We start from the raw sequence: 121,896 nt of genomic DNA on the forward strand, positions 1-121,896 counted from the left end.
TTCAATTTATGCCCTTCTTTTGAAAGCTTTTGTGAGCGTAAGAAATATTATTTTTCCTTTGGCTCCAAAAGAACGGCTTGTTTATTCATCTACAGACTGAGAAGAAAATAGAATAGGCATTAATTGTAGAAAATATGTCGTCAGAAGTTTACAAAGACCCTTATAATGCCTCCTTTTCAATCTAAGGTTGAATAAACAAAAGCTGATGTCAAAGAATTTTTTGTGAAATTGTTTAAGGCTTATGTTGTATAATGAAAAATTGATCAAGTCTCCAGTGGAGACCCCATTGTTGGAATCCAAGATTTTTAAAATCAATAAAGTAGTTTGTTTCGCTTGTTAGATTGTACAACATATAGATTTGGACTACAACAAATGAGTTAGATTATGAAATCTTTCTATTCATACATTGAATTTTGACATAAAAGTACAACCTTATTTTGAGTAGGGGAAACATATTAAGTAACCTCACTATGTTATATGTACATACCGTACGACTGGTACCGAAGTAGGCGCTGCATATGTCGTTTTCCTGGTATAATTTATCAAACCTAATTACAGTAATAAGTAATTGCAAGTGAGAACAGGTTTGAGGTGCAGATGCTTTAACTGCACATATTTAACTATCGTGCTGTTGGATCCATCTTCTTGCTCTGCTCTTACGTCAAGGCAACAGTGTCATTTTCTTTTTATTGGGAGGAGAATTACAATTGTTGGAAGAGCTTTGTTATGTTGCATAGCAGCAAATTTTTCAATGGGAACAGATTTTAAAGATGAAAACGAAAAATGATTAAATTGTTGAAATTTTATGACATTTTTATGAACACCTAAAATAAACACCTGAATAGAGGTTACTTTTTTTTATGCCTTTATTTGTTTCATAAAAAGTGTCCCCTTCGAGTCTCCCAAAAATGTTACTATATTTTATAAAATGGTCCACATGCCTCTTAATAATAATTTGTAAAGTTAACAAGTTGAATAACAATAGTGGTTGTTCACGCAGGGTAGATAATTAGTGTTCTGCATGAGGCCAACCATTATGATGCCGATCATTGCTTTGTGCAAACTTAACTTTTTCTGCAAATCTATTTAATATCGTATTACACTATAATAATACTAAATCATTATATTATAAATATTTATAATGATTCCAATTTTTACTAGAAACTGGTCCTCTGCATGTCATGTATTTAATAGGGTTAAAATTGTTCTTTAAAAGTTTAGAATATTTTTTTTGCCTATAATTTACTATAACTTGTACATTCAACTAATTTGCAGCTTAAAAAATGACAATTTATTCAGTAATCTGGAAAAAAAATAAAACAATAGATTATGAGAAATTAAATTTTATATTGGAATATAAGTATATAAAGAAAATTGAATAGTCATTTAAATGTATTGTATATCAAATATTAAAGAATTTGTAAATATTTTTGAGTTTTCATAATTGATTACTTAACTTAAATCTATTAAGTTTATAATAAAATTAAGATAAAACAATAAAATCTAGTTTGGTTTGATTGAAGTTATAATAAATTTAATTTTTATTCAGTTATAGTCAAGCAGTAACTACAATAAATTTAGTCTTAATAGAAATAAAAATTATTATGAGAGGCAATAAATTAAATAGAATTTGAGAGAGACTTTTATATAGCAATTTTATTGTTGTAAAAAATTAAGTAATATTTCTACAAAGTACAGTAAATACGTATTGCATGACTAAGTATCATGTTGCCATTTTGCACATTATATCATATTAAAATAGTTATTGTTTTAATTATTATCTTATTATACAATTTATATCAAATTATTGTGCATGTTTTTGGATAAAAATATATTTTAATAATTTAAAAAAAAACCTAATTTATCATGATTCATGATATTGATCTAAATCACTCATTTCCAACAAATTTAAAATTTACGCAAGAAATTGAAATTGTTTTTTAAGCTGTAAATGTTGTAAAAAATGAATTAAATAAATTGTAATGAATGTAAAAATAATTTTAAAAAGATTAGTTTTTACAATAAAGTAAATTTAATGGATGTGAGTTATAGTAACTTTCGCTTTGATAATAATGTTGTTTGGTTTCAATATCTAAATAATTGTTATAGTGAAATGCACTATCATAATGTCCTCTCATATTTTACTAAGAACATTATTCCCATAAAAGTCTGTTTTCAGCATTTAGACTGCAGATACATCTTAGCTGAAATTTATACTGCCCATTTTCAAGAGTATAAAGTAATATCTTTATCCTTTTACATGCCATAAGTCGTTTAGATTTGATCGCCAAATTGACAAAATTGCATCGTTAGCAGAAATCCGAAATCATAAATTTTAATTATGACTTCTTTTGCCTGTTATCAATTTCAATCTGATCATATTCTTTTTTTTTTCTCTCCTGTCTAATGTTTAAAGTTGGAGAGAACAATAAGTGAACATTTAGAGGGCATATTATATACTGTACTGATTTATATCATGCAATATTTTACTACCAATACTATCTTTTGCATTGCCTCATCCTGTGTGGTCAAAACTGTACAGAACTGTTAATCATGTGAAACTTACTCGTAACTCAAATTTGTTGGTGCAGTTCAAATTAGTATTTATATTACACATTCCATTCAACAAAAAAACTTTGCTAATGAACAGCACTTATGATGGATGTGGACCGAGTAGTTTAACATGTAGAGTGACATGTAAAGCTCAAATCATTGTGGGTTACAAACAAAGGGTTATGACCTATGACAATAACTGGTTTCCTTTATATGGGGTTACTTAAGTTCATTGCCATTACTAACACATAATTCTGTTTTAATGATTTTTGGGCATAAATTTTAAAACGCATCTGCTAATAAATTTAACATTTTTACAGTTAAGACCTCCAATAAAATATGAAAGTTCTAGTCTTAAAATTAAGTTTCTCTTTTTGTTGATTGTAAGTTGCAAAATATTTTCTTTAGTGGAGAGATTGAAAATGTTATTGTTTCATTAAAATTGTTAAAAGTTTTAAAAGGTAGGATTTAATGATTGGTTTCCAATTGGATGCAACGCAAGAACATTAGCGTAACGCTTGTTAGTTGACCAATCACAAGCGACAGTTCGGATGATCCATCACATGGCGATTGGTCAAATTGCTTTTGGTGGGCGTACGTGTTGTATCCAAGTGGAAACCAAACTTGTCAAATGTAATCATAATTTAACATTTACATTTTTTTAATTGTCTGCTTTTATATTTACAGTATTCTTTTTTTTACATTTTTTTCTGTTTTCATGTACATTATTGATGTTAATAACCAACTAAAGCAAAAGTTGAAATAGTGTATACAAATTTTTCACAAAACAAGCAAAATATATTGATTTAAAATGAAAGTTCTCTTCATTGACATTAAGAGAATGTAGATTGAATTTGATGTGTTTGTCTTAGTATTTCTATAAAGAAACATAAATAACATTTTTCTGCTTTATTTATGTTTCATTACGATAACCCAATAATGTTGTCAGTCATAATTATAGATATCAAACAGAATTTATTTTAACTGAAATACAAATATTTAGATTCATATGAATCATAGATTTTTTGTTTTTTTAAAGTTATTAAATACTTTTCATTTAGCATCTTTAAAAAAGTATGTATGTAAACAAAAATGCCTCGGCCAAATTTCTTTTTTACTGAATGTAGTTCATACAGCTGTACAGTATTTTATGTTAAAGACCCCTTCCCTGCAATTTTGGACGTTTTTTGGAAAATAATACATATATATCACTTTAAAAACATTAAACCATGTCATTCCTTGTCTTAAATGTACGTTTTATGGTAAATTATGATAAAAAGTGAGAAACAATGCACTACCTAAGTAGCTTGCGGCGATCGACCTCTCGTGGACGGTCTTAGGCCTAGCCTAGCTAGGCTTAGTTTTGTAGGCCTAGCTGGTAAACATCGATAACGTACGAACATTGTACGCTAGCTATATACCTAGCCTGACGTTGTATAGTTGCTGCATTAATTGTCTTTCTATTTTTGCCAGACTCCGTTGATACAAATTGGGGAAAACCCTGTATTTTCGCTGAAAAGTTAGGAGTCTTCCATTTGTTTTGGCTTCACGATCGATCGAAAAGTGGGCGAATTACAGGTGAAAAACAAAAATATCAATCCGCGCGCAATGCATTTTGGGATTTATAGCGGGCCGCTATAATTATTAGAATCGATTTATTTTTCACATTTTTAACCGTTTAAAGACGAAAAAAGTTATCGCAATAGGACCATATAGTATTATTTTTACATTAAATATAGTTTGTGATCTTAAATTAGATCTAAAAAACGTAGGGAATGGGGCTTTAAATATCTGCAACATATAAAAGAACCTCTAAGAAGGCACAAGACTAAGTAGTATCCCCGTCATAAACGTGTTATCTGTGTCGGAATTGTTATATTGCCCTAGCCTCGTTCATTTCACAGGATAGTGTCCCTTGAATATTATAAGGGTGTCTCCTTAATAGAGGTGTCTCCTCAATAGAGGTGTCTCCTCAATAGAGGTGTCTCCTCAATAGAGGTGTCTCCTCAATAGAGGTGTCTCCTTAATAGAGGTGTCTCCTCAATAGAGGTGTCCCCTTGATAGAGGTGTCTCCTCAATAGAGGTGTCTCCTCAATAGAGGTGTCTCCTCAATAGAGGTGTCCCCTCAATAGAGGTGTCCCCTGAATATGAGGAGTCCCAGAGGGGCTCTGCTGCAGTACATTAACAATGTTTATTTAGCTAGTTTGCTACTATGACGGAATTATATATATATATTTTTTTTCTTAAACTCTATTCAAAATGTTAATATACATTATTGTGTGGTAAAGAAAACAAAGTTCTAATAATGTAAACAAATGTTAATAACCCTTGCCTCGTATTCTATTACGTTTATGAATAGTAATAGTATCATTCTTATTATATCTGGTGGCGCTACATAAAAAATAAATTGAACTTTTATCAGTCTAAAGTATTAAATTAACTTATCCCTTGTTACATTTTTACTTCTTAAGAAAAATATTTTAATCATTTATGTGAGTTTACAATTGGTGTTAGTTTTCTGTTTGTGTTTTAATATGAGTAATTAGATGAAAATATTGATTCAATGGTTCAAACTGTGACACTGTCTTCATCAGTCGAGAAAGATCTGTTGTCTGATTGGTTGTTTGCATTCCGCACATGCTCAGCAGCTTAGAAAAAAAAAGATAAATTATGTTGAATCATCATCATCATCGAAATTTATTTTACAATACTAAATGTGTAAATTATGTTCTGCCGTTAATATCTCTAACAAACATTTAAAAGTAGGTTTTTTATTTTCAGATAAAAATGTTTTGTTTTTTTTTAACTTGTATATAAAATTTCATAAAAACTATTACATACTCCGTAATACAGTTAAATTACTCACTCAATATCTGGCCGATTTAGTAAGTTCGTCAAAAATTCTTGAATTCCAAATGCGTTTTTAATTGTAAAAAAAAAGAATTTAGACATTTTCGTTTTGAAAGATTTCTCGTTTTCAGGGAGTCCGCTTTTAGAAGAGTCAACTTGTATAATAAATCTGTTGAATTGACACGTTTAGATGTTTTAAAAATGCAGTTTTGTAAAAATATATTTTTTATTCGTTTTAAAATTGATAATTTTTATTCAGTCGCGTTTAGTATAGAAAACGCATTAACCTTTGTACAAGTTGAATTAATAACTAGATTTGAACTCGTCACCGTGGCGAGTTAGGTTATCCGCGTTATAATGATGCTGTTAGTAAATTATAAATGATTAGAAAATATGAAAATGAGGCAGTTAAGTCGTATGACACATTCCAACAAGATACTGTGATTTAGTATTTCTGTTTATGCTTATGAATATCCTCTGCAGGTCTACATTGATTGATGATCTGCATAATTGAGGGACTTGATATAGCAAATCACCATTCTCTAATCTCTTAATAAGTTTACCGCTGTTGTTAACTCTAGCAAATGTGCTTAAGACAGCAAAAAATACCTCTTATGCTATTAAGCCAATACAATGATGTATCTTGAATATCAAATTACCATTCTTATATTTCCTGTCCCTTACAGCTATTAAGATTATTTGTAAATCTTGACACAGAAGACAAAAAAATTATCACATAAAATTATTGTTGTATATTTTCTTGTTGTTTAATAATGTATTTATTTGTTTGATATCATTATGTGCAGCTCAGAACTGGTACTACTCATAAATTAAAAAAACAAAATGTATATATTTTCCATCTAAAATTATTTTTTTTTAATAAAAAAAATTTAATATATGAAAAAGTCAAAAGAAACACAATTTTTTCAAGATGCATTGAAACATACAAATGTACAAAAAATGATTTAAATTATTTTAAAAATGCACTTGACACGTCTGAATTTACCATGGTAATTAAAAGATAGAAAGAAAAATATTTTAATTAGAACTTTAAAAATATATTTATAACCTAAAATACTGTACAATAATATAAACAACTGAAAATTTGTAAGAAAAAGGTTTAACGTCGAAAATGAAAAACTACAGCAGTTTAAGGAAATATAATAAACAGATTTTAAACCGTTACTATATAATAATTCAATTTTGTATAAGCTTTTTATATTTTCCCTATTGTAAAGTAAATTAAATACATCCATCTACAGGATATTCTAAAAAATATTTATTTAGTTATTTAAATAAAGTCATACAATCAATTATTATTTTACATACCCTAGGGGGGAATATGCTTTACAATAGAAAACAATTCTTTTATTGATTTCCATTTTATTTTGACAGGGACAATGAACTTTCCATAGCTTGTTACCAATTTTAGTAGGCCAAGACATATAGTTAATACCCCTTGGGAACTTATGAGCAAGAAGAATTAGAATAAGTCATAAAGAGATTTAATTCAAAATTAGACCCTGAACTGGGCCTCTTGTGTAGCGATTCTGTTGATTGAATAGCTAATATAAAACTACCAATTTCCTGGCAACTGTATCAATTTCATAATTTGCCCTCCTTAAGTTTTTCATAGGTGAAAAAAGATCCAAAGCTAATATAAACTTTCTGCCTGAATTACCAAGCAAATGAAATGTGCTTTGTTATTGAATTACATGTCTGTAGCTCAGGTCTTTGTTAATCACTGAAGCATCACAAAAACATGAATTTACATTTTACTTTTGTTGAGCATTATTAAATGAAAGTTTTAGATGTTTTCTGAAATGAAACACTTGGCCAATGATTGGTTTAGTCCTGACTCCTACATACCTTGGTGAGAACAAAATTTAAAATAATTAAAAACAGATATCAGTGTGGTGTATAGACTTCGACTGTAGATTTCAAACATATGCACATCTTTGAAATAATTTGATTGTCTGGAAAATTAATGATAAAATACAAATTGAGATACATTTTGACTATTGCAATAATAACAGAAACTGATTTCATTAGCAAAAGAAATTTGAAAATTAAATTTAATGTTGAAATATTGTTTTGTATTTTGCATGGGAAGACAAACTGGTTTATAGGTATTTCTCAACACATTTTTCCCACTTTTGCTTTGCTGGGGTTCTGATTTATGCAGTAATAATGTCAATATCTGTTTTAATGAAAATGTGATTAGCCATATATGAGAAAAGCGTTTAATTATTAAGAAATAATGACATTTGTGGTCTAACAATTATCTCAAATTACTATTTGCATGAATTTGAAATGAAGAGACTAATTTGATAGCCGACTCCTCTTACTGTTGGTATTAATGCATAATTTCTTTGTGTTCTGGTTTCTGCACTCTCCTATAGCTCTGAATTACATAAAAACCAGTGTAAATCATATTACTGTATCTTATAACTTAGCTGTAGGGTCAATTATTTGGGGCCTTTGAGCAGAATCTAAACAACCCAGCAGACACAGACATGCTCCACATCATGTAATCTTTTGTTTAATTACCAGAAACGAACTTTCGGTATCAAATGAAACCCGATTTTGTTTTTGTTAATAAACTTAATAAACAGTTTGTTCTGACTATGATTCTTCATTTCAACTTGATTAAACATTGAATGTGTTTAATAATGTTTATGGCACATCTCACCAATTTTCAAAATTTTAAAAGCAAATGAAGGCCAAATAAAAAAAATGTTTAGTTTCACATCACATTTTTTTAATGAGGGTTTTACTATAATTAGCTATTGTGATGTACCAACATGAGAATTTAAAAGTCTAGTTGCTGTTTACAGACCTCGGAACGCTTGACCATGTAAAATGTAAATATGGTAGCTAATCACTTCCATAATTTGCAACTAAATACAACCAATTTGTTGATGATAATAAAAATAAGAGATAGTAAGAATGATACAGCAACAAAAGTTGATAAGGAAGAGACGTAAAACTTTTTAATTTTTTCTGTTTGGCCAAATTTAATCCAGTAGAAATAATGACCTTCATTCCGAGTCAGGTAAAACTGCATTCCAAAAAATATAATAGCATAAAAATTCTATTCATCAACAGAAAGGTCAACACCTATTCTTTTATAAATGCCCATCTCCTTGTCAATATTTTGTCCTGTATATTTCTATTGTAATATTTCTGAATTTTGCCGCTAGCATCAGTAATTTCTTTGTGTACGCACAAGGCTGGTCAGTGGAGCAAATAAGTCACAACTAAAAGGCAATATGCTTTTCATAGATTAAATTGTTATAAAAAAAATTGGTAGGTGTTTTTGTAAACTAAAAAATACCCTGTTTTAATCCTTAGATATTATTTCAATTGAATACCTCTGAATGTCCTTCATTTTTTTCTTGGTGGCCTTCCTTGCATTCATTATTAAAAGCTTATACCTTTCTGTTCTAAGCTTCAGAACCCTGGATCATCATAAAAAACTAGTTTTATGATTAAACAGAGATAAATCTTCTTTTTAAAATTATATATTAGGATTATCCCACATTTGTGTTGCCATAAATTTCTAATAACAATATGACTAGTACTTTAGAGGCTTTTAAAGCATATACTTATTTTCAAAAAATAGTAATTTTAACGATTTATAATGTCCATTGGAGGTGGAGGTGCTGCTCGGTAGCCTGTATGGTGCCTCTTGGAAGTTGCTCACTGATTTTGATCTATCTCATTCTCATAAATAAATTCATGTTTATTTTGATTCTATGAAAATTCTTAAAGCTACTGTATATTTTATGTAAATGTGACTATGTTGAGTGAACTTTAGAATAAGCCAGCCGATATTTCGTATTTCAACTAACAAGTTGACAAAAAAATAGTTATTTCATTGCTCAATAAATGTAAATTAGTATTCACATACTATAATATGGGTATATTTTTAAGGTCATCAAGATTACAGATTTCTGAGCTGTGCATGCACCTCACTCACACAAAAATGTATTGTAAAAAAATTGAAAATAATTAAACAAATAAAATGATTTTAATTATTCTTATATTTAAGTTAAGAACTAAATATTGAATATGAAAAGTTTCAATTATGGAATTAATAAACAAGCCTAAATGTGCAAACATTTGATGTACTGTAGTAGTATATCAAATATTGCATTGTTGTAGTCGAAAGTGTTATGCCTGATACATTTTAACGACATTCTGATGGAAGAATCTTTAGCAAATGAGAGACCTTTAGGGTAGGAAATCATAAAAAGTACTATTAATAGGTTTAACCCGCCTACAGTTGATATTAAATACACTGCACCTGACAACTCATTTTATAAGAACTCAGTGTTTGATTAACTGGTTCTAGGCCCTATGTATTATTTTAATGTATGTAATATTGTATAACATTAGTTACTGTTAATTAATATACATAATTATGAGGTAGAAAAATAGAGATTCTGTATTATATAATATTTCTGGAATCAGTAGATCTAACCATTAAAGATTAAGATTTATATCTTAATATTGGTATAGTATTTCATTTATCAGTTTATATTTAAAAATTTGAACAGTCAAAATTAGCGGTACTTGAGGTTTTTTATGGGGTACAACAAATTGATAATGCAGTACTTGAAGAGGCAAGTTATAGGAGATTATTTGTTACGCTTGTATTGAATAAAGATGTTATTTATAATTCCTAGCAGCTTAAAGAAAGCCTTTGTTCTATTGGTCAGTTAATTGTTCCCATGAAATCTTCCAGGCCGTCTTTAGAAATTACATGTCCAAATTTCTATACATGTTTTACAATATGAATACATGAGGATTTGAACAGCAATCACCTGTATTTTGCATAATAAGGCTGAACAATTGTTAAGATCCAACCCTTTTGAATTAGTTTGATAAAATACAGCTTAATATTAAGCCGCTAGTCACCACTTACAAATGTACAAAGCAAACCTTCATTACTACGACCAAATAAGAACAAAACAAGAATAATTACTAGCCACTGTCTCATAGCAATGTAATTAAATTAGTTGAATTCAAATTATTCTTAGATTAAGTTTCTAATAATAATGTGGAGAACTAATGTAATTTTTTTCTTTACATGCTAAATTAACTGACGGTTTAACTACTTATTGTACTTACATAAATATTTCATTTATATACACTACAACATCAGATTCAGATTTATCATGTACTGTTTCATCAAATTCAGTTTTGTAATAACTACATTAAAGAACAAACAAAAAAAATTACAAAAATTAGTGTTTTTCAGAAATATGCTTTTTAATTTAAATATTAAATGTAGATTCAAACTAAGAGTTCTTGGAGAAACAGTTTTAACTATATATAACATGTATAGAAATATTTTTTACAAAGCTAAATTTAAAATTAGTAATCTAGATTTAAACTAAAGTTCTTGGAGAGAAATTATTAACTATAACTTTTGCCTAAAAATATTTATTTAAAAAGCTAAATTTGAAATTAGTAATTTTAGTTTCGTTATGTGTCAGTGCCTGGTGACATTTCGCCTTGCAGGTAATTATTACATAATATTAAGTTCCTTTATTAAAATTGGATTAAAATTGATTGACAGATTCCATTGTATTATTATCAGGATTATCAGAGTTACATGGTCAAAATTATTGAACAAAAGCCTGAATCTTTAGCTTCAGTTTAATTGACTTCCTTTGTCAGTCGCAATCATAACATATTTATTTATAGATACAATAATTAGGTATTACTATATCAGCTTTCACTGTAATACTAAAATTCATTTCATGCCCTTCTTACCCAGATAAACCGAGAATAGCCATCTCTCTCTGAAGAGAGGTGTGTATAAAATGAAAACTTAAGTTAAGCAACCCTATTGGATAATGATGTCGGCCATGTCATCATTTACTGAATAAGTTTGAAATTGCAATCAGATTTATGGACAATTTGACAAGCCCAAGAGAGAGTTGTATTTTTTAAACCTAATTTATGATACATTTTAGTAAATAAAATTTATACTGTACAATAACATATATTTCGGTAATGTATTTTGTAATAAAGAAATCAAATTATAGATGGATATGTAAGTACACTAATATACAGAACCATAAAAAGCTCATCACAGTTACCGTAATTAAATTATTCGAGATGTTAATAATAACAAATTTTGAAAGAGAAAAGATTTACAACGATCTTTCATCTTTTTATTGAAGCATAATAGATTAATGGCGGGTAAATGAAATGACTACAAAGTGATTGAGTAGAATGGAAACTTGGTAAAAGGTCATAAGAATATCATATAAACAAAGCAGATCTCTCTCAAATTCCATGTGGAGTAATTACTAAACTAGCAACTCATGACAGCATAGAAATTGTTTGCCTCCTTTATTAGTTCTGATTTATGAGATGTGTGCTGTCATAAATTGCATAGCAATTTTTCCACTTGATTGGACATTGGTCATGTTCATGATATAGTTCTGTATTCTGGTCACACTTCAATTCACGTTGGTGATATGATTTTATGTCTATTTCATTTAGCGCAATTTCAATTCCAGACGATGTTTTCATTTTCAGCCCGCATCTTTTAATATACTTTCATGGCTTTAAAAATCAATGAAGGACTTGTTTTAAGTGAGAATATAGAATATTAAAATCATTTTAGAGTATAATAAGGAGAGATATTAAAGAGATTTTGTTATGAGATCATTTACTCAGTTTGAATGAGAGCAGTGAACTGTTAATTCTTTTTTTTTCTGTTTGCATTGTTTTGTAGTTTATAAATCAAATATCCTTATTTTAGAAAAAAGAATTTTATAATTTTTTTATTGTAATGAAGAAATAATATTATTTTATAAATCAAATAATTTATGATTTCTATTTTTCATTCTTTTTACAGGAAAAATTAATGATCCAAGTATTTTTTCATCTGGCCAACTTGAAGTTTGTGGAAAATGCCAAGGAGAATTTGCAGATGGACCAGAATTAGAACACCATATTAAAACCTGTGGGAAGAAACAAGTTGTAATGCTAGTTGACCCTGGTGTGAATACAACCACGGAAATGGAAGAAGGAAGTGCATCCACAACCACATCAATTGATGAAACAATGGACAAATCTGACACTGACAAAGAGAAAGTTATACCACATTCAAATGTTTCTCTGACGAATCTTGAGAACACAAATGTTGCTGTTGCACAATATGTGCCAGCAAACGCGATTGTTTTACCAAGAGAATCTGATGTAAATGCTATCCAAGAACAACTTTATGCTTTGCAGCAGCAACATGTCCAACAGTTGCAACTTATTCAACAGATTCAACAACAAATACAAACTTTAGTTGCAAACCAACAGAAATTAAGCAATTCTGTACCAATAACTACACAGGAGTTGACTCGATCAGTTCAAACATTTGCGGCAGCATCTCATCCACCGCAGATACCTCTTCATATGCTTTCACCACCAAATAGTTTACCAAGTATTGTGCCGCATCCACCAAACTTTGAAACTTTGCATCCTCCACGTTTGCCAGGACCACATGCTACCATTGTCCCACCAACATCTTTTGCACTTCCTCAAAGACCTCCGTTTGAGATTTTACAAGCACAGGCAGCCATGCCAACTAGTGGCATTCCGCAATCACCTCTTTACGCTGCCAGTATGTTAATGCATGGAAAGAGGAAGCCACCAAATGTGTCTGTCTTCGACCATAAGTTCTCAAGCGATGATCCTTTCTTTCGACACAAATGCCATTGGTGTCACAAAGTTTTTGGCAGTGACAGTGCCCTCCAAATCCATGTTCGCTCACACACTGGAGAGCGACCATTCAAGTGCAACATCTGTGGAAATCGCTTTACAACTAAAGGTAATTTGAAAGTTCACTTTCAGAGACACAAAGTGCGGTATCCAGATGCAGAGATGGATTGTACTCCTTATCCTCCTTCTCCGCCACCATCACATGAAAATGAACAAGCTTCTTACCACGGACCAGAAAATGAGTCTATCCCAGAAGAAACCGACAAGCTTCCTACAGTACCAATGGAATCCAGTAGCCCTCAAGATCAATCATTAAGTCCTGGATTGAGCCAGTGTGAAACAGATACACAACCAGATGAAATACCACTTACCAAGCCTACTGAAATTAATGAAGATCCAAATGGTAATAAATATGATCATGAATCGGATACAGCAACCCCATCAATCCTGTCGGATCAGAGTCCTCCATCTCCAGAGGATTTAGAGAAAATGGCATACACCAATGGAATGCCTCCAACATCTATGGTGCCCTATATGCAAATGCCATTGAGTGCTGCTATGCCATTGAACTCGCCATTTGCCCCATTGTACATGCAAATGGGAACTTTACCTCTTTCCAGCATGGCAGAACAAAATGTACGTGCATCAGAAACATCAAAGTTACAACAACTTGTTGAAAACATTGAGCAAAAGATAACAGATCCTAACCAGTGTGTGATATGCCATCGTGTGTTGAGCTGCAAAAGTGCCCTTCAAATGCACTACCGCATTCATACTGGTGAAAGACCATACAAATGCAACATCTGCAGCAGAGCATTTACAACCAAAGGAAATCTGAAGACTCACTACGCTGTGCACAGAGCAAAGCCACCTTCTGATCTTTTTCATGAATGTTCTGTGTGTGGGAAAAGTTTTGGTAATGCAACCATCCTGCAACAGCACATGCAGAACCATCCAGAAGCTGCTGACATACCTCAGGATTTATCGTTGTGTCATTCTAAAGAAGATGAAGATTTTCCAGATGAAGGAATGATTACAGAAGTACAGTCCAACCCAGAACATTGTTCAGAAATGGTATCTGAAGCCATGGATACTGAGCGACCAGCTAGTGAGCCTTCGGCTCGAAATAATAGAATGATAGACTATCCAGAATGTAATGAAAATGGCATTGACAATGAAGATGACGACAAATGGGAAAACAATGAACATGAAATGAACCCAGAATTTGAGGAAGAACAAATGGAAGATAAAGATATGTCTCCTCCAACTCCTCCAGTACAGGATGACTTAAGTTCTGAGCCTCTTCAAATCGACGAGAGTAAGACTGACTGCAATGGAGCTCTTGATCTAACACCTAGGCCACACTTTCATGAGACACCTGCAGAAAGTGAAGCTGCCTCTAGTACACCGTCATCCCCTGGTAGTCAATCTGCCTCTGTTGGTTCTGGGTTTACTGAAAAGCAAATCGCAGACATATGTTTAGCTGGACCTGGAAGACGAGCATCTGGTGCTAACACAACCTGCAGTGTCTGCGGAAAAATATTTGCTTGTTCCAGTGCTTTAAACATCCACATGAGAAGCCATACAAATGAGAGACCTTTCAGGTGTGGCATATGTGAAAAAGGATTTTCCACAAGAGGAAATTTGAAGCAACACATGCTCACTCACAAGATAAGAGACCTCCCTTCACAAATATTTCATTCTCAACATCAGCCATTATATGGAGATTCTGTGATGATGCCTAATGAGTTAATAAGAATGAATGATCCAGTCATGATTCCAGGCCCCATCCAGGCACTTCAAGCCCAGCAAGCTTTACATGCACAACATGCTTTCCAAGCTCAGAAAGTGCTACAAGCGCAACAGCAATTAGTTCTTCAAAACAACCAAAACCTTCAACAATCAAGAACACGATCACCATCTCCCTCTCCAGATGACAACCACAGTATAGACGACCACCAGCCGATTGATCAATCCACATCTGTTTCTCAGCCTCTTGGTCAAGATCTTTCTGGAAAGCGAACTCTTAGCAATGGCAGTAGCAGTGAAAGCCCGGCAAAGCGTCCAGCTTACAAACATGCGTGTAATACATGTGGAAAGCAGTTCCAATCAGACAGTGCTCTTCAAATACACATACGGACACATACAGGAGAAAAACCATTCAAATGTCACATATGTGGCCGTGCATTCACAACTAAAGGCAATCTTAAGGTACACATGGGGACGCATATGTGGAATGGTAGCACGTCGCGTAGAGGTAGACGTCTTTCTCTCGACCATCCTATGATCATGAGCCCAAAAGAAGGAGAAGTTTTTCGTAGTGATCTAATGAGCTTCCAACCCGCTTATGATGGTGCCTTCTTCCAGTACCCGCCCTTCATGAATGGAGTTAGTGGTCCTAAACCCAACGAAATATCAGTCATTCAAAACAGCAGCACTCAGGCCTATATACCTCCTACACATTCAGGAGTGGTGAAATCGGAAGCCGACATCCAACGTCTCCAAAACCAGGCCTACATTCCACCTCTTCACACTGCAGTCATCAGAAAACCAGACACAAAATTACAACCACCAATGTTATCAACCAATGCTTCTTAATATCATAAAAAGAGTTTATATATGTATTGACAAATAGTGTTGTTATTCTTTGAGGTTGAATTTATCCATGTTGCTGTTGGTGCTCTAAGATTATTATTATTGCTTATTTATTAAGTGCTTCCAAATGAACCTAGGTTTGCTAATGTGTAAATTTATTTATTAACTAATTTAATACAAGAGAGCTGACCATTAATTTGTAACACCTTGTTGTTTTTCGATATTTGTTTGTAAGGAGTTTTAATGGGGATCATTTATGATGGAAAACATGATTTAAATGAAACTTCCGTGTTATAAATGTACCATTATATAACTTCCTATTCTCCAATTAATATAGTTTATACCAAAAAATAAAAATTTAGTGAGCACTTTAGGAATATGATCCAACCAAAGTATAAGCAATACGCTTTTCCTATATTCACAAACATAGTTTATTTAAGTTTGTTTACCCTTGATATTTTAACTATGCAATTTTTGTTACGAAAGCACATTTTTTATTTAAATGTTTTGTTTTTGATGGATATTCCATATAATTTATAAGATATTTTTTACACTTTTATTATTGATAATATAATTGAGTGAGATTGAGCCATAAAGTGACCAGCTCAGGAAGTTGTAAAACACGACTTTGTTTACTTAAGTTTGATTGATTTTTTTTGTTAGTTTATGTAAATCCATCCAGAAATGTATTTGCCGAGTTTAGGGTCAAGATGTTTTTATAAACATGTGACGTCAACATTTCATTTAGTACTGCAGCATATTACTGTACTACTGCTAGTAGTAGATAACTGTATGAAATTAACAGTTTTCATATTAAACTACATACAGGGTTAACATTATTTATGTGTACTCTACATTACATTATTAAAGGTTTTATTTTGAATTTATGTTTTTATATTTAGTTTAGATTATTTTGTGTAAATACACTACTACTAGCCAATTAATTTGTTTTATTATGCTAAAAAGATCTGCTCAGGGATGTAACCTATGTCGTGATTATTATGGTCTCACGAAGTATTGTACATTGTAGCGATAGATGGCGCTGCGTAATATCTTGTTTGTTGTAGCCGTAATTATTGTGGTAGATTCGAGCTTCATCGCAATTCCAAAATTCGCTAGTCATGTCTTTCATCCATTATATTCCATGCTACTGCTACTAGTTATTATATAATTAAGTAAATTAACCACCGAATAACAGAACGTTGTAGAAGAATTACATTATACTTTTGTAAGAAAATGTAAAGTTGTAACATTTGAAAGATGACGTCGTAAATGTTTATGCTCAATGTTGAATACTTGTCAAATCGAATTTTTATTAATGTACAGTTAATTTTTAAAAACAAGCAGATAATATTTTGTCTGTTTATCATATCAAGTTTTGATTGGCGTTGATTTGTAATCCCCTTCCGATAGTGATTACCCGACACGCAGCCAATAAAAGTGCAGGCCACCTTCCGTATACGTACCACCAAACTCATAAAAGTCGGCACAATCAAAGACAGCCGTGACTATCGAGGAAACGCGGCCATTAATTGAATTTAATATCAACTTCTTCAAAACATAAACCATAACGTTTTCAAAGTTATTATCATCTTGAATGGGGTTCATCATTTAGATTCTGAATTCATTTTGCTTTTAACACCCGTAATAAACATGCATCTGTTAGTCATAACTCGCAGGTATAAAACCGCATTAATTCGCTGCAAAGCGCCACTGCGACTTCCATAAATGTCTCTGCTCGTTATTTCTACATATTTGTATTTACACAATATCTTATTTACACTACAGATTATATTTGTAGGCACACAATAATACAGTAATAATAAAACTTAATGCGTGTAGTTTTGCTTTTGTCCAAGTTCCCTAAATGTATTCATGCGTGACTATATCATTACGTCATCGGTCGGTAGTTATTTTTGTATTCATTAAAATTCTAACTGTACATAATGTTTATGGTTACACTACAGATTTATTATTTTGTAATTATTTATTTGTTGCACTGGTTGATTAAAATCAGGGGGCAAAAGAGGCTTTTTCTGATGAGTTAAAACTAGAAATACTATTATTAATGTTTGAGCATATCATAAACTTATACCTTGTTAAGATTACAACAAAAGAGGCCAGTTGCTTAAAAAATACAATGTTAAAACGAAGCCGGTCTTCGAATAATAAAGTTAACATAGTAGAACATTGTGTTCAACATTTACCCTATTACTAATGGAAATTACATGTTTTGGACAACACAATGATTTAACCATAAGTAATAGATGTATGTTCACATTAATAAGAGTTTCTATGTTGACGGTTGCTTCAGAGAATTCAGAAGTTAGGACATTACTACTTATATATATTTAACGCCTTCCAATGTATAACCTATTTAAATGATGTAAATACACCACTACTTATGTGTACGTGGAATATCTGTAAAAAATGTTTGAAAATGTGCAAAGGCATTTTGGCACAAATTACAAGGATGATGCCACGGTCGTCAAATTAACTGTACTTCATTTTATCAATTATTTATCATGTGTTAAAAGATTATTTCGTTACAAACCAAAGAGTGAAAATTGACAGAGTTACTTAAGTATTATAACTGGTATTGTAAATGGAACAATTTAAGAAAATCCTAAAGCTTGGTTCCTACTAGGAGGCAACGTAAGTTGTTGACCAATCACAAGCGAAGGTTCGGATGGTCCATGGCTTGTGATTGGTCAAATCACTTGCGTAGCGCTTATACGTTGCGTCGTAGTGGAAACAAATCTTAATATTAATTATACTTAAACAAAATGTTTAATTTCCATATTAATTTAAACGATTGTCTTTCAGTCGACATATTTTTATATTCATCTTGAATTTTCATCAAACCGTCTTTCTTGGTGACGTTTACAGAGAATTCTACCTATTTAATTTCCCAGAGCTTTCATATTCGTTGTTAATCTTTATTTCGATATTTATTTTTGTGGTGCTCCTAATTTTATTATTTCCACCTTGAGTTAAAATGGATGCAACCAGTTGAACCAAAGTGTAATATAACCAGAGGGTGCTTGTAAGATGGTTCCATTTATTTCGTGGGGTGGTTGTCTGAAAAAAAAATCAGAAAACCAGAAATATATTGTCAGTATTATCACATAAATGTATGTTCGTTGAAAGATGTATTATTATGTAAAAGAGAAAGATGTTGGTCAATGGAGAAATATTTTTGTATGTAAACATTTTTGCCGCTCTGGCAGCACCCGGATGTCAATGTATCATCTTGTTGACCTTAGTTGTTGCAAATACCAGACAATTTCTAGATAAATGCGTGTTTATGTAGTTGTGTATTTAAATTCCTTAGTTGATTAATTGTTGTTGGAAAACTGATTTTGTTTAAAGACTATTCCATTAATACAACTTAAATACACGTTGTATGGTAGAGTGGTCGTTTTCTTTTTGTTTCAACAAAATCTCTGTTTCATTAATAAAAGATATGGTAACAACAGATAATTGACCTTTGTTTACTCATTATACTGCTTTGCCCATTGTGTAGTTTTGGAGTGTTACAGTTGTGATCTCGCTCTATAATGATACATGAGTATTGGTTTTTTTTGGGGGATAGTGATATTTTTATTTTTTCCGTTAGACAAGTTTTCTAGAGTCCTATCATTTCTTTATCATCCCATTATATCAGTAATTGATAACCTGTGTCGCGCACGGTATACTGTCTTTCTTTCTACTTCTCCATATTATATCGAGAAGTCGACCAAGTAAATTCCATGTATTAAACTTGATGTGCCGTATACTACGTCACATATATATAAATCCAAAAGGCAAATTACTGAAAAAATGACAATGCTGTGGGTATCAGTGGCTGGATCTCAATGGAGATACAAAATAAAAGCGAAAAGCTCAATCAAAACGAGAAGTAAAACAGCCAGAAAAGTTAGCAGAGCTTTCGGGCAACACTAGAGCCCTTCATCATCACACGTCACATATATAATTTTGACAAGCAAAATGAGGACATGAGCATAGATCTTCATAGGTGGTATAAGGGTGCATTCACACGGCGCCGTCTTCTTCCGTTCTGTTGAACGAAACAAGTGTGAATGAGCATTAGTTTAAGAAGTTTAAGTATGATGATCATGCTCCTGGTGTCCGAACAGCTCGTCGTAGCGCTATTGTATTGCTTTTCGGAATATTGGAGGACCTGTGCGCAGTATCACTTATTGCTCTGGTCTCAATGAGCTCCCGTGGGCGATTTAAACCCGTTAAATACAGTAATGGTTCCCCTAAAACGGAAATAATATAGCATGTATAAAGGTAACGATAGGCCTTTGTTTTTTGTTTGCAAAATAATCTTCTCTTGTAGAGATTTTAACAATTTCTTTACAACCGGTAACACAATGTACCCATAGCTTATAAAGATTTTAAAATTGCCGGCATACGTTAAGTGCTGAATTATAATTTTTTCCCCCAAATTTTTGGTTGCTGTTATTAAACATACTAAATCAATTACAACATTAAAACGCAGTAATTGTATTACTAATCGCTAATGCTTAAAGTATGTCATGTTAATTAAGACCTACTCACCCGTAACATTCACTTGTTGAAAAAGACAAATGTTCTTTTTATCGAAATGAAATAAATAGGTATTTATGAAATTGCCCTTGAGACAGCAGGCGTCTCATTCATATCCTTACCTAAAACAGGCCTATGCCCTCGAATAACCATGCAAATCATTCGTGGATGATATTTATTACATATGTAATTCTTATTTCATTTAACATACTAATTATGAAACTCTACCACACCGTCGGCTCCCCATAGACTGACAAGTGATATCGGACAAGGCTATCATCACTCGTTACCCCAGCCTAGCCGAATTAAAATCTCGAAAAATTATATTCCTCTCATTTCCCCGCCCAGGTTATTACCCTGTAGTAGAATTTGTTGGTTGATGACCTAACCTTTGATTGATCAGAAAAAAGACCTAATTTTATTCAGGATAAAGAAGCGTCCAACAAAAAAAAAATTAAAACAGTCAACGAATTCAGCAAACAAAACTCAGTCAAGCGAATAATCCACCTATTAATAGAACCGCTTAATTTTCCGCTTTTTATTTACAAAAAAAAGTACACATTAAAATAATATTGTAAGAGTTCAACAATTTCTTTCAAACCTGCATATTTTTTTTTTTTTTTTTTTTAATTACAGTATACAACAACATTTATTCAATATTCAATATTTTACAAAGTTTATGGGTTAAGATACACAGAAGCCAAAGTGGCTTGTCTTTGTAGTCCTAAGCATAAACATAAAACATATTATACGGACGCATTACATTAACAAAAAATGACATTTTGAGACAGAAAAAGAAAAAAAAAACACAAACACAACAAAGTGATATTAAGCTAAATGTTTACAACCCCAATTTTGCAGTAGCAATAGTAGCTAGCAATATGTTTCAAATATCATCTTTTTAATATTGTACTTCAGCATAGGGAGTGAGGTCATGTGATTTTGTTCTATATATCAAGGTTGCACTTATTATCTGTACAGTACTAGGCCTACACTTTTTTTGGCAAATTACATAGGTCCTTACATGGCTCCTGGTTGGTTACCAACCCACAAAAGTTCCAGGAAGCCAGCTTAGCGGGTACCGTACGTTAACTTGTAGTCTGAACGGGCCCTATAAAGCTAGAAATATATGATACATACAATTATTTCGTTTAACATCATAAAGAACAATTATTCTTTGATTTTATTAACGGTTATTTGTTACAATTAGTAATTCTATGTAAATTTAGTTAAATTTCTATTGTTAGGCCTATCTATCTGTAATGAATTTGTGTGAACGGCTACTTAAACAATATTATTGTTTTCGGCCACCGGGCAAGAATCCGGGCTCAGTTGACGTAGAATCATTTGAGTCAGTTTTGCTACAAAAAAATAGACCTAAACATAATAATAACTTCCAAATATTATTATTACTGTATTATCTATCATCGGATTTTTTTTATTAATTAATATTATTGTGTTTTGATTGTTATTGATTCGCTCAACTGTAACCATGGAGGTAACATTTGTTTACCTCCATGCTGTAACCAAATTGTCACTGTAGCCTACCAACTGTATCGCGAAAAGTTGGGGAACGTTCACGTCCAACGACGCGCCAAAATTCAAAATTCATACTTCGAAATATAGATTCAAGATTCAAGACATAGGCCTACATTTCGAGAATTATCAAATAAAATGTGTATAATATATCGATGCAGTTTATGATTGTTCCAGAAGAGTGTGTGATTTCACTCTTACCTGGATTGTACACCATGTTTGTATACTATTATTTTGTTCGAATATATTCACATATTACGACTTATGATGGCGACATACGTGAAACACCGAATGACCGTCGATCAACTACTACGAAAGTATAATACAAACTGGAATGATGTTAGAGATTTGACATTATTTACCACAGTACAGTACGGTAATTGTTTATATTGTCCGTCATATCGATTCTATAAGTGATTTTATTGGATAGACCATGGCGCGTCCAAAATGCTTTAATGTAATGACAATTTTTTGTGTCACCAGTATCTACCCGTTGCATTTAATGACAAAAATAAATCGCAATTGTGGACATGGGGGTGTGTGCAGGTATTATACGCCCATGGGTGTATGGGTGTAACTTAAGCCCGCCACTAATAAGAATCGTTGGGGGGGGGGGGGGGGGTGGTAATTTAAATCCGCCCGTCACGCCGTCTTTGACCACAGGTGGTGAAATGCGCTTCCTCAAAATAAGATATCATAATCGTTTATTTCTGTTACTCATACGGCCTTCAAGTAAGAATAAGATACATTCCACGTGTAAGTTACATAACAATTAATTAAACCATATTTGTGAAATACTAAATGCATATCGAAGTTTAGGCCTTGAGAGATTAATAATGCTCCGTGCATTACATTTGAATAATGCGTTTAATTGAATTATAGAATACACTTGTAGCCTAATTTGCAATGGCTTAAATATGCAAATCAGGAAAGACTAAACTAGTAATTTTAGAACTAAGTAAGCTGCCTACTTAATAATTGTTTTAAAAGCCCTTTAGCTAACGCATCCACCAACATAGGGCCTATGTATGTCCTATGTGGATTGCCAATTGCCCTAATTGACTTTTTACTCGGCGGTTAAAACATAAATAAAAAATACATGAAAAATGTTATATCATAATTTAAATTATTCACGAGGCAGATATTAAAAGATGCTTAATTGGTCAGTTTGACTTGATCATAGCATGGTGTAAGGATCGTGTCGATATTGCGTGATATAAAATTTTAATATTTTAAATATTTAGTGCAGTAAAATGTATTTTGTTTCAGTTTAAAATTAATGTAATGCTTTAAAAAATACTTATAAAATGATTATTATCAAAGCAAGAGCTTAATGTTATATTTTAGGCCCGAGATATTTTTTGCAGAAAAAGATTAATGGACGAGGACGGCATATAACTGATAGATCATACTCATCAGAAACGACTGCAAAATATAGCTCGTCCTATGTGATATTTTAGAGGGCAGCAAACACAATACCGTATACGTCATAACATTAAAGTTGATAGGAAAATGATGGTTCAGCAGTAATTCCTCCATAATAGGAACCGATTTTAGTGTATGTTTTTATAATATTATTTAGTTATTTAAATGTTTACCGTGTGCTTGGCGTTATTTGGGCGAAGATAGGCGAAGCACTTGAAATAGTAGACCCTTAATTAATAAGATTAAGAACAATTTAAAAAATAAATAAATAAAATTATGTAGCAAAAATGAATATACATATGCCATATGTACAAAAACATGAAAAGTGTATTATGATAGGATAATACAATAACCGACAAATTATTACAGAAAGAAAAAAAAAGACACAAAATAACATATAGCTTGAACCTATCCGTAATCGTTGACAACTAAAAAATACATACTTTAATTTATTTTCGATGAAACATACAGTTAATTTATTAAAAACAAAATTAACTGTAAGACTCAAAAGGATACTTGAATACTGTATTATTATTATTGGTAAAGTCGCTAATTTAGATTAGACTAAAAATGTACAATATAATGATTATCTTCTTTGAGTTTGATATTGCAGTATAATCACTTTTAAAAAGAAGGGTCGCATACTATGCAATAAAATACAATTAATACACATTCATTTTAGACTAAAAATTAAATTCTCAAGATGTGTTCTGTCAATTTGGAATTACAATTGTATTTTATTCATCTGAAATTATTCAGTCAGTGGATATTAATTTTTAAGAAGTACTTAGGAAAATTATCCAGACTTGGGCGTCATCCGATATATGCAGAACAATGTTAAATAAAGAAAAAATGCCTTTAACGCGACAGGACAAAAGACCACCTATTTAGCATAAGAATTGACGCATGCGTAATAGGGTACGCCATATTGTAGGCGCTAAAAAGCTATTTCCAGGGCGTGTAAACTATACATTTTACACCGGATTGTATCCATATATAGTCCAGATATTGATTCAATCCACCGTGTTTTAAAACAAATAGCTTCTATTCTCCATCATAGCTGAGCTAGTAAGTATTTTTTATTTGTTCTTTATAGAAAAACAAGGGAATTTTACATAGCCCGCCCCCTACATGGACGGGAAAATTGTTCGGAGGCATAATTAGATATACAGGTAAAAAGTAGAGTATGCTAAACGTTTTGGTAATTTTCTATTAATGTATGCATTAACTTGGCTCAAATAGTACCCATATTTGCTCACAAGACACCACTTAAAGGTTCTATGTAAGTTTTAAATGTGTATTTTTATAATTTAGGACTTGGTGGCGGTGTTTTATTTCGCGCCCCCAATAAAATTTTGGTGTGATGATAGCGTAGGGTAGGTAAATTGGAGGCGTGCTTCCCGCCTGTTCTTTGTTTGCCTCCCTCTCCTGGTTTACACTGGGCTTAGGTTTTGAAGCTCAAAATAATAAAAATGCACACTTCGAATTAACGAGGGAATCTCGCTATATTGTGTAGGAAACCTGTTGGATCTGCCAGTGATTATAACTTTTAAAAAGTACCATGAATTGAAATTATGTTAATGCATTCAATATCCCTCCCTTTTTTTATAATAATGCAGTCATTTTACATCATAAAAATAGACCCAAACAATTGTGATTAAAGAGGCTAGACTTTTTAAGAAATTGATCCTACTGTACTACTATTGTCATATTGGATATCCCTTACTACTACTAATACTATCCTAGGCTATCCTTCCACTTGTATTCGAATACCATGACCTATTTTAGTGATAATTAATGGGTCAACATTTTTTATAATTGTATTTTCAACAATAAAAAAAACCAAAATTTTAGTGCTATATAGACGTCAAAAACATTTAGTAATGTGAAATAAACAGCACAGAATGAAATATTAAATTGGCATTAAAAAAAAATTCCAATCTGTATTAATTTAAACAACGTGTACTTTTTTTTATACAGGGCCGATTTTACATGCAGGTGGTTGACAAAAACCATATATATTGGTCTCCGCCCTAAAATATATAGTATGATATCCAATCCAATGCCTAATTAAAAATGAGTGACTAAAATCTTTTGTACAGTAGTTTCAGTTTGACTCCACCCATACCAGTCTCTCTCTGAAATTCAGAAATTCTGATATGAAGTTTATATGTATATCTTTTGTATCCTCTGTAGCTTCTATCATGGAAGGCGGTGGAGACGCAACAGCTGTAACAGCCGAGAGTTCAACTACTGTTGACCCGGCTTCAATGAACGTCTTAGAGACATACTTGCAAAACTTCAATCAGGAGCTTTCATCAACAACACAGGTAGCAGAACAGGTAATCATTAGTTAAACCTACTGAAACTCCATGGTGCGAGAAAAAAAAATTTCTATTGATCATACATTCCAATAATTATCAATCTATAGTTTCCCCAATGTTTCATAATTTTTGGGATTTTATTTGTGTTGAACACAAGCTTGTTGAAAATAAGCACTTTCATATCAGTTCATTTGATAGTTCAAATTTCACAGTAAAATATCTATTCTTTTGTACACAAATTTTGTAAATAGAGAGGCATTTTAAAAAGCTATGAAAAATAAACAGTGTGGTAAAAAATGTTATCAGATGACTAAATATAGATAATATAAATTGAATTTTACATTTCTGGTATTTTTATTCAACTTCAGATAGCCCCTAAAATTTAACAACCATAAGAATATTTTTATGTTTCTGCAACCCAACAGATAGTTTTTATCATTTATGAAATAAATCTAATCTATAATGCTGGATCTGTATATGTTACATATTTCATTTATTTTTATTTATGCATTTACTGAGTTATTAATCTTAATTCTTTGTGTTTAACCGCTCGGCCACGCGCTCGTACTGTAGTATGTATCGCTTATTATAGAAAAAGTAATGACCAATAGTTTTAATAACGAAATGTGTAATTCTTCAAAACTTCAATTTGCTTCCATTTTTAAGGTAAAAAAACCTGTAGAAACCCAAGTAGCTGTTGCCAGTGATATTGTACCCTCTGTGCAACAGGAGGTTGACACAGCTGAAGAGGTAACCACAGAACAGGTGACTACAGAACAAATACAGAATCAAGAGATCACAGAGGTTGTTGAGCAGAGCGATGTGCAAGTTGCAGTACAGGTGGCAGAGCAGGTGACAGAAGCAGATGTACCTGAACAGATAGAAACTGTTGCTATACCTGTGCAAGAGATTGAGCCAGCACAAGCTATAGCATCTGTTAATGGTAAGATTTGGAAGTCTTATTTCTACTGCTAGAGTAATAGAAAGCTTACAATTTGCTCCCTATTCTACAATGACATACAGACCTTTGTACAATATTTATTATCGGTTGCGTTCTGGATTGGATACCGTCTGGGAACATTGCGTTGGATGCTGTATACAGTATACTGAAGAGTGATGGTGTAATGATAATATCGAACTCTAGCATGTCATACCTATCTGTATCATACTGATTGTATCCTTAGGCGAGATGCTTTACTTCATTGCCTCGTCCTTTGGAGGTGATGTAAAGCTGTTGGTCTTGTGTACATATAGTGCATGTTGAAATTGGTACACTATTTGAAAAGAATAGGGGATGCTGATTTTGTAGGCGCTGCAGTGCTGGCTGCTGTGGAGGGCTTAATCCGAATTTCCTCAGTTTCCAGTTAAGCTTGAGGAGCACAATAAATACACCTTTACTATCATTATGTTTCAGTTGTACAAGGTAACACCCATACAGTTACCCATGATCATGTTGATATGGACATAACTCAGACATTGCAGCTGCTAGCCAACGCATCAGCGAACCTCTCAGCTCCAATCACTACAACTATTGATGGTCACACCACCACTGAAACCGTTGCTAATGTACAGACTATGGCAGAGAGTATGGGTCAGGCATTTATACAAGGGATTGAGGAGGCTGGGCAGAGTGTGTCACTTAGTACTGCAGGTGAGTTTAACTAGATTAGTTTAGGTGGTAGGTGTCAGTTACAGCTGTGTGAGGGAAAATGAAACGGTACTGTTCATCTATCGAGAGGGGATTCTCTTTCGGGTTGAAATTAGGCTTAGTGGAAGGCTTTATAATGAGCTGCAGGCTGGTTATGGACTTTAAGGTGGGTGGCATAACAGGTTAGTTAAAACTTCAGAAATACAACTTGAATTTGCCTTCCTCCCTTTTTTAAATTAGGCCTACTGGACAAATAAATATGGTTTATACAAAAAGTAGAAGTTAATATTTGATTACCATATTTAATGTTATAATGATATAGTTGATGCAGTACATTACGTATGTAGTTCTGAAAATTAATGTATGCTTACTTGACGATTCAATCAATATGCTTCAATCGTCGTTAAGACTGACACTGCAGGTAGTCCAGAATAAATGCTATTTATTATTTTTAATGATATCAAACTTATATTGTTACAGAGGCCCTACAGAGCCTGCAGAGTGGGCAAGGACAACAGGTGGTTATGGTAACTCAAGAAGGTGACCAGGAGTCGACACAGCAACAGGTTTTAATGGTTGCCATGCAAAATGATGGTAATGTTAGTGGTGCTCAAGGAGTAGGCCCTCTAGCGTTCTCAGATCCAGTGAACGTGGTTGGGGGTAATGTTGTCTACCAAACAACCAACCTACCACACCTTGTACCCGTCTCCCAATCTACACAGGTATGTCGCCTTAATACAATATATGTCTGGTCCTACTGTGATTGGATATTGCCCAGCTACCAATAAAAATTCCCACCAACAATATGTTTAATACCGTATTATAAAACATACAATCCTTCTTGGTTACCTGATACCCTATTTCGTATTTAAAAAAATTGTACATACTATTTTCCTTGATTTATGATGAATGAATTTTGTCATATAAAAGCCAAAGAGATATCAGGATATGAAGAAATTAGCAAATGGCACCTCAAGGATAAGGCATGGAACCTATATACATTTAGATATGAATTTTCTCACTACCAGTCTGTTACTACTAGTTTGACAACAAAAGTGTGATGTAATCAAATATGGTAGTGATATGCTCAAATATGGTAGTGATATGCTCAAATATGGTAGTGATATGCTCAAATATGGTAGTGATATGCTCAAATATGGTAGTGATATGCTCAAATATGGTAGTGGTATGACATCATATATGGGCACATCACATTTGTCACATAAAGTTTGATAGTGTCTGTGGCATATGCCTTATTGTCAACTACACGTTATTTGAAACAAAATCTACTTTGCTTCAATCTAGGACCAAACGACCACCATCCAGGCTACCGACCAATCTGGCCAGGTTTATACCATCATTCAGACCCTAGACGGAGAAACACCAGTAGCAGTGACTGAAGGCCAAGCTCAGTCTACTTACACTGAGCTAGAAGTGTCACAGGCAACTGAAGTTGCCGGCAAGTCTGGAGAGGTTGTCCATGTGGTTGATGCTCCATCTGCTGATGGAACAGAGGAAGTGCAGACACAGGTAGGATATCGCACACTTAGTCTATTTCATTTGAATTGGCATATTTGATTGAGTAACCACTGTGCTCAACAGACATATCTGTTTAAGTAATTTTTTATTTAAATGGTTAACATAGATTAGCGCAAAACTTTTCCTTGATACAGGGTAGCATTTAGCTCTGTCTACACTACCAAACTAGTTTTACAAAAAAGGTGTGATATGCATAAATATGGTAGTGATATGACATGGGCACATCACATGTTTTTGTCACATAAGGTTTGATAGTGTAGACAGAGCTTTAGAGGCACCCCCTTTTGACAACTATTTTCGGCTATTTTATTATAGGTTAACACTCCCCCATTAAAAAATCCTTGATCTGTTTCTGCAAAACACCTACTAATAATTGATTGAAATTGGAAATGTAGTTGTGTCACGATTTTTTTAAGCAGATTGTTATTGTGCGTGAGGTAGACACCGAAGAGGGCAAAGGTCAAGATCACTCCGTTTATGACTTCTACGCTGGTGAAGATGATGACGCGCCGGTCACTACCGCAAGCAAGTCAGACAAGGGTGACACACCGAAGAAAGGCAAAAAGTTTGTTGTTCCGAAATTTGATGACGGCCGTCTTATTGATCAGGTTTTTAATCGTGTGAAGAAGTCGCCTACCAGCCCACGTCAACCAAAGGTTCACGAGTGCAACATGTGTGGCCGTATCTTCAGAACCTCAACACTTCTGAGAAACCACATCAACACTCACACCGGAACCAAGCCGTACAAATGTCAGATGTGTGATAAGGCTTTCGGAACATCTGGCGAATTAGGCCGCCATATGAAGTACATACACACTCACGAAAAACCCCACAAGTGTCCACTATGCGATTATATCAGCGTGGAAGCGAGTAAGATCAAGAGACACATGCGTTCCCATACCGGTGAGAAGCCGTACAAATGTACTTTGTGCGACTATGCAAGTACCGATAACTACAAGTTGAAACGTCACATGCGTATTCATACTGGAGAGAAGCCATTCCGATGTGGTGAGTGTGACCAGTCCTTTTCACAAAAGAGCAGCTTGAAAGAGCACATGTGGAAGCATACTGGAAACCGGCCGCAGCACAAGTGCGAATTCTGTGAAACCAGTTTTGGACGTGTTGCCGACATGAAGACCCACATCAAGAAGATGCACACCCAAGGAGAGGCATTGATTTGCAAATTCTGTGAGAATGGATTTACCGATAGATACAGCTATACTCAACACATTAAGATGCATCGTGGTGAGAAAATATTTAAGTGTGGCGAGTGCGGTTATATGGCTCCCCAGAAACGCCATCTGATGATACACATGAGGGTTCACACAGGAGAAAAGCCATACCAATGTACCGATTGCGACGAGACCTTCAAACACCGTCAGACCTGTATCAATCATGCTAGGATTAAGCATGGTCACATTTTGGAGTTCCCCGACTTGAAGCGTAAGAGATCCGAGTCGGAAGACGATTCTCCATCAAAGCGGGTCTCGCGAAGACAGAAGATGATAATAATGGGAGCTGTTGGCGCTGAAGAGGGAGGGGATGGACAGAGTATTCCTTCAGAAGTTGTCGAGAATGCTATTGGCAGAGTTCTTCAAGAGACTGAAGGAATGAACGTGGAAGGTGGTGTCCCAGTGACAATTCTGACTGTGACTCAAGGTCCTGATGGTTCAATGCAACAGGTTGAGCAGACGCTGCATGTAGTTGATGGGCAGTTGACATCGATCGAAGGCGAAACATCTACTGTTGTTGAAGGGGAAGCTGAAACTACACAAATTACGAACGAACAATTGCAACAGATCCAACAACAGATTCAACAGGGTGAAAGCAGTTCCATTGCTACACCAGAACAGTCTCAAGTAGCTGAACAAGCACAAGGCACTGAACAGGCTCAAAGCACTGACCAGGCTCAAGTAGACGCACAAGAACAAGGTGCTATGCAAATTGTGATGGAAATAGATGAAAGTGCTCAGAAACAAGAAGTCGAAGAAAACTTGCCACAGACGAGCTCTGAGCAGACAGTGGTACAAGAGGTAGAAGAAGTTGAAGCTGCTCCTCCTGCTGAGACAAGCACACTACAGGAACAGGAGCAACCACCACAACAACTCACAGACGAACAACAGGCAGCAGCTAATGTTGACATGCAAGAGGTCACTGAAGTTATTGAACAACCAATAGAAGAAGAGATTGAAGAAGATGGGGATAACACCATTTATCTTTTTGTTGAAGAGCAGTAAATGTATTTCTTCAGAAACACAATTGTATGTACAATACAAATTTTAACATAATGATTCGGTATTATAAATGATTATACAGTGTATTGCTCTAAATATGCAAATTCCATAACACCATTAAAGTTGATTTAATTGATTTTAGTTGATTTCTAGTGAGCTGGCTGTCCATTGTCCGCTGTCCACCTGTTAAGATATGCTAAAATCACTTTATCGGGTTCTTGTTTTTAATAGCCAATTGTATCTATAATTTTGCTAGTATCATAGGCAACTAACTAAATACAGACACCATATGTAACACTGTGTTACAGAGTTTGCCTATGGTACTGGGGTGTATTGTACCATATGTGGAGATACAGTACAGAATTGGGTGGAAACAAAATGTATTTGTAAATAGTCCTACACTTTCAGTTGATAACATTCACCATTTTGCTTGAGAGCTTCCATATATTGCTAAATTCGTTGTGTAGTGTTTATTTCTGTTCTACTTATGTATATAATTTCATTTCTTATGAGCTTCATACTTTTAATAATGTATTTATGTGACTTGATGTCATTTTGTGTGCATTGCTAACTTGTAACATATTTTGGGTTTTTCGCTTCAATGCTATGTGGAATTTTAAATTATTATTTGTCATGTTTAATAAGAAAATCATCATTGGTATTGTAATTCAGTCTTTTGTATTTTATGTATAGATATCAATTTTGTAGGTTTTTTTTTTATTAGTTGTTACTGCCACATTAAAAGGGTAGCATTTTCACTACAGTAGAACTCCTATTAAGGGGACACCTTCAGGTCCAAACAAACTGTCACCTAAATAGTTTATTGGCCATAGTGGTAAAACATATGTTACCTCATGTTTGATCCACGGGAAAGTGTCTCTTTAATAGAACTGTCTCCTGAATTGGGATGTGCCCTGAATTTGGATGTGCCCTGAATTGGGATGTCTCCTGAATTGGGATGTCCGATGTCCTCTGAATTGGGATGTCACAAAAAGCCCATCTACTGTATCTGATTAAAATTGTGAAATTGTAAAAGTTTTATTTATGATTTTAAAAATATACAAACTCGGTTATTAAGTGCATTCCAAATATAATTTACAAGTGATTTAATGTATTGATACTTTCATGTGTAGCAGTGGTGTTAGAAAATGATATGCACACTAGGTATGTAGTCAATAGTGTTTTTAACCTACCAAATATTTGTCATAAATAATGCAAAAATGTTAATATCATCAGTATAATGAAAAATGGGAACATAACAATTGACAAGTCAGCTCTCCAATAGATAAATCAGCTCTTCAATTGATTAATCAGCTCTTCAATTGATTGTTGAAAATGTAGCCTGGCGTTTCCTCTGGTCATCGGAGTGATGGTCAATGTGGATGTCCAGTATTTTGAATGCATTTTACGTATAGGCATGAATTTAGAATCTCGGAGAGTCTGGTTTGACTGAACACATTTTTGAAAGTTTTTAAAACTGTTAAGCTAGTGGGTTGTACGTCGTTGTACCTTCTGTTTACTGTAAAGTAAATGTTCATTGAAATTGAATGAAAATATTTGATCGTTTAGAATAAATTTATATACTAGTTGTACACATGTTATCGATTTTTTTAAACATTTATGATTTTTAAATGCATTATTATATAGAATAAAGTACAACTGGAGTGATTAGGTTTTGATACAGTTGGTTTTTTAATGTGTCTATAAAATGTATAATATACCGTAATGTCGATGGCTATCCACAAGCACCCCTCCCCCCCCCCGGCCCCATCTAAAAAAGTTCAGGAAATGTATTGCGCCCTCACATGTGGGAAACGAAGAGAGAAGCGGTAATTTTGTTTTGATTATTTTTTGAAGAGGAGAGGCCAACAAAAGAGACAGCAAAAGATGACCTTTTGAGACAAAATATGAACAAATTTAATAAATACATTTTGTTTGTAGATTTGCTACCAAACAATGGTATGTATAGATATTGCTAAATCTGTATAACATGTCAAATTTCTTCTTCGGTTCTAGCTAGGCCTAGGCCCTACCTACTTACCTACCTACTACCCTACTATTCTACTAGGCCTACCTAGTTACTAGTAGTAGTAGTTAGTGTAGTGCTCGTAGGCCTCACTAGATACTAGAGTAGGGCCGGCCGGCCTACTACTGTACTAGCATAGCATATATAGCTGGAGTAAAAGGCCTAGCCTGGATTGCATTAAACCTTGGATTTGATTTATTTCCAAATAATTATACAATACAGACATCGAAGTAAATTACGGCTACAATGGACAAGCTTGTTTCGTTGCCTGTGTTTGTACATGTGGTAGGACTATATCAGAGGCTGATAATATAAATGCCAGTTGGACATGGGTCAGCAACAATCACGAATGGAACAGTCTTTTAGCATGCAATCCGACAAGTTCTGAACGGTCAGTAAATTTAGCTGTGTGCGACATGAACATGTGAATAAGTATTATTAATAAGTATTTAACTCAAATTGCAATAATACTGGAATTTAGCAATGTCTTGTGTCTGAATTCAGCACAAGTTAGAGAGTATTAGTAGAGGGCCCCAATGAAAGCATTGCTGTCAGTGATCTGGGCTACTTTTGTAAAAGAAGATTAAATTTATATATACTATATTTTTTTTCCCTTTTTTGTACAGGTCATGTGATGATTCTCTTGTAGCTGACCATTTACACAACTTGGCAAATAAACTACCTCACGCTGGTAAATATTTGTCATCATTATCTGGTCCTAAAGCATTGCAGACTAAATGGTCAATAGTATTACATTATTAATACCACAAAACTATGCCCTTATAAAACCCAGTGACCTGAGTAAATAACTGAACAGAATACATACAATTTACAAGCCTGTAATAAAGAAAAGTAAGTGAAATAAATATTTAATTGTGGATTACATTACTGAGAATAAATAGTTTTCATATTATTTATTTACTATAATTATTAAGGTTATCAGGTTCAAGTTATCTGGAAATTGCATAAGGATCGTAAGTTAACACTTTGTTCAAACCTACTCATGTTCGGTGCTCTTAAACGGCTACAATGCTGGCATAATGCGCAGATTGTTTGCATTTTACCAAAGGATGACGATATGTCTTTAGTACAGTCTTGGATAGACTATCTAGACATTGAGGTATCTAACAATGTTGAGGACATCTTACAGAGAAGATCAGTATGGCATGGACAGATGTCTTTAACTGATAGAAAGGTATGCCTCACTGTTTTGTGTTAATCTCTTGGTGTCTACACTATCAAACTAGTTTGACAATGTGATGTGCCCAAATATGGTAGTAATATGACATCGTGTCCATATATGGGCACATCATATTTTGTTTGTCACAAAGTTATATAGTGTAGACAGCTTAACAATTGAATATCGATCATATTCAATAATTATTCAATTATCTGTTGTATAATGAAATTTTGATTATTATTATGGCCGACATCTGTCGCAAACGACAATGTGGTTGCCAATTAGTTTTACATTCATCTGAATGATGGATGAAACTAAGCCAGGACTGTTTAAAGCACATTTGGCTGGTCCTAACATTGACCAAGGGTTTCTCTTGCCCATTACCCACCTTAACCAGAGGAGAGGCCTAATACGTCTGAGGCAGATACCAGATGCAGGAGTTGCCATAAGAGTCAGCACTACTGATTTCAAATGCCTAATGGGACCCCAGCACCTGATATTCCCAGATGGTCTTCCATCCAGGATTTTACAGAGTAAAACATTGCTTAACTTCAGTGATCTGACGAGAACTGGTGTTTCAACGTGGTTAAAAGTATTTAGTACTATTATTAGTGTGAAAAGATCTGGAAGACCAACGCAGTACACCATGGTGTACCGCAAACCTTACTTAAATTGTTGTATCTTAACCACGAAGCCAAGACTTTGTTGTTGTCAGGTATATACATTTATTTTCAGAATCTAATCAACTGTGTACTACCTGGTTTCTCATTGGTTGATCTTGGAACGACAACTGAAGATTACGATAATGATGACAATTTGTTGATACATAAGCGTCAGTACATGTCAGTTGTACAAGTTATAAATAAGGATGATGTTCCTCTAGCTTATATCACACCTCAACATTACAAGCTGTATCCTTCTATGTGTTTAAAAATTATATTTGTATTACAGTAGAACCTCTATTAAGGGGACACTTTCAGGACCCAACAATGTGTCTCCCTAAAGCTCTGTCTACACTATCAAAAAAAGTACCTAAATTTGGTAGTGATATAACGTCATCATGTCCATGGGCACATCACATTTTTTTGTCACATAGTTTGATAGTGTAGACAGAGCTTTAGTAGGGTTGTCTCCGAATAGGCAGTAGGGTTGTCTCCGAATAGGCAGTTGGGGTAGTGTTAAAAACATATACAGTTTTTCCCCTCGTTGCTTTGCCCCTCCTTAATAGGGTTGTCCCAAAGTAGGAGTGCTATTGTATCATTGTATTGTCTTGGCCCTCGGTGGATTGACATAGCACCATTGATTATATAAAGTTAATCAAGAAATAAACTTAAAATTTGTTCTTAACTGACACACCTTCAGATCAGTTATGGCAAATAGCTGTTGGGTTGATGTGTCTCGCTGTTTCCTTGAGTCCATAACTGAGGATGAAAATATAGCAATGATAGTAACATTAGAATGCCAAAAATTATCAAAGGCAATGTTGTCGCCACCAGAATGTAGGTCTACCATCAAATGGAAACGTCAGATTTCAGCTAACCCTATGGATTTTAAAGGTAGATACACATTATTTCTAAAGGTTTTTTGTCAAACTAGTTTGATAGTGTAGACAGAGCTTAAAAGAATTTAATTTACTTTAAATTTTCAGTTCCCGAAGTTGACTTAAGAGGTTCATGGTTTAGTATCAATGTGTTACTGTGTAATGATGGCGACGATGGATGTAATGCGTTTGTGTTGTTATCTCCTTCTGACTTCAATGGACATGTTATGGTTGATCTAGCCAATTTGGCTAACAAATATCAATCAGGTATGTGTGAACAAGGTTTTAATTATGTACAGAATTATATTTATTCAAACTTTTTAACAATTTAAAAAAAAGAATATTTACATACAGATTTCTTATATTATTATTGGTATTGGAAAAAACAAAATTTATTCAGCACTAATAATAATAATGATAATATCCTGGATTTATAAAGTGCCTAATGTTGTGAAACCTCTAAGCGCTGTACATATTATTACCCTCGTTATTTTTTTATCTAACACTAATGGAAACATACTCCCATAATGCAGCTAGTAATCAGTGCATTTATGCACCTGGGTGGAAAGAGGCAAGCGTGAGTAAAGTGTCTTGGCTAAAGATACATGCATATTGAGCGTTAGATTCATACCTACGATCTCAAGATAATTAATCCAACACACTGCGTCACACACCCTTGCATACAATACTATATTGCCTCTATATTAACCATAAATCTATTAGGCACTATTTACACATCAAACTCATTTGACTCATGTGCCCAAATATGGTATTGATATTCCCAAATATGTTAGTGATATCATCATGTCCATATATGGAAACATCACATTTTCTTGTCGCATAAAGTTTGATAGCGTAGAGCTTTATACGAATATATAGACTTCTCTTCCCTGACCATCTTCCACATTTTGTTTTGAAAATGTGTACTTTTATGTTTAACTTTAGAAGTGAATGAAGATGAACAGGCAATAGAGAAAATTGCGGAGTTGGATGCTGAGAAAGTTGTCAACAGTCAGGATAACATTCCCAAAATACAGATAGACATTCTACAGAGATGGTCAGGTAATTTATTTATAGGATTACGATGCAAAAAAAAAAGCATGATTATAAAAACCAAATAAGATATCAACCTGACCCCTAGATATCAACCTGACCCCTAGATATCAATCTGACACCTAGATATCAACCTGATCCTTAGATATCAACCTGACACCTAGATATCAACCTGAACCCTAGATATCAACCTAATCCCTAGATATCAACCTGACACCTAGATGTCAACCTGAACCCTAGATATCAACCGGACACCTAGATATCAACCTGACACTTAAATATTAACCTGACCCCTAGATATCAATCAGGCCCCTAGATATCAACCTGACCCCTAGATATCAACCTGACCCCTAGATATCAACCTGACCCCTAGATATCAACCTAATCCCTAGATATCAACCTAATCCCTAGATATCAACCCTAACCCCTAGATATCAACCCTAACCCCTAGATATCAACCTAATTCCTAGATATCAACCCAACCCCTAGATATCAACCTAATTCCTAGATATCAACCCCAACCCCTAGATATCAACCTAATTCCTAGATATCGACCCCAACCCCTAGATATCAACCTAATTCCTAGATATCGACCCCAACCCCTAGATATCAACCTAATTCCTAGATATCGACCCCAACCCCTAGATATCAACCTAATTCCTAGATATCGACCCCAACCCCTAGATATCAACCTAATCCCTAGATATCGACCCCAACCCCTAGATATCAACCTAATCCCTAGATATCGACCCTAACCCCTAGATATCAACCTAATCCCTAGATATCGACCCCAACCCCTAGATATCAACCTAATCCCTAGATATCGACCCTAACCCCTAGATATCAACCTAATCCCTAGATATCGACCCCAACCCCTAGATATCAACCTAATCCCTAGATATCAACCCCAACCCCTAGATATCAACCTAATCCCTAGATATCGACCCCAACCCCTAGATATCAACCTAATCCCTAGATATCGACCCCAACCCCTAGATATCAACCTAATCCCTAGATATCGACCCCAACCCCTAGATATCAACCTAATCCCTAAATAAACTAAGCCTAAACGTAATGATGCTGTTATGAATACAGTTTTGAGTAAATTTCTGTCTTTGCACATGTTTATATTTCAGAAGACCAGAAGAATCAGAATCAACAACCTACAATTACGGATGAAGATATGAAATGGTTTTTGAATTCTGTGAGAACACAATATTTTAATCGTGCAATAGTTCAAGAGATTCAGTCAACAAGTAACACTGTAAACCAAGATGAAGAGGTTACTACAGGTCAGTTGGTTTTTAAATTGTAGTATTACTATATATACACTAAAGCACTGTACATAATGCAACTATGAACCCTCAAATCTTGTGTTTTTGCATAATGAGTAAACAAACTGTGTACATTTCATAGGAAATGCTGGAGCACAAGAAAGCTATTTATTACTATGATGTGGTTTAAGTATTACTGAATGTATTGAATCGGTGTCATACTGGCTTAATGAATATTATTGAGTACAGTATTGTCTATACTTGGAAATACAAACAATGAATTTATATTTTATTATATTGTCTGATTATTTTTTCATATTGACTCACTGTGTACCCTTTTGTTTGTTTTTCATTCTAAACCTTGAATAATTTGCCGTCATCATAATCACCACCTTTCCCACCATTTTGTTTCAGAATTAGATTTGAGTCCGTCATGCTGGGTGGAGCGACAAGCCCTGCAGAGCAAGGAATCTTACATTCGTAAAATGAAGCGGTTCAAATCCTCTGACAGGTCGCTGGCTGGTATTTCTGCACCACCAGTTGATAGCAGTAAGTACAGAATTTTCCAGCACGCTAACGGCGCACATTGTGGGGAGGTGGGTGAAGGACCTCAATACATTTTTAGCACCCGCTCCCCACCTCTCTTTCTAATAATTTATAAGCAGCAAATTTTGTAGGACTCCCGCCATACTGTCAAAAACCCTGTTTTACTTACTACAGAATTGTATGTCGTTTTGTCTTTACTGTATTATCCTTGTCTTATAGTCTTTATATATATTATTTTTCTTTCTCATTCTTTCATTCAAATTAAGGTCTTATCTTTTTGTTTTCTAGAAATCACACTAGATGCAAAAGAGTTTATAAAACATTTTGGTAGAGATGGTACGGCATTAGCAGAGGAGCTTTCCCCAATTGCAGTCGTTAACGGTTCTGGCAGATGCACGTCCATTTCTATGTCTGGAACACAGGGACTTGAAGATGTTAGCAATGCACCGTTTAATGAGGCTCTCAAGTACAACTACTATGGAATTAAGTACGAAATCTACGTTCCTCTAAATAATAATTTAGCCTTCATCTTTTTTAAACTGAAAAAACTACATTTACAAAATCAGTGTAGAACAAAAATATGCTTCACAGTCAACTTTCTTAGGAAATTCTCTCAAAAACAGAATTTGGTTCGTCCCTACTTCATTTTTAATTTTCAAAGTGCATTTTGAAAACCAATGACTATATTTGGCCAATCATATTTGAACTTAAATTTTAAAAATTCTCCTAAGTGTAAGTAATTTAAAGTGTCATTGATGAATATGGACATTCAGGTCCAGCCTATATAATAGGGTGTATGGTTTTGATACAGTTCAGTGAACAACACTGCAATGCAATTTTGAAACATTATTATTGTTATTAATGATTTAGCTACTGCTTGGATTCAAGAAATGCAGTATATTATGATGAAAAATATCAGAAACTTGAGTGTAGAATAATTTGCAACGAGACCGCATCAACTTGTACAATTGAGCAGGTAGATTCACCAGCCACAATGGCTATAAACCCTGTAAGACGGTCGCCTAGAAAACGCCTTGCAAGAACACCGGTGTCAAAAAGTAAAAGTCACAGAAAATACCAGTCGCCAAGGAGTGCAAAGAGAAGGGCAAACATGAAACTGGAGACAAGTTGCAAAAGGTGTGGTATTTTTATGAATTTACAATGAATATTAAATCATTTACACCCACCAAAATTACACGGATTTATCTATCTGTATCGTAACCCTAGATAATAGTCAAAGTAAACGAATACTTTACACATTTATAGGCCTTCAAGAAGTCCAAGAGTCTCCAAAGCATGCAAAGGGCCATCTTTAGCAGGGAACACAAGTGTTACGAAATCAGAGGAAGTGATTGCACCTTCACAAGCGGTGGCTACAGTACCAAAGAAAAGTCAACAATCTGAGAAGACTGCTCAAGTTAAAAAAGGCCAGTCACGATCAGAAAGACATAAAAGAGTAAATTGTTTTAATTTTCAAATATTTTGCTTGTTAATGCCAAGTATTATAGAAAGAAAAAAATTTTCATAAAATACCGTCACAGTTTGTATAACAGTTTCATCACATGACTGTGCAAACACAAGTTCATTTTCATATAGGTCCGGTTCCCAATGCCTACTTGTGGTTCCAAGGACATCTACCTACGGTCAGAGAGCCTTTGCAGTGGCAGCGCCAACTTTGTGGAACACCCTACCTATCACAATCAGACAGTGCACTTCCCTTAACTCATTTAAGACTCAACTCAAGACTTTCCTTTTCCAACAAGCTTTTCATTAATTTAACCTTTCCTGTTTTTATTTTTGATGTTCAGCGCATTGAGAGCCTGCTTATATGCGCTATATAAGAACTGACTATTATTATTATTATTATTATTTATACAGGGTCAATTTTTTATTCTGTTTATAGAAGCTGAAATATATTGTTGACAATACATTAAAGTCTAAAGGAATTGCAAAGAATGATGTGTGCTATCCAGGATGTGCACAACGGCTGTTTTCATTGACCAAAAGCTTTGTACAGGTAAATCTGTTTAGATCATAGAGATAATATTTACCTACTAGAGGGTTAACTAGGCTAGTGATGCCAACATTTTAAGCATGGATCGAAAATAATTTTCCCAAAGACTTTCTCTGAAAACCCGAAAGAGGGCGTCCCATTTTAGGGAGCATTATTATGAATATGCATTATGTTTTATCTGCTCTGCGCTTGCCCTCTGAATGAACTTTTTAATACGCTTTCTGTAAAGCCATCTGTGTAGTTGAATGTATTAGACTATGGGCTTTGCATGTCGAAGTATGGGGTTCAAATCACATGACCCAACTTCTTTTTACTTTATAGTGAGAGAGATTATTTAGAGGGTTAGGTTTAGTTATATTTAGGAAGTAGTTCAGCTATCTTTGACATACAGTATTTTTCAGAGAAAAGAAAAAATGTACGCATTCAGGGACTTCTTAAAATGGCGGCTGTGTGTCTGTTGAAATAAAGCACATATTTTTTAGAAATCAACTCATTGTTAATGGCAATGAAATTATTTAAGTATAAATATATGTTTTTGTGTTGATATGCTGAACACACAGTGTAGTGGTGTGTGACTGTGTACGTGACATGACCTTTAACTGGTGTATGTGATTGGCCCATTGCAGCAGCCATTTTGTTGAGTCCTTGCATCCACAGTGAATCACTTTTGAACTGTGATTTTATTTTGCCACACACACAAAGTACAGTACCAAAATGATTGCAATGGGTTGTTTAATTTAATATTAATATTTCTTTAGGATTTAAAGTCTTCAAAAGGACTAGACCAACAGATGCGAAACATAGCAGAAAGCAATGTTGACCAGGTTATCAGTTTTGAAAAAATGAAGAAAACATGACACTGTTACACAATGTTTAAAATCATGTGACAGTGTTTATTTAATGGGTGAGTGATGTACACTAGACCAACGTTAGTGAACATGCCTATTCATTCATGGGAAAAATTGCAAAAGGCTTCCTACTTTCTAGGAGTTTTATCAGATAATCTATATTGTTTTGACAACTCTTGTAACATCACCAGAGTGCTGATTTTGCCATTTCCCCTACCTGTATTGTTTGATCTACACATGTAGTACAGACTAATAATTTAATAATTTTTTTTTTAAGTACAAAATTTATATTTTGCCTGTTTAAAAAATTAAATATAAACTTGTAAGTGTGAGGTAGTAGATATTAGATAGAGATATTAAGCTCTGTCTACACTATCAAACTTTATTTAACAAAAAAATGATGTGATGTACCCATATATGGACATAATGACATCATATCACTACCATATTTGGGCACATTACAGTACTACCATATTTGGGCACATCACACTTTTTTTTGTCAAACTAGTTTGATAATCCAAGCAAAGTAATTGATAATAAACATTTCTATCAAGATGTATCGAATTAAATTAATCACATTATCAAAATATATATTTATCAAGAATCCCATTGCTTCTAATTATTAATTTAACTAATTATTCTTACTATTTTTTCCCTTTAAATGATAATTAATTGGTTAAATAATTTTATTTTCGATTACATTTGTTTGGTCAAAGACATTATTATTTAACATTAAAATGGCCTATTCAACAAATTCTTTTTATATATATATATTTTTCAGGTGGACAATACATCTTAAAAATAACAATCACTGTTTTTTTCACCATTCTTTCATAGTTTATGACGTAGCACTACTTCTTGTGACACTGTCATCACCAGCCTGCCATCCTCTGTCCATATTTTTCCAGTTGCCATTCCTCTGCCATTACCTTCATTTGTAAAATAGAACATATTACTATGTATAAAAGTCATTTATTTTTTAATAGGTTATATTGCATGATAGATATGCACTATCATGCAATAGAACATTATTATTATACAGATATATACATATATACTAATTAAATTAAATAGGACCAAAAGTGTCCAAAAGCAGGGGTTCTATGGTATATCCAATTTTTAGTAAATATTTCTTCACCTCATGAAAATATAACCTTTCATAATTTACCTCATGCCATTATTTGTACCATTACACTCATAAACATTCATTATTTGTATATTACCTGACCAGTGACTATCAAAGTCAAATAATAACCAGTCGTCCGCACGGAATGGAGCATGGAACCAAATGGTGTGATCCAAGGAGGTTAACATTCCCACTTTAATCTTGATATTGCTAGCATATACGCATGTCGTTGCTAGGTAGTTGTCGGACATGTAGGCCGCTACACATCTGTGCATATTCATATCATCACCTACAAAGAAAAGGATATTATGATAAAGTCATAATACAAAACTTCCTAATTTCTCCAAAAGCGCACCTTTGGCATGAATTAGAATATAGTGTATTCGATGAACTTCAATTTCAACATGGACTTTCTATCAACAAGGCCATATACATGGCTGCAGTCGCGTGCTCAAGTTAGTGTTTACCAACCAACTGACCGACCAACCAACAAAATGCGCTGTAGAGAGGCGTTGCACGCGACTAAAAACACATTCATCATAGAGAATTGCACAACCATCATGTATTTTACTTTGAGAGAACTCGCCAAGTTTTTTTAGCACTCTTTGTAAAAATAGTGCTTAGTTTAATGGTTGCATTGTACTAAATAGTGTTATATAATTTGTCCTATATTATTTTGTGATGTATGTGCATGTATCATAAGTCATAAGCCTAATTTTAACAACATACAGATGCCACATGTGATGCATACGTGACACTGTATTACAGAATTTGTCCATGATACTGGACAGATAATGCCATATATGCAGAGCTACAGTACAGAGGATGAGGATCTTTTATATCCTTAGTACTTAAAATTGTTATTATTACCAATGTCGCCTATAGCTCGTACCCATAACACGATTTTTGATGTTTTATCTGTTGGTTTAACGAGTGAGACCGGATCAACACGTCGATATTCCATAGTTATTGCATTTTCAAAATGAGACCGCACTCTATCCTTGACTGCCTGCGGTACACCCGGAGTACTAGATTATAAAAAAATACAGACAAATTTATTTAATAAATAATAGTAAATATATTCAATTGTAGTCAAACATTATTTGTTAATTCATGCTCAAAATTGCACTTTTACAATAACCAAATATTGCTATTTAGCATAATTCAATTTGCTGTGCACATATATATATATACATATATATATACATATTCAATTTTCAGACAGTACTCTTTCGATCTTATTTGAAATGATATGTACCGCAGAACTGGCACTGACAAAAAATGCATAAATTCAACGAACATGCTATGCAAAATGATAATACTGTAGTATTCACAACAAAAATGCACAGATTCGAAATAAAGATTACTCCACAAAACAACATACTATGTATATAGCAGTAGGCCTATATATAGTAGCCTAAGTATGCAATTTGTTGATAGTACTAACTGTATATATAATTAATATGTATGTTAGTGTATTCAAGTAATAGCAAACCTACGCCTCTAGTTTGTGCAGAAGTTGCTCATCTGAGAGCAGATTTGAAGGTAGCGGAACATCTGGCATCTGGCATTGGTGTTGAAAATGAGATACCTCTTGACGATGGAATGATATAATCATGGTAAAGATAGACTTGCCATTCTGCACAGCTTGAACAAGTCTAGTTGCATAGCTCTGTCCATCTCGTAGATTCTCTACTTTGTAAACAATTGGTTTATTACGATCACCTGCAAAAATAATTTTTAAAAATTGTAAAAATGACAGCTGAGATGAAATTAAATAGAATATGATTATTATTATGATTCAAGTAAAATACTGTATATAACGAGTTAAGAATGATAAAAATTATGATTAAAAAGTATAAAGTTATCAAATATCTTTGTAGTAGGCACACAAAGTGCCAAAATATCTAGGCACCCTACATAAGAATCGTAGACAAATGGAATGCACTACATTAGACAGTTCTACTACTGTATAAACAATTTAAATCATATGACAAACACATTCACACATCCAAGAGAGGAGGCAGTTAACATGAGTATTAACTCACTTGCGTCCTAATTCACTTAAAAGGTAGAGTATTAACAATTTGCATTACCTGCTCGCAAAAAGTAACAGTGTAAGGAATGAACAGATAGATTACTGTCAACTGTATTACCAGCGGCAACCTGTGCTTGCCCCACCACTTGCCCTCCATAAACACGTTGAAGATTACTTGATTTCCAACTATGATGTGCTCTGTTTAACACATTTTTGAAAAGAAAAAAGGTGTCAAAATACAGTATCAGTACTACACTATACACAGTCTCGTACTCGTGAGTCGTAGTAATAACATAATAATACTAATAGTATTATAATTATAATTAATAATAATGTGTGGCTTAATATTAATAGTTTTTGCCCAGTAACTGTCCTGAATCCAGGCTGCCAATGGACGGCCGGAGGTGTCCAAATTTCTAGGCACAACTCCTGGTAGTTTGAGATAGTGCGATCGGTCTACAGTACAGGCGTTGCCTAACGGCCTGGAGTGAGTTGGCCTAGCCTAGGCTAGGCTACGCATACACTTTTGTAGGCATTATTTAACTAATACTATTATGCTCATAGGAGGCCTATTCTAACCTGTAAATATTCTCTTCTATTTTCTCCAGGTTTAAAATACAATTTACTAAATAAGACCCTCCTTGAGACTCTTCATTTACATAAGATCTAGGCCTAGCTGATACGGGTACGTCCATTTTTCTAAAATACACAAACCACTCACCACCACTGTCCACCGTCGGATCGGATCGTACGATCTCTGTTTGAATAAAGAAGGCGGCCTAGCTATGTGTTGGCCAATGTGTGGTCACGTGCACTTGTGCACGGGTATTTCCCACAAGTCGATCTCTGCACACTGAAGGGAAATACCCAAATCTGCTAGGGAGTAGAGTCCAGTAGTTCGTCGGGTACATTTATTAAAAGGATTGTAATGTAAATAACTAAAGCCATGAATGGCATTTATTTTAAATAAATACTAACTACTGTATATTGAATGTTGAATATTAATATTTATTATGTTTGGTCCACTAATATAATATTAGTTTGATAATATTAAAACCCCGACGTATTTGATCATCTTTATTCGGTTTTCTTAAAATATGTGCTAGTATAGTTAGTTTAGTTATAATGGGAAAGTTTAGGCGATGCCTTTTTAACTTTTTGCTAGTGCAACTTGTCTCTCTTTGAATGTGCCTTGTGGTAAATAAAAACCATAGACACAGAGTAACTATAATTACTATTATGATAATATTTTTTGGATATAATAATATATTTTGGAAATGATATTAATATGTAGTGGTGTGAACTAGTACGACATGTTACCTGGCTTGCTGCTTCATTCATATTGAAATGTATTCTACTACATTATTGGTATTTATTATTTATAAACATATTTTACATCGATATCATTTCCATATAATATAAATGTACTAACACATGATCCATAATTAGTTATTTTAGTTTTTAAATGATATATGCATATTATGAGAAGCGCGTGAGACGAGTTGATTTTGATGTAAGGGGTTTATTTTTGGTATAAAATATAGCTCGATGAGGGCTCTTTTCGAAAACACACATTTAACACCCACCACAAGTGAGTAGGCCCATTAACCAGGACCTCTAAAGTTATTGATGTTTTCTATACACAGAGTAACAATCGGTAAATATAAAATAGTTTTTATATTATTTAATGATTATTAATTTGAATTTAATATAAAAATAGGACCGAGGTCATGATCCATCCACTGTATAAAATACTAGCTATTAGGTACTTATACTAGGCCGTTACGACGACGATGCTAGCTAGGCTAGCCTAGGCCTAGCTAGGAGGTATTATTTTAGGCCTTGGTGTGTATAGAAGTGGTTGGTTGTTTTTTTAGGCCGGCCTACCACCTGCTGGGTGATGAAGGTTAGCTAAGCCGGCTAGGCTAATAATAATATTAATTATACCTGTGCCTACCACACGCCATCAAAGCCAACATGATAGAGAAAGGTAGTAAGGTATAAAAAAATATATTTTGTTTATTTTAGTTTTGATATTATTTTTAATATGTAAGCAAAATAATCTTTTTTTTTCAGAATCAGTGTGATCAAGTGAAGACACCATGTTACAAAGATTACAAAACTGTCTTCTAATTTCAAGTAAATCGATTCAATTATTAAATACTTCAAGATTACCCACGACGTCTCCTCTTCGGATAAAAAGTAGTTTTCGACTTTTTAACGGTTCACGGCCAAATTCTTCATCTATAAAATCAAGAAAAACCCTGAGGTTGTTACTGTTGATCAGTTTGCCATTGGCAGCTGGTGGTTTAACATTTCTGACCCTCAGTGATGTCCAAAGAAGAAAGCAAAGATTTATGTTAGAAGGTGTAGGCCGATTTATTAGGTAAGCAGAATTAAACACCGAAAAAATATCAAAGGCACAACAACAACAACTGTATATAATTAGTAAAAGTTAAAATATAAACATATCTCCTGCTTGACTTCATTAGTGGATATGGCTATTAACATGGCAATATATATGTTGCCATGTTCAGTGTTGTAGCCACGAGAAATAAAGCGGTGCTGATTTTGCAAAAAAAGGGAACAATCTAAGGCCTATGTGTAAAAGCGGTTAGGTTAAAACCTTACCAACCGTACTGGTGGCTACAGCCCTGAGGTTGACGGTTGTACTCCTCAGCAACCTACTACACATGTTCCCGGGTGCTAAAGAATTTTATAAACATATGGACAATAACAATCGAATGCCGCTGCATGTTTTTTTAAACACTTTTTAGTCGCGTGGACGCGACTCTTTAGTTCACTATGTCTGTCTGTCGGTCTGTTGTTCTGTCCGGTATCACTATGCGTTTTAGCACGCGACTAATGGCTGTTGGCCTTGTTTTTTCACAGACCAGCCATAGACATTGTCAGACGGAACTATTTTTTTGTTATATTTTAACCATTCTTTAAATTTGTTTTCCTTTTAGATCATTATCTGTTGGGATCACAATTTCTCTTGATTATTGGTGGACATTTAGAGGTCTATTTGAGAATGGTGAGATGTACGATTTAAAAATCAAGGAATGTCATACGAGAGCAGCGGATAGAATAGTTGATTGTGCAATTGCTAATGGTGGCCTGTATATTAAGCTAGGCCAGGGTTTGGCAGCAATGAACCATATACTTCCTGAAGAATATACTAAAAGATTACATGACCTCGAGGACATGGCTTTAACTAGAAAATCAAATGAGGTTAATAATATTTCACAATGATATATAAATCAAACAGCAAATACTGAAAAACGACAATGCTGTGGGTATCAGTGGCTGGATCTCAATGGAGATACAAATAAAATAAGCACTGAAAAACGACAATGCTGTGGGTATCAGTGGCTGGATCTCAATGGAGATACAAATAAAATAAGCACTGAAAAACGACAATGCTGTGGGTATCAGTGGCTGGATCTCAATGGAGATACAAATAAAAATAAGCAAGATCAGTGGCTGGATCTCAATGAAGATACAACAATAAAACTTTTATTTTACTTTACTAAGTAGTAAAGTAAAACAACCAGAAAGAAATTTAGTTTTATATATATCTACTGTATATTATATGTGCAGTTTTTTTGTTTCAATTTTTGCACTACTACTATACTAGATATAACTAAAAGAAAATAAAAATCATCAAAATCAATCAAAAAAATTAATTGTTTCTAGTCTAAAGCTCTGTCTACACTATCAAACTAGTTTCATGAAAAAATATGTGCCCAAATGGTGTAATGATATGCCCAAATATGGTAGTGATATGCCCAAATATGGTAGTGATATGCCCAAATATGGTAGTGATATGCCCAAATATGGTAGTGATATGCCCAAATATGGTAGTGATATTCCCAAATATGGTAGTGATATGCCCAAATATGGTAGTGATATTACAACATTATGTCCATAATGTGCACATTTTTTTTTCACATAAAGTTTGATAGTGTAGACAAGGCTTTAGGTTGGTTATCTAAGTTTTGTCATAATCTTGCCAACTGACAAATAGATAAACATTTTTGATTGTATAACCTCCCATGGTGGTGGGGTAGTAATAATAGAATAATATATAAAAAAATCTCTTGTAATTCAGATTTACCAGTTATTTAATGAAGATTTTGACGTAAGTCCTGATGAAATGTTTGCAGAGTTTGACTATAAATGCATTGCAGCTGCAAGTTTAGCCCAGGTGTACCGAGCTGTTACTCACGACGGAAAGAAAGTTGCTGTTAAGGTGGGTGCATTAATAATTTTTGATAATCATAATTTTTGACATGTTGCCAATGATAGTCACAAGGTGGCAGCCCTCTTTACAAGATGCTCTACACAAAGTCTTTTGGAGTAGAGCTTTTTTGAAATTGTAAGAAAACATTCTGGGATTGGACAGGATTTAAACCCATGACCCTTGAATCACTTAAGCTCTGTCTACACTATAAAAAAATGTGACATGACGTCGTCGTATCATATTTGAGCATATATCAAACTAGTTTGATAGTGTAGACAGAGCTTTAGCTGTGTGGATCTGACCACCAAGCTACAACTCCCATCTTCCAGCATAAATGCCACACAATAAACAAACAATTATTCAGATCTTTGCTAATTCTATTTTTGAATTTGAATGAATTTGAATTTTAAAAATTAACAGAGCATTTTATTGTTTAGGTACAGTACATTGATTTACGTGATAGATACAAAGGTGACATTAGAACATTGGAGATACTCTTGGATTTGATTGGTTGGATGCATCCATCGTTTAACTTTAGATGGGTGTTAAAGGTATATTATTTAATTACTTATTTAACACGTTGAAACACTCATTCTCGTCAGATAACCAAAGTTAAGCAACGTTGGGCTTTGTTAGAGCTTCGATTGAAGACCATCTGGGAATATATGGAGCTGAGGTTCCATTAGGAATTTGAAATCTGCATTGCAGACACTTATGGCAGCCCCTGTATCAAGTATCTGCCTCAGATGTATTGACTTATGCCTTTCCTCTGGTCAAGGTGGACACGGGAAGGGAGAAGCCCTTGATCAATGATACACCAATCAAGGTTTCTTAAACAGTCCTGAATCTTAGTTTCATCCATCATTCAGATGAATGTAAAACTAATTGACATTGTCATTCATGACAGACATCAGTCAAATACAAAAAAAACTTAAAAGACTTATTCATTGATAATTCAAAATGAGCTATCCTACTGGACAATGATGTGTTATCAATGACGCTATATTTTTTCTTTATAGGATATGAAATCCACATTAGCTGAAGAATTAGATTTTGAAAATGAAGGACTGAACAGCGAGAAATGTGCGTATGATTTGCGTGAACTTCCGTACGTCTATGTTCCAAAGATCTTCTGGAAATTATCAAGTAAACGTGTGCTGACTGCAGAGTACATTGACGGCTGTAAAGTTAATGATGTTGAAGCGATAAAGAAAATGGGCCTAACGGAAGCAGATGTAAGTGATAAAGTTTCTTTTTAAAAGAGTGGCGTAATGCACAGAGCAAAGGCCCCTGGGTTTAGCACTCCTAAGGGCCCTCCAACGCTGGGTAGTTGCATTGGGCTGCTCATGCTCTGGGGCCCCTGGGTTTAGCACTCCTAAGGGGGCTCTCCAACACTAGGTAGTTGCATTGGGCTGCTCATGCTCTGGGGCCCCTGGGTTTAGCACTCCTAAGGGGCTCTCCAACGCTGGGTAGTTGCATTGGGCTGCTCATGCTCTGGGGCCCCTGGGTTTAGCACTCCTAAGGGGCCCTCCAACACTGGGTAGTTGCATTGGGCTGCTCATGCTCTGGGGCCCCTGGGTTTAGCACTCCTAAGGGGCCCTCCAACACTGGGTAGTTGCATTGGGCTGCTCATGCTCTGGGGCCCCTGGGTTTAGCACTCCTAAGGGGCCCTCCAACGCTGGGTAGTTGCATTGGGGTGCTCATGCTCTGGGGCCTCTGGGTTTAGCACTCCTAAGGGGCCCTCCAACGCTGGGTAGTTGCATTGGACTGCTCATGCTCTGGGGCCCCTGGGTTTAGCACTCCTAAGGGGCTCTCCAACGCTGGGTAGTTGCATTGGGCTGCTCATGCTCTGGGGCCCCTGGGTTTAGCACTCCTAAGGGGCCCTCCAACACTGGGTAGTTGCATTGGGCTGCTCATGCTCTGGGGCCCCTGTATGTTTATACAGTAAAGTTTTTCAGTAGCACAGTCAACTCTCCCAAACTTTTTATGTCTAGTGTTCAAGAAACACTGTGTTTTTAAGGTTAAAAATTAGGATCGTTATTTAATTATCATTTAATCATAGTGCTGGTTTATCAATGTTTAATAATATAGTATAATTTTAATGTTAATTTTGAATATGTTGAATAAATATATCACATTTTAAAATAAACATTATCTATATTTCAGATTGATACAAAATTAATTTGGTTGTTTTCGAAGCAAATTTTTCACACAGGATTCTTACATGCTGATCCCCATCCTGGCAATGGTAAGATTACACAATTTTTTTCTATTTCTTATTCACGTTACAGGAAATGACAAAACTATATCATGCTTTTAAACCAAGTCTCATTTGAGGCTTAGGGAGTGGATTAGTTACAGCTGTGACCCTAGGTCACTATTGAATCCTGGCGCTAAGTCACAATTGAATCCTGGGTCTTGGGATTTAAATAAAACAACACCTCTAAACTCTAAAGCTTCTTTTTTCCTTAGTTTTTGTGCGAAAGAATCAGTCTGGTAAGGCAGAGTTGGTAGTGTTGGATCATGGTCTCTATGAAAAACTTATTGACAAGTAAGATTATTAAATAGAATGGCTAATTTAATGCGAGAGAGGGTAAGAATATTAAATAGAATGTCTAATTTAATGTGAGAAAGGGTAAGACAATTAAATAGAATGGCTCATTTAATGTGAGAAAGGGTAAGACTATTGAATAGAATGGCTAATTTAATGTGAGAGAGGGTAAGACTATTAAATATAATAGCTCATTGATAATGTTTTGTTTGTTTTTAAGGGATCGAATATCATTATGTAATTTCTGGAAAGCAATTGTTCTCAAGGATACTGTTGGGATGGAAAAATATGCTAAAGATTTAGGGGTTAAAGGTTAGTTTAGAATTATACTTTTAGTCACGTATATTCACTGATGTCGAATGTGACCCACACCCATACTACTATTCCATATCTAGAAAAATCATAAATTATTAGTTTTTGTTAACTGTATGGATAGAACTTATTGAGGAGGGGAGAGAGGGATTGATGTAAAGTTTATAATTTACCTCATTTGAATAATAGAGTTGAGGATATTTGTGGATTTTGGAACAAAAGATGTGACTGATTGATTTTTATATAAGCTTTTTAATTCAACTGTACTGTTTTTTAAACCTAAACCTGTATTTGTTTAGATTATATGACCTTTGCCATAGCTCTTACTCAACGTCCAATCAATATGCAAGCTAGACCGGGAATGCATATAAGTGCAACCTTAGATGAAAAGGCAATGAAAGATATGCAGACAAGTGTGAGCCAAGAGTTTGATTCGATCATGCAAGTTTTAAAAGAAGTACCGAAGGCTATGTTACTTGTTTTTAGGTAAAAAAAAGTCTCTCCTGAATGGGAAATATCTTTATTTGTCCTTTTTTTTCTATTTAATGTAGATTTTAATTTTTCTATTGTATCTTTAATCACGCAATTCAACACTCAAATACACTTAAATTATTTTAATATTGAAATCTACCCCTTGTCTAGCTGGTTAACCGAGTGGAGCTGTAGCTTGGTGGTAAACATGTACAGGGTTCAATCCTGACATAGTGCCATGGTTGGCACTCACGACTCTTTCAACTTCACTCCCTAAAGGCCAATTTACACAGACGAGCGGTAAGCGGTAATTGTAAGCGAAAAACCGCGTTGCTTTTCCCATTTACACAGCGCGCGGAGTTCGCGAACAGAGTGGTGGAAAGTAGGTGCGTGTAGGCCTCGAGGCTAATGCATGTTACAGTCACTGCTGGCCTGGATGTGACTGACTGTCAGTAGGCCTAGCACACACAGGCCTAAGTTTTAGAGGGAATTGTTGCCTAATAACGTACTAAAATGTATATTTTCTTTTCACTATCCTTATACGAACATTAGTCACGTCGTAGGTGTTTGTATTTCTGAATAAAAAGAAGAAGAAACTATAGGCTAGGCCTACTACGGCACTCGTATTTATTGTCGTCTTTCACTCGACGGACGCAAACAAAATTTGTTGATAGATGACGTCATTTCAATCATGTCGTTGGTTGGCCAGAATCCATAATTACCGCGCGGTATTTTCACAAAATCAAATCTGTTTCGATCCTGAGCGGATTTCCGGTCAACCGCTCGTCCGCTCCGCGTTCTGTGTAAATGGTCATAAGAAATAACATAGATTCTATTTTTGCGTTTTCCGCTCAACTTTACCGCTTACCGTTACCGCTCGTCTGTGTAAATTGGCCTTAAGCCTCAAATGAAACTTGGTTTTAAGCATGATAAATTATTAAATATTTTATCCATCCTGTACTTTGTGTAGAAGCCTTATATTTGTATTTTGCAGAAATGTAAACACGATAAGGTCCATAAACAAGGAGCTAGGGATGCCTGTTGATCGCTATACACTCATGGCTAAATGGTAAAGCCCTGTCTACACTATCAAACTTTATGTGACAGAAAATGTGCTGTACCCATATATCGACATGTTGATTTCACATCACTACCACATTTGAACATATCACTACCACATTTGGGCACACACACATTTTTTGTCAAACTAGTTGAAGTTTATAAAGTGTTTTCATATAATTTTTTTATCATCATACTTTAAAAGGTTGTTTATAAATTTCAATGACTATCAGCATGAATGAGAGGTACTACAAAGAAAAACACCTAAAAAATGTTTATTTTTAGGAGAAAATAATAAAAAATTGCCATCAGTTTGAAGGTTTTGTCTTTGTGATATAACTTTTGTACAGCATGTTTTAATTTCTTACACGTTTTGCTTTGCATATGCTTAACCTGTTTTTTTCATTCTAGCGCTGCCTCAGGTGTTGCGATACAGAAGGGACGTAACCATGTTGTTAATTACGCTCTCTCATTGTATGGCAGACTCCGGTTTGATTTCCAACTACGGTAAGTTTAATGACGTTAAAAGTTTTTCATTATTATGCCTTGTTAAGTACCCTTTTCACATCTTTGAGAAAAACTCACGCACACTGGGGTGCACACCATACGAAACACTGTGTTGAAGCCCTGGTGTTTTTAAACTCTAGTTTGCTAGGCAATGTGAAAGAGATATAGTTTCAACAACCACCAATCTTAAGCTCTGTCTACACTATCAAACTATATGTGATGTGCCCATATATGGACATGATGATGTCATATCAATACAATATTTGGGCATATCACACTTTCATTGTAAAACTTGTATAGTGTGGATAATTTTGGGTGTGGATAATTTTGGATGTAAATTATTTTGGAAGTTTTTTTACTTGATGTCTCTGTATGAAGAGTAGAGTCACAGTAAACCTAAATAACTGTACTTGTACTATGTAGTATATTCCTATCCTTGGTATGCTAAGAATTTGATTCCAGGTTTTTTTTCTTTATTCATAGGTTAAATCAAGTACAGAATTGGTTTTTACTTTCGTACCTTGGCATCCTGCAGTACTTAGGATACATACCGAATCTGAAAGACATCACAGAGCATCTACAATCTTGATGTTAACTTTATATCTGACCATCATAGAATATTTAATATCTTATTAATGTAAATATTTATTTTATATCAACATTTTTAGAAGATTTAAACTGTTAACCACACAGAGTTGGAAATAAATATGGATGAGAATTTCCTGCCAGATATTTAAAGCTGTATTGTCCCCCTGAAACATAATTCTTAACATTTTTCTTGTTGAATATGCCATTTTAATGTCTCCTAATAGTTTTCAAAAAAAAAAAAATGTATATTATTATCTAAAAAACTGTAATAAAAAAAATAGTCAAATTGGCTTTTTGCTTGAATTTGACCATTTATTTTATCATTTTATAAGTGAAAACATTAATTTTTTTCTTTTTTACGAAAGTGATTAACTTTATTAAAACTACAAAATAATCTATTCAAAGACTGATTTTCTTTATCTTTATTTTTCATTTTTTGGGGGACAATACATCTTTAAATAAAATATATGGTCTAATTGTGAAAATTAAGAATAAAAAATGAATAATAATTTTTAATTAATGTATTTTACAATACAAGCAATTATACACCTGTATATTTTGTGGAATAGCATTAATTCAATAATTGAAATATAAAAAAATGTGTTTTCAATATTGATATTTATTTTGTTTGTTTTATTGATTGTATTTGTGAATATATTGTGCTGATCAGATTTTTACAGACTACTAGTGCTTGGTATGCAGCGAGCGCCGTCGTTTTTTTTTCGATTCGACTCTATAGTTCACTATGTCTGTCGGTCTGTCTCTGTCGGTCCGATATCACTATGCGTTTTAGCACGCGACTTATGGCTGTTGGCCTTGTTTTCAATACTCTTTGTTTTTGACGTACCTGGGAAAATAGTTGAACTTTGACCTTGATACCTTATAACACATCACATCCTTCGAAACTGCAAAAAAGATCCTATTTCGCGAGTAAAAAAAACCAAAATGCTTTCTAGATATGTAAGTTATTGCATGTTCAGTTGTTGATATTATGTTATAACGTTGATTTCGCTACAAAAAATACTAATTTTGGGTCTAATCTGCTGGAGGCCGCTAGCTAGCCAAGTTCGAGTAGTAGGCCTAGGCTAGGATTTTTTTATGTTAAAACGGGAAACGGACGATCGGGAGGAGGGGACCATGCACGTGGACGATTGGGTCCATATCAAAGCGTGGCTAGTGTAGTAGCTAGGCCTAGAATAGAATGGATAATAAATATTCAGTATTTATTCTGTCTTTCACATCACATAGATGCCCTAGGGTAGACCCAGCTCAGTCATTGATTTTATATGATGTAAAATATTATAATGCAACTAAATAAAACTTTTTTTGAATTTATTTGTTGTTTTGCTGTTCATTATTTTCACATTTTTTAATTGTCTAATACTATTATATATAGGTTTTGCGGAACATGGCAATGGCCAATAATCTATCCCGAGTGAGCAGAAGCTTCTCTGCATCAACCGTTGCACTTGATAAATGTTATGAGTTAAGAACCTATGCTGTATTGCCAGGTGCATTCCCAGAATATGTTAGCCTGACTAAAGAGATGATGCATCTACGAATTGCTCATTCTAAACTGATTGGGTATTGGCTGGCTGATCTGGGTGCTCTAAATCAAGCAGTCCACATCTGGGAATATGGTACGACATCATTTTGTCATAAATAAATTGCTGAATAATGTTCAGGAAGGCTTTTTTGTGGGGTGTAGATACATTTTTTTAATACCAAAAAATTAAGTAGGCCTATGTACTACAGTGGAAACCTTCCTAATCAAGAGACACACTTTTTAAATGGACACTTCCTGTGAAATGAACGAAAAGCAACATATTTTAACATTACTGCCAACCCCTAATCCGGGAATACTATCAAAAGGACAATTTTTGTTGTGTCCAGAAGTCCATTAATAAAGTTCTACTGTATTAGCAATCTTGTTAGTTATCCGCACCTTGGTGGATAATTTTTGTATTTCTTTGCTTACAGATTTCTTTGCCGTTTTTAAATTGTTCATTATCAATTTCAGATAATTTCACTCATCGTAAGAAAGTTAGAGCTAATTTAGCTTCCGATCAAAACTGGTTGGATAGTTACCTTTCAAAGATGACAAAAATGTTGGCATACCAAGATAATTCAACTATGAAACAGATGCCCTGGTGTTCAATAGAATCGCAACCACGCAAGGAAGCTGGTACGGTAACTTATTCACATATAACGCAAACTACACGATTTTCTGTACTGAATCTCCACATATCACTCGCTTGTTATGAATGTGATTTCAGATAAATACTCTTATATAACATCTAAATAAATTCCTGTCATTTGATTGGATGATTGTGGGTCACATAGCATGCAATAGTAAGCTTTTTTGTGTAAAAAAAAAAATACTTTCGCGTTGGAAAATTGTTATACTATTGCTTTTGAAATACAACAGCGCCACCTATTTTGGTTTTTGGCTTCGCCTTGTTGATGTAAAGTCTGGTGTTAAACGAAAGAAATGAGACAGAGAGACAACCATGTAAGTTACAATAAGTACAAGTGTTTAATGGCAAAACAACACGTCCTTTATATACAGTAATACCTAGCACGCCACCACTCAGGTGTGTATGCAAATTGGGGTCTAGCGCCACCATATTACATCCCCTTATCGACAAAAATAGAAAGTTTTTTTTTAGATTTTTAGAATATAAACATTTAGAATATATAACAACATCCCCTTCACAGCAAACTAGAAACAACATACTAGCAAAATATCATACAGTCAAAAAAAAAAAAAAAATTAAGTTATAAATGTTCGCAATATCGTTACAATTTTGAGGTATTCGTAGTTCGTATCATGGTTTATATCGATCAGGGATTTTCACTTCCCGTCCGGACCTTGTACGAATTATAGGTTGTTCTGGTTCGATCTCAGTTCTGCTCACATCTGGTTTATCCTGTGGGTCTGGGTTGAGAGGTTTGTTAGGTACGGTTGCTTCTTGTAGTACAGGCGTACTGACTGGTATTTCTCGGATGTGTTGTCGATTTCGTCTGGTGATTTTACCATTAGGACTCTGTACGAAGAATGATCTTGGTTCGTCAGCTATCCGATGTATAGTGGCAGGATCCCAGCATTTAGAACTCTGGTTCTGGATTCTGACCTGTTGACCTGGAATTAATGGGGTTAGTTCATTTGTACGAGCATGCAAGTCATAATAATGCTTTTGTGTTGGTTAGGCTTATCTTTGTTGGTAGACTGCATTTCAATTTTCTTCCCATTAATAATTGAGCTGGACTGGGAAGAGATTGACTAACTGGTGTAGATCTCCAATGAAGAAGTGCAAGTTCATAATCGGTTGACGATTGTTTAGCTTTCTTTAATATTGATTTTACCGTCCGTATTTGACGTTCGATGTACCCATTACCTTGGGGTCGTCTGGGTGAAGAAGTTGTATGATCGAAACTCCAGGCTTTAGCAAATTCTTTGAACACAAAACTGGAAAAATGCGGGCCATTATCGCTTACAACTTTAGATGGAACGCCATGTTCGCCGAATACTTGCTTGAAAACATCGATGACGACTCTGCTTGGACTAGATTCAGGTAGTTTGCGAATGATCGGATACTTCGAGTAATAGTCCGATATAATTAGCCATTGATGATCGTCGAACGTAAACAAATCAGCTCCAAGTACGCTCCATGGTTTAGTTGGTATGTCATGTTGCAGAAGAGGCTCGGACATTTGTGATGGTTGGTGCTGTTGACATATAGAGCATGATTGAACTAATTGGTCAAGGTCTTTATTGATGTTCGGCCAAAATACAGTGTCCTTAGCAAGTAGTTTTGTTTTTTCTTGACCAAGGTGGGCGGTATGTAATTGTAGCAGTATATCACGTTGCATAGTTGAGGGTATTACGATGCATTGAGCTTTAAGCACAAGGCCGTTGTCGGTTGACATCTCGTCTCTGTAACTCCAATATGGTCGCATATCTGTCGGTAACTGTTTGATGTTTTCCGGCCAACCATTGGTGATGATGCCTTTAAGTTGGTTTAGGATTGGGTCTTCGGTGGTTTGTTGTTGAAGTTGAGTTACTTTTTCTGTGGAGAAACGAACAAGATCAACACGTACATCCAAATCAATGATTTGATTATTATTCATATTAGGCAAACGTGATAAGCCATCGGCAAGTTGATTTTTGACTCCTGGTAAATGTTCAATAGTAAAATTATATCCTTGTAATTTGATCAGCATCCGTTGTAATCTAGGAGGTGCAGATGTTAGTTGTTTATTTGTTATCATTATCAATGGCTTATGATCCGTAATAACGTGGAAACTTCGTCCAAATAAAAAGGTGTGAAATCGTTGTACTCCAAATACAATGGATAATAGTTCTCGCTCGATACATGCATAACGTTGTTCAGTGTCTGTAAGGCTTTTACTTGCATAAGTAATTGGTTTGAGTTGATCGTACAATCATATTGTAACAGTGTTGCCCCTAATCCACGTATGCTTGCGTCGCATTGAAGGATGACAGGTTTGTTTACATCATAATATTGTAGTAACGTTGTTTCGGAAACTTCGCGTTTTAAAGCTTCAAATGCTTTTGCATGATGTGTTTCCCAAAGGAACTCAACGTCCTTCTTAAGTAGATCTCTCAACACTGTTGTTTTCGTGCTGAAGTCTTTAATGAAACACGAGAGGTAAGTCATAGTTCCAAGAAATTGTTGAAGTTCTGTTTTGTTTGTAGGCTCAGGCATAGCTCTTAAGTCTTGAACTTTCTTGGGGTCTGGTTTAATTCCCTTATTGGTATAAACGTTACCAAAGAATGTTATATTATCTTGTTTGATGTGACGTTTGATGTGACATTTGGTCGAGTTTAAAACGAGGCCGGTTTGTTCTGCAACTTTCATGAAGTTAATCAGGTTAGCATCATGTTCTTGTTCAGTGGAACCAAATACTGCTATGTCGTCTGCAATTCCACAAACACCTTTGCATTTTCCAATGATTCGATCCATCTCAAGCTGAAATATATCCTGGCTCACAGACAATCCGAAAGGCAAACGCTGGAAGCAATAGCGTCCAAAGGGTGTTTGGAAAGTGGTAAGTTTCTGGCTGTCGTGATCTAACTTTACTGACCAATACCCAGCTTTGGCATCGAGTTTGGAAAAAAACTTTGCGTTGGCGAATCTATGATTTATTTCTTCAAGTGTCGGAATTCTGTGTTGCGGACGGACAAGTGCCATGTTTAAATATTTAGGGTCCAAACAAACACGAATGCTACCATCTGTTTTTGTCACATACGTTAGTGAGCTTACCCACTCTGTTGGCTCTTCAATTGGCTTTATGATATTTAACTGCTCCATCTTTGAAAGTTAAGCCTTTATCATTTCCTTTAAAGCAATAGGTGTACGTCTCGGTGCATTCATTCGACTGGGAACGTTAGGATCAACAACAAGCTTGTGTATCGTTTTGAATTCACCAATACGATCAAACTGGTCAGGGTAAAGTTTAATAAGTTCTTCGATGTTATTAACTACGGGAGTGTATTTGGTTGGTGTGTTATTGATATTACAGTGCAGTGTTACAATGCGGAGTTGTTCGCATGTTGGAAGACCGATTACAGCTGGGCCTGGAACATCAACAACAAAAAATGTGGTATTCAACCATGTAGAGTTCTCGTAACAGCAATGTATTCTTGTTGTACCAAAACATTTTATTTTTGTATCGTTGTAAGCCGTCAAAACGTTCTGCGTGGCTTCCAATGCATTTGGTTGTGGGTAGCCTTTTGTATTCAAATTGTACGGGAACATGTGACGGTATGTTCTAAGTGGGAGCGTGTTTGCTTGTGCGCCAGTATCAACTTTTAATTGTAAGTTATGCGTGCCTGGTCTGCCGTCAAGTTTTATTTTGAGATTTGCGAAAGCTTCGTCTCGGGGTTTCGGTCCGTCTTGGAAACAGAAACTGGATACTTGTATAGAGGAGAAAGAAAATGATTCAAATTGCGTATTCATGCAATCAGTATCGTTATCATCAGTAGGCGTCTGTTCAGACTGTTCCAAATAATGTACATTTCTATCATATCCATAAGGGCGGTTGCATTGGTATCCACCCCGTTGTCTTGGGGATTGACCCCGTCGGTAACGCTGGTGGTTTTGAGCATAATTAGTTCTATATTTTGGTCGACTACAATGATCTTTAAATTTACTGGTTAGACAAAACTTAGCCCAATGGCCATTCTTACCACATGCTCTACATACGTCATCACGAGCAGGACAGTCCTGACGGTCTAAACGGTGATCTGTGCCACAATTCCTACATTTTTGTTGTTGGTAGAATAGTGATGAAACGTTAGCGATTTGTCCTTGCCCATGCATAGATTGTAGTTCACTTATATGGGCGGCGGAGGCTTCGTAACTCCGACCAAGTTTGAGCGCGTCTTGAACATTAAATCCTTTTGGTTTGTTCATTAGATCTTTCTGTAATTCCGGTATGGGAGTACTGGCAATTATCTGCTCTATCAATCGCTCATTCAATTCACTATCGTTAAAATCACATTTCAGAGCAAGCAATTTGCATCGGTTAATAAACTCATCCAACGACTCCCCTTGTTTTTGTGTGTATTTCCTTAGCTTTAATCGACAAATACGAAAGTTTTCTGAAGGTTCTAATTGCTCAAGAAATTTCTTGAAAATAGTAGCTGGCTCCTTTCGCTGCTCTTCCGTTAATGTCCATGTATTATATCTGCGAAGACCTTCTTCGCCTACGGCAAGAAGTATCAAAGGGACTTGTCGATCTGCGTCTGTACCTTTGACTTGGAAATATAATTCAACACGTTGTTGAAATAACTTAAACGAATCTGCCGCATTTGGCGAGCTTCAATCAAAACGTGGAACGTGTTCAGTCATTGTTGACACGAGATATATACAATACCGGCTGTACTACCCTGGTGGTATGCTGGCTGTGTTGTGTTTATTTTGGCCTAGCATGCACAGAAACGGCTATTAATTGTTGCGTTTTGTCTTCACTGGTTATGTTTAAAAAAAAGTAAAGATACGTAATCCCACTTCTGACACCATGTAAAGTCTGGTGTTAAACGAAAGAAATGAGACAGAGAGACAACCATGTAAGTTACGATAAGTACAAGTGTTTAATGGCAAAACAACACGTCCTTTATATACAGTAATACCTAGCACGCCACCACTCAGGTGTGTATGCAAATTGGGGTCTAGCGCCACCATATTACAGTTGAAATATAACCTTTGTTCACCTCTGCTATTATTTGTACCATTACACTCATAAACATTCATTATTTGTACCATTACACTCATAAACATTCAGTATTTGTATACTGATACATTATTAAACAATTTAATAAATTATGAATTTTATATTTTAGGTATTTATGAGTTAAAGGAGATGATAATGAAACCAGTGGGACCTCATGTATGGGGTGATGTGATGCAGAGGTCAGTATTGACCCAAGCAGCTGCTCATGACAAACGCAACTATGGTAAACTCATGGGCGCTTGGATGGGAGACTTTGGCAAATCTTCTGCATGTAAGCTTTCCTTTTCCTTTCAAACAAAGTTGTATGCTGGTTACTGGCTGGAGACACATATTTTCTAAATGATTGTTAAACAATTTGATGTATGCGAGATTCATTTATTTTGTTGTAACGTTTTTTTCCATTCTAGTTTATCAATTGTGGAATTTTGAAAGTCTTGATCATCGCATTGCACAGAAAGCTGAAATTGAAAGTTTACCAGAGGTCAGAGAAACAGGTAGTTGAACACATTATACAGTATAATCCCAAATTTAGACACTTCTAATGCAATTGGAGTATAATCCCACCCCCTAAGTGGGCTTAATGATAATGTAGATTTATGTCAGTCTAGAATCATTTTCTTGTTGCTTACTGTATTTATACAACTTTTAATAAATTAAATAAAGTTGTAGTGGAGCTGTTAGCTTGGTCATTAACATGCCTTCCAATCCCAAGGTCCAGGGTTCAATCCTGACTTGTGCCATGGCTGTGACTCTTTCAGCTCCACTCCCTAAGCCTCAAATGAGACTTTATAAACATGATAAATTCTAAAATAGTTGATACATTCTGTAATTGGTGAGTTACTCGCTTTTGGATGTGTATGAACTTTAACAACAAAATTATTTTATAAATATTCAGGTGCAGCAGTTGAGAAGTTTATGACAGAACATGTGACTTCTAAAGCACTTCTTCCAATGCCGTTTTCTCCTTTACAATGAAGAGGTTTGATAGAATTAGCCTAAATCTGTATTTGATAGCACAAATACAGCAAGGCCTAAAATCTCAACATTTTCCTGGTGCAAAACGTACATACAATGAAATACTGCAATGGACAGCTTTTCACACAATTTGGTACATATTTTAGGCCTAAAGCTCAGTCTACACTATCAAACTTTATGTCACAAAAACTGTGATTTGCCCATATATGGACAAGATGATATCACTACCATATTTAGGCACATCATACTTTTTTGTCAAACTACTTTGATTGTGTAGACAGAGCTTAATGAACATCTCTTTATAAGATTTTACTTTCCTGGACCATTTAGTCTTCCACTGTTATGCATTGCTATTATGGTAATCATGTATTGAAAATTGAATCAAATTTATTTAATATTATATTTTCTTAAAGAGAGCCCATTTAAAATACACATATTATACATGTGCCTTAAAAAGATTTTTTCATTATGTAAATAAAACCAATATTAAATTATATGTTGATTGTTCCATATTATTTAAAGGTTCTTGTCGCAAAAAAATACTAGTTGCATACTGTAAGTTCATTTACAATGCAAAAGAAGAATATCAAACATCTTCATTTGCGAATAAAATTCTCCAGAAAACGTGTCCGAAATGTGTAAATGATTGAAATGAGCAGGGTAGCGCATTCAAAGGTTTCGTTTTCAGAAATAATAAGGCACCATTCGATGACACACCTGCCATTAAAACCAACTGCATGAGAAGAATATGTGTCATTGCCCCTTCTTGCGGGAATGTTTGCGTGGCTAAGCTTGGTTACCACTGGGACGCAAAGCTCACTGCAAGTGAATTGACCCATCATGATGCAATGTAAAGTGGCGTAACGTCTATGAGCACTCACTGGCTAAACACAAGGGCCGGAGTTTACAGGAGCACTGAGCAGGGCCCATAGGGGAAAAAGGCACAAGGCATGTGTATCATACAAATTGTTGCTTTAGAAACACCAACACATATGGTCTATGATACACAAAAGTACAGTAGTATTGTTGTTAAACATCGTAAACATTTATACTTATACAGTAGTATCTTTTTGTTAGCAGTGAAATTAGTACATTTATATAGGAGGGAAAATATGAATATAAGTTAGTTTATTATATAAATACCAAAATAAAAACCCAGCTTTGTTTGCACTTTACATAAAATATTTATTCCGTATCTTTACTAACAACTTCTTTCCACACCGCACCGTTTATTCCGAATCTTCGCTAACAATTTCTTTCCACACCGCACCATAATGTTTTCCCAGATTATTATGATTCGAAAAAAGTGGTTTAAATAAACCACTAACACCGTTACCTTCCAAAACTTTTTCCGATTTAGCAACTTTTTTCCTTGGCAGACAAACGGCAACCGACTTTGGTGCAAGCGTGGTTCCAACAGTGATATCATCAACAGCTGTTGATTTTACGGAAAATTTTTTGGAAACCTTTTCTTGTGAGACAGATAAAATTCTTGATGTCTTTAAAACTTTTTTGCTCTTGTTTTTAGCAGATCTGTCAGTCTTGTCTTTACTTGAATATTTCCTTTTTTCAGTTGCTTTTCCCATCCATTTTTTTCCATCACTCTGTCCCTTCTCTGGTGGCTCTTTCTTTCTCCATATTTTTACAATATCAATACCATCTTCACTTTCATAACCACTTCCTGATTTCTTTGAAACTTTATTGCTGTTGTTTTTAGCAGATCTGTCAGTCTTGTCTTTACTTGAATATTTCCTTTTTTCAGTTGCTTTTCCCATCCATTTTTGTCCATCACTCTGTCCCTTCTCTGGTGGCTCTTTCTTTCTCCATATTTTTACAATATCAATACCATCTTCACTTTCATAACCACTTCCTGATTTCTTTGAAACTGTATTGCTCTTTTTAGCAGATCTGTCAGTCTTGTCTTTATTTGAATATTTCCTTTTTTCAGTTGCTTTTCCCATCCATTTTTGTCCATCATTCTGTCCCTTCTCTGGTGGCTCTTTCTTTCTCCATATTTTTACAATATCAATACCATCTTCACTTTCATAACCACTTCCTGATTTCTTTGAAACTTTATTGCTGTTGTTTTTAGCAGATCTGTCAGTCTTGTCTTTATTTGAATATTTCCTTTTTTCAGTTGCTTTTCCCATCCATTTTTGTCCATCATTCTGTCCCTTCTCTGGTGGCTCTTTCTTTCTCGATATTTTTACAATATCAATACCATCTTCACTTCCATAATCGCCTTCTGTCATCTCCATATCCAACTTTATTTTTTTATGACCAATTTCTTTATAATCTGGTTTCTTTTTGTGATTTGTATGTTTCCCTTTTTTGTTGGATGATTTATTTACCTTTTTAAAACTGTTTTTCATTGCATTCAAATATGCTGAAAATTCTCTTTTACACAAGTTTCTGAAAAATAAAAGTTAAAATATCATTTATTATTATTTATATGATAATTTGTACATTATTTGTGGTAACAATTTTAAATTACAAATTAATTATAATTTATTAGTATATGCAACAGTATAAAGTGTCTTACCTTTTCAGAAAAATGTTTGATTTAGATGGTTTATGAGGTTGCTTAACATATTTCGCTATTGCCCATAACCTTTTCAAGTTTAGTTTTTTAGATTTTAACTGACTGAAAAAAATAATTAAAATTAAATTAAGTAAAGAAGTAAAGATTTACGACACAATATGCAGTTGTATATAGGTAGTTGCTTCAGGGAGCTTTCGATTTCAATTTACATAAATTATCTCAATGTCAAAATTTTGATATTTGAATATCAAACTTTATGTGACAAATAAATGTGATGTGGACACGGTGATGTCACATCATTACCATATTTAGGCACATCACACTTATTTTGTCAAACTAGTTTGATAGTGTAGACAGGCAACCCAATTAATACTTGATCAATAGTATACAGTATAAACACTATCAAACTACTGTAGTTTGTTTAAGTTTAAAAAAACAATGTGATGTGCCCAAATATGGTAGTGATATGATATCATCATGTCCATATAATGGGCACATCACCTTTTGTTGTCACATAAAGTTTGATAGTGTAGACAGAGTTTAATAAAAGGTACTGTAGTCTCTTACCATCGATGCCTTCTTGGTTTATGCATCATAAACAAATCCCCTTCACTGTCGTATTCAAGACCTGAATATCCAATGATTGACACTTCCAAAGTATCTAAAGACCCGTTTACACTTGGTGATCTCAAATCTTGATATTCACTATCAACAGGTTGACCTGTACTACTTTCAGAAATAGAACCATCATATGCATTTGATGTTGTATCACTTTGGAATGTTGAACTGTCTGACCATGGAGTAAGTTCGTTTTTAGTTACTCCATAATCTGACGAGGTAACATTATGCAGAGGACTAGGTCTAGATGAAAACATTTCGCTGCACGTGGATGCTAACGGAGGTCTAAGGTCAAATGCATGATCTTTTACAAGTCGTCCTTTTCTTGTAACAACTTGCTGCATACCAGATGAGAACATTTCACTGCACGTGGATGTTTCCGACGTTGACTGAGGTCCAGCTTTAAATGCATGATCACGTTTTGCTTTTCTTGTAACAACTTGCTGCATACCAGATGAGAACTTTTCACCACATGTGGATGCTTCAGACGTTGACGGAGGTCCAGCTTTGTATGGATGATCATGTTTTGCTTTTCTTGTAACAACTTGTTGCAGACCAGATGCTGAGAACCTTTCACTGCACGTGGATGTTTCCGACGTTGACCGATGTCCATCTTTAAATGTATGATCACATTTTGCTTTTCTTGTATCAACTCGTAGCAGACCAGATGAGAAGCTTTCACCGCATGTAGATGCTTCAGACGTTGACGGAGGTCCAGCTTTGTATGCATGATCATGTTTTGCTTTTCTTGTTTTCGAAATCTTCTTTAATTTTGGAAGACAATTATTATTTCTTAATTCTGAATACCTGGGTATGATATAGAAAGTCAGAAAATCAAATTTATGCACCCTTTTATATTTTGAAATACGCTTACTTGACAGCACCCCAATAAATTATAATTATAGAAAACAAAATTCTCACCGTCAATAGGCCTATTAATATTATATCAATAACAATGCAAACAAATTAATTTGCCACAAAATACATTCCTGTAGGCCTATCAATATATTATGTAGCAGGCTCTGTAGGGTGCACTGTGTGCGTTACTGGCTTAGTATTACTATTAGCTAGATGCTTAACTAGTTAGGCTCCTAGCTAGAGGCCTAGCTAAACTAGTCTACTCTAGAATTAATATTTCATTACAATTATTCTAATATTGTCTTAGCTGTGATTGTCTATATTTTATAACCTTAAATTAATATAAACGTACAGCAATTCAAACTTCTGGTTTGTTAAAATTTGTTCATTTTCATAAACACTTGATGAATTCATTTCTAAAAAACCCGGTGGCATGGCATGGATGGATTTTTCGATGCCAAGAAGCCACCCGGGTTTTTTTCGCGGGGGAAAACCGACTTGTTGTCGATTGAGGGCCTCCTCCTATTAAAATTAATGGAGCATGCAAGAGTTGTTTGTGTGTTGTGTTGACAACTCTCTTTTTTCTTTCTGCATGATGATTAGATTTGGTTTCCTTTAAGATTTCATTTGTAATAATAATAATGTTATTTAATATGTAGCAACTTTTGTTTCTGACTTTAGTCATTGCAACTCATCCATCTGGCCTTGTAAAATATTGTATTTATTAGGTACACTTGTTAGGCTAGCTAGGGCCTAACTAGGCCTAGGCCTAGGCTTAGTAGCTGCTATTATTATAGATGATGAGAAGGGGGCAGAAGAGAGCCGGCCATAGATAGGGCCTAGCTAGAAATTGGAGAGGGTAGGCCTAGGCCTAGTTGTTTTCAATAATGTTTTAATAATACCTAAAACAGTAGAATGTATTGAATAGAAAAGGCCTAGAGGCTAGGCCTATCTATATTGTTTATTATAGAAAAATAAGATAATAAAACAGAATTGTTCCAGAAGAAGATTTATATAAAATAGCATTTTAATCTGCACAATTGAACATATAAACAGCTCTCAATATTTTATATTTTTCTAATGAATGTTTAATTTATATTTTTCATAGAGACAGTAATACAATACAATGGCCAACTGTGAAGATGTTGACTTGTTGCCTAGTATTCGGCAGTTAATCACCAAAATAGAACCCGCTATACAATCGGCTGACTCGTTGGAAGCGGCTGAGGAGCTAATTCTACATCTTGAGGCAACAGATGAAAATTTTCATAGGTTAGATAACATAATTATTAATAACATTTATATTTATTTTTTGTGGTTTGATTTGGGCTTGTCCCATTTGTGGTATAAATTATTGTTTGATATGATCCTTAATATTTTTTTTAAACAACATAATCCTTGATTGATTGATTGATTGATTTTATTCGATATTCATACATAAAAAGTTAAAATATACAATGTATTAAAGAATACCTGGATAACCCATTAAATCGACAAAAAAGTAAACTTATTTCCAATGGGGTCCAATCCGTAATGACTGAAAAGTGAGTGGTTGGGCCTAGTACAATTATCATTAAGTATGACTCAGTAAAAATGAAAAAAACAAGAAAATACATACAAGACAAGATAACATCAAAAAAACAATATTAAAAATAACTTAATTAAACTGAAATTCTTTAATATTTCACATCACAAGGGACATACAAGTCTACCATGTGCAAATAAATATAGATAAACAAGAATATACATTACAATACAGAAAGAATTAAAAGACGTTTACTGTATAATTTACAGGAAGAGTTTATTGTAATAGACATTGATTATACCAGACTGAAATATATTTTTTACCTTTTGTTGCCATTTTGGTATATCTTATTGTTTTATGGCAATAACAAATAATTTTTATGTATATAGGTATGAATATGTAAAGTACATTCGTCAACGTTTGGATGAAGTGTTAGGCCCGTTGATTGAAGATCAGATGGAAAAAGAACGGCACAAGATGCACACTAAAGGCTCAGAAGAGGACCTTGTTAGGGCCGTCACAGAACATGTCGTCAATGATCAAACGTAAGTATGGGTGACATGTTGTGTCAAAAAATATTTGTTAATGTTGTTGCAAAGGAGTGTATATTTTATAAATAACACTAGAAACTGTAGGTACCCTTTAATATCAATTAAATTTGTGTTTATTTCCACAATATAACAACATAAAATATACAAAAACAATGTTTACAAACTAGTTTAGTTACCGTATATCTTCTGGTATAATCCCACCCTCCTAGAACACTAAATTGGGCAAACATTGACGGGTGGGACTACACCCGGGAAAAATCTTGGTTCAGTAAAAAAATCTTTGGTAAGCAAATCTTGTAAAATCTCATCTGAACTCGCTATAGAGAGGCTTACATCCATACCAAACATCAATACTGGGACTATACCCGAGAATAGGCCTGTTTGTGAAATCAGACATAAAATAGGGGTGGGATTAGACCCGAAGTGAGATTATACCTGAAGTGGAATTATATCCGAGGATATACGGTAATACATAAACTTGCATATAAATACAATGAATTGCTTATTAATATTATTTTTTTTTTAATTTTGCTTTCAGCTATTCTGACATGATGCAAAATATGAAACAACTCACGACCAACTCGGTAGCACGTTTGTTGCAAACATTTGACGAGGATCACAGCGAGCATCTTATGAAAGCAACTCAGTATACAAGGAGAGAGAGTCCTAAGAGATTTAGCTTTGAATTCAGTGAAGGAAGCTCTTCTTCATTTGATTCTTCTTTTAACCAAGGTTTTATGTTCATGAATCAGGAGCACTTTATCGCCATCTCTGAAAATCTTGAGCCTTTAAAATCTTTGAAAGTAAGTATCTCCTACTAAAATGTACAAACAAATGTGTACTAATGGATTAACAATCTTTAAGCTCTGTCTACACTATCAAAAATTATGTGACAACAAAAGGTGATGTGCCCAAATATGCAATCATATGCTTAAATATGGTAGTGATGACATCATCATGTCCATATATGGGCACATCACATTTTTGTCGCATAAAGTTTGATAGTTAAGGCAAAGCTTAACATCAACACCAATTTCTTTCAGTTCTCCCTTAAATTGTACATATTATATGTTTTTTCAAATTTACCTCTGACACCTGTACCCAATCCAAGTGTAGTGTTGATACAAGCTGCAACATGATCAACGTACAAAGTACAATATGCTCACCTCTATTCTATATTTTAGAATAATTTTTTTGTGTCTGCTATACAGTAATCACTGCCTTATTGAATGTGTCCAATCCTTGTTAACATGAAAACAAAATTCTATCCTTAACAAGTATTACATGGTTGCAGTGGGTCTATAGTATATTTAGTATACAAACAAGGTTAATGTATGACAAGTACAATTTACGGAAAGCCTCATTAAGTGACAATATTCTATATTTTAGAATCATTATTTTGTTTATTGTATATCCAGTATATAATCAATGTCAATGTAAGACAATATTTTATAATTTTAATTAGACAAGACAAGATGCTATGACCAAGCTTTGTCAGATTCCGCCATCAGATGTTATGGCGTGTGACCAATGGGAACATTTACGAGCCGGACTGACCAGCGCCCTTGCTGATCCAGATCAATATTTGGAGGTTAGTCAATATAAATTTTAATCCTAGACAGTCACAGCAAAATTAAATTACTAAATATTTTAGAACATTGTTTTTGATATCATTTTAATGTTCTAATTTCAGGAGAAATCTCTTCTGTTCCATGCTAAGATGTTTTCTGCAAAATCTCATACAATCAGCAAAGAGGTGTATACCAGTTTAGGTAAGTATATGGTGGATTTCTGTACGGTAGATCCCCTATCAGGGGTACACCTTTGGGCCCCATGAAAGCGTCCCTTCAATGAGGATATACTCTGACTATTTTTAAAAGGAATACATTTATTTATTCTGGTAATCTTCATAGTATCTATATTTATATTTTAAACATAGTGGAGCTGTAGCTTGGTGGCTAACAATAACATGCTTGCCTTCCAATCCCAAGGTCCGGGGTTCAATCCTGACCTAGTGCCGGGGCTATAACTTGCGACTCTTTCAACTCCACTCCCTAAACGCTCAAAAGAGACTTAGTTCATAAGCATGTTAAATTATAAAATGGATGCGTATTAATTAAATATTTATAAAATCCTTCTGGCTAAAATGTTTTAAATGTTACAAATTTTCAGTTGATTACCTCTGCACTGAGTTTACAGCAAGAAAGAGTAAAACAATGTATTTGAAAGATGGATTGGATCTTGGTAACCTTAGCAACAAACGACTTCTTCGTAAGGTATGTTAAGCTCTGTTTACACTATTGAAACTTTGTGTGACAAAAAAATGTGAAGTGCCCATATATGGACATGATGATATCATATCACTACCATATCTAAGCATATCACTACCATATTGGGGCACATCACACGTTTTGGGTCAAACTAGTTTGATAGTGTAGACAGAGCTTTATAGTTGCTTTGTAGATAATCATGATAGAGTATTCACTTACATGCGTCATGACAATTATGATTATTGTGTTTTCTTTTTCTTGATAGTTTCGATTATTAAATGAATTTCAAATAGAAGTGTCTTCCTACTGGGTTAGATTTCCAGAAAGGTAAATCAAATTTGATTTTATTAAAGTATTTTAATATAGTAAGCTCTGTCTACACTATCAAACTTTATGTGACTAAAAAAGTGTGATGTGCCCAAATATGGTAGTGATATGCTATTATGAAGCCCGGTTAGCTCAGTTGATAGAGCATCAGACTTTTAATCTGATGGTCAAGGGTTCATGCACCTTATTGGGTGTATTCGTTTTGGTCTCAAATGATCAGCAATTGCTGGATGAATCACCCTCATTAAATATGCTTCAAATGCTTAAATATTGTAGTGATATGACATCATCATGTCCATATTGCTGGATGAATCACCCTCATTAAATATGCTTCAAATGCTTAAATATAGTAGTGATATGACATCATCATGTCCATATTGCTGGATGAATCACCCTCATTAAATATGCTTCAAATGCTTAAATATAGTAGTGATATGACATCATTGTGACCATATATGGGCACATCACATTCACATTAAATTTGATAGTGTAGGCAGAGCTTTATGTCATAATAAATGAGGAGCAGTAGCTTTTTATGCAAGTCTTCCAATCCAATCATGGTGCAGCGTTCAACTGTAAAGCTCTGTCTTCACTATCAAACTTTATGTGAATGTGATGTGCCCATATATGGTCACAATGATGTCATATCACTATGTTACAAATTTTCAGTTGATTACCTCTGCACTGAGTTTACATTTGGTTTGATTGTTCCTACTCCACTCCCTCAACTTTATCCATCCTGTAATTGGCAAGTTTCTAGCTGTTGGTTGTGTATGAAATAAAAAATAAAATTTATGAAACTACTATAGGACAGTTTAAAAAGATGTGAAACCTCACAATAGGTGATCAATGTGATTTCTCTTTAGTTTTGTTGAGGATATTTTAGAGAAGACTGTGAAACTAATAGGCATCAACTCGTCCAGCCTGCTGAGCTCAATGGAGATCGTTTGCCCTATTCACTGCATCGCTTTGCTGGATCCAAAGGCTAGGTGGTTTAAAAAATGGATGGTAAATATCACACTACTACTTTCAAAATTGGGATAATACCATTAATTATAATAATAATAATAACTAATTTTGATTATGAATAACACAACATGAAGACTTGTTAAACTGTGACAGGTGAGAATCTAATTTTAGAAATGTCTGTCTGCAAAATGTGTGGTTGCCACAACCCAATTTGACTTCGACTTTGATATCATATACGTTTTTTAGTAATCAAATTTACATGAAAATACCTCTTTCGGCCTGCACACATATATCGGTACATTAATTGGAACAAATGCTTGTGAGAGGTTGGTGTGGTTCAATGATCCAATGTTATTGTGTTGTATGATATTGTTGATCATTAAAATTACCATGTTTTTTTATTCCATTGGCAGCATGGTCATTACAGCAGAACTTTTGTTCTCAAGGCATTAACAGCCAATTTGGGACTGGTAAGAACCTTTATTTAACTAAAATAAAATTTGTTTATGGCAAATAAAATAATTCCATTGATTGGTTTGGTCTAAAGATCTGTCTACACTTCAAATATGGTAGTGATATGTCCAAATATGGTAGTGATATGTCCAAATATGGTAGTGATATGACATCATCGTGTCCATATATGGGCACATCACATTTTGTTGTCACATAAAGTTTCATAGTGTAGACAGAAAGAACTAGTTCGACAAAAAAAGTGTGATGTGCCCATATATGGTAGTGATAACCTTAGATATGGTAGTGATATGGTATCATCATGTCCATATATGGGCACATCACATTTTTTTGTCACATAAGGTTTGATAGTGTAGACAGAGCTTTAAGTGATTTTGAATTTAAATTTGCAGGTTGAGAATGCATTGCGTCAATGTATGGAGTTCATTGCAAAGTCTGACACTCAACTTGATTCTGTTAGTAGTTTGACTGAAACATTTGATAAACAAAAGATAGGTAAGGTACTCTTGCACTAAATTATTTAATAAATTAGTTTACAAATAATTAGTTTAATAATAATGGTACAAAATCAGAGTGCGTTAGTGGAGATGCGGTGCACTCGAGGGTATTTAAAATGGCGCGACATGCATGAGGCCAAGACCAAATCACCGCCGGACCTAGGCCTAGAAAAACAGCGGTGTACCAGAATTGACGGTTTGATTGGTGTGCGTTTGCTGCAGTGCAGACACTGGTTCTTACTCATAAATCGTGCAGTGCCAAGCACTATTAGTATTCTGCCATAAGATTTACATGCAGTGCTTTTATGCTTTTTTACTCCAGTGCATGATAGTGACAAAATATTCTCTTATAGACTCATTTCAGCATGTTTGATTGGCTACGTCCTTGAACCCATGTTGTAAAGGCTTTTACTCCACTACATTCATATTATTATTTTTTTATGTGCCATCATCAATACTATTTTTAAACGTCTGTTTGTTCTACTTTAGTTGATATGCATTCTCCAATGTACTTTGAGAAAGACTTGCGATTCGTTCATTTTGTACACTCATTGTCTCTGATTGGTCGTATTTTAATGTATGCAGGAGGACGAAAATTGTTTCCAATTAACTCCAAAGAGGGCCTAGGTAGGTAAACATTTGGTTTTCTGTTACCGATTCCTTGTATTATGTTCTATTTATGTGGTATTTGAATTCTTAAGCTTTGTCTGCACTATCAAACGTTATGTGACAACAAAAATGTGATGTGCCCATATATGGGCATGATGATGTCATATCACTACCATATTTGGGTATATCACTACCATACTTTTTTTGTCAAACTATTTAGATAGTGTAAACAGAGCTTTACACACAAGAGAGTTAGGCATTATTTTGTGCCTTCTTTTTTTTTTATTAGTGAGCATACAAGATCTAATGGTTTCCCTAGTAACATTACTGGCAGATACAGCTCAAACTAAATCTACAACAAAAAATATCAGTGAGTGTTACCAGGAATAAATTAATTGAAAAAATTAATAATTCATTCATTTGTATTGAAAAAGAAGTATATTGATTTGTATGTTTATTGTTTTATAGACAAGCTGAATCCTGCTGTATTGGTGACCAACACATTCAAAATGCTTTGCTCATCGAAGCAGGCGTGTCAAACCTGTTTTTGTACGGATGTGTTCATTGGTCACTTGATTACGCCTGTTCTTGAATGGCTAGATGTAAGTAACGTTCAAAATTTAACTTAGGTTCAATAGTTATTACAATCATTTTAAATGTTTTAAATAAAGAAAAAATAATTTGTTATTTTTCTAGGATGACCCTAATGATGAGCTTCCCCAAGAGGCAACACTTCTGCACATCGCTGATATCTTGTCTGCTATTGCATCATGGGAAGCAGGAAGACATATCCTGTTATATGGAGAAAATGGCGAGAAATTCAAAGAAAATAGGTATTATTCCACCTTAGTTTTCAGTAAATAAGGCATTTAAAAAGAATATATGTGAGTAAAGCAAATAAACAATAAGTAAAGTAAAATATATCATCTATTGGTTTTATTTGTGCATTATATACTAAAATGCACTGTCATAAATATTGTTGTGCCCTAAAGGCACAGTAATATCTTCTGGTAACAACCTGTTGTCATAGATGGGAAAATTGCTGGTTTGGTATCAATTTATTATTTATTTATTTGTTATGCTCTTGTTCATCTTGCTTTCATAGGTCTGCTGCAGTACATATAATTGCAGAGTTTTCGTGCAGAGCACTCAACGGAACCTTCTCAAACACGTTCGGTGTTGGACCAAGTCGTGCAGTTGCTGGAGCTTACCTTTACCTCTGTCGGCAGTTGTATAACACCTGTGAGGGCAGGCTTGCACTTCATCCGTATAAACTTCACACAATTGTTGCAGATGCTTGGAAAGAGGTACAAACAAACATATAATAATATACAAATAATGAATGTTCATAAGTGTAATGGTACAAATAATTGCATGAGGTGAATGATGAAAGGTTATATTTCAAAGAGGCGAAGCCGTACTATTGCATGTGACCCACAATCGTCCAATCAAATGACAGGAATTTATTTTGGTGTTATATAATATCATTTGTGTGGCCTTTATACCTTCAACCTTAAACTCATAATCTTTCATGTAGAATATTGCTAAAATAGGAATGTATATTTATACAGGTTGTTCGTGAGGTCGAAGAAAAGACGCCTACATTTGGAGCCGATGGTGGTACTGTTGTAAGCCCTGCCTCTGAAGATGCTGTAGCTTGGGAAAATACATTAATTGATAATCTGCTCAATTTTGCAGGCACACCAAAAGTAAGTATGTAAAGATCAGGTTTTAAAATAAACAAACCATCATCTTTAATAACAAAACATAATAAATTAAATTTGTTTATTTTATTTCAGGGTTTGTTGTTCTTGCAACAGACAGGAGCAATGAATGAGTGTGTTACGTATATGTACACTAGATATGAAAAGAAACTCCAAGTAAGTATATCAAATAAACCTTAATTTTTCTAAAGGTCTGTCTACACTATCAAAGTGTCATGATCCCAAATAGGGCAGTGATATGCCCAAATATGCTAGTGATATGCCCAAATAGGGCAGTGATATGCCCAAATATGCTAGTGATATGCCCAAATATGCTAGTGATATGCCCAAATAGGGTAGTGATATGACATCCTCATGTTTATATACCTGTATAGGCACATCACAATTGATAGTGTAGATAGAGCTTTAGAAAGCCCTAGGGGTCTAGTGCCTGCATATCTTCTCATTTTCACTGTATACTTAAATGGTGACCATCCAGTCATACAGTATACTGGACATTTAAGTCTCTCTAGAGTTTCTCTATTCTAAATCGTCCGGTGATATTTTATCAATATGTTCAGTATTATAGAAGAGGAAAATTTCCTAAGGCCTAGTAGTAGTACTGGCAAGAAGAGATTACTATTGTAGACCATCACTACCATATTTGGGGATATCACTACCATATTTGGGTACATCACACTAGTTTGATAGTGTAGGGAGAGCTTACCATATCTTCTTCATTTACAGGTGAGCAAGACTGAGAAATTTGGTTATGGCACGATGGTGACACAAGTTGCTGCTACTGCACCTGGGATGGTAGCACTAAAGAGCTCTGGTTTTATTAAACGTATTGTTAATGAATTATGGACTGTGTTAGAATGTGGACGGGACGATAAGCCGGTTCTGCGCCCTTCTCCCACACCCGTTGATCCGATTGATAGAACAGCTTTTAAGGTTTGCTAAATATCAATTTCTTTCTATGAAAAAGAATAAGAAAAAAACTAAATTTAACGTAACAAACAAGTCTCTAAAGATCTGTCTACACTATCAAACTTTATGTGACAAAAAATATGATGTGCCCATATATGGACATGATGATGTCATATCATTACCATATTTAGGCACATCCAACTTTTTTTGTCATACATATAAAGCAAAATCATGTTTTGTAGAGTTTTACAAGTCTTGTAAATGTCCTCTCTGCTTTCCCGGCCGTCTATGAAGTGATCGCTGATCAACCGCTAAGACAACGTCAGACTTACTCATTCAGGGAAATGCCAGACACAATTGTGGTGAGCAAATAAATTATCAAAATTATGCCAAAAAAGAAAGACAGTTAATTCAGTAATGAGACATCAGACTAGGCCTATAGATAGCATACGATGTATGTACATTACTGCTCTTTACCAGCTAGGCCTACAAAACTAGACCTAACTAAGCTAGGCCTACAAAACTAGACCTAACTAAGCTAGGTCTAGAGACATCTACGAGTGAAGATTCAACGCGAGCTACTTCGGCACAGTTTTTATCTTTTATATCATAATTAACATTAGAACTCAAATTTAAGACAAGAAATGGCCTGTTTTTTAGTTATATATATACATTATTTTTCGAAAAAAAATGTATAGTGTCTTGAAAAGTATTCTTTCTCTTGCAGGATATTATTGAGCGGTTAATATTAGTTGACTCAGAAACTAAGAATCATTCCCTTTTTAACGTTGAACAGTCTCACACATTTGGATTGAGGTATAGTATGTATACAGTCAACTCTCCCAATACCGGACACATTGGGCTGGAAAGTTTGGTATTCAGAATGTGTTTTTAATGGTAAAAAAGAATTTGGAACTGTTTTAACTTTAAGAAGGAAGTTTCCGGTTTTCAAAGAGTCCGGTATTGGGAGAGTTGACTGTACTACATTTTTTATTTGGTTTTAACACAACTAGTTTATGCTTCTTTATATTGATCCTCTATTATTTGATATAACTCTTTTATTTTGTCTTCAGGTTATTAAGTATAATGGTGTGTTCATTGGACACCCTTTTATTACTCGAATCACAGTATTCTATATGGAGTTCATTACTTAAGGCACAGCAAGAAAACAAATCTGAAAACGGGTAAAGTCTACACTATCAAACTTTGCGACAAAGAAATGTAATGTGCCCATATATGAACATGTTAATGTCACATCACTACCATATTTGGTCATATCACTACCATAATATGGGTATCACACTTTTTTCGCCAAACTAGTTTGATAGTATAGACAGCTATACATTTTCGTTTCATAATAATTCATGCTACCTCCAAAACCAAGTCAACGGCTTTGATCCGTGGATTACAGTACCTCGTATAACATTAAATAAGTTCACTGTACACTTTGTTTAATTTCCCTAAAGTATATATAATATGCATTTTGATCATTTAAAATTGCTTGTGTAAATATTATTATAGAGTAGAAACATTCCTGTCACCTATTAAGGTGACACCCATATATCAAAGGGACACTTTCTTGTGAAACAAACCAGGGACAATGTATGTATAGTAAACCAGACAGTGTAGCAAACCTCTAAATCAAGGGGCATTCCTTTTAAAGGGACAATTCCCAAGGTTTACCCTTAATAGGTGTAATATCATTGTAATTATTGACTATCTTTCAGGGATATTATCATTGATATGTTATCTGTGGAGAGGAACCAGATACTGGTGAGGTCCTATACAATTGGTGGGCCTTCAGAACGTAGGCTGCCGCCCAAGACACTGGATATAGACTCCGAACGTCCATACCCTTGGCCGTTATTTTCAACGTTTCCTGTCCCAAAAGACTATACTACATTTAATTCAAGACCATCAGCCATCAAACAGGGTAAGAGCGCCATCACAATGTATGAAATCAATGATTCGTTATCAGCGTAACTCTCTAACTCTAATTATCACTTAAAAACTTATTTTTATGAAATTCTTAAACTTGTTCAATTACATGTTCAGTGTCCTTTTTAATTTTTTTTAGAAAATGAGTTAAGCAAGCTGCTAAGTGGTCTGCGTCCTTCCAGCCTAAATTCTGAATGGCTAAGCAAATGTCGGCAGGCGTTTTACAACGTCATGATCACTAAGCCTGACCAAGTCACACCTAGAGGTAAGTCTTGCATAAAATGTACTTATTAATCAAAGAAAATATTTTTATACATATTTAGTTTCCTGTTTAAATTAAATACAGTAAAATAAATAAATCTAACTAGTTTACATAGATTCTCAATAATAAAGTATTGCTTCTTTTGGAGTAATGCTAACAGACATCTCGGAGCCTCCAAATTTTCATCCAATCTCCAGAATATTGACAAAATCTCCCAAAATATTTAGATTTAGATGAAAAAAAATTTTCCAACCTATGTTTACTGTTTAAATTCGGTTTTTAAAAGGTTACTTCTGTATTTAATACATAATTACATCCAATTACTTGCTAGAATGCGCAAGGTACCTATGGTAAACATTGAAATGTGCAAGGTATTTTGTGATGAGTTTAAAACATGTCAAATTCGTTAAAAATGCGTAAAATATGTAAACCTTCCAAGATTGTTAACTTGCCGGTTAGAACGTCTGTGCTAATCAAGTAGAAGTTAGGAAAAACAAGACTAATCTCTGGTGATAGATATAGAAATTGTAAATATTGATCACTGGCACAGGACTAAATCGCTGATGCATTATACAATCTTTTTTTTTATCAGTGATTCCAGAATTGCTTGATTCTGTCGTGGCTGCCATGATCACAACTGGAGATGACAAGCTCTTCACCCTTAAAGCGTTCACTATCAATGATGCTACCCTTAAAACTCAGAATCTGACGTCTTTGCAGAGTAAAGGAGTCAAGCATGCCATTAGGTATTTCAAGTTTTTCCAAATTACAGTCAGCTCTCTCAATACCGTGCTCTCTGAAAACCAGAAACTCTCCCAATACCAAACTCTCTGAAAACCAGAAACTCTCCCAATACTGGACTCTCTGAAAACCAGAAACTCTCCCAATACTGGACTCTCTGAAAACCAGAAACTCTCCCAATACCGGACGATCTGAAAACCAGAAACTCTTCCAATACCGGACTCTCTGAAAACCAGAAACTTCCCCAATACCTGACTCTCTCAAAACCAGAAACTCTAACAATACTACCTGACTTTTTTTAAATTCCAAACAGTCCAAATTTATTTTTACCATTAAAAACACATTCTGGAAAACATATTTGACCAGCCCAAAGGTGTTCAGTTTTGGGAGAGTTGACTGTATGTAAGTAGTTAAATGATTAAAGAACGTGAAGCCATGTGACTACTGTAGTTGCTTTTGAATAATCTGTACTGATTAATTAATTAAATGATTAACAAATAATTCAAGAGAAGCTGGTTTGTCAGTATTTGGTTTTTAATAATCTGTAGTGTCCTGATTGTGTTTCTTTTAGATATGGCATGTATCTTCGTCTGTTGTCCAATCATGACGTCGCTTTAGAGAATCTTTCAACACTTTTAAAGAAGTGTCGTCAGTACCTTAGAATGCAGCAACGAACACTGGACTCTGATTTACGTATCCTTTGTACAAAGCAACATTTTAGAAAATAAGAAACAAGTTTTGAAAAATAATATGCTTAATTTACTGTACTGTTTTGAATATTTAAAAATACATTCCATTAGTGCCATAAATATACCATTAAGGCCCATTCACACTAGGACGATAACGATCGACGATAAATATATAAGCATGCATTTTTTTAACATAAAACAAAAGAAATTAGAAAGGGTTTCGTTCTAGGATTATAGTATAATCATTTATGCTGTCTTTGATAAAAATAATATTTTTAAAATTCCAATCAAATGACGTCAAGATACATAAAAACAATAAAATCGTTGTATTGTCACGATATTATTGCTCTTACTAATCATGACGTCATTTGATTAGACGTGTGAAAATATAATTTTCATCAAAGGAAACATGGTTATTCTATAGTTCTAGAATGAAAAGGTTTTATATTTCTTTTATTTTATGTATGAAAAATGCAATGTCTATTATCGTCGATCGTTATCGTCCTAGTGTGAATGGGCCTTTAGGCCCCTTTTGGTTAAGTAGAGGTTAAAAATGTATTGGCAACACATTTTCCACAATGCACATCATATATGCCATTTTTAGGAAGTGCCTAAAATACCCCTTGCTTACTATTAGATGCTGATGCCAGAAACGTTTTAATAGCGTCCTCTATGTCTGGATGCATTTTGTAAAAATGATAGCACCCTCTATGAGCTGGCCATGCTTTTATAAAGCCTCCAAATATTTCATATTTCAAAGCTGGTGACTTGTGTAGGGTAACTTTAAATAAATATCATATTTTCCTGAATGATATCTGATCAGGATTCTTAGAGCGTGACTACGTTGGCTATGATTGGTTCGCGTCGTCAGTGTTCCTTATGATGATGGGTAACAAGGACAAGGCATGGAACTTTCTCTATCACTTCTCAACAGTGGCAGCATCTGGTTTTCTTTGGATTCCTAGACTCTACGCTTCAGTAAGTACAGTAAAGCTTGCCTTCCAATCCCAAGGTCCAGGGTTCAATCTTGACCTAGTACCAGGGTTCAAACATGACCTAGTGCCAGGGTTCAAACATGACCTAGTGCCAGGGTTCATCAATCCTGACCTAGTGCCAGGGTTCATCAATCCTGACCTAGTGCCAGGGTTCAAACGTGACCTTGTGCTAGGGTTGTAACTCGCGTTTCTATATAGAGACAGTTTGTAGTGAGTTTAATTACTCATTTTACTGTATGTGGTATTGTTCAAAGGTTGTTTTTTTCTACAAAAGATCCATGCCTGCATGTTTAAAATCAACTGTCCACATCTGTTATTCATCAGTTAATGGATAGGCGGCTTAAAATAATATGTGCAAAAGGTTATTTTACGTTTCTATATTTAGATACATCATTTTTAAGCATTCTTATTAGATGACTTAAACTGAATCAAACAATTTCACGTATCTGTGAAATTTTCGAACCTCATTCAAGAATTCTTTATCAGCACTAACTTAGTAACTAGGCTGTTAGGCGGTTTACTGTGTAATTAAGTCACATGACCGTGATGTAATGGGAAAATCACGCGACTCGATTAAATTCCTAGGTCTTGGGTAAGACAAGTTGACCAAGGTCTTCGTTCAAATCTGGTTTAAGAGTCGCCATGTAGAGGGCTTCTTTTGCCCCTCTCTGAAAGAATGTATAAATTTTATTTACAGGTGCACTTGCCACTGGAGCAGGCTGTTAGTAGTATACATCCAGTGTTTTCATGTACTGGTCACAATGTGGAGTTGATCTTGCAACAGGAGGTATCTCATACATACTCTGCCTTTAAGATGTCTGGTTACACACCCTCACAGGTTTGTTTGCTGTTTTTTTAGTGAATTAGGTCAACTTTCCCTTTTTGAATGAAATTTTTTCCTGTTATTGGAAGAAAAAGTGAAAAAAATGTTGAAACTCGCCTAACGTTGCGTGTGTTGTCAACACACCTTCTCAAGGTAATCAACGGCCTTGGTGAAGTCAAGTTGGTTTTCACTTTTCCTTCACATAACAACAAAAATTTCATTCCAGTATATCTTTGGAAGGAAATGAATTTATTAAATTTTATTGCAATATCTGTATCATTACATATAATATGGTAATTTAAAATGTTTATATAATAAATTATATTATTAATATTGTCAGATTTGTCAGCATTGGTTAACTCAATCGTTCTGGAACTATCTTGACTGGCCGCAGATTTGTCACTATATTCTAGTGTGCTTGTTGCTCGGTGTTGACTATCAAGTGTATGTGTGCGTTGCCATTCTACGCTTCTTGCAGCCACGAATCTTACAATATAGACAACAGCAGAATTTACAGGTGTTCCTTAAGGTATGCAAATGTGATGGGAATTGTATTATCACACCTGTAATGAAGCATTACTATACTGCACCAAAAATATTTTATTCATATTTTTTGGTGTGTATTTTTGTTGGAATTGTTTTGTATTTAAAATCATTATTTTGTTAAAGCATATATATTTTTTTTTAATATTTAGGAAGAGAGCATTGTTGGATTTAAAGTTGGACAGCACCTGGAGTACATGAAATTTTTGGAGAAAAAGTATCGATCAACTATTCTACCAGACATGGTCAACCTGGCTAAGCAATAAGTAGGCTATGCAGGACCACAAAGTACAGAATGTGAAAAAGTATTGTGAAACTATTCTACCAGACATAGTCAACCTTGCAAAGCGTTAAGTATGGAGGACCACTGAGTGCAAGTGTGAAAAAGTATTGTGAAACTAATCTACCAGACATGGTTAACTGTGCAAGGCGCTAAGTGTGGAGGACCATCAAGTACAGTGTGAACAAAGGTATTGTGCAACTATTCTACCAGACATAGTCAACCGTACAACGCACCACGTATGGAGGACCACCAACTACAAAGTGTGAAAAAGTATTGTGTAACTAATCTACCAGACATGGTCAACAACCATGCAAAGCGATAAGTATGGAGGACGACCAAGTACAGTGTGAACAAAGGTATTGTGCAACTATTCCACCAGACATGGGTCAACCGTGCGATAAGTACCACAATACAGTTTTTACAAGATTCAGTGCTACAAAGTGTGAACCTCTTTGGTTCAGGTAGCAAGCACTAACACTATCATTGGCACTTACTGTTTTAACCAAATAATGTTAATATTCATTGATTTTTCATTCCATTTTAATATTTACAAATGTGTTTTTGGTAGTAATTAATATTTTTCATTTATTTATTTAATACACTGTATAAAACCAAAATTGTAAATATCGCCTAAAAATTGTTTTTTTATATACAGACTAGAAATATACTGTTTAGTCAGTGCTTTAAATAAATTAGCTTTAAAAATAGTATCCGTCCTAATGTTTCTAAACTATGATTTTATTTATTTATGTGTATATAATTTATTTTGTGTGTATTTTCATGAAACATATTTAATTGGAGTAAGACAATGTATTGATGGTTTTTATCATACAGAGATTTTTGTAATACATTAACCGTCCATCTGATCTATAATATAAAATCATAATTGTGTAAAGTAAATTAATAAATAAATAAATTCATCATTTTGTTTTATTTATTCATTCAAGGCTATGCACTCTGAACATAATTTTATTTATCTTCATCACTTTACTTTATCCTTGCTTTCTAACAGTGGTGTAAAGGCTGTGTGAGCGCTCACTGGCTAAGCCCAGGGTTCCAGAGCTTAAGGGGCCCCACCCAGAGCATGAGCAGCCCCATTGTAACTACCAAGCAGTGAAGGGTCTGCTAAACCAGAGGCCTTTGCCCCTGTCTTACACCACTGCTTTCTAACAATTGTAACAAAAAGTTTAAATTACACAATATAAAAAAAATACCAAACAAAACGCTTTCTTTCAAAAGTTTTTTTTATTATAGTAATTTATTTGCTAAATTCTTGATTCTTGAAATACTTTACCACCATATCAACTCCTACATTTCCAATATTTCCCTTTTAACTACAGCACTTATCATCCATATCAACATTTATATTTTCCTTACTTCAATATTGAGTATTTTTTCAGCCTCGGAGGCAATCTTCCAATGAATATGACTTGCTTCGTCTTTTGTTAGTGTTCTCTCCATACTTCTATATGTGATCCTATTACAGTGACTAACAATCTTTGTGTTCGGATGAACAAACTCATCAATCAATGCCACCTCCTCTACAAGATCACCGCCAATGTTCCTAACCAAGTCATGAAAATCATTGACCTCATAGCCAGGTGGACACCAGTATGAAATATCCATTATGAGCAGTGGGTACTTGCTGTAGGGCTGAAATTCAAATGAGGTAATTTAATTTTACGTATATGGTACACTTTATGTTCAACAAGAGTACTTAAGTTTATAAAAATTGGGAAAAAAGGCCAATTTACACAGACCAGAGTTAACCATAAGCGGAAAACGGCATAGGTTGAATCTTATGAGCGGAAGCGGCCCGTCTGCTCTGCGTTGTGTGTAAATGGTCATAAGGAATAACATAGATTTTATATTTTTATTACCGTTACTGCTCATCTGTGCAAATTGGCCTTAATGCAAGAACCTTAGCCAATAGGCAAATGCTAGACTCTCCACTGTCTAGAACCTGAGCAAATGCATAAAGTGGGACACCCCAATTACAGAAACACTTTTTTTGGTACTGAATGCATTCGCTTAATATGTGATATTAATAATTAATATATATATATATGTGAATACAGCTATATATGTGAATACAGCTATACATAGACAAAAAATTACCTGAAACTTAACGCTAGTTGTGTCTTCAACCATAAACTGATTATGAAAGCGTTTATCGTCGGTCCAAAACAGTTTAATGTGTGGTATTTCAAATAAAATCATTGCTAATCTTTCCAGACCAAGTCCAAATGCGTAGCCTATCTTCTGACCATTAATAGCTGTAAAGAAATTAAAGGTACTTAATACTAAATACAGTAGAACTTTCCTTTGGGACACCCATATTCAGTAGACACCTATTAAGCTGTGCCCAAATATGGTAGTGATGTACCCAAATATGGTAATGATATGACATCATCATGTCCATATATGGGCATAAGTTTGATAGTGTAGACAGAGCTTTAAGGGGACACATTCCTGAGAAACCAATGAGGGTAAGTAGGTTTTTACACTATTGCCATTTTAGTCTTGGGTGTCCCCTTAATAGAGGTTTTGGTGGATAGCCAGTATAGTATATAGGTTGATATGACCTCACCCGAACTAATAATTTCTTGTTCCATAATTCCACTGCCAAGAACTTCCAACCATTCTCCCTGGAACTTAATTTCCAACTCCCATGATGGATGCGTAAATGGGAACTCTGCGTCTATCCAATTTGTCTCAATATCTAACAAAATGCATATAAATATAACAATTTACATATATATAATATAGTTGTAAGTACATAGTTAAATGTTTTCCTCTGCTAATATAAAATCATATTGATCTTGTTGTATGTACATACAATTCTAGTACTATTACTGTAGTGACTTTTTTAGCTTTATTTAGTTTTTTAAATACAGTATATTACAATACAATATGTTACAATACAATATGTCAATTGTACCTGTTCCAAATAATTCTTGAACACATCCTTCTAATGTAGTTTTAAGTTCAAATTCTAATGTTTTTGCTGCTTGTAAAGTATGAAACTGCTGTTTCTCTGCGGTTCTCTGACCATCTTCAAACATAGGTGTATTATTGGAATTATCACCAAACAGCTAAAAAAAAAAGAAGAGAAACAAGTCTTAAGTTCTTCAGCCTTAATTTTAATTATTTATACAAGTAGATTACATTAGGAGTGTTTGTATCTTGTTGGTTAAAGTGCTCAGCTTCTGATCTGTGAGTCATTGGTTCAAATCCAATGTAGAAGTTAGATGTCAGGATTTTTTCTCATGACAAAACAACTCCACCATATATATTTGTTAAAAATACCATCACCTTGTTTTCGGAATATAAGCGAACACCTTCCATCTGGTGGAACACTGGATAATGACTTGCATCAATGTGATCTCTACGGTAAACATCACCAGCAAGAAGAAAAGCATCCAATCCTGACTTGACCAACTCTGATTGGTGGGCTGATGTGTGTGCTCGTAACATATAGTCCTTGTTAATGTAATAATTATCACCCTTTTTTCTGCTCACATGATCTTTTGGTGTAAGAACACTGTCAAAGTTTGCATCAACTGTTACTATGGGACTTATGTTGTCATAAACTGAAAACAATGGACTTCCAAGATGCCTAAACCTGTTATAGAAGAAGTTAATAATTTGCTGTTTGATCAAGTATAATGGATGGTTCGTTTGGTTGTGAAGATTGCGGCCAACTTTTTCAATTATTTTAGGTGTGAGTGTTGTCATGTCATCACGCTGGAAAACCTGCCCTTGTATTATTACTGTTGAAGCGTTTTCATTGGTTGAAAGTTTACTACACCTTCTTATATTGGTTTTAAGGTACTTTGATTGCTCCTTCACAAATAAAGTAAAGACATTACAAGGCATTCTGCATAATGAAGTCATGTTCTGTAAATGGAAATGCAAATATATTATTTGATTTAAAAAAAAATTAAAATGGTATTCAAATTTAAAATAGCGTTTAATTTAGAATTAGGCCAAGCCCACACAGCAGTACAGCACCTACTACCCGCTTGTTTGGACCCTAACCCAGGCATTGGCATCATTTTCACAGGCCTAGGTCCTCTACTACTAGGCTATAAAAGTGTCAGTACAGTAGAGTGTAGATGATAGGCCTAGCTAGCTAGGCCTAGAGGCTAGTTAGGCCTTTTAAATTTAATTGATTAATTTAATAGGGCTAAAAAATAACTAATCTACGTATTTAACGGTAAGCTTAGGCAACCTAGAACTACTACTGGTCCTAGACATGACAATTTTAATTTTTCCATTCACATTTTACTTTCACAAAGTCCAGACCATTATGGGCGCTGCCATTTTAGACTACCTAAGCCATTAGAAATTATTATTAATTAGGTCACAGAGTGCGTTGCGTTCTGTACAATATTTAAATATTTCGTTGTTCAATATTATTAATATAAATTATAAACTTCAGTATAGATTTACTTTTACATTTAAATAATTTATATTGCGCCTATTGTACACATGTGTGATAAAAATATAGGATTTCATGACACATTCTTTATAGGAAGTTACGTACGTTGTCTATTTCATCACGTGTGAAAATGCAGCAACATCATGTCAACAATAAGAATATCGGTGTTAACTTTATACAAACATCTTCTAAGGGAATCAAAGAAATTTAGCAGTTACAATTACAGGTTAGTAATTTGAAATATTTATGATGTAGGCCTAGGCCTAACTAACACATTTAAATAAAAACATTATATTAACTAATTCAGGTTATAAATCGGCTAGGCTAGGCCAGCCAGGTCAGGTTGCTCCTGTCACGATAAATATGGTCCGGGGCCAAAATCGGTCCGGCCGGACCAGTTTTGGCTCTAAAATTGTGGCCAAAAGCAGTCCGCCACTGCCAAAATCGGTCCGGGCTTTTCTTCTGTCGATTTTAATTGAATTACTAGGCCTATGATGCTGTTTTAAGTTGTTTATGGCTAGAAAAATATCCCATGATATATATTAGTAAGTTATCTTGTCGGATAAATACTATAAATAAATGTATTTTATCTAAAAACATGACTTGGGTGTTCACTCATATTTCGGCCTGCCACACACTCACATGAACGGGTATGAGACGCTGATATTGCCAGCTAGATTTTATTTATGATTGAGGCCTTTTTCCTTCCTCAGCCTAATCAATATTGGATAATTGTTTTATAATAATTGTATTGAATTGATATATTTATTGATTAACCATAAATAATTAATAAATTAAATTGTTTTTAACATCATGGGGAAACGAAGATGTTAAAAAAGAAAAAATGGATTAAAAACAGGCAGAGATACATATTGTATACAAAAAGCTTAACAATTAGTATTAATTATTGATGAGTTACTACTAATAATGATAATAAAAAAAACAGGCTTAATTTATAATTATTAATATTAAAATAACAAATAAATCCCCGTAGTTTTCAATAATGACTAATCATGGCCTTTTTTTTTAATGATATATACATTATGACTCATTTTGCGCACCATATATTTGTAAGACCGGACCATATTTGGCGGCCAAAAACAGTCCTACTGCCCGGACCGATTTTATCCAGGCCGGACCAGTTTTGGCGGCCAAAATTGGTCCGGCCGGACAGGTTTTGGCAGCCATAAATGGTCCCCCGGACTGATTTTGGCAGCCAAAACTGGTCCGCCGGACCGATTTTGGCCCGGACTGATTTTGGTGTGACACTCCCCATTTCCAAATTAGAATTGGTAGAGGGCTAAGGAGAGGATGCTCACGCTAACCTGGTTATACTTCTACCACTAGGCCTAGACAAGACAGGCATTCGAGGCCTATACTATCAACTAATTAGTAGGCTAGGGAGTGCCGCCTAACTAGTCTAATTAAAATGCAAACCTATGCAAGGCCTAGGCTAGGCCTAGTCCTAATTTAAATTTATTATTAAATAAAAAAATAAGGAATTAAAGATGTATTGTCCCTTGAAACACAAAAAATGAAAAAAAAAAATATTCTAAATTTAAATTGGCCATATCAAAGTAATATTAACAAATTTACGTAATTAACAGGTAAATTAATTTGATTACATTTCTTCTGGAAAATCGTCACGAACGAAAGTAAACAAAGATTTCAAACCATGCGTATGCATTATGCACACATCCACGTCAAACAGCGAAAATGGGACATTAAGTGTTCCGAGAGCCGTTTTCATTGTTTAAGTTAGCCGGAGCCTTTTTCGATTGGCTATAAATAGAAAGTTCCCGAGCATTTCGAGCGACGCGAGTTCTGACTTCCGTGTTTTATAGGCTGTCTAAATTTCCCTTTTAACGGATTTATATTAAATTATATTGTTGTTTGATTTATTTCTGTTTATTAAGAACATTTATATTAAACAAAAACCACAACAATAGCAATTTTAGTTGATTATGGATTAATTGATTCGAATTCTAAGATAAACGTCTAAGCCAAATGTAAACGTAAACAAAGCGAGTCATACGGCGAAAACAAAAAAGTGAAAACTAACTAATCTGTTAAAATAGCTAACATTAATTTGCAATTTTTAAATGAAATTCTGAAAACGCTATAATATAGTCTTATATGCATTTTCAAAGATTTCCAAATATAAGCTTGGGGTTATTTTTCAAACAAATTTTATAAGGAGTTGAAGATAGTGTATTTTGAGCGAAAGTGCGGTGCGCGTAGGCCTAGGAAGACGCGGCAGGGCTGGAATACTCGTTTCCTTAGGCGACGAGAACGTCGGAAGATGCGCTCTATCACTGGGCTCTCGATTTTAGTTCTTGTTAAGTGGATGATGCAGAATCTTATAATATGGGCTTATAAATTTTAAAATAAAGTGCTGAACTTTCATTTTTCTTAAAATTATGAAGATTAGTGTGAAGTGAGGACTGTCTGCATGCCTGAACGGTTGACTTGGTAAAATACTGAAAAATCAGTAAATTAGTTAGGCCTAGCTAGGCTAATTAATTAATGTACAGTATATAATGTCATTATTTTTATGAATAGAGCTAAACCTACTAGTAGGCTTACTAGTAATCTCATAATAAATTTGTTAATGTCACCTGTCACTAACATATGATTGATTTAAGTACAGATGCTGAAAATGTTTACTTTTTATCGGAGCTAAAATGAAATTTCATGGTTCCCTGCTTTTTATTATAATAATGGAGCAATAAATGAAATACAAATACACACCAATTAACATTTTAATTTTTAATATTATCACAAATTTTACCTTAAAAATCAGACAACAAGTTTTCTACATCAACTTAGCTAACATCTTTTGTACTAAGCCTAATCTTCGAAAAGATTTTCTTTACTGCAGTACTGTAGGCCTATTACCATTATTTATTTGCCGATTTGAAATGTACATTTAAACTTTATTAAACTACTGCACAACAACCAAGCACCACTTGAACCTTTAAATAAGTAAATTAGGCTAAGTTAAAGTTTTTAAAAAATAAAATGTCTTTTTGGCAGTACATCTATAGATATACATTATTACAGTATTAATAGTGCTTTTTCACATTATATGCCAGAGCAATTAATATGACTCATAAGAAATTGTTGTTGATTTAATGCTATTTGTATTGAAGTATGTAGAACAATCCTCTGTGGTCTGTAAAAAAAAAACAACATTCAATTAATAATAATCATTATTTAATTAATTATATTTGTATATTTTACTTATTTTCTTAGGCCTATAAACAACGCGCGCCCGACAATGAACACGCGCCAATAATGCACGCACTACCCCACTATAGGCTAAAGCCTGGCTCTCCTACTGTACTACTAGGCCTAGACTATATTGATTTATAAATAAAAAAAAAAGAGGCTTTGTAGAGTTTTATGATTAAAAACAGCTTTCCTATATATTATATGTTGCCCTTATTAATTTACAAAACCACATTTTTTATCTTATGGCGTAAAAAATGATTTTAGCTACAACCATGTGTTCCATTTTCAATAGTAAAATACCCAAGAAGGCACATGTTTAAGCAGCCATTAAAAAAAAATAAAAAATAACCCCAACGAGATTTTTTTATTAACTACTATTGAAAAATCAAATATTCAGAAACTATAAAACCTACCTTCTCAAAAAATTGCGTTGTTTTATTACAGCCTCAACAAATTAGACGAAATTTTAACATTCGAATAGCCTAAAATTGTTTAAAAAACATCGGTGTAATTCACCCTTGTTTCACACAAATATAATGGGTTCGTCGATTAAAAAACAATATCACGTGGTTCGTAGATGCCTTGTCAAAGGTTTTCATGAATTATTCATTAGTAAATAAAACCAAAAGTTCCAATTGGCCAGTTTGCAAAAACCTAAGATTTACTTTTCAAAACAAAGTTGCTTCCGGGTAATTTTCCACGCTGTCTCGTGTGCAAAAACGATTGGCTGCCGATAGAGGGCTCACTACTTTTTGTCCCTGGTGAATCGAGTGTGTGCATGATGCTAATTAGGATTGTTTACAACTCGTCACGGTTAAGAAGGTGTTTTCACACAGATCGCGAGGAAGTTTTATGATTATGCATACAGACTAGCCAAACAAGCGCGTTGCATTATGAGTTATCAAAAACTTTTTTTTTCGAAATATTAAAAAAAAAAATTTGGGGGAATTAGTCAAAGGGACAATACATCTTTAAATTCAGTTTAAATTAATTAATTCAGGCCTAGTCTGATTGATTAATATGATTCAGGCCTGATTTAATTAAATATTATTAAGTAATATTATTACTAATTAGTTAATTTTACTATAAAATTGTTATCATTTAATTTGCTTTCTTTCATTTTACAGAACTTACGCTGTCAGGCGGATAAGAAGTGCATTCCAAGAAAACAAGGATGAGGCCGATCCTGTAAAGATAAAACAGTTACTATGGAAAGGAAATGAAAATCTAAAAATGATAAAACGTCAGGTAAATTGATGATGGTAGACTGATCACTATAAATCAGTCATGATACATTATTAATTTTTAATCTCTATGAAAATAAATTTCAAATTGTTATTTAATCATATAATTTATGTGAATCTTGAAGGTAATATTTATGTTCAGAATGTCTTAATTTATCAATATGTAATAAATTTATTAAATTTTATCACAATATTTGAATAAACCACAACACAATGTTATATCACAATATATATCATTTTATCATTATTGTACCGAATCTCAATTTTTAATACTGAATAAAAAAAAATATCGTTTTAGGCTCTGTAATATAAATGTTCTCTGTATACTTTAATTGTTTTATCGTATTTAGATTTAAACACAATATCATAACATAACATATTTTCTATAATCTATTAACCTATTGACCTCAGACTGTGTAATGTCATTTAAATATCCATTGTTTATCATATGTGCAATAAAAGTGAGCTGAAAAGAAAGAGAAAAAAACACATATTTCCATTTTTTAAACCACCTTTTTTGCAGGTTGTGATTAGTGAACTATATTCAGCACCAAAACTTGTGATCGAACAGTCAAAATGATGGCAAATGTAGAGATGATGAGAGTCGCAGTGTAAAGATGCAAATTAAAACTTAACAGCAATTATAAGACAGGAGAGCAATGCTGTAAACGTGATCTTCTACTCAATTAAAAAGAAGAATTACAGATACTATGCATTGCTTGTTGAATAAACAGTCGGTGCTTCTTTGAACACAGATTATTTAGGATGGAAACTACTGTATTAATAAATTATACTATACCATTATAAATAGCTATTGATTTAATAAGTAATGAAGTTAGAGAAAATTGTGTTTACCTCATAGTTTTAAGTTTGCACAGGGTAGAGATAAGGCTATCAGTGTTGATTGAATATAGTATTTGCTATCAGCATGGTTGACCATGCATTAATGTGCCGTATAAGCTGTTCTGTAGGTCCTTGCTTCTTTTTGGTACGGTTAATGGTACATTATTCTTCTAGTTGTTTTTTATTTGCATATATTTGCACTTTACATAAAAAATAATAAATTGCTTATGGTTGATTGTGCAGCAAGGATAGAGTGCAAAGTGCTGGGATGATGTCTAATGAAAATCTATGAAAACATACATTTGTAAAAATCTGTCTTATATATTTCGCTTCACCATGGTTTGTAGGTAGGACATTAAACTACTTTATTTTGATTTATCTTTTGAATGAAACATGTTATGTATCTCAGTTCCACACATGTAAATTGATGGTTAATAAAGTTAATGATTATTCAAATATTTCTTTCTGTGATATTCTCTGTTGTGTTACTTGGTTTGTATTATTGCTGTTATTAAATGCTAACGTCATGTTTAATGTTATTTTAATACTTAATTGTTCGTTTTATGCAATTAATTTCATCAGGAAATACCGCTGAATAATGATTTTATAAAATATAAATAATGGAAAATTCTGAATTCAATTAAAGAACCTAGAACTAAGAAAATAAACTCTGATGGAAACTTTTATTCTAAAGCAAAACAAATTTTGATTTAAGATGTATTGTCCCCCAACAACATGAAAAATAAATAATAAAGTTAATGATCACTTCCGAAACCCAAAAATGTTTTCATGATGACAAAATAAACGGTTAAATTCAACCGAAAACCATTGGCTGGCAGTCAATTTGACTATTTTTGTGCTTTAACATACAGTTTTTTCTGGTAAATAATTTTTTTTAATTCAATTTTTGGTCAAAGAATGAAGGAAAAAATAATATTTTTTCCTCCATGGTCAAAGTGACCTATTAAATTCATCATAAACAATACGTGTGACGTCACCGTCCTACTTGTTCAAACTTGTCTGTGTCCTGCCGCCAAACAAAGGAAGTTTTCATATCAACAATACATGTGCCGTCATCTCCTATTGTCTAAAAAGTTGCCCCGCTAAACAAAGCAATTTCCGTACTTTTACTTGTCCAAACTTGTCTTGTGTCCATGTCGCCAAGCAAATTATCGTAAACAATACGTGTGACGTCATCTCCTATTGTCTAAAAACTTGCCCCGCAAAAAAAGCAATTTCCGTAGTTTACTTGTCCCAGGGAGATGTCCGAACTTGTCCTGGCGCCAAGCAAGCAAGTTATTGTCGTGAACAGACGGCATGTCCTATTGTCTAAAAAACTTGCCGGTGTCCTATCCTAACAGTCAAAACAAAGCAATTTTCCAAAAGAAATCAAATTTATTATTGTCTAGAGAATATTAAAGGAATGCAGTATTATTTCTTTTAAAATGTGTAGCATTGTAGATATAATTCATATAAAACGAAGTGCGGTAAAAATTTTTTGAAATTTATTGTTGTTTAGAGTAAAATCGATTTTGAAGTGTAGATTTTTCAAAAAAACCGCGGATTCTCTATGAGCCGCCATGTTTAACACGAAAACGAGGTTGTGACGTCATTGGTTTGACAGAGAAAATCATCCAACTGTGAGACTGCCCGTAGAGCGTGGATGCCTATATATACACAGAGCTAAATTAAGATGAATCACGGATTACAACCTTACCAATTAGAACCCAGAAGAAGAAGAAGAAGAAGAAGAGATGTGGAGGAAATAGAAGGTTTAGATAATATTGTCGCACATGAAGGAGAAGATATAGAATGGAGGAAAGTAAACAAGGAGGAATGGTGCCAATGCGGACGGTGTGAATTGATGGACACTGCTGTGGAATGCCTTTGTTGTCGGGAAATTGAAAATGTACGAGCGAAGATGAACATAGGATCAGAAAACGAAATGGCATGCATTTTAGACCATTTTGAATTCGAATTTGTATGTTTACATCCTGCAGTAATTAGAACTGCACTTGTTGCCCGGACAGACATTAGGCGAGACAGCATCGTTGACCCGATCCCGAACGAAACATTTCGCCTTCAGGCGTACAGGCAGTTCACCTACTGGGTGCATGACCGCCTTGGTAAAGCCGTACGACGAGTCATCCCAGCCTGCGTCGTAAACAAAATCAGAAAGGACTTTCCTAGCATTGATGGAAATTATGTTGGATTTAAAGAAGTCGAATAAATCGAATGGTATCAAGATGTTAATTCATAACATTTAATTATCGAATGCATCAAATAGTAACATTTTTTATAGCTAGGCTATGCCTACCTAGTTAGGCTAAATAAAAGCCATTTCCTTGATTATAAATTTTGTAATAGACATTATTAATATACTGTAACAAGAAAGAAGGGCGATTTATTTTAATTCACTTAACAAGGGTATGTAAATAAAAATTAAAAGCAACAAACAGTAACAAGTGTTTTCTGTTTATTATTTGTATGCAAGCATTGTATTAAAAGCTGTTCCAAAACAGGGAAGAATCAAATCCAATCAAAATGTAGTTATTTATCATCTGGCCGGCCAAATATGTGAAATATAATTCGCGAATATAATTAGACGTATTTTGCAGAAAGTTACTGAGCGTCATCTTACAGCAATTGCACAACAACACAATAATTATTATAATAAACATTTTTGCATCGGTAAAATTAGTTTATTCACTATTTTCAGAGAATTTCCTTCAATGCCTTTTTTTTATTAATTCAACCAAAAACTATACACTAATAATTGCATCAAGAAAATATTTAAGAAATTGTATTTATAGTAATATAATATGTAAGGTTTCATCTTTAGCAGTTTAAAAAGATTTTTTTACAAAACAAAATAAGCATAAATTAGCTTTGTTGGTTTTAATGTAAACACACTATGAAAGCAGAAACCTAGTTCTAAAATCTTCAATCGCATCTTCTTTCTCTGGTTTCTCAGAAGAAGCAATGTTTGTTGGAAGATCTGGTCTGTCTACATAACGTTGACCTAGAACTATAGCGCTATCTTCACGTCGGTCACACACCATTTCCATCAGTCTCTTTCTAAATTCGAAGGTTTTGTCTACATAAATTTTCTTCAATACCCACTGCTTCTTGCGTTTGGGAAATGCCAGTCCAAATCGAAGAGTGCCTGTTAGGAAATGCACATAATTATTCCTCATTGTAAATATGTCTTTATAGATTACTAATCAACAAATTAAAGAAGCTTTTATAAAACTACTTACCTTCCTCAGTAGTTGCTTGCTGTCTACCAACATTCTCATTGTGGTCCATAATTGCCAATTGATGACGGGCTCTCATGCCTTCATAGCTGAAGTGTTCCCTCTTTGGACAATATTTTAACAACATCCCATGAAAAACCTCTAGCGATCCTGTAAGAAGGTTAAGCATTAATTTTATTATAAAAATTGTTATATTATAGTGTTTATTATTGTATGTTAAAGAATGTAGTATAGCAGGGCTTCTTTTGCCTTTAATTTATTCGAATGATCCCAGAGCAAAAATAGTACATTTCATATATCTTTTTACATACATACCTGTGTGTTTAAAAAGTGCCATCTTGTGCATATCTTTTAGTAATTTAGTGTTCATAACAACACCCCGAAGTGCATCATGAGCATCGCTACCTGGTGTCAGCCATTCAATTTCATGCATGTCCTCCAATAGTGGGTCGTGACTGCACTTGTGGAATTTATCTGCACTAGCCCATTCATGGATGTTGCAGACGTGCTGTAGTAAAGAAAGCCACTTGTCCTTAAGGTCCTAAAAGTGAAATATAGTATAAACTATTAAATGAAAACTATTAACATAAATGAATGTTAACATAATAATCAATAAGAATGTACAACACATACTGTACTTCAATACAGTATACACAAACAAATCGTGATAAAAAAACAGCTTTAATATAACTTACAGCATAATCGCCATTGCAGGAAGCACAGCACCACCACAGATGATTTTTTATGGACGGTATCCAAAATCTAAGGTCTTCGCAACCTTTCTTCTTCGATTTTTCTCTAAGCTTCTTGGTGACGCTTTTAACAACATGAAAAATGTCAAACTCATGTTTTAATTCGGGGTAGTTCTTATTCATGTCACTTGCAATTTGGACATGTCTATCTGTAGTCACTCCCACGACATTTACATCTTCCTCTAGAAGGTAGTCAATTGCCCTTGTGAAACCGACTCGCTCCATATTTGTTGAAGCTTGGCCTGGCGCTTCCGATACTTGGACAAGCTCAAAATGAATAATGAGCTCACTATTCTCCTCCATCAGAGAATATCCCAAATACTTAGCACTATGGCCAGGCGTGTCACTGCGCCCATCCCCACCAACGAAAATATCTTGGTAGCGAAATGCATCTATCCATATACCATGGTTTTCATTGTACAGATCATTTATTACAGGGAAAAGGTAAGACCTCTGAATATTGTAAAAATGTTTTTCTGAAAGCATGTGTAGTTTCATAGTGGTTGCAATGTCAAACATTTTTTGGTATGTGCCACCTGAAAACAAAATCGATGCCGCTAACTCAAGGTTTCCCTTTGCCATGTTTCGCACAAGTGGTTGTGATTTCCACCTTCCTCTGTGATTGTTGTGGCATGTCCATTCAAATACAATCATTGTTCCCCGGTACAGTTTATGTATTTCTAATAGACTACCACACTCTTGGCATGTATTAAAAAGATGGTCCAATGACGACTCATAGACGAGGAAGACTCCATCACTCTTCTTTCTTTCAGCCGTATTAGTTTCAGAGTCACTATCAGAGCTGCTCGGTGAATATGAGCTATCAGAATCAACATCTGAAAAAGGCATGTTAGATAGAAAAAAATTATTTGATATTTTCAAGTACAAAAACCTCATCTTTTTTTTTAAAAACCATTCAAATCTTAGCTTTCTTGGTCATAAACAAATAAATGTATTGTAAATGTGCCCATAGTTTTGAGTTGCAGAACAAATAGTAAACATAAAAAGAATAAATAGTACCTTCATCACTGTCATTATCAGAATTATCTACTTCTGAATCTTCTTCTTCTGGAACTTGTGGTATGTTTTGTGGGATGCTGGCTGTACTTGAGGCCGATGGACATTTGCGAGTTTTGGCTACAGACTTGGGCTTTTTTTTAAACAGCTTCACATAACTATGATCATGCTGGATCTTTAGTGGATCTGCGAAAGTGTCTGTCTGGAATGTACAATTGTAATATTTTGATAAAAAATAGCATTTATATGTAACAATCATTGCATTCCATTATTTATTAAGAGCCTTATTTGTATACACTTACTTGTGTTGATGAGTTGACCTTAGTTACTTGTCCACATTTACACCCTTCCGAAAACAAAATCTCTGGCTGAATTACTTCTACCGAATCTCTTGGTATTGATGTTTCATCTAATTCCACTTGGCCCATATCCAAAACTTTCTGAAAATGAATGCATAAGTTAACCATAATCTGCATGTTAGACTTGATGAAGACATGAACAAAATACTCGATGTTACAAAAGCCAAGTGTAGCACCTGATGATCCAAGAGTAATTTTTATCACCTTAACTCAACTTCATTCATGAAACAGTAAAATGTTGAAATTTATTTTATATCTACATATTTTCATTTCGTTTTGTGGGAAGATGTTATTTTTTAACATAACTAATTAACACCACTAGGCCTAGCTTTAAAATTAAGGGCAATCAACTCAGAATACACAAGCCGTCTAGGCCTACTCCTACTACGGCAGTGCTGGCTAAAGCAGCTAGCCGCCTAGTTTAGTTAGAGGAGAAGAAAGAGAAGGGCCTCTCGCCTATCTATAGGCCTAACTAGAGCCTGTTTATAGTTTAATAAATACACAGTATTTTAATTATAATTATCAACAGAGCCGCGCATTATTATTTATATTTTGCTGTAGATTTTCGTAGCTTACCTTTTTAGGCCATCGCTTTTGTTCCATCAATTTTTGACGATCTTGTCTTCTTTTCGATGCTTCGCTGGCAGGTTTGATATGAGCAAGCTGTGTTGGTACAGCGTCCGGCTTTAATCGCCTTGTTGGTTTTCGACCGAGTGACACTTTCACAGAATTGTCTTCAAACATATCTTTCTCAAAATGTTCACTACACACTCGAGAATGTACATTTACATGAGGATTCTCTAACTTCAAAGATGCCACCCACTTACGAAGTAAATCTTTATTGTGCAAAGGCAATCGATGAAAGCTGACGTTAACTTTGTTGGTAGATTTCCTGTCTTTCCTACTTGATGCATTACTGCAACCGAAAGCCATACAAAATACCATAATTTTTGCTGGACGTACACGGTTACTACCGTTTAAATTAATAAATAAAAAATCAGCATACACTATAAAACGCAAAACTTTGAAGAAACGGGAAAAAAGCGAGAAATTACGGTGAAAATTAGCTGGACAAATACAGTCAACTGACACTACAGTGATATTCGCACGTGTACAAAGTATACGAAGATCCCGGATGAAGGGACTTCCGCCCCACCACCGATCGTAGCTTCCTGGTTTTTTTCCAAGATGGCGGAGCACCATTACCGTGGAACAAAAATAACTAAAAAATCGGATTTTTGCTATTGGTTTCAACTTTTTAATTTATCCTTTGTTTATTTTTATATACATTTTACTATATACACTAGTTTAAAAGAAATAATACTGGATTCCTTTAACTTTAACATAATTACTGTTATTGCAATACAGTATTTTCACGCTGCTGCTCTAGCCCGCTACGTCACACGAGATGACTCATTAATTAGATGAAATCAAGCAGCAGTTATAGTACTACACTTTGACATTTTTGTTAAAATGGAAACTCCACTATAATTTATAGGTAGCAGCTGCATTTCTGGTATTTATGAGTCCCATGATAATACTGTATTTCGCTGTCAGATAATCATTGAATTATGATGAAGTGACCCCCAGACTTGACCTTAGCAATAAAATAAACTAAATTGAGTCTGTTTCATATCAAAGTTATTCACTTCTGTAACAAAATTCACATTATAGAAAGAGAAAAGAAACGTTTAATTATAATTCAAAAACCACATTGTCTGACAGACAATTGAAGTATTTTTTGCTTTTAATTACATTTTTTTCAGGTAAAATAACTATTAATATGTGACAATAAAATGACACATTCAAAAACAAATTTGAAATAAAAAATATTTTTCAGAGGAACAATATATCTTTAAAACTGTTACGTCAATAAGCGAGCAGCGTTTTTTGTAAGAAATATTTCTTGTTATTATTGTTTTCCCAGACTGATTAGATTAAATATTACAGTTAATTAAAAAAGCCCCCATATGCAAAATAGAATAAACCAGGAAGATCCAAATGTCGTAAAAATATTTTGATTGGCCAATTATGTGAAACTGCCCGATCGTCGGTAATTTACATTGTTTTGATTGGCTAATGATATTTGGCACTTCTTGTCGTTACACGCCCTATATAACACAGCGCGTAATTCATTTTTTTTATTATTGAACAATACTGTAGTACAAGATGGAGAAGTCAGTGTTACAAATTGCTGGTGAAGCTCATTTATTTTTGATCAGAAAGTTTGAAAAGCAAAACAACTTGAGTGAATTAAGCAAATACGAAATCATTCGTAGAATAGTAGCCTTGTCTGAATCGTACACCAATTCCTATGCTTTGGCAACGAGCCGGTCAGTTGATTTTAACGATATCAGATACCAAGCGGCTTATATGTTCCAATACTTCTCAGCACTTTGTCATTCTGTTGGATATGGACTTGATAGACTGTCAGAACCTTTATTTTGGCATAGCGATGGCGAAGAAGGAGATTTAAAATTAAATGTTTGCTCCATCGGAGGAGGTCCGGGAACCGATGTACTTGGGTTTTATATGTACTTGCAACGGATCCTACAAAACCGGAACATAGACCGAAAATTGGTTATCAACGCTAAAGTGATTGATAGATTTGATGGATGGCGACAAGCCTGGGATGCAATTAAAATGCAATTGGAACCTGAAGATCGGATCCATCTCGATTACATTCGACATGACTTAAACGAACCTGCAACTGAAGAGGTCGAATCATGTGTTGCTGAAGCGAATGTTATACTGATGTTTAAGTTTATAAGCGCTGTTACGGGAGTGCCAAATATGCAAGAAAAGCTGTCAAATATACTGCGTAATGCACCTCGGCACGCTTACTTAATTTTTGGAGACAACATAAGAGGAGGTAGTACGGAAATATTTTACCAAGTTGCCAAAGAAGCCGGATTTGAATTAATTAACGACTACGAAGAAGAACGTTTCGGTATTCCTGCAGGTGACGAGTATGTCATCCTTCATCAGCTGGAGGAACTGTACGACAGGAGATACCAGAACTGGCTAGGCATGCATTTTAAGTTTTTATACAAAAAATAACTTAGGTGTGACAGTCAAAAATACCATGATTTCTGTTGTATGAAATCTCTAGAAGAACAAATTGAATATTTTTTATTGGGAGGTTATCGATAAAGACAGACAGTTTGCTTATTTTCTTGTAAATACCTTGGTTAATTGAGAGTCTATTTGTTGCTGTGTGAGGATATCTAAAATGTGTTTCGCACGTGTCACGGAAACGATTGACTGGAGAAAAAAAAAATAGCCCTTTAATTACATATATATACCTCCAGTCAGAATGTCCATGATTTCTGCTGTATGAAATAGCCTGAGAGCAGATCAATTGTTTTCTCTAAACATTCTTGACAAAGAGTACAAAAGATACATTCTACTACGAACTGAATATGCACAGCAGTGCTGATTGCCTTTTGTTTGTTTCTTTGACTGATTCAGAAAATCCGTACGAGATGCGATTCTCTCCCTATTAACTGTTCTTCTTGCTCCGATTGCTGTGAGACCGGAAAGTCATTGTTATTTCCCTTTTCTCGTTCCTTCCTTCCAACGGCTGGAGGATGTGTACAGCAGGAGATACCAGAACTGGCTAAGCATGTACTTTACATTTTTATACAAAAAATAGCTTATTGTATCATAAGTTATCACATTGCCAACAAGCTTGGAATTAAGGAAAGTTGTTCAATGTATCCGAATAAAAACTTTGGAACAACATGAATTAGCAGATAGAACCAGAACCAAAACAAGAGAAATAATTTAAAAAGATTGGACAGAGTACCGTACAACATTGAAGTGAACACCAATTGTGTTGTAACATAGTACATTTTATTTATAAATTATTTATTACCAAATTGTCTTATAGTACGGTAGATATGAAAACCTTTTTTATACTAAACTATGATGACGATTATATTAAATAAAGTAACATACTGTTTTCCAAAATTTTTTGTGGATTATTATTGATGAAATCGAGATTCCAAACACAAAATTCCAATATTAATTCCTTATAAAATTTAAGTTTAAAAAACATATTTTATCTTAATTTGTTAAATATAATGCATTTTTATATTGTCAAGAATTTATTCAGGTGTTGATGTTTATACTGTAATAATACTAGCTAAGAAATTAATTAATCATAGTAAAAAATGACGAAAATCTTGTCGGCGAGCAGGGATGATACTCTATATATTTATTATTATATAGCTCACAATGTAACATTTTAAGTACAGTATCTCATTGTTATTTGAATGTGTTACAATAAAAACAAGAAAAAAACCCACTTATATCTAGTATACGTTTATATATCATATGGTTGTTTTAAAAAAAAAACGAGTGAGTAAGGGTTAGCACTAGAGCAGAGCGAGTGTCATACACAGAGTAGGAGTACTCCAGACCCAAAAGGAATGTCATATCCCCAGGGTATATTTCATAATTCATATTGTTTAATTTCCTGTTATTGTTATAATAATTAGTAAAGGTCATTCTTTGTTTGAGGGGTTAGCACTAAACTAACTGTTTCTAAAAAAAAAGTTGGTCACAAGTAAAGCGGCTTGTATGGCTGGTCAGAAAGACCATGATTTCTGTTGAAATGAAATCTCTAGAACAGATTGAATATTTTTTTATCGGGAGGTTCTCGATAAAGAGTATATTACTACGGGGAATAGTCATTGCCTCGGTATAGAAATTTTGCTTATTTTCTTGTAAATAGCTTGGTGAATAGAGGTCTATTTGTTGCTGTGTGAGGATATCATTGTATTTTGTATATTGTGTTTCGCACGTTTCATGGAAACGATTGACCGGAAAAAAACAATAGCGCTTTAATTACAACTACAGTATCAACCTCCAGTCAGAATTTCAATGATTTCTGCTGTATGAAATAGCCTGAGAGCAGATCAATTGTTTTTCTCTACAAATTCTTGACAAAGAGTAGGCCTACAGAAGATAAATTCTATCTACGAACTGGCTGAATAGGCAAAAAATAAATACAAACCACTGCAGCGCCATCATCGTCGTTGGTGCATGATTTTTCGAAGAGAGATCATCGAATGATGTGTGTGTGGAAGAAAATGATCGATTATCGGTGTGGTTCGGATGATACCAAAGTTTACTTTTTATTTTGAAGTGATTATAAGAAAGAAGTATAAACATTCGGTCACCAGCTGATATATCTGGACATGGCTGTCCACGAGAATTTAGTTCTGTAAGTCAGTACTTCTGTATGCAAACCATGCTAGGTCTATCGAACCTTGTTCTACACTAACTAACATAACATCCTAGCTAGGCCCCAGTCCAACCAGGCATTTATTATAGCCCGACTGGCAGTATATCGAGGTTTCTGATGCTGGTCAACTCGTACTTTATAATTGTATGATACAAAACAAAATTATGATATAGGCCTAGGCTAGGCCTTTTATTCAGGCTAATTATAATTATTAGATGCATTTATACTTCCCTAAACTTTGTCAAGAGTAAGACTAAGAAAATATACAAAAAAAATAATAAGATAATATAATTTTATATAGGCCTAAATATTTGTATTTAATTTTTAAAAATATATATAAATATTTAGAATAAGTAGAGGTCTAGGCTGCCTAGTAGTACTAAAGTAAGTAGGCCTAGGCCTAGTTAGTACATAGGCCTACTATAATTCATTTACTTGACCGAAGAACAATTGTAAGCTGATCCCACGTCAACAAATTATTAACGATGATTTGTGTCAGTCTTGTATTTTTTAACTTTTCAGGCATATTGGTGAAGACAAGTTTTACATTGAGGCCAGAGACCAAGGAACAAAAGAAGTGTTGGTTATTGACCGACTAAGTCAAGAAATTGTTCTAGAATGCAAGTATCTTCTCAATTCTAGCGACATAGTTGCCAGATAATTTTTCAAAAGTACCGACTATTCTTTATATTTCAGAAAAGAAGATTTTCATTAAGTTACAGGAGTGGAGTTGGTGGTTATGATGCTTGGCTACCAATGACGATGACAATTTAGAACTCCACTCCCAAAGACTTGTAATAAGACTTTGTTTATGTAGAGCATCTTATGTATGTTATACCACCTTTAAGAAGGATAGTGAATCCTTGGCAATTTGCCTAAATTAAATTAATTTAGTCATATATATTTTATTTACAATAATTTATTTCTTTATGTTATAATGATGAATTATTTATTTATTTAAAGATTTTTCTTAATTCTTTATTTTTTGTATGAAACCCATTTTGACTATTCCCTGATTATGTATGTTTATCTGCCTTATTTGCATTTAAATATTGATAATAACTTTGTTTTGTAGCTAGTGGAATTCAAATACCAACAGTAACTGCAGTCCAGCCAATATGTGGTGTAATAGGCACAATCAACCTGCTTGCCGGTAAATCTTTATCAATTAAATGAGCTATAGTAGACACTCCTATATTAAAGGGACACTTAACCATGAAACAAAATGGAGGCAATATTATGTTATTAACACTACAAGAATCCCTCTATTCAGGAGGCACTCCTATATTAAAGGGACACTTTCCCATAAAACAAAATGGAGGCAAGATTATCACTACAAGAATCCCTATATTCAGAAGGAACTCCTATATTAAAGGGACACTTTCACATGAAACAAAATGGAGGCAATATTATCACTACAAGAATCCCTCTATTCAGGGTACATTCCTCTTGGATTCCGAAAATGTCCCCTTAATTAGGGATTCTATTGTACAGTATGATGTGATGATCCACAAAATATGTTTTGAATGTCCTGACTTAAGCCTCTTTCACACTGGAAAGTTTTTCTGTTATTTTTTCTATCTATCATATTAGTCATTATATTATTATTACCATAATTCCTATTAATTTCATATCATTAATATATAGGTCATTATCTTGTAATTATAACAAAGAAAAGAAAAGTTGGAGAGATTAAAGGAGAAACTATTTGGAAGATTACTAGTACAGAGATAATTCCATATAGAAAGACGCTTCTACATTTATCAGAAATCCAGGTAATTCAATACTACAATAGAACCCCTATTACACAAATGATTCCATGAATAGAAGTTAGCCATAGTTTTAAAACATTCTGTATGTCCCTTTTCATATGCATCCAACAGCGAGCAACTCACCAATGGATGTATAAACAGGATGGATGAACTATTTTATAATATATCATGCATTTGAGGCTTGAAAATGGAGTTGACAAAAATTGGAAGGCAAGCATGTTAACCACCAAGCTACAGCTCCACCACCAATGTACACTACTTTGTCCCTTAATATGGCTGTCCCCTCAATATTGTTTTTAAGTTAATTTTTAATTATCTTTTTCTAATCATAGCAACGGCACAATAGAGTGTATGAGGGCATGATCCAGCAAGTGTTAGATATGAATTGTTACTACTTCTCGACGACCTATGACCTGACCCATACACTGCAAAGGCTGTACAACACTAGTCCAGAATTCTCACAAATGGCTCTCCACGAACGAGTAAGTTCCAGTACTATTTTTCAATCCTATTACATCTTATAAACCATAGTTGCATATTGTGTGGTAACATGAAGAAAAAAATAAAGGCAGGGAAATCCTAGAATATTGATTTAGTTTTATTTAACTATTGTCATCTAGGCTGATCAGAGATTTGTTTGGAACTGTCATTTACTTCGTGAGTTGAGTGCACAACCTGAGGTAAGTGGACATTTTAATTCATTCAATGATGAAATCAAGTTAATTTTATGTAAAAGGTATTAGAGATTTCTCCGCTGGTGTGCTTTGAATAGTAAGACCTGCTCTCTGTATCTGCAGTTAGCCTAATAACAATAATAATAACAATTCTTATATAGCGCATATAAGCAAGCTCTTATTGCGCTATTATTACCCCAGTCATTTTTTAGATCAACCACGTATGCAAACATACTCCTATAATAATGAGGCTAGCAGATACAAGCACATAATCAATAATGCAAAATTATTACTGGTTTTTTTTTTTCAGGTTTCAAGATTCATCCTGCCAGTGATGTGTGGCTGTATCCTTTTATTGATTTTAATATAAACTTTTTTAATTTGTCAAAAATATTTTATTAAATGTTTTAACTCCAACAGGCCTTGTTGTTTTGAGATGTGGAAGCGCGATAACTCACCTAACACACTCATAATATACCCTTGAGGTGTAGTGCGATTCGCAACCGACATATATAATAATAACATCATTTTTTTAAGGAGCACTCAAATTAAAACTTTGAATTGCAGTTTTCTTTTTAAAAATTGTTGATACTTGACAAAACCTTCAGTTGTAAGTGTAAAAGTTGGTCTGATTAACAGCAAACGCTTTGAGCATATATTGGTGTCACGCAGAAGTTGTTTCCGAGCTGGAACGCGATTTTACATGCGTGGTCTGGATGACCAAGGCCATGCAGCGAATTTTGTTGAGACGGAGCAAATAATACAGCATAGTGGTAACCTGGCCTCATTTGTTCAGGTAAGTTTGTGAAGACTATTTATATAATTTTACATTAGGTTAAATTTAGAAGACGTACTAAAGAGATCCACATTGTTAAGATTTAGTAAGTAAACATTTAATCTTTTAAATGTAAATGTTTTGTTTACTTATAGACACGTGGTTCAATCCCACTTTTCTGGACTCAACGTCCAAACATCAAATACAAGCCGACGCCACAAATCAGCAAAAGCCAAAACCATGTAAGTGTTTTTTTTTTTTTATTCAGTATATTACACAGAGGCGCCTTACAAGATGGAACCATCTTAGCTTCAAGGCGCCTCAGATAAACAAATACAACATTTTAAAACAACTAAAAGAAACATCAATTAAATCTTCCAGAATTAACAAGAAATTGTTGTACATAATAAAATAATAAAGCATTTTCACAATTCGAAAGAAGATTGGAACCAAAAATAAAAATTTCACTTAAAAATGTAAAATTAAATGTTAAAGAAAAATCCTTGGCTAAGATATCCTCAATAATTGAGTTAGCGCTTACAAGTAGAATATCTCTTTGTGTATTATAATTAGGGCAGTAACATAAGAAATGAAGCGGATTTTCAACATTAAAGCCACAAGTACAATTTGGATTGTCCCGAAGTCCATGTAAGAATAAATGCGAATTGAGACAGCTGAAACCAAGTCGGATTCTAGTGTGAATTTGGTTAATCTTCTTATCACCTGTATCATAATAAGAACGTTTTTTTGTTTCAAACAAATTGGATTTCAGTAGCAATTTTTTAAACTCAACAAGAAATGAGGAATTTTTTATTTCATTATTTAACTCATTCCAATGTGTTATAATAGATGGGACAAAAGATAAACGATATGATGTGGTCTTACAAAATGGAATTATTATATTTCGGATGTTACGCAAGTTATAAACTTCAATATTGTCAGAAAAATTAAATAAGGAGTAAAGATACACTGGTGTTAACTTATGAATAATTTTAAAAAACAGTATTAGGTTAAGAAATTGTCTATGTTTTTCCAATGATAACCAGCCTAATTCTTGTCTTAATGCATTATGACTTGTATGTTTCCACGCACCAGTACATATTCTACCTGCAGAAATCTGGATATTTTCTAGTTCATCACTTAATTTATCTGGGATATTACACCAAACAGGAGCTGCATATTCCATTAATGGTCTAACGTGTGATATGTAAATGTGACAGAGAGCCTGTCGAGGTAGAATATGTTTGACACGACGTAGCATATTTAAAGATAAAGACGCTTTGTTAATTACAGATTGGATATGGGAATCCCACTTGAGTTTTGCATTAAGCATTACACCAAGATGCCTATGATCATTTACAAATTGTAGATTTACATTATTGAAATTTAAACTAACATAGTTATCTAAATGTTTACGTGTAAACAGTATAGCTTTCGTTTTGTTAGCATTGAATGTTACTTTCCATTTTTTTGCCCAATTATAAATGACATTAAGATCACCATTTAATTTTTGTTCTGAAAATGTAAGTGTTACTGTATAAAAAATCACACAATAATTAATGCCATGCTTTTATAAAGTCACCTGATTTCCAAGTTGGGACCTGTGAATCAGTCATTTGAAAGATAGCAAAAGTAAAAAATGTAATACAATATTAATATTTATTTGAACTTTGACATTGCAGCTGGATGCGTTTCATCGTCATATTGACAGCTTGGTTGTCAGCTATGGCATGCATGTGCTTATTAATTTGGTAAGTAAAAAAAATGATGCCTCTGGCATGTGTTATGATAAATACTATACCTTGCCAAAAGAAGTGCATTTTTTAATTGTTTAAAACATTTTTACAGATTGACCATAAAGGTGCTGAGAAATTGCTGGAGGACAGATTTGCAAAGACTGTGTATGATTCTAAAAATGAGCAGATTAGGTAATTACGCCATAATGCACTTACATAAAAGCCCTAAAGGCTTTTTCTTACGTTTGCTAACAAGGGCCTATAAGGGCGTGTGGCTCAGTGTGTCGGACGTTCGACTACTGATCGTGAGGTCAAGGTTCAAATCCAACTCTTGCTGCATTGCTTGTATCCTTAGGCAAGATACTTTACTTACGTTTGTCTTTCTCCACCCAGATGTATAAATGGGTACCTGGTTAGATCAAGACAAAACTTTGCGCTGATTACTAGCTGCATTATGGGAGTATGTTTCCATACGCGTTTGATTTGGGAAATAATGTTCAGCGCTTTAGTTTCACAACATTAGGCGCTATATAAATCCAGGATTTTATTATTATATATCAAATGTGTATTATGCTAATGAAGGATTTAATTGACAGGTACGAGTCATTTGATTTCCATCATGAATGTCGTAAAATGCAGTGGCACCGTCTGTCCATCTTGACTGAAAAGCTATCTAAAGAACAAGAACAGTTTGGGCAAGTTGAATTTTATATAAAAGAAATACACTTTATTTTCAATAATTTCAATAATATTCATATTTAATGTGGTGTGGGTCAAACAAGTCTTTTTTTTTGTTGACCATATTTACTGAGGGTGTTCCATCCAGCGATTGCTGATCATTAGGGACCCTCAGAGGTTCACAAGATATACACAAGATGCTCTACATAAACAAAGTCTTTAGGAGTGGAGTGGTAATTTTGTCCTTAGAAAAAAATCCTGACATGTGACGAGACTTGTAGCCAAGCATCATAATCACCAAGCCACAACCCCACTCTAACTTTCTGACTTATATGACCCTCCCTCTACATGATTACTTCATTGTATTTATTATCCTGTATTGTATTGTGGAAATTGAATTGAATATATAAAATTTGAGTAATAAAATGCAATGTTAAATTTTGTGACTTTTGAAGACCAATTGGTCACCACTGAGTTTATGTAGTCCATCTGCTAATACATAGTATTATTTTATAAAACAGACATAGAAGAAATTCTAAACCATTAATTAACCATTAATTAATTAAAGCATACAATCTGTACGAGTAAAAGCCTGTTTACAAGATTATTTTATGTTTGTAGTTTGATTTCAAATTTGATTTTTATTATAGTTATTTCATGGTGTCATCAAGCAATGAATTGTTAAAACATCAAATTGGTGTATTTAGGACAAATTGTATTGACTGTCTGGACAGGACTAACGTGGTACAGAGTCTGCTGGCTAGGCGCTCTCTATATGAACAGATGCAGGTTTGTTAAAATTGTTATATACACTCAATACAGAACAAGGTTGAGCTAATGGTTTGTCTTCGTCGTTGTAAGCTCCCCAATCAACATATTGATTATTAATGAACTACTTTAAGTAGTGGCTGTGTGTGACTGGCTGTGTGAACTAGTACACAGGGGTACCCCCTACTAGTCTTGATGTAAGATGTACTGGGTTCTTCACTCAAGCATTTTGCATACACTGGACTTACGGTTTAGTCCTTATCCGAGAAGACATGTTCTACCACCAGAACCATGGAGCGAGTGAGCCTCGAACCCTTGCCGATATTATGGCTACGTATTACGGTTCCACTGTCTTAACCGCTTGGCCACTCACTCACTTATAGTCCCATGCTGTTCTACCTATCAGAGACAAATACATAGCTTCAAATTCAATACAAATTCATTCTTGTAAATCAAATGATTTTGCATTCAAATGACTGCGGTCTAATGTTGCATCAGAATCAATGTCAATGCAACAGAGTTAACGACACACAGGTGTACAGAGAGTTGAATAATTTCACAAACAGTTGCATCAGTTTTAACTCGGATGTGAGTGCTGTAGTGCATGTGAACTCACCTCTGTCTGCTTTTTTAAAATAACTGCTATTTAATGAATTCTGTTTAGTTTTTTGGAATATTGAAACCGGGTGAGAGAATAGAAGAACATCAGTTTGATAGTTCATTTAATAATGGTAAGTAAAAATGTTTTTCATTGTTATCAATATGTATATGTTTATAACAAACTTACTTAAAGCATGCAGCAGTCACTAGCTAGGCTTAGACTAATGTTTTTTTTTATTGATAGTTTGGGCTGATAATGCGGATGAATGCTCCAAACAGTATGCAGGCACTGGTGCCCTTAAGACAGACTTCACACGTACTGGCAAAAGGACCAAGTTTGGCCTCCTCAAAGATGGTTTCAACTCTGCTGTTCGGTATTATAAAAATAACTTCTCCGATGGAACTAGGCAGGTTAGTATATTCAACATTCTAATAAAGCTTAATTACTTAATACTTTAAAAAAATTATATATTTAATTTTCAAACTAATTCACTTATTACTTGGAAAAACAGGATTTTGCTAAGTATAGTACTTGCTTTGTTTGTTAGCACGATAGCGTCCACAATTTTTAAGTTATCATCCTGAATGTTTGGGAGTTAATAGGTACTTACAGATTTTCAGGAAAATTGATATATTGGTTACGTCACAAAAGCTTATATTAAAATCTACATCGTCCATATAAGGTATTCAATAGCTCAGCCTCTAAATACAGTAACCAGCAGCTTTTTATCAACTCTGTTTTTGCCCCTCGAATCGACTGACTCTAAAAATAATAAGGACTTAACATCCCAACCAGTTCTCATCCAGGGCACTCATAATATAGTTTTCCCTTATATATTTTGCCAAGTACTTTACTCAGTTTCTGAGTGTTTTTGTTTGTTGATTATTATAGGATGCAATAGATCTGTTTCTTGGTAACTATATTGTAGAAGACAATGAGGGAATCACATTTCCATCACCCTTAGAACAACAGAGGGATGTCAAGTATCTCCTGGTAAGTGCTGCTAAAATTTTATTCTATTACCGGACACCATTGGGCTGGCCTAATATCTCTCTGGTTTTCTGGAAAGTCTGGTATTCAGAATGTGTTTTTAATTGTAAAAGTGAATTTTGGACCATTTTTTACCTCAAGAAAAGTCTGGTTTTTTGTTTTTAGAGGGTATTAGGAGAGTTAGACTATGTATGTATTTAATGTCAAGGTTTTAAAAACTGCTATTAAAACAGGCATCACTTTTGTGAGTTAGTGATGTGCAATTTATATGTATTTTATATATAATTCTAAATTTTATTTTATATTTATGTATTATCTTGCTAGAGTTATTGATATGGTTGTTTTTTTTTAGCTACCCCTTATATGTGTCATTGCATTCAGTATGACGCTGATAAGTGTTCTTATGCCTCCAGGTATGTTTTATTCTGTCTTATTGCAGACATTCTGCTAAAAATGATTTTTGAATATACTTAATATTTAATATGGAATCGATGAAATTTTATCTGACAATTAGCGCCTATCTGACAAAAATTTTATTTTATTTTTTATTTTATTTCATCATCACCCTACAGTGACCAAACGTCACCATTAACAGGGTTGAAAGTCGTAAAATATAACATATTATATACAAGCAAAAATCAATAGATAACAAGACAACATTTAAATATTACTGACATTAGACAAAACCTTGTGACGGAAACAAGCAAGGGAATCAAAAAAAATATCAACAGATCCATCAATTTTACACAAAATTACCTAACGCATACGCATATAAATTAACATAACATCATCGCAAACCGGTATAGGCCGCAAGACCGCTTTAAATAGCTCTGTTATCAGGGTGTATCGTTGCAAAATGTGATATTGCAATGTACTAATTTATTTTCTTGTAGCCGAGACCTTTCTGGCAATCTCGTACTTTCTATTCTGGTTGATAGCTACTACTTTGACCTTTGGCCTCATCTACATATTTGGACTTGAGTATGTAGATGCACCTCGACTGTGTCAGAGTAAGATAAAGGTTGACTAAGAAAAAAAATGTGATTTCTATAAACTGAACTATCTGCTGCTAACGTTAGTTATTAATGGTAGGAGGTATTTAGTAGAATCAAACAGGCATTAGTTTAATAAACATAATCAAGTGATAATTTAGGCTACAAAAATACCCAAGTAGGTTCGCAATAAATCATGGAGTTAAATTCAGTATCATAAAAAAAATGTATTCTTAGTAGATATTTTAACGCTTCATTTAGGGACCATTAAATATGATTTATTATAGATGATAATTAACTTTTATGACTTATTTTCCATTTATTATGTATAGTTACTCCTTGGTTATATCGCCTTAAAATTAGTTGCTTGAAAACGAATTAACAAATAATCTTGATATAGGACCAACGTAAATCAAACCAATTTTAAACAACCAAACTTATTGTAAATTTATGCAATTAAAAAATGTTTAGTTTAAACTTTATATTATTGAAGCATTATTATTATCAATAATCTTTGTAATTTATCAATTATGAGGAATAGAAATATGCCTGTAAATTTGTAAAAAAATTAACTTGATCAATTTATATCATACATTTGTGAATTTAGAAATATAATTTATGTTATACTCTTTTTATTATCTATCTAAATATTAATCTAAACAATTTTACAACATTCAATAATGCTATAGCACAGTTGCAATCATTTAGATAGATTTCATTTACTAAAATCGGCGATTAAATTAAATTAAAAAAACAAATAATAAAGTTGTTTCCGTGTTTTTTTTAATTTCAAAATTATTTCAAACCCAAGTTATATTAACTTTCCACCATTAATATCGTTTTGCCTATAAAATTGTATGAGTTTTAAATAATACCATTTTGTTTGCTTTTTATATAATTTTCGTATCTAATATTTTGCCTTTAACTGTGTTGCAGCGGCTTTGTCTAGAAACCAATGAACCAGTCCATTTGTGAGTTGTACCCTGGCCGCTGGTAAGGGCTCACATTCATTTCCCTCCAATACTCTCTGTAATAAATATAAAACAGATTAATTTATTTAAAGAAGTATGTTTGAAACAGCGTTAATAATTACGGGTATGGATATTAATGGCGTTAATATTTAATACAGTAAAATTAGTGCTTTGTTTTTCCCGCGATAACAATTCAAATTTTTAATTGTCTCGGATATTTTGTACGATTTAAATACATACCGCCAACATCTCCGCTTTGCTGGCACCCATTGAAATAAAGAGGGCGCTCTTTGCTACGTTAATGACTGGGAATGTTAAAGTTACTCTGCAAGGTGGTGGTTTAGGAGAATCACGGATTGGTGCTACAGTCAAACTTGTTTCCTGAAAAAATGAATTAGAAATTGCATTCCTGAACAATATTGATGTATTAACTGTAAACCTGTCGTATTATGAAGTGCCGTACTTACGTCTAGAAGTTTGTGACCTGGAAACAGTGAGCATGTGTGGCCATCTGGTCCCATTCCCAATATAAGCAAATCAAAGACTGGTAGTCCGGATTCACCTTTTTGTATAGCATCGATTTTCTTGGCATAATCTTTTGCTACATCTTCTAAAGGTAGAGATGGGTCAATTGCATACAGTTGCGACTCTGGTAAACTAACCTTGCCAAGGAGATTTTCCTAAAAAGATAAGAGACGTCTAATTTTAATTAAACCAAATTTAATTGTAGCTGTATTAGAGTGAACTTTGTGGGTGTGACAAAGTTGAGGAAAGCTACGAATGCATTACATGTGAAGTGTAAGGACATTTAATATCTGAGCATTGCATGTAAACAACAACAATAATTAACATACATGTGCAAGTAAGTAATTTATTTATTTGATAAATGTGTTAACGCAGTACCTTATAGAATTTGTATGTGCTATCTGCATTGTCAAAGTCTACAACTCGTTCGTCACAGAAGTATATATGCCATTTGTCCCACTGCAAGTCACCAATAGTTGAAAGACCATTACAGAAGATTTTAGCAGCACTACCCCCTGACACTCCAATACAAAATTTCCCCTTCTCCTGCACAGCGTTTCTACTAAGTTCTGCAATAAAACTGCAAACAGCAGAAGGTACTTCACTATCTTCTAATATGTGAACTTTCTTAGAAGCCATAATTAGTACATGGAGTGTATACTACCGGCACAAATATTAAGTACTGTAAAACAAATACAGTAAATAAGTAATCTGGGAAATAATAATGAGATACAAAACCGGTTTGTTATTGTTTTGCTTCCTGGTCAGACCACGCCCCCAACGATACATATTTAGCGCGTAACATTGGGGGAGACATTCTATGACAACCAGCCTAATTACACCTTTTCTTACTACGCATAACTCCGCAAAACTACCAACATTTGTCTTCAAAATGTTAAACATTCCTATTTAATTTTGATTGACGTGTTGGAAAAAATTAAATTAGGTGTATTTTTTCAAATAAATTATATTACTTTGTAATATTAAAATAGGAAATTATATGAATTCACAGGAACTATTTTGTAATCTCAACACGCGCGCGTATATCTTTATCACCTAGGAGCAAAACATAAATAAATGAAAAGAAAACCACTCGGGCATCACATATCATTTATAGGATAGTTTTCGTTGGGTGTGCTTGTTATCAAAACAAACAATTCAACTCTATACAGTATCAATATACCTTTTAATTATTCATCTATTTATAACATAATGTTTTTACAACTCATGTAAGTATAAATCTGTGATGTTTTTGTTTTTAAAGTAAATTCCTTCTACTGAATTTTTTAGACTTCTTTTCGGTACTAAAAAAAAGGACAGAGAGGAGATGTGCTAACTTGCCATCCACAGCCAAACTGCATGGACCACAAATTTGAGGCCTTTAGCTAGGCTTACACTAGGTAGAGCATAGATAGACAGCTCTGACACTTAGGGCCAATACCTAGCCTGGCTAGGCCTACTTCAGAAACCGTTTAAGATCACTGTCAGGCATAATACTGTAATCATATAAATATATTTTGATTTTTAATATTTGTTTTGCCTACCTAGCCTAGGCCTAGCTAGTAGGAGGAGGAGGCCTATGACTATGTATGAATATGATGTATTGTGTGACCAGGCCTAGGCCTACTCCTCTACTGTCTGTGTACCCTAGTCTAGACATATATAGGCCTAGGCTAGGTCTATACTTTTGTTAGTTAAGTCAACCTACAATACAGTACACATTAATAAATATTCTTGATTTATTTCAGACAAATATGAATTGTAAGAAGAAGAACACTGAAGAAAACAAGGAATCTGGTAGCGCAACCGATGCAGCAGCAAAGAAGAAGGCTGCTTACAGGTCAAAGCCACGAGTTAACGGCTTGAGTCTGCCTCTGCATCCGCTGCAATTTGTCGCCTGGTTCTTTCTAATATTTTTCAATGTCGTTTATCACTTTATAGTTGTACCTGTTCTTCCATATCACTGGCAACCTGCTGGACATATTGTATCCTTCGAAAATTATCATTTGTTGGCCTAGACAATACAGTAGTTTTTATATTATAATGTTGGTTTTTTTTTTTTTTTTATTATTTTTATTCATTTTTTTCAAAAGTTATAATTTTTTTAAAATTTATAATATATTCTTTCAAATTGTATGTTACTATGTATAGTATGGCTGTTCTTTTGTTACTATTCTCAGGTGTATTTTTTTTGTAATAATTTGAATATACCGTAACTGAACCTAGTTCTTTTTTATTTATAATATCTGTACATTTATTCTACCTTGACTAAGACTGAATTAGATTCCTGGAGTTATCATAAGCTTCCATATAGTAATACACATTGTGTGTGTAACACTTGATCCAGCTGATCCAAATGTACGTAAAAAGAAAACGCAACATGTCAAAACATTTGACAGGAGTGAACACAGACACGTCATTGAGAATTGCCGCTGTTATCTCTGCGAAGTCCCTGTGTAAGTATAGATTAACAATTTTTATGTAGGAGGAAGAAAAAAAAAGTATGGGCGATCTGCTTATTCTTTGTCTTTTTTTAGCCTATATTATGGGCCGATCCAGAGGGGGCCAAACATTTTTACGCCCCCACCCCCTCACCCTCCTATTTCAAAATCCTGGATCCGCCACTGAATATCGTGCCACCAATTGGTGCCAGTTGTTCCTGTCGTTTCCATAAATCTTAGCCATACTGTTGTACCGGTCTGCCTGACGAGCTCATCCCTCCATCTCAAATGATGTTTACCCCTCTTTCTTTTCCCTTATAATGGTTGCCACTCTGATGTCCATTCTACCAACGTGTATCCTTGGATGCCTTGCCCACCTCCATTTCGTATATTTTTCTGTTTAATAATCTTAGTTTATTCTCTTGGTGGTTAATTCTCACTGCTTAACTTCCAATCCTAAAGTCCCTGGTTCAATCCTGACCTAGGGCTCATAACTATCTACTCCACTTAGTCCTAGCCTCAACATCTTGTAGAAAAAATATTTTGTTTATTATTTATAAATATACTATAATATATATATATTTTCATAGTACAGTGAATCTATAAATAACTTGTTTTAACATTTTTTATAGAGGTACTAAATCGAAACACTGTTCTGTTTGTAACAAGTGTGTGTCTGACTTCGATCATCATTGCAAGTGGCTCAACAACTGTGTGGGTGAACGAAACTACAGGTAGGCAGTCTGACCCTGATTGTAATGAATGTTTGTTGGTATTAATAATGGTTCCTTCCAATTTCCGTATACATTACTCAATGTTGGTTTGTGGGTAATTAATAATGGTTCCTTCCAATTTCCGTATACATTACTCAATGTTGGTTTGTGGGTAATTAATAATGGTTCCTTCCAATTTCCGTATACATTACTCAATGTTGGTTTGTGGGTAATTAATAATGGTTCCTTCCAATTTCCGTATACATTACTCAATGTTGGTTTGTGGGTAATTAATAATGGTTCCTTCCAATTTCCGTATACATTACTCAATGTTGGTTTGTGGGTATTTAATAATGGTTCCTTCCAATTTCCGTATACATTACTCAATGTTGGTTTGTGGGTAATTAATAATGGTTCCTTCCAATTATGCTTTAATCTTAATGGTGTCTAAATTTATTTGAAATTACCCTTGTTTTATTTTAACATGAATCTTGATTTTTATACCAACTCCGATTTAATTCCATCGATTTGAGCAATCATTAAACCCTTTCTAGTATCCCTTTACACGCTCACCATGTGCCATGGGTGTTGACTATACTCATAGCATCTTTGGTCATACTGTACTGGTGATAAATGTATAAAATTAATGTTTAATGAATGTATATTACTTACTTTCTAGGCTATTTATCATGTGTCTGGCATCCGCCTTGGTGACCTGTTTCATTGTATTATGTGTCTGCCTCTACGTTGGAGTGGCATACTGGGTTAATCCAAAACTACTTCACCCAGACGCTTTAGGTAAAGTAATCAATTTCATCATCAAAAGTTCACTGTATGTACAGGGAACCAACAGTCTTATAGCCCTCTTAATTGTTATTTATTTGTATAAATTAATTGTTTTATTTTTCTACTTTCTTCAGATGACGATAGCATCGCAATGTCTTCCACTGTTACTCCTAATTACCATGATGGCTTTGAAATGTTTGGACATTCTGTTACTGGCACTGCATTTTTTGTCCTCATATGCATCATGGTTGCATTATTAATACTTACTGTTTGTCTGTTAGGCCATCTATTGGGCTTCCACATCTACCTCAGTAAGTTTAAAAAATAAATTATTATTTATTATCTTTAAAACTATACATACTTTTATAGATTCTTTTTTTTCATTGGCATCAACATCTAAATAAATTGAGATTTGATTATAAATTATGAAAATCAAACCAGGTACTCATTTTATGAATATAATTGTTATTATTTTCATTAATAAAAGTAATTTATTGCCTAAAATATTCTTTTATATTCTAAATGGTAAGAAATGTACAACTTTGTACCACTTTCCTTAAAAGAAAAACCCCATTGTTTGTTCAATGCATTGTACAGTAAGTTCTGTACGGGACCTTCTTCTGCCTTACTAAATAGAATATTGTGTTTTATGTTTACATAGTTTAAAGATGATGCTGCAGTAAGGCCAATATTTACATACTTGGCTTATATTTATAATTTCTGTTATCGTTTGTTAGTTTCAAGAAAGCTAAGTACCTATGAATACATTATACTCAAACGGGAGCTTAAGATCAAGAAACAAATGGACATAGAGTCACAGGGTCAATCAGTGCAAGAAGAAGAAAGTCCAAAGATAAAAAAACAAAAAGTAAGGTTATATTCAATTAGGTTATTCCTAAATTTAAGAGAAAAAAATATACATAAAATGGCAAAAAAGAAAAGAAGACCCTGAAAAATGTACATAAAAAATGTGCAAAAATAATACTTATTTATAGTATTAACGTTGTTAACATAAATACACTTTTGCAATTGGGCGGATACTGCACTGATTAAGGCTAACTTTATAAAATAGACTAACAATACAAACTTGACAAGAGCCAATGGACCATTTCAGATAACTTTAAATTTTGAAGAATTATTAAAAATTATTATTATGTATAATTGTCGAAATGTAATTTTAATATTTTACAGAAAAATAAAGTTTCACCAGTTAATGATGATGAAGAACTCGAAATGGAAACAAAATCAAAGTGAGTACTACATGTATGTAGTGTGTAGGATTTCCAAAAAATTCCATGGATTAAATCCATCATTTCATCTTTATGTTCTTTATTTAATAATCCAGTTGTTTCTTTAATAATATTCTTCTCACACATACTGTACTGACTAGAACTATTGTAGTTTAGTTTTGTAATTCATTTGTAAGAACAGTTTGCTATGTAATTCATTTTCTAATGTTATACTTATGCATGTACGTAATAAATTGAATAGGAAACAATACAAATAGTGATAGAATAAGCAGCGTAGTTTGAACAGTTCTGGATTTAGCTCATTATATATAGAAATTTAGTTTGTCATCAAATATCCCTCTCATGGTGCCTAACAAATGGAGTTTACACACACCAGAGCATCAACACCAGAGCATCAACACCAGAGCATCAACACCAGAGCATCAACACCAGAGCATCAACACCAGAGCATCAACACCAGAGCATCAACACCAGAGCATCAACACTGACATTTTGTATGGTGTGCGTCCCGGTGTGTGTAAACGCTAGCATTTAACTAGGCGATGTGAAATAGGGTATAACCATAACGCTGCTCCAAATTTCGATTAGCTTTATAGTACTTGCATGAGTAGATTTTGTTTATCATTTTTATGTTACTTACGTCGCTCTTTTTGTTTAGATTCTGTAGTACCAAACTCTCATTTGGTTTACCTACTGTCAACATCTGAAATCATCTTAAAAAATGCTTTGCTATATGTTTCGTTGTACTTTATAATAGGTAGTTCATTGTTTTGTTTTATTAATTATTGTAATTATTGTAATGGCAATAACTGCCACATTTATAATCGTCATTTTAAACGCTATTTGTCGTTAGACAGTGCATGTATCAGTTGTGTCACCATTCTACCTTTATTGGCAAGCATGTATATATAATAGTGACATGAATTTGAAATTGAGGGTCTAAAAATAGTGAAATTAAGATCTGAACTTACACTAGTGTCCTATCTTTTTCTGATGGCATTTTATTTTTCAGTACATTTGTTTTTTGTGGTTTTTTTTTAGGAATAAACTAAATAATTTTAAAAACAATTCAGAAAATGATTTAATGGAACATCCTGATCTTCTTCCTCCCAACACAAGTGAAGTAATAATACATAACAATAATAATGAAGCAACTAAACTACGAAAACAAAGTGACAAAAAGGACAAATTAATGGACAGTAAAACATCAGACTACAAGAATAGTGTGACTTATGACAATTCAACCAACAGCGCAACATCAAACAGCAAACGTAGTGAGACAAGTGACAAATCTATGTCTAAACGCAACAGGAAAAAAAAGGTTAGTACTGTAATTATTTTTAATAATAATACATTACACATTTCCAGTAGCAGAAAACGTTTACTAACATTACTGTATCTGTGAATTAATAGTATGCATTTATGTAATAGGCCTATATATTTCTTTTTCATACAAAATTATGTTTACAATCTGAAAATATTATTACAAATTTTACCCATAGCAATTATAATATAATTGCAATAACAATTATTATTTTAATAATTTCAGAGAAAATTCCTCCCAAAAAACAGAGTGCAGACAGATAACGATTCAGATATCTTATATCCATCCGCACAATTTTTACCATTGCAACCGCAGTTGTTACCACCGCAACCACAGTTTTCAGTGGAGCAGCATTATATTTCGCCAGTAGGCTTATCACAAAGTCTTCCAGAAACGTACTTAGAGCAGCATATTGTGCAAAGGTTTCCAGCAAACGCAATGCACAGGCAAATACCATTACATGTACCAGGTAAGAGAATCACTCCAATATAATTTAAAACTTGTCAGTAACGGTATATTTTTTAACTATTTGCTGTCTTTTTATACTTTGCACTATCATCATATTTTCTATTAATTTTTAATTTTCCCAGTGACAAGAAAAAATTCTGCTGTACATTCTACGCATTTTCCAATGACAATCTCCAGGCCACTTCATGCCAGCAACATTAACATAACACCTGTAGGTCCAGCGGCAGACTATGACTCGGACACAGCCGAGTCCCTGCATGAAATACCGTTGGAGAACTCGAGTGGCCTAGCAAACTCATTTGACTCGGCCAGCTATGCAAATGTATGGCAAAACCAACAGAACTTTAGCTATTCATGGAATAATGGGTATAATAACCCAGGATATCAGAACAATGTGGATCCGTTTTTATACGGTCAAATGAACCAAAGCAAGTACTACAGACATTTACCGACTAAATCACGTCCAGTAGTGCCAGCTTTAGATCTTGGCAGCCTTACCAGAACAACTCATTACAACTCGAATCATTCGTCGTCGTCAAGACATGGAGATACTAGTTTCTAAAAGAAGCTTAACGACAAAAAGCTAATTGTGCAATAATGGTATTTGACTCCTTGGTGAATGGTTGCCACCCGTGTGACACAGTACCAGAACAATGGATACGTAACCCTCCAGATGTAAACAACTTTTTAATACTACATGTTTTTATATATGAATATTTTAATACAGAAAAAACTTTTTATATATTTTTTATGTGCAATTTAAGCTATTGATATATTTGGTGCTAAACTATTATATGAAATGAGTGCCAATATTTTTGATACAAATATATACTTTATCAATGAAAGGCTGATATCAGCTAAATTATTACATAATTTGTCTAGAACTTGTTTTATTTGATGTTTAAAATGTTAGTTATGTCAAAATGGGAAATTTGTGAAAATGGAAAAATTTCTACCCTTTTACTTTTTAATAAAAAGATGAAGAAGGACATTTTCAAAAAAATTTATCATAAATGGTTACTATATCATAATTAACATGCGCAGAATCGTATAATATGTACTACGCATTTCAAGTATGCTATAGTAACCAGTTACTGTATATCGAAAAATAAAAAGGTCGAAATTTGGCAATTTTCTGAAAAAATGGCAATTTTTCAACCCTTTTATTTTTTGACATAAATGGTTACTATCATATTTAACATGCGCAATTATGCTATAGTAATCAATTATATCGATAATAAAAAGGTTGAAATTTGGCAATTTAAAAAAAAAAAATAG

The 121,896-nt window shown here is 34.1% G+C and overlaps 16 protein-coding genes and 1 long non-coding RNA gene across 25 annotated transcripts in view; 11 read left to right on the forward strand and 6 right to left on the reverse strand.

Annotated features, from left to right (window-relative positions):
- The window catches only part of LOC140057431 (sal-like protein 1), a 21,764-nt gene extending 5,231 nt beyond the window's left edge, over positions 1 to 16,533 (forward strand). For both annotated transcript variants that reach the window (XM_072103086.1, XM_072103087.1), the window contains exon 2: positions 12,284 to 16,533. In XM_072103086.1, the coding sequence (XP_071959187.1) occupies positions 12,284 to 15,738 (3,455 nt within the window). In that variant the 3' untranslated portion in view covers positions 15,739 to 16,533. The remainder of the gene's footprint in view (positions 1 to 12,283) is intronic.
- Positions 16,534 to 24,179: 7,646 nt separating this feature from the next.
- LOC140057434 (uncharacterized) lies at positions 24,180 to 32,587 on the forward strand. 3 transcript variants are annotated; one of them, XM_072103090.1, is made up of 7 exons: positions 24,180 to 24,318; positions 25,447 to 25,592; positions 26,241 to 26,517; positions 26,989 to 27,225; positions 27,703 to 27,944; positions 28,528 to 28,752; positions 29,181 to 32,587. In XM_072103090.1, the coding sequence occupies exons 2-7, from the start codon at positions 25,455 to 25,457 to the stop codon at positions 30,996 to 30,998; spliced, it is 2,937 nt and encodes a 978-aa protein (XP_071959191.1). In that variant the 5' UTR covers positions 24,180 to 24,318; positions 25,447 to 25,454; the 3' UTR covers positions 30,999 to 32,587. The 3 variants fall into 3 exon arrangements, with proteins under 3 accessions (XP_071959191.1, XP_071959194.1, XP_071959193.1); XM_072103093.1 differs by having other exon boundaries at positions 25,447 to 25,580; XM_072103092.1 differs by lacking the exon at positions 24,180 to 24,318 and adding an exon at positions 24,413 to 24,532.
- On the forward strand, positions 32,144 to 41,500 carry LOC140057609 (mdm2-binding protein-like). Its single transcript, XM_072103326.1, has 16 exons — positions 32,144 to 32,159; positions 32,853 to 32,954; positions 33,244 to 33,412; positions 33,648 to 33,712; positions 33,957 to 34,216; positions 34,937 to 35,112; positions 35,564 to 35,757; positions 35,850 to 36,008; positions 36,687 to 36,803; positions 37,931 to 38,086; positions 38,483 to 38,617; positions 38,903 to 39,101; positions 39,485 to 39,751; positions 39,881 to 40,070; positions 40,518 to 40,631; positions 41,387 to 41,500. Exons 1-16 carry the CDS (start codon positions 32,144 to 32,146, stop codon positions 41,483 to 41,485), a joined length of 2,418 nt encoding a protein of 805 aa, XP_071959427.1. The 3' UTR covers positions 41,486 to 41,500.
- On the reverse strand, positions 41,323 to 45,684 carry LOC140057447 (acyl-coenzyme A thioesterase 8-like). 2 transcript variants are annotated; one of them, XR_011846941.1, is made up of 7 exons: positions 45,220 to 45,684; positions 44,699 to 44,838; positions 44,102 to 44,327; positions 43,473 to 43,630; positions 42,700 to 42,891; positions 42,201 to 42,405; positions 41,323 to 42,101 (listed from the first exon to the last, which is right to left on the reverse strand). XR_011846941.1 is itself a non-coding variant. In XM_072103111.1 (6 exons), the coding sequence occupies exons 1-6, from the start codon at positions 45,333 to 45,335 to the stop codon at positions 42,308 to 42,310; spliced, it is 930 nt and encodes a 309-aa protein (XP_071959212.1). In that variant the 5' UTR covers positions 45,336 to 45,684; the 3' UTR covers positions 41,323 to 42,307. The 2 variants fall into 2 exon arrangements, 1 of the variants encoding a protein (XP_071959212.1); XM_072103111.1 differs by having other exon boundaries at positions 41,323 to 42,405.
- Positions 45,685 to 46,139: 455 nt separating this feature from the next.
- Positions 46,140 to 54,841, forward strand: LOC140057439 (uncharacterized aarF domain-containing protein kinase 5-like). The gene is made up of 13 exons (XM_072103101.1): positions 46,140 to 46,297; positions 46,717 to 47,026; positions 47,610 to 47,874; positions 48,755 to 48,895; positions 49,324 to 49,437; positions 49,906 to 50,121; positions 51,053 to 51,134; positions 51,359 to 51,437; positions 51,658 to 51,749; positions 52,049 to 52,235; positions 53,215 to 53,289; positions 53,691 to 53,786; positions 54,270 to 54,841. Exons 2-13 carry the CDS (start codon positions 46,743 to 46,745, stop codon positions 54,373 to 54,375), a joined length of 1,737 nt encoding a protein of 578 aa, XP_071959202.1. The 5' UTR covers positions 46,140 to 46,297; positions 46,717 to 46,742; the 3' UTR covers positions 54,376 to 54,841.
- Positions 54,842 to 55,267: 426 nt separating this feature from the next.
- LOC140057451 (protein NipSnap homolog 3A-like) lies at positions 55,268 to 63,062 on the forward strand. Its single transcript, XM_072103115.1, has 6 exons — positions 55,268 to 55,334; positions 55,771 to 56,014; positions 56,395 to 56,559; positions 61,744 to 61,905; positions 62,042 to 62,128; positions 62,530 to 63,062. Exons 1-6 carry the CDS (start codon positions 55,320 to 55,322, stop codon positions 62,607 to 62,609), a joined length of 753 nt encoding a protein of 250 aa, XP_071959216.1. The 5' UTR covers positions 55,268 to 55,319; the 3' UTR covers positions 62,610 to 63,062.
- Positions 61,899 to 67,050, reverse strand: LOC140057438 (uncharacterized). 2 transcript variants are annotated; one of them, XM_072103099.1, is made up of 5 exons: positions 66,980 to 67,050; positions 65,719 to 66,576; positions 65,152 to 65,253; positions 63,946 to 65,021; positions 61,899 to 62,092 (listed from the first exon to the last, which is right to left on the reverse strand). In XM_072103099.1, the coding sequence occupies exons 1-5, from the start codon at positions 67,039 to 67,041 to the stop codon at positions 62,073 to 62,075; spliced, it is 2,118 nt and encodes a 705-aa protein (XP_071959200.1). In that variant the 5' UTR covers positions 67,042 to 67,050; the 3' UTR covers positions 61,899 to 62,072. The 2 variants fall into 2 exon arrangements, with proteins under 2 accessions (XP_071959200.1, XP_071959199.1); XM_072103098.1 differs by lacking the exon at positions 61,899 to 62,092 and having other exon boundaries at positions 63,132 to 65,021.
- Positions 67,051 to 67,187: 137 nt separating this feature from the next.
- LOC140057430 (protein broad-minded-like) lies at positions 67,188 to 83,627 on the forward strand. Its single transcript, XM_072103085.1, has 30 exons — positions 67,188 to 67,256; positions 67,736 to 67,899; positions 68,542 to 68,697; positions 69,242 to 69,506; positions 70,169 to 70,294; positions 70,397 to 70,475; positions 70,876 to 70,979; positions 71,239 to 71,300; positions 72,167 to 72,308; positions 72,683 to 72,739; positions 73,133 to 73,235; positions 73,727 to 73,864; positions 74,136 to 74,216; positions 74,315 to 74,448; positions 74,543 to 74,679; positions 74,952 to 75,153; positions 75,418 to 75,555; positions 75,646 to 75,726; positions 76,297 to 76,503; positions 76,722 to 76,841; positions 77,207 to 77,295; positions 77,553 to 77,663; positions 78,207 to 78,412; positions 78,557 to 78,682; positions 79,272 to 79,425; positions 79,992 to 80,113; positions 80,933 to 81,087; positions 81,802 to 81,942; positions 82,268 to 82,456; positions 82,623 to 83,627. Exons 2-30 carry the CDS (start codon positions 67,754 to 67,756, stop codon positions 82,734 to 82,736), a joined length of 3,885 nt encoding a protein of 1,294 aa, XP_071959186.1. The 5' UTR covers positions 67,188 to 67,256; positions 67,736 to 67,753; the 3' UTR covers positions 82,737 to 83,627.
- Positions 83,628 to 83,721: 94 nt separating this feature from the next.
- On the reverse strand, positions 83,722 to 87,375 carry LOC140057441 (phenylalanine--tRNA ligase, mitochondrial-like). Of its 3 annotated transcripts, none has more exons than XM_072103104.1 (6): positions 87,303 to 87,375; positions 86,069 to 86,653; positions 85,695 to 85,848; positions 85,344 to 85,475; positions 84,872 to 85,029; positions 83,722 to 84,406 (listed from the first exon to the last, which is right to left on the reverse strand). In XM_072103104.1, exons 2-6 carry the CDS (start codon positions 86,648 to 86,650, stop codon positions 84,116 to 84,118), a joined length of 1,317 nt encoding a protein of 438 aa, XP_071959205.1. In that variant the 5' UTR covers positions 86,651 to 86,653; positions 87,303 to 87,375; the 3' UTR covers positions 83,722 to 84,115. The 3 variants fall into 3 exon arrangements, with proteins under 3 accessions (XP_071959205.1, XP_071959204.1, XP_071959206.1); XM_072103103.1 differs by lacking the exon at positions 87,303 to 87,375 and adding an exon at positions 87,038 to 87,073; XM_072103105.1 differs by lacking the exon at positions 87,303 to 87,375 and having other exon boundaries at positions 86,069 to 86,378; positions 86,626 to 86,647.
- LOC140057456 (LYR motif-containing protein 4-like) lies at positions 87,312 to 92,962 on the forward strand. The gene is made up of 3 exons (XM_072103123.1): positions 87,312 to 87,423; positions 91,559 to 91,679; positions 92,199 to 92,962. The coding sequence occupies exons 1-3, from the start codon at positions 87,341 to 87,343 to the stop codon at positions 92,253 to 92,255; spliced, it is 261 nt and encodes an 86-aa protein (XP_071959224.1). The 5' UTR covers positions 87,312 to 87,340; the 3' UTR covers positions 92,256 to 92,962.
- LOC140057457 (uncharacterized) lies at positions 90,298 to 91,115 on the reverse strand. Its single transcript, XR_011846942.1, has 2 exons — positions 90,845 to 91,115; positions 90,298 to 90,372 (listed from the first exon to the last, which is right to left on the reverse strand). It is a non-coding gene; the product is annotated as an uncharacterized lncRNA (long non-coding RNA).
- Positions 92,963 to 94,211: 1,249 nt separating the features above from the next.
- LOC140057610 (P2X purinoceptor 7-like) lies at positions 94,212 to 94,748 on the forward strand. Its single transcript, XM_072103327.1, has one exon. It carries the CDS (start codon positions 94,212 to 94,214, stop codon positions 94,746 to 94,748), a length of 537 nt encoding a protein of 178 aa, XP_071959428.1.
- A 186-nt stretch (positions 94,749 to 94,934) lies between these two features.
- LOC140057437 (uncharacterized) lies at positions 94,935 to 99,014 on the reverse strand. Of its 2 annotated transcripts, none has more exons than XM_072103096.1 (7): positions 98,480 to 99,014; positions 97,847 to 97,984; positions 97,548 to 97,746; positions 96,471 to 97,363; positions 96,091 to 96,316; positions 95,779 to 95,925; positions 94,935 to 95,684 (listed from the first exon to the last, which is right to left on the reverse strand). In XM_072103096.1, exons 1-7 carry the CDS (start codon positions 98,846 to 98,848, stop codon positions 95,431 to 95,433), a joined length of 2,226 nt encoding a protein of 741 aa, XP_071959197.1. In that variant the 5' UTR covers positions 98,849 to 99,014; the 3' UTR covers positions 94,935 to 95,430. The 2 variants fall into 2 exon arrangements, with proteins under 2 accessions (XP_071959197.1, XP_071959198.1); XM_072103097.1 differs by having other exon boundaries at positions 97,847 to 97,980; positions 98,480 to 98,505.
- Positions 99,015 to 99,133: 119 nt separating this feature from the next.
- LOC140057449 (uncharacterized) lies at positions 99,134 to 102,197 on the forward strand. Its single transcript, XM_072103113.1, has 3 exons — positions 99,134 to 99,150; positions 99,744 to 99,795; positions 100,067 to 102,197. Exon 3 carries the CDS (start codon positions 100,073 to 100,075, stop codon positions 100,961 to 100,963), a length of 891 nt encoding a protein of 296 aa, XP_071959214.1. The 5' UTR covers positions 99,134 to 99,150; positions 99,744 to 99,795; positions 100,067 to 100,072; the 3' UTR covers positions 100,964 to 102,197.
- A 740-nt stretch (positions 102,198 to 102,937) lies between these two features.
- LOC140056261 (phosphatidylinositol-3-phosphatase SAC1-like) lies at positions 102,938 to 112,815 on the forward strand. Its single transcript, XM_072101570.1, has 18 exons — positions 102,938 to 103,133; positions 103,677 to 103,774; positions 104,230 to 104,307; positions 104,802 to 104,929; positions 105,259 to 105,408; positions 105,547 to 105,606; positions 105,911 to 105,944; positions 106,209 to 106,396; positions 106,531 to 106,617; positions 108,058 to 108,126; positions 108,224 to 108,303; positions 108,708 to 108,806; positions 109,440 to 109,578; positions 110,222 to 110,288; positions 110,402 to 110,568; positions 111,050 to 111,151; positions 111,501 to 111,561; positions 112,042 to 112,815. Exons 1-18 carry the CDS (start codon positions 103,108 to 103,110, stop codon positions 112,176 to 112,178), a joined length of 1,770 nt encoding a protein of 589 aa, XP_071957671.1. The 5' UTR covers positions 102,938 to 103,107; the 3' UTR covers positions 112,179 to 112,815.
- Positions 112,816 to 112,867: 52 nt separating this feature from the next.
- On the reverse strand, positions 112,868 to 114,388 carry LOC140056260 (6-phosphogluconolactonase-like). Its single transcript, XM_072101568.1, has 4 exons — positions 114,015 to 114,388; positions 113,579 to 113,791; positions 113,352 to 113,492; positions 112,868 to 113,167 (listed from the first exon to the last, which is right to left on the reverse strand). The coding sequence occupies exons 1-4, from the start codon at positions 114,273 to 114,275 to the stop codon at positions 113,048 to 113,050; spliced, it is 735 nt and encodes a 244-aa protein (XP_071957669.1). The 5' UTR covers positions 114,276 to 114,388; the 3' UTR covers positions 112,868 to 113,047.
- Positions 114,389 to 114,772: 384 nt separating this feature from the next.
- Positions 114,773 to 121,481, forward strand: LOC140056400 (uncharacterized). The gene is made up of 11 exons (XM_072101764.1): positions 114,773 to 114,865; positions 115,385 to 115,621; positions 115,920 to 116,092; positions 116,710 to 116,811; positions 117,470 to 117,588; positions 117,711 to 117,887; positions 118,314 to 118,444; positions 118,768 to 118,826; positions 119,868 to 120,147; positions 120,376 to 120,619; positions 120,741 to 121,481. The coding sequence occupies exons 2-11, from the start codon at positions 115,391 to 115,393 to the stop codon at positions 121,178 to 121,180; spliced, it is 1,956 nt and encodes a 651-aa protein (XP_071957865.1). The 5' UTR covers positions 114,773 to 114,865; positions 115,385 to 115,390; the 3' UTR covers positions 121,181 to 121,481.
- Positions 121,482 to 121,896: the final 415 nt, after the last annotated feature.

The sequence above is a fragment of the Antedon mediterranea genome, chromosome 8, assembly GCF_964355755.1.
Source record: "Antedon mediterranea chromosome 8, ecAntMedi1.1, whole genome shotgun sequence".
NCBI classification, from domain to species: domain Eukaryota; kingdom Metazoa; phylum Echinodermata; class Crinoidea; order Comatulida; family Antedonidae; genus Antedon; species Antedon mediterranea.

Excerpts from the sequence above, each read along its gene's own strand:
- LOC140057434 (XM_072103090.1), top strand. The coding sequence starts at position 25,455 with ATGGAAGGCGGTGGAGACGCAACAGCTGTAACAGCCGAGAGTTCAACT. Across the intron at positions 25,593-26,240 it reads CAACACAGGTAGCAGAACAG|GTAAAAAAACCTGTAGAAAC; the intron begins GTAATCATTAGT and ends TCCATTTTTAAG. Across the intron at positions 28,753-29,180 it reads CAGAGGAAGTGCAGACACAG|ATTGTTATTGTGCGTGAGGT; the intron begins GTAGGATATCGC and ends TTTTTTAAGCAG.
- LOC140057609 (XM_072103326.1), top strand. Across the intron at positions 35,758-35,849 it reads TAACCCTATGGATTTTAAAG|TTCCCGAAGTTGACTTAAGA; the intron begins GTAGATACACAT and ends TTAAATTTTCAG. Across the intron at positions 38,618-38,902 it reads TGCACCACCAGTTGATAGCA|AAATCACACTAGATGCAAAA; the intron begins GTAAGTACAGAA and ends TTTGTTTTCTAG.
- LOC140057447 (XM_072103111.1), bottom strand. The coding sequence starts at position 45,335 with ATGGACGTACCCGTATCAGCTAGGCCTAGATCTTATGTAAATGAAGAG. Across the intron at positions 44,839-45,219 it reads ATAGAAGAGAATATTTACAG|AGCACATCATAGTTGGAAAT; the intron begins GTTAGAATAGGC and ends TGTGTTAAACAG. Across the intron at positions 43,631-44,101 it reads CTTCTGCACAAACTAGAGGC|TACTCCGGGTGTACCGCAGG; the intron begins GTAGGTTTGCTA and ends TTTATAATCTAG.
- LOC140057439 (XM_072103101.1), top strand. The coding sequence starts at position 46,743 with ATGTTACAAAGATTACAAAACTGTCTTCTAATTTCAAGTAAATCGATT. Across the intron at positions 50,122-51,052 it reads TGGGCCTAACGGAAGCAGAT|ATTGATACAAAATTAATTTG; the intron begins GTAAGTGATAAA and ends TCTATATTTCAG. Across the intron at positions 51,135-51,358 it reads TGATCCCCATCCTGGCAATG|TTTTTGTGCGAAAGAATCAG; the intron begins GTAAGATTACAC and ends TTTTTTCCTTAG.
- LOC140057451 (XM_072103115.1), top strand. Across the intron at positions 56,560-61,743 it reads GCAACCACGCAAGGAAGCTG|GTATTTATGAGTTAAAGGAG; the intron begins GTACGGTAACTT and ends TTTATATTTTAG. Across the intron at positions 61,906-62,041 it reads CTTTGGCAAATCTTCTGCAT|TTTATCAATTGTGGAATTTT; the intron begins GTAAGCTTTCCT and ends TTTCCATTCTAG.
- LOC140057438 (XM_072103098.1), bottom strand. The coding sequence starts at position 67,041 with ATGAATTCATCAAGTGTTTATGAAAATGAACAAATTTTAACAAACCAG. Across the intron at positions 65,254-65,718 it reads AAACCAAGAAGGCATCGATG|TCAGTTAAAATCTAAAAAAC; the intron begins GTAAGAGACTAC and ends TATTTTTTTCAG. Across the intron at positions 65,022-65,151 it reads TCAAACATTTTTCTGAAAAG|AAACTTGTGTAAAAGAGAAT; the intron begins GTAAGACACTTT and ends TTTATTTTTCAG.
- LOC140057430 (XM_072103085.1), top strand. The coding sequence starts at position 67,754 with ATGGCCAACTGTGAAGATGTTGACTTGTTGCCTAGTATTCGGCAGTTA. Across the intron at positions 81,943-82,267 it reads CTGGTTACACACCCTCACAG|ATTTGTCAGCATTGGTTAAC; the intron begins GTTTGTTTGCTG and ends TAATATTGTCAG. Across the intron at positions 82,457-82,622 it reads ATTTACAGGTGTTCCTTAAG|GAAGAGAGCATTGTTGGATT; the intron begins GTATGCAAATGT and ends TTTAATATTTAG.
- LOC140057441 (XM_072103104.1), bottom strand. The coding sequence starts at position 86,650 with ATGACTTCATTATGCAGAATGCCTTGTAATGTCTTTACTTTATTTGTG. Across the intron at positions 85,030-85,343 it reads ACAAGAAATTATTAGTTCGG|CTATTAATGGTCAGAAGATA; the intron begins GTGAGGTCATAT and ends ATTTCTTTACAG. Across the intron at positions 84,407-84,871 it reads CAACTAGCGTTAAGTTTCAG|CCCTACAGCAAGTACCCACT; the intron begins GTAATTTTTTGT and ends TTTGAATTTCAG.
- LOC140057456 (XM_072103123.1), top strand. The coding sequence starts at position 87,341 with ATGTCAACAATAAGAATATCGGTGTTAACTTTATACAAACATCTTCTA. Across the intron at positions 87,424-91,558 it reads TTTAGCAGTTACAATTACAG|AACTTACGCTGTCAGGCGGA; the intron begins GTTAGTAATTTG and ends TTCATTTTACAG. Across the intron at positions 91,680-92,198 it reads TAAAAATGATAAAACGTCAG|GTTGTGATTAGTGAACTATA; the intron begins GTAAATTGATGA and ends CCTTTTTTGCAG.
- LOC140057610 (XM_072103327.1), top strand. The coding sequence starts at position 94,212 with ATGAATCACGGATTACAACCTTACCAATTAGAACCCAGAAGAAGAAGA.
- LOC140057437 (XM_072103096.1), bottom strand. The coding sequence starts at position 98,848 with ATGGTATTTTGTATGGCTTTCGGTTGCAGTAATGCATCAAGTAGGAAA. Across the intron at positions 97,364-97,547 it reads TGATAATGACAGTGATGAAG|ATGTTGATTCTGATAGCTCA; the intron begins GTACTATTTATT and ends TGCCTTTTTCAG. Across the intron at positions 96,317-96,470 it reads CCTGCAATGGCGATTATGCT|GACCTTAAGGACAAGTGGCT; the intron begins GTAAGTTATATT and ends TTTCACTTTTAG.
- LOC140057449 (XM_072103113.1), top strand. The coding sequence starts at position 100,073 with ATGGAGAAGTCAGTGTTACAAATTGCTGGTGAAGCTCATTTATTTTTG.
- LOC140056261 (XM_072101570.1), top strand. The coding sequence starts at position 103,108 with ATGGCTGTCCACGAGAATTTAGTTCT. Across the intron at positions 103,134-103,676 it reads GTCCACGAGAATTTAGTTCT|GCATATTGGTGAAGACAAGT; the intron begins GTAAGTCAGTAC and ends TTAACTTTTCAG. Across the intron at positions 106,397-106,530 it reads ACCTGGCCTCATTTGTTCAG|ACACGTGGTTCAATCCCACT; the intron begins GTAAGTTTGTGA and ends GTTTACTTATAG.
- LOC140056260 (XM_072101568.1), bottom strand. The coding sequence starts at position 114,275 with ATGGCTTCTAAGAAAGTTCACATATTAGAAGATAGTGAAGTACCTTCT. Across the intron at positions 113,792-114,014 it reads GCACATACAAATTCTATAAG|GAAAATCTCCTTGGCAAGGT; the intron begins GTACTGCGTTAA and ends TTATCTTTTTAG. Across the intron at positions 113,493-113,578 it reads CAGGTCACAAACTTCTAGAC|GAAACAAGTTTGACTGTAGC; the intron begins GTAAGTACGGCA and ends TCATTTTTTCAG.
- LOC140056400 (XM_072101764.1), top strand. The coding sequence starts at position 115,391 with ATGAATTGTAAGAAGAAGAACACTGAAGAAAACAAGGAATCTGGTAGC. Across the intron at positions 117,888-118,313 it reads GGGCTTCCACATCTACCTCA|TTTCAAGAAAGCTAAGTACC; the intron begins GTAAGTTTAAAA and ends ATCGTTTGTTAG. Across the intron at positions 120,620-120,740 it reads AATACCATTACATGTACCAG|TGACAAGAAAAAATTCTGCT; the intron begins GTAAGAGAATCA and ends TAATTTTCCCAG.